Here is a 144,179-nt window from a genome sequence, read left to right on the forward strand (position 1 = left end):
CTTCTGATCAAATGGAAGGCAGCAAAGGGAATATCTAATACGTAAATAATCAGGTGCATTCCACTGCATCGTGGGATTTAATCTACTGTATCTGACACTTGGGATTAGTTTATCTGGTGTCTCTCAGAAACAGTACATTTTTAAAAGGTAAAAACAGGAAGCAAAATTCAGCTGCATGTGGAAATTTGCAGATTAAAACCTTTTTGCTCAACAGCAGGAATCAACAGCGTGAGTATCAACCAGTCATTTTTAGGCTTGACAAAGCCGAGCAAAGTCACTTCAGTCAGATTAATTCTGTTTAAAGGAGTGAGACTGATCCACACATTTGTTTCATCATCACAATTTATGCAGAAAAAAATTCCATCGACAAAGTTTTCATGTAGTAAACAACATCTTATCTTGTCCACTATATTTTGATGTGAAATTCCTTCCTCAATAAATGACACAACAGTGATGAAACAGAACCTTATAATGTCACTAGTGATTGAACCAGTATCTTTTTGCATGAAAATTAGTGAAAGTTGCTTCGGAAATATATATATATATATATATTATATATATATATATAACCCCCGTACGAAAAAGAATTGTTATACTAATAATCTCACATTCTTTTCCCAGAGTCTGCTGCCATTGTTTATTAGGGTGTCCATCCCTTCAGGGTTTGAACCCTAAAACCAGTACAAACTCAATAGGGCTCTACAGCATTCAGACTCTAAAACTCCTGTGGTTCACTGCTTGGCTAAATGTCACCTTGCACTATTGCTGTAAAAAGGAATGATATTTTACATCACATTTTCAAGAGTCACCTTGACAAATGTGTGGTCAGATGGGCACTTCCACATTCATTCGTGTAAAATATATTTGCACAGTCACTGGCACGTACCTCCGGAGATGTGATGAAATTCCCAGACTTGTTTTTCAGATCAGTCTGATTTATAAGATGCATCAAGACAATACAATCTATTCAAAGATTCAGCAGAACTGGAAGAAAATGTGAGATTTCATGCCATACAAAAGAGATCTGGAGAGTCCACTGCTGTCAAAGCCACAGAGACGCTAAAGGCACATACAGTATGCTGCTGTTGTTCATTGTTCACAGAAGAGCTGCACTGAGCATGTAAATAAAAGCAGACGGACCCATGCATCACAACAACAGGCCCTTCAATATCTTCCTCTAGAGGAAGGCTCACTCCCCTGCCTTAGAGACTCACCTTGTGCATCTGCTGTGATTGTTTGTAAATGACGGCAGCATTGATTTCAGTCCCACACAGGATTTTCTGTGTCGGTGTAATTTGTTTGAGGGGAAGGAGGTAAAATTGGAGAAATACTAATGATGGAGGTGGAAACAGGAGAGATAAAAGCCACCCACACAGAGACTGCTTTTCTGTTTACAAGGAAGCCTGCTTTAAAGCAAAAACAAAATGCACACGGACAAAAAAAAAAAAAAAAAAAAAAAAAATCCCTCCTCTTTTTTGAAGCCACACAAAAAATATGTATATCAGTGCGCTTTCTACTCTGAACTTGGAATGCACCAGAGCACACCAATACCACAACAGCATTTAGTGTAAAAAAACAAAACAAAAAAAAACTGATGGCAGATGTGAATAATATTACTGTAATGCTACACAAATTCAAGGCAAAGGCAAATTTCTCTAATGAATCAGCACAACTTGCAGTACCGCTAACTCTTATTGGAAGTATAGAGAATAGGGGATATATTTATATACACACATTATATACATACATATAATTAGATTAGATATAAAGCCAGTGTCTTATAGTATATTGCATTGTATGACTGGACTGATTGTTAACCATCATTTCAGTTATCCGAGTGTGGATATACTGCCATCTGCTGATTGAAATCACACATCAAATCTGCAGGCTCCAAAAAAGCTCAAAAAGTCAAGGAGACAATATGTTGTTATACTCCATTTAATGGTTTTGCAGTCTGACAAAAAGAAAACTAGCATACTGATACATATGATATACAGTAGTTTCTGCCCAACCCTGGCATCACAGTTCATTCAAATATCACATTTTCACTGTCAAAAATCATCACTGGTCTCAAAGGAAGTTGTCAAAATGATATGGCTTTCACAGCTAGAACTCAAATTGGCAACACACATGATTCTGGTGAGGATGCATAATAAAAAAAAATAAATAAAAAAAGTCACATTGAGCAAGCATCCTCTGTACCATCGCCCAGCACCATTAAAAATTTAGAAAATAAATCTAAAAAGGTTTAACAAAAATGAAACCAACTTTTAGAATCTAGAGCGGTGTCCTAGTGATTATGAGGTGTGATATACTACATGTGCTCCATGGAGAAAAAATATTTAATAGGCAAAAAACATACACAAAAATAAAGACATTAGTCGTTATTCATTCCAAACTAAATGCAGTGGTTATTATACAGTTCTTTACATACTATTCATTGTTTTGACCGTCTGAGAGATTGATAGTGCTCGCTGTAAATAATAAAATACACACTCTGGGTTAAATTCTACCTTGGTACTGTTTGTCCAGCTCATTTCAACTCCAAACAGGTAAGAGCAATTAGAAAATCATCCAACAGTTATCTGTCTTCATTTGTTTCAATTTGGGGGTGACTTGAGTAAAACATCTGGTTTTGACACAGACATTTTAAATCTTTTCTTTCAGTGGTATACAAATGTCACAGATGCAGGAGTCCCATGTTGTACTGTGTGTATCCTGCAGTTCCTCTGATACAGTTAATGGTCTATAAAAAGTGCAAGACTCAATAATCAATTCTATATTTGTGAAACAACGGCTTCAAGTGTGCCGTTACAGCAGAACAAATGCAGGACAGATGCATGATGTAGGATTTTAACCAATGACTATCAGTGTGAAGAGTGTTCGGAGGTGAAGACTGGATTTCTTATTTTAAGGTCCACGTATCTGAGTCTTCCCAGAGTCTATTATATACATGTGACTTGTGGTAGGCTTAAATTTCCAATCCCACAATGCACAGCGCCAGCAGCACCAAAGATACCAGGCTTAGAGTGGGCGAGATCATAGATGCTTTACCTGAAGAAGCAGAAACATCATGAGATTAAAATAAAAAACAAAAAAAACAACAACAACAACAACAACAACAGGATAACAAAATCTGTAATTAGTCATTTGACTATTTTTAGTCTTACCCTTAATACTAATCTTCCTGACTGGTCCATCTCCTCCTTCATAACGGCCGCGTACCATCAGCTCATAGTCGCCAACCTGAGGCATGGGGAAGTCCATGAAGTGCCAGCCAGTGATGTAGACTTTCCCGTAGATGTAACCTGTCTTTCTGAACATGACCTAGAGAACAACAAAACATGGGAGGTTTTCAGCATTTCTGTTATTGCCATGTACCCCTGTGAATCAGTGTTAGATTTAATTAAAAACACATACTATTAGGCCAAATAGATATTAGCAAAACCTTCCACACCCACCTTATAGTACAGTGGGAATGAAACATTGCCAAACCAGTCGTACTGGATATGATCCCACCACACATACAGCCACTTTCCTGTCCAGCTGATGTAGCGCCACATCCTTGGAGGATCTGGTGGTGCTGTAAACAAAGTTATTTTTCAAGACCACATCTATATCTGTATATCATTATAAGATAACTCTCATTGTAGGTGTTAACTGTCCATAGATTTGTGGGTAATGAGTCTTACGTGGTCTCTTTGTGAACATCTCACAGTGTTCACCGGGGGGCCCGAGGCCGGCTCCATTGAAGGCACGGACCTCGATGAGGTAGTGTGAGTCTGGCAGCATGTTCTCCAGCCTGGTCTGATTGACTGTGCCTGGAACGAATATACGGTTGGCTCCTGGCTCCGGGTCATCGTACTTTCTCCAGTATTTGACCTGGTTAGCGAAAAAAATTAGTATTTGAAATGAAGCGTTTGTCAGTTTATTGGTCAGATAATACGGTAATCACTGGATGAAGCTATGGCGTTTTCATTACATTGCTAGCTAGCTAACATTGAGACCACAATATGGTGATGGTGAGGTGGCGAGAATTGTTACAATGTAATTCACAAGAAAAATAAAAATGGATACCTGTCATGATAAATGTTAAAAGGGCAAAATATTGAGTCACTAGCTAATTTTCAAATTGGTTTTGGTCGAACATTCAGCAGTTTCACAGCAGTTGCAGTTTAGCTAACTGACATTGTTACAGCTAACTTTCATCAGATCTGTGACCAAGCAAAAATTGACAGGTGTGTTTGATCTACTCCCCCTTTGTGATTACTGATTTATGATTTGTTAATTTGGTTTTTGGGGTGATCAGTTTACTGCTAACCAAGCTAGCCACTGTACTAGCCATTTGGGGCTAATGCGTTACCAATACAATATTCTAAATGACTTCATTTCCTGTTGAGATTACTTTATATTTTACTCTTTTTACATTATTCATGTGTATGATTACTAGCTATATATTACTGGGTTGTAGGGTACTTCCTAAAAGGGACATAATGTTGCTCTCTCTCTGGTGATAATTTGTTTCTTAGCTTAGCTAGTTAATACATATGTGAATCCAGTTTCCTTGTTACTGTACCAATTCATTTTTACATTTTTGTCACTGCTAGCTGCTGCCTTCAACCTTTATTGGAAGTGTGTTTATCTCAATGTATAAATGTAAAGAGTGTCAAGATTTATACCTGGTAACCCTCAATGTACTGCTGCAGGCCTGTCCCAGTGTCGACTACTGGCAACCACCACACCAGAGCTTCAGTGGAGGACACCGGTCTGGCATAGACGTCTGTCGGAGACTCTGTAGGTACTGGAGAGGTCAGGGGAATACATGAGAAAAGAAAAAAAGTTGGTAAACTGCTGTAGGTGTAGTTTCACACCCTTTCATTTTCCAAGGGAGTTTCCTGATTTGCAAGTCCACAAATTTTGTTTTGTTACAAAACAATTCCTCACCATCTCGTGGGTAGTAGATGACCTTGGTGAGGCTGTATGGTCCGTCTCCTTTCACATTAAATGTTTTGACCTTCACCTGAAACTCTCGCACCTGGAAATCTTCCTCAGTGGGAATGAAGTAGGGTTCCCTGTGAACATAACGCCTCGTCTCGGGGTCTGAGATGGTCTCGTACCACCAGTCATAAGCATCGTGAGGCTTGAATGCAACGATGTAACCAAACTTCTTGCCGTAGAAATACCACGGCTGCACAGGCTAAGAGAAATAGAAAGAAGAAATACTTCTTTTAATGTTAAGATGTGTTCATTTAGTTTTCAAATACGATAAAGTCGGGATCTTAATAGTGTCCCATGAACTGATGGCTTTCTTACTGTCCATGTGATGACAATTTCGCCATTTCTGCCTCCATAACCTGCCACATCAGTGGGCGCTACGACTGGAGCTGAGAAGATAGGAAAAAAAAAGGAGTTCTTCATCCTCAACTGTCCTGACTAAAAGATATGTCAAAAATTTGCATTCTCTCCCTACCAGCATCCCAGGTTTTGATCTTGAGGGAGGGGATACTGGCCTCTCCAGAACCATACTCATTGGTGGCGATGACCCTGAACTGATACTCCATCCAGGGGTACAGGTCTGTCACCTCTGCCTTCTCCATACTGCCGTCAATAACGGTTGGAGCTGAGAGAGACACGAAGGGCACCCCAAATCAACCCGCAAATCATGTGCTAAAAATTCAATTACATTGGTTGTTTGTTGTGTAGGGACTCTGTCTCTATCTACAACCTTGAAGTTATCAGAGCACATAAGGTCAGGATTTTCCACTTCATCACAAGTGTGGAGCGAGCTGGTCCCCTGCTGATGGAGAGCAGTACTCACAGGTGCTGGCATCCCTCCAGTCATCTTCATACAGAGCCCAGTAGTGCCTCGTCTGAATGGTGTAGTACATAATGGGGCTGTTATGCTCCGCTGCTTTACTCCACAATAGCTTCACCCATGTGTCCCCGATCTCTTCCACCCGGAGCACACCAGGAGGCCCGGGAACACCTGGATGTGGAAGGAAAGATGCATGGAATGAAGGCAGACTAATGAGATAGAGTGGCATATATGATCAAGAAATAAAGTAATTATAGCAATAGTTGCAGATTTTAACAAGACTAGTACTAATCACTTGCAGTTTTTTGATCTACTCGTTTGCTTTGGATAACAATTTCAGCCAAACACCTAAAAAGTGATCAAAAATTAAACTTAATCTTGGTGTATGTAGTCATCTGAGGCAAACCCATGTTGGTACTGACCTACAACCTTGAGGTCAGCATACGCTGTATCACTGTCCACCACGGTCTGAGCCGTGCAGGTGTAACGACCCTCCTGCCAAATCTGGGCGTTCTTTATTCTAAGGTCACCACTGCCATCTTCACTCTGGAAATCCCAATAGCAAAAGAAGGAGATAAAAGGGGAGGCAGGAAAAAAAAAGGAAGAAGGAAAAATATCATTCATTAGCTGACAGAAGCAGTGGGATGTCAAGCGAACAGTTGTGAGACATCTGTAAGATGTAAAACGAAGCTAGGATGAACCATCAACCTACTATAACACGTTCGTAGTGTTGCCACTCAGAGTCAAAGTCAATGACTCTGAAGTCTATGGCCCAGATGAAGGTGATGTCCAGCATGGGGTCGAATGACGCAGTGCAACTCAGAATAACCTCATCACCAACTTTAACCTCACTGTCTTCAGGAGCCACGGTGATGCTGGTCGCCTCTAGATGTTAAAAAAAAAAAAAAAACACACATCACCAATACTGTGTCCATCAAAACTGTCCAACAAATATTGAGCAATATCGGCGTTGGGGCAATGAAAAAAAATGCCACATAAATAACAAATCCACATTAACCTGTAATGGTGAGATCACCAGAGCTGTTGGCCTTTCCTCTGTCATTCTCGGCAAAGCAGGTGTAAGTGCCCTCATCATTTTTCGTAGCATTGAGGATCTGCAGACTCCCATCAAACAGTATGGAAATGCTAAAAACAAACAAACAATCAACAAAGGTAAGCTGTCTGTCAGTAGAAGGCCTTCCACGGCTACACCGTCCTGGTTATTGCAGTGTCATTGTGCCCGGTTCCTTTTCTTATAACTTGTTCTGACCGTGAATTGTTGAAGAGCAGCTCTTTGCCCTTTTTCCAGGTGTATCGAGGTCTAGGAGCAGCTCGGGGTTTACACTCAATCACCACACGTCCGTCTTTAGCTCCAAGAAGCTGCTTCTTCACGGGGTTAAACTCAAATGTAGGAGCGCAGGCTGGAGGGGGATTATATCATTTTGTGTTTAGGAACTGTTTTATGACATATTGTAGCAGTAAGGATCATAGAGTCGTTGAATTCTTCAAAAACCCTATTTTGTTTTCTTGTATTTAATATGTGACTTTTTTTTTTTTTTTTAAGGGGACTCACCAATGACTCGCAGCTCAGCGTTGGCGTATTTGATGCCCCAGTAATTCTCAGCAATACACTGGTACATCCCGGAGTCATCAAAAGTCAGACTGGAAAATCTCAGCTCACCTTTGCCATACTGTTAATAAACCACACACACACACAACCCAAATGTATACTTGAATATAATTTCAAAGAAAACCTATCCACACAACAAAAGCCGAGCTGAGAATATTATTAAAAGTAGGTGGCAAAAAGTTTTCACCATATATCCGTCTTTGTACCAGCGGATGAAAGGGAAGGGCTTCCCTGACGCCACACATCGCATGGTGTGCTCTGAGCCAATGTCGATCTGAGTGTTGTTGATAGTTTCAGCCCACTCCGGGGCAGCTGGAAAAAAGAAAATGGGCATTGATATAATTTTAATCATGAATGTATTAAAATACATTCTGATTATTGCTGCTGTTTTGATGATGTTGATGTTTTCTGCCATATCCCTTATGTCACTCTGTACAATTACTATTTAAAGAAATTGATGTGATTTACTACGAACGAGGGAAACAGTCTCCTACAACTGGATTTTATTGTTAGAAATAATATTCTAGTACTTGTTTTTGCAGAGTACGCTCAACAATCTAATGTTGGTGATGTACACTTCAATAACTTCACTTACACTCTACATAGAGCCAGGCCTTGTGCCAGTCCTTCCCTTTAGTGTTGATGGCTTCACACTCATATCCTCCCACATCTTCATACTGTACATTGTACAAATGAAGCACGGCTCCTGATTCGCTGATCTCGTGATTAGCTGGGAGGTCTGTGGCATCCACCTTCCTCCAAACAATATGAGGGATGGGACTGAACGGACACAAGAATAGTTTTTTGTAATGATAAAGTCATGTTTATAAGTGTTATGTACATCCGTACCTTTTTGTGACATAAATCAGTACCTACTCTATGTGAAAGCATAGACGTACCTTCTAGCGCACCCTTGTATTTAATTTATCCTTAAATGACTAAATTAACAAAAACTTACTTTCCCAGAGCAAAGCACTCTAATGTAATATTAGAGGCCAGCATGGCAGTAGTGTCTGGGAACTTGACCCTGATGTCTGCTGGGTACTTCTTCTCCTCACCTGGGGCAAAAATAAGAGTAAATTACATAAAAACCGAAGACTACAAGACTTTTTTCTTATTTAGCAGCAGCTACTATCTACCCACCCTCGTCAGGGGGTAAAGGGATGAGGGGGATGAACTTGGAGAAGACGCTCTTCCCTATGATGGGACTGGAGACGTAACAGGAGTAGTTTCCTGCATCCTGAGCTTCCACCTTGGAGATGTACAGGTTCCCTGTCCTTTGGGAGACAAATCTGCGGCGATCTGTGTGCAGGAAAACTGGGAACTCATTGTAGATCCAGCGGTACGTCACCGCCTCTGAAAGAGAGGAAGGACAATAAAATCATGTGGCTGTTCTCCAAAATGTTTGATGTTTGTGGGTAAAGTTCATGTTTGTATTGGTAAATGTTTAAAATGTGCATGTTTTTAAATAATTAATGCAAATTGTTCTTAGGCAAATATATATGTATAGCTTTGTTATTATCTTTTATTCCTAGACACTTCAAAACTGATCATCCAGAGAGAATGCAGTGAAAAGATGGAGCTGTGTGATGATGATGACAACGACGACAACAACGTCGTCTGGAAAAACCTGTACACACCTGGCCAGGCTTTTGGAGGCGCACACAGCAGAACTGCTCCCTGTCCTTCCTTAACATACACTGGATCTCTCTCCTCGTCAGAAAACTCCTCCACAACTACACAGCAGATGATGATAATTAATAAAAAGAATAAAACAACAACAATACATGTTGAAGCATACACAAACGTTAAACAGGAAGGAGAGCTTTGACATTCTTAGAATGATGCTAACTATCATTTTCTCTATAGAATATTACAGTACATAATAACAAGTGGCAAGTGTAACAGTTATATATATTTATATGCACACATTTATATGCACTGGTTCGGTGGACAAGTATATCATGTCACAAAATAAACCCAACCAAACCAGTTCAGGTCAAGACAAAAATAAAACTAAGTGAAGCCTAAATCTAAATCAGAACTAAAAGGTGGTTTACACGTAATGTTTTTTTTCTGTTGACAGAAGGTAGCTCTACAGTATACTGTGTGTAGTACAATACTGCTATATCAACAGCCAACTCATTTATGCACACAATTTTGATTTGTAAAGGGTTAGGCGACTAAACATTTAAATTTTTTTTCCAGCTGCTTTTGGAGAATCTAAAGAGAATCTAAAATATAAAATCATAAATATTCAAATATAAGGGAGTGGATTTGGATCAATGTATAATACATTCAAAGTTAAAATAAGTTGAAAGAAAGAGAGCCAAAATGAGGCATCAAAAAACAGACGAGGATGGGGGAAAACAGGACCGAAGTCCTACCACCCTGTTAGCTAAAGTTAGCCACAGCAGCAGGGTTTATACGCTCACATCCAAACTTGACCCTGGCCTCCTTGCTGATGACGGTGCCATAGATATTCTTGGCCACGCAGACGTACGTCCCGGCGTGCTTCTTCTGCCTGGGGTTGGTGATAACCAGGTTCCCCCCCACGAGGCTGTAGTGCTCGTCTGGCTGCTCCATCAGCTTGATCTCCCAGTTATCACGGCGCCACCTACCAGACATACAAATACAACATATGCTATCAAACCATGCCATGCTGTACCACATGATATATTTTTGTGGCAGTGCAACATCATCATATAAAAGGCACAGTATATTACAGCCTTGAGTGAGGGTGTGTAACCTGTATGAAGCTGGTGGGTTTGCCCGTGCCCTGCAGTTCATGGAGATTCTCTCATCGGGTGAGCCCTCAGTGTATACCACATCCACAGGCTCCTCCTCAAAGATGGGACCGTAACCAGTTGCATCCTCTGACAAATTTAACATAACAGTTAATGAATGTACTAATTGAAAAAAAAATAAAAATAAAATAATTTTCATGTGTAATGGTTTATGTGCAGCGTGCTCTGGTTTTCAAATTTCCAAGAAACTAAACATACCTCCAAAAATTCTAGGCTCACCAAACAGGACCGCCACTGCAAAGCAAAAAAAAAGAAAAAGAAAATATATACATTACTTCAGCTGATAGGGAGCCAGGATTACATCTGATCACAATAATAGTTTTTCACGACATCACATTGAAGGGGCAGGTGTTATATTTTCAGGCATTACTGTGTGCTGTGTACCTGTGAGGGAGACGGACGAGGCAAGGGCCAGGAGCAGTAAAGCAGTGGACGCCATGTTGGTCAACAGACGGATTTACTGCAGCCGCACGAGTCAGGCGGGTGGGCAGAGGGACACAAACAAAAAGTGGACGAACAGGACATGAACTGGAGAGACAAAAAGAAAAGATTTGAGACAGAAAAAGAATCAGTTTTTTTATACAACATCATAAGCCATTATTTTGTTTAACATTATCTTCCCCTGTGTCAACAGTGCATTATTAAAAATGTATGTGACCCATAAGATATAAAACCAGAGTGATATATAGACTTTCCATCCCAGAAACAGAGTGAGTACAGAACTAGCTGGAATCTTCCTGTAACAAATAAATGATTCAAGATGTGAGTGACTTAGCAGAACAAAATCATGTGCACATCCATGCATCTCCAGAGACACACAAGCCTGTTCTTGTACTGGTGGGTGTCATGGAGGGGGTGGGGGGTTGTGGGGGGGTCAACATCCTGCAGCTGTGTTTGATGAGACCAAAAACTTTAGCTTGTGTTCCTGCTGGCTTGCAGGATTTATTCTGCCGTCTACATAAAGCAAAAATACATAAAGATATTCAATCTGACAACTAGTTGTTACCAAATTCACTGTAACTGCTGATTAGAAATAACTGACAGTATTTCAAAACGTCTTGTACACGACCATATTGCAACATACATCAAAATAAAAGTCAGACTAGTGCGGACTAGAGAGACCAATACATGATGAACTGATGAAGCCGCTTGGATAAGAGGCGAAACGTCTTCAAATACAAGTCCAGTTGCCTTCGATTTAATTTGAGAGAGAGATCAAAATAAAACATATAAACATTAGTATCACTGCGTGTCAGTCCACTAAGACAGCAGAGCTCACGCATTAGTATCACAGTAGCTTTGTGTGTTGGGTCTGCTAGCCTTAGCATTGTAGCATGTATCGTTTCAGCTTCATTTTCGCTACATGAAATCATGAAACAAAATCTATTTAACACTGCACACTACACAACTTCACTGGGGCTCCACAACACTCTGAGGGCATGAGCATCTACTTTTGAGGAATATTGACCCACCTCTGTATGATAAAAAGACCAAAAACTCTAGCTTGTGTTCTGCTCGCGTGCAGGATTTAATGTTTTCCAAGTTTTAATGATGAAAAAAAAACAAAAAAACAAAACATGGTTTTAGCTTCCTCACAGGCACTATGCGCCATCTATTGTCCTGTTCGGGTATTTCACCAACAAAAAGAACACTGAAAACAGGACTTCACACAATAACTTAAATAACTAAAATATAGAGGGGTGTCTCTTTTGAAGCACATTAACTTATCCAACTTACCCAAAACCAACTGTAATAGTCTAAATTACTTTCTTAATTTTCTTCTGTATTTGTCCATTTTACTCTTTTACACTCTATATGAATATTTATGTCTTATACACACTCTTTTTTTTTTTTTTTAGCCCATTCCATACTGCATGTTTGCACGCTTTGCCTGGCTGTAAACAAAACGCGAGGTAGTTCTGCAGCACCTCGACAGCTCCTGCTGTGCCGTCACACATGCTTACACATCAGTTCTGCAGGAGGAAAAGCTGCGAGGAACTGCAGTGTTTCAACTCCAACTGTCATACACAGGAGAGACAGGGAGAGACAGAGGGAGGATATGCTTATGAAACCAAAGCTGCTGAAGTCCTATCATTGTTTGATTTTGAAAAAATACACAACTCATTTGGATGGGGGAATTCTAATGAGTTAAACACTTTGTAGCCATCAGATGTTTTCCACTTGTCCAATGTGACATTTACGCATTAGGCCCATGTTCCAGATTCACACTACCACCCACCCACCTCAAAGCACTCAAACAGTCGATTTTTGTGTGTGCTGTTGCTGGACACTATTCCCCCACAATTCAACCGACACAGGAAATTGAGAAACTGCTCCCAAAGCCAAAAAACAAACTGGAAAAACAAGTGAAGTTCAACTGGCAGTAGCTTTCCAGGGTAGCAGTTTGATTGACCTCTGATGTCAAATGCACTGTATCATTCCCTGTTAGTATAGAAAAATAACATTCTTTACCATTTTATACTATCTGCTATAACAATACACTATGATGAATAAGTATAAAGCATAATCCCAGCTGACAGTGGGCAAGGGCGGGGTTCACCCTGGAGAGGTCGCCAGTCTATCACAGGGCTGACATATAGAGACAAACAACCAGTCACACTCACACCTATCGACTGTGCTTTATTCCAATAAACAAAAACTAAAGTTCATTATGTAATATGAATTTCAATTAAAAAAAAAAAAAAAAAAATCTTGTGGCCATCTGCAGTAACCATCATCTGACAAATGCAGCCACAGTCCCACAGTCCTTTTCTGAGACATTCTGAATGTAAGAAAAAGAAAGGAAAGAAAAAGAAAGCACAGTGTGGGAAGAAAAGCCAGGCCCCTCCCGTGTGGTTCAGCAGCCATGACTGCCCCAAAAAGAGAGAGAGAGAGAGAGAGAGAGAGAGAGAGAGAGAGAGAGAGAGAGAGAGAGAGAGACCAGCATACAGCACATTCTCATGCAGAGACTGCAGCACTGAATCCTCCCATCCTGGACTCCTGATGACTCAACACAAATCTCACAAGAGTATACTGGTAGTTGACCGCCTCTCTGCTGCATTGTTACAGCTCTGTTTAAACTATTTGACTCTGACATGGAGTAACAGCAGCAGAGTGTGAGTCCTCTTCTGCATCTGCAACATCCTCAAGATGAATGGAAGGGAGGGCGTCTCACATTGCACTGCAACACAGGCCAAATTCAAATCATGCACAATTGCTTCCATGATATATATATATATATAGCTTTGGCTTTATAGATTACAGTGGCAGCAATCTGTTCCTCCACTAATTCTGATCAATTCATCAGAGTGTGTTTTCATGTGTTTCCCCTGGCAGTAATCCCATCACAGATCCTCTTTGGACAGACCAGCAAAATTTAGGTCAGGACACGTATTAAGCCCTGTGTCTTAGTGACTGTCTGAATAATCATGTTTGCTGCAGCTTTGTGGCTGCAGAGAAAGTCATGTTTGGATTCTGCACGAGGGCATCCCCCAACAATGTTTTGCAGTTTTTGTTCTGGGTTAGTGGTGGATTGATTTTGACATCTGATTAGTTTCAGTGAATGTGCTGCTCGTAGATTTCTTTCCTGGATCACAAGAACAGGAATATGACAAAACAAGGGCATAACCAAAAGCAGGCCTACTGTTCAGGATGGGAGGGAGGGGGTGGGGGGTCTAATGGAAGGAAGACAATACCATTAGATGGAGGACATTATCCATGTTTGTCATCTAGTCTTATTTCCCTCTTGTTTCACAAATTCTGCAGATCATCACATTTGCAACATGAATTTGCAACTTAAAGGATTTTTAAGTTGATATTCAGAGGATATATGTGGATTTATATCATAAAATGCTACAGTATTACAATATTTAGCTATGTCTTAGACCAAAATATTTTTTGGACAGAAATGCAACGATTTTAGACTCAGCAGCTATAGATTTGATGACTGTACAGTACAGAAAACAATCTTAAAGCAGTTTGAGTAATCAAGGAGTTGCCCTCTCTCCCATGGAGGACAGTTAGTCCTTTACCAAATAGATGCCATGGTGACTCCAGCAGCTCACTGCGCCCTTGACGCATACAGCAGCACCTATCTGACACCTTTCACCGTGCCTCTCCTCCCTGCATCCACAGACACACTTTTCTTCTTTTTAGCATGTGTGTGTGTGAGAGAGAGAAGCTAAATCCTTTAATCACACTGCTCACTTTGTCGCATTCTTTCCATCTTCTAAAAAAGTAACTGCGCAGCCCCTTACATCACTTCACCCCAGTGACGACTGAGCGGCACCGGTAATTCACAGCTCTGCATTGCGGTACTCCAGTGCCGGTCCATTCCTGCACCACAGAGCTCAACACATTCTCGCTAAGTCCAGACACCAGAGCCAGTTCGGTAATGCACGCAACCCCCCTCGTGTGTTGTCGCTCTTACCTTTGAGGCAGAACGGGGGAAATCTCAGTTCACTGTCCGCATGGCACACCTGGACCCGAACCGCATCGTCCCACAACCCACCACCACCACCACCTCCTCCCCCTCCTCCTCCTCATCCACCACCCGCCGGAGCGTCCCGTTCAGCTCAACTTTTCTATTGGAGGAGAGAGGGTGAGCGGCACCTCGAGGTGGAAGCAAGGATGCGGCTGTGATTGGTCCACGAGAGAGGGAGGGTGGGAGGGATGCGAGCATCATGCTACTGCGCATCCCAGACAGAGGAGATACGGTCTTCATAGGAATAAGTCTACATCATACTCCCATACACCATGTGCTGCGCATCATAAATGACCTTCAGATCAATTATTAATGGCAGACTGCAGTTTGTCTGGTATATCATGAGATGCATGTGGAAATGAAACAATCACTAAATCCCTTATGATGCGAGTGTTTTGAAAAAAATGGTTGAAGGTTGGTTGCAGGATAAAACAGTCTGCACCGGGACTTGAGCATTTTTAAACTTACCCATGTTTTTAATCTATCTTTGAATTTTTTTTTTTCTTCTAATTCTTATTTTTAATCTTATTCTATTTCTCATTGATTGCACTATAGCATTTTAGCATAGCATTTCAAATAGTCTTTTTAATCTGCATCTCAGCAGTCATGTGTAATACTTTTAGATGAATGTCCTAAAAGAATGAAAGCACATAGAAAGCTGCAGTAAAATTCTCCCAGTAGATAATAATAGATGCATATGCGCACACCAGATGTGTGTTAATCTTTCAAGGATTAACTTTTGTAGGTTTATTTTACATGTCTTTATTTAACACACTAGATGGAGCCACACACACACGCTTGTTGCACTGGGCACAAAAGGAAGACAGGACTGATTTGAAATCCTGAAACCAACATTTATTTCATTTTTTTTTTTTAAAGTTCATTTAAAATACAAAATATTTTGCAATATTATACTGTAGAGTAAACCATTTTGACAGCCTTTCATGCTTCTCATGTAGCTTCAACATTAACCAGAATGTCAGATTATAATCATATCATATACTGTATATCCTACTGTATGTTCACCAGTCACTAGAACATTGTCTCCAGGGTATTCACACTCCAGTGCGCCTGTCCGTTTATCTGTCCATGCCGGCTCTGTATGCTCCAAATTACAGTTTTGGGTTTTTTGTTTTTTTTTTTTGTTTTTTTTTTTTAAATGCACACTCTTAAAAAAGATGCGTCAGTTTCAGGAGGTGTCTAGTTTAGAACAACAGTTTTCCAGCATGCTGCGTTCAGACACTGGACGTTGTCCTAAATTAGATGCATGAATTTGTTTGAAGTGATAAATCCTGTTTAAGTGTGTGCCGTATTTTTATATAAAAAAATACAGAAAAAAAAAGGTGCATGAACAGTCAGAGACAAACAATACAGGTGTCACAAGAGCTCAGTCACAAGTTAAATAATCTCCTTTGATACCTGATAGGCTAAATGTTTGAGCAAATTCACCTGACAAGTTAGAAAAAAATAAAAAGAAAAGAAATAAGATTATAAATTTCACAGCAAATAAAAAGAGTGAAAACTGCAAATAGTCTCATCTCACACAAAGCCATTTTGCACCCTCCCTTACCCATAATGCAGCAGAGGCCAAGCTCTCACCTCTGACCTCAACACATCTACGCTCAGCTCAAGCCGTTATTTACAAAATACAACAAAAATATCTACATGTGGAAAGCTGACACAATGCAACCTAAAAACTTGATGCAAGTTATGATAAACCTAAAAACATGGAAATGTTCTCTTGGGGAAAAGAAAGAAAGAAAGAAAGAAAGAAAGAAAGAAAGACAGAAAGAAAAAAAAAAAGTCTTGTATCTCCTGTTGAGAGTAGGCGCAGACTGCTTGACACAGAATTATAGACTGTTATCCATGGAAATAGAAAGCGATACTATACATCACGCACGCTTTATTATAGTAGCATGCATGTGCTGCGCACACACACACACACACACACACACCCCCAAACATTCACACACGCCCATGCACCCGGACAGTCACACACAAGCTTCATTCATTTACAGTAATATAAAACTCACTGAGTGCTGCGCTCGGATCGTGACAACATACACAGATATAAGGTTAAATGCATAAACCAAAGTCACCAGTGTGTTTACCATTTGCAGTGAAACAAGCAATATTTTCATTCACATAAACAGATACACTTGTTTCCACATTCAGTATCATTACACAATTTTCCGACCCCTTCTCTTCTAAGTGCAACCAGTAACAGTAAGTCCCATTCTTATAGAGTCCGGTCCCCGTTGGCAGTTACCTGGTGAGTAGGTTGGCAGTAGTTTAGTGCTGCTGAGCAGCGGCTCCTCCTCAAGATGAATGGGTTAGGAGGAGAATGGGTTGAAATGAATAAATGAGACGTGATGACGTGTCATCAGGCGTCCATGCTGTGACCTCGTGGCTTCCTACACATTTGCTCAGTCTGCAATTCATAGCTGGAATGGTATGATTTGTCTGTTTCTATACCAAATGGGCTGATGATAGCTCGATAACATGATTGTCAACAAGGCCATAACAATCTATAGTTGAAGATTATTCCTCACATCTAACACCAGTGCACAACTGTGAAAAAGCTCTTCTTTTTTTTAAATCCATTTTTAAAATTATTTTCAGCCCTGTGTAGGAAACCTGGACCCTATAATGAGACTCGAAGAGGCCATTTTAAATTAATAAGCCCACATGGATGGTTCACAATACTCACTGACCATATAGCTCACAATAAAGGGCTGTAGATTTAATGTGCCCTTATGAACAAACTCTACAACATCATCAAACCTGTGGAGCTTATTTTTCCATGAATGTTTAATGCAGTTTTGAATACTCACACAGCATCTGCAGTTGTTATATAAATAAAATCGAGGTGGCATTTTGGATGTACTGTATTCATGGACTGCACTGAGCCCAGGTCTGTCCTGTGCATGAGGGATGCAACTATGGATCTAAAAAAACACTGTTCTCTACAAAGGCACTAGAAACCATGCTAAGAGGTCGTGTGTACTCAGTAAACCTCTTCATGCAACAGCTTTTCTCTTTTCGGCCAGTATACGTAGCAGACACGGAAGTGGGAATGCTATTGGAGACAATGCTGGGATAAGCAGTTAGTTCTGACAATACCATGATGGCCTCAAACAAAGGCTTGCAAAGTGGCCATGATTTCAGGGTGGAAGCGCTTGACAATGACACTGGGATCAATCACACCTCCACTTGTGTTCAGTTAGTGCTCGGTAACAAGAAGCATATAGGCTCGGTGTAAGGGAACAGATCAGGAAAGAAAAAGCAAAAAAAAAAAAAAAAATTAAAATTAGCAAGCTTGAGAAAACATGAGGCTAAAAACAGACCAAATCAGTGTGAGAGTCCTGGCTGGCGTGATAAAGAGTGACTGAACGCTGAGTTCAAAGTTGTTTCTAGACAGGTTTCCAATGACTGCGAATTGACATCCCTGACCTTGAAATATAGCTTTCTTCTTCTTCTATTACATATGTACAAACATCTGTCTCAAAAAAGAAATAGGCTAGCTTCTACTTTGAGTTGCACATTTCACAGCAATGCCCACAAAGGCACTGCTGCCATTTTTTCTCTATATATATCAAACGCCATTTAACACTTTGACTAAAAAAAGAAAATAAAAAACAAAACAATAAAATTCATACCCAGTCGCTAGTAGGTGTGCACCATATACAATCTCAACACACAGCTCACCTCTGCAACAACTGACAACGATGGTAAAATGCTTCATAGAATCATGATTTACTCCATGCAGATGTTTATGAATGTGATTCAATGCATATTTGCCTGCCTGCGGGTCATGTACTGTACTTTGATAAAATATATATTTGGATACATCATGTTTAGCATGTTTGCAAAGGAGATCAAATGACACTAACACACACACACACACACATACACTTGGCCACACTCCTGCTCAGTCTGAGTGGTAATACTCCTTGTACATTCCTTCTGCTTTTCTGTATTGCTTCCTCTCTCCCTCCCTCTTCTCGAAGTCCTCACATCCCTCGTTTCACGCCTTCTTTCAACCGTCATGGGGGGGGGGGGTCGGTCTTCGCCAGGTGGAGTGTGTGTTGATCAGGAGGTCACAGTGTGACAGGGGCTGGCGGGTGTGGAGATGAGGGCGTGTCAGCAAGTCTTGGTGACAGGTAGCCATGGCCACCGAAGTGACGGCCACCACGGTAAAAAAATAGGGTGTCCACAACGACTGTCATCCTAGCAACTGTCACCACAGAGATGGTCACATTTGCCAGGGTGACGAGGAGTGGCCACAGCAATCGTCGCAGCCGGGCGGCGGCCCTTCGTTAGACAAACGAGTTCATGGCGTTGACAGGCGACGGGGCCTCCGAACTCTCGTTGCCTTCGTGTGTGTCTTTCTCTTTCTTGCCGCTGTACTGGCCGATGAAGGAGCCGTCCTCATTGAACTGTCCGTCCCCGCCCTCCCCGTAGTCCACCAGGCTGTCGTCACTCTCGTCGCGGCGCACCGTCCCATTGGACGGCGTCCGGCTGCCCTTCAGCGGCTTGTGGTCCTCTGTGTCACTATAAAAAAAAAAAAAAAAGGCCAGGGAAAGGTTGGAGGGAAGGTTATTGAGAAAATAATTCATGCAGTTTATTCTGCAGTGGTCAGAAACCTGAGGGGCCCCAACACAGAGGACAGGCTCTTATTCAAGCAATGAATCTGGCTTTTCCACTGCACAAGTGTACCCTGCCACACGTGTCACAGCAGCATGTTTTTATGCAGTCTTTTGTCTACAGTTCACTTTAGCTCAGGTGCGCTACAAATGTACAAATGTACACGAGTACTCACTGTTTCCATTCAAAATGAATGGGTTCTTAAAATGGAAAGTCTGGTACATTATGCTTCATGGTACTGTACAGTGGAGCAGCTCAGCTACGTAGCCTATACAGTACAGTACGATCTATAGTGTTAGTGCTGTATTGCTTTAGGCCTGGGTGCTGTTAAGATTCAGGGTTAGTGACCACTGCTAAATAGGATTTTGCAAACACGTGCTGTTCAGTCCTTTGCAATAATGTACCTGCATCAGAATGCGATTTCAGTCAATATGCAGTTTACATGCAGTCATCAAAAATGCAATTCATTATTTTTCCGACAATGAAGTCATTATTAGCATTTACATCCTGTTCTTTTGCTCCATTTGTTTAAAAAAAAACAAAAAAAAAACGCCCCTCGTCTATTCAATACTGCAGCATGGAAGCTCTACAGTTCGGATCATATAGTTAATTTCAACTCTCTTTAATTAAATAAGAGATAATATGATTAAATGAAGGAAGCCAGAGAAGTAAAAGCAGTGATATTTAATGTTAGATTTTAGTTTTAACGTTATAACTGCGGTTATGGTGTTGACTATGTCACAGTGATGAGTATAAGTTGATGTGCTTTCTCTTGCTTTTAGTTTCACTTAAGTCAGACACGTAGCTGAAAGATGTTTTACAGGTTGCGTGAATTGCATGCTGGTTTTACCGCATCTCGTCTTACCTCTCCATGGACCTAAACCCCACCCACCCCAAAAAAAAAAAAAAGATAAAAATGGAGGGACACATGAAAAGCAATTCATGAGCCATAATGAGTCTAATCTTTTATGAGCTTTTCATAGACAATGATTTCACAGTTTTACAAGGCAAAGCATGCACATGGAAACACTTAAAGCACAATGGCATCCATATTAATAACTAAAAAAACAACCATCCTATATATATTATTATCCTATATTATTAAATGGAGAATTGTTAAAATTAGAATTAATATTGCTAGAAAAATGGTGAAAATGTGATGAAAAACTATAAACTAGTGGAAAATTGTCCCACTTATTTTGAGGTAGTATAGAGTTGACGTCGCAGGAGATGGGATTACTTGTTAACGTGGACATATTTTGCGCTGTATAAAGTTTTGTTGATTAGAAGACCCGGTTACAATGTGAGTTGGTCGTTAAAAGGATCAGCACAGACAGTGTGGATTTTGCCTTGCCTCTATGGAGTGTTTGGTAATGGAGACTGGTGGGGAGAGTGTCTCTGCGGCCTGGTAAAATGTTCTACATACAAATAGTCAAGTCAGGAAACAATGAACGAAGAAAAGGTGCTGTAAGCCATGTGGTTAGACTTTTCGGACTTAAAGAATGCATCGTTTTTATTTATCACCTGTATTCTCCAAATGTCCCATCATCCTCCTTCATGGGCTGGATCTCAGGGTCTTGGTGAGCATCTTCTTTCTCTTTCACTGCGGATTACACAGTTTGTTTTTTTTTAAAAACTGCTGCATCCATCCATGTAAAAATGCTTGAAATTACATTAAACACTAATCATGTGCATTACCTGGATATTTGCCACCCTTGTTCCTCTTGATGAAGCACACAATGAGAAGGACCAAGATGAGAAGAGCGATGGCACACATCAGTCCAATAAACCAGCCCTGGGTGGCAATGTCTACCTGCCGGTTGGGTACGGCTGGACACACACAGAAAAAGAGGAAGGGACAGAAAGATGGAGACACACAGTAAGCTTAGGTGTCAGTCCAAATTTAAATCCAGGCTGTTCAGATGGAGGAATCTGAGATTATCAGAGGCTGTAAACACTGAAATGAATTTTTTTTAAAAACGGGTTAAAATGCAATGATCGTTCAGGCACTGAAAACATGAAAAAGAAAAAAACAAACATTACAAAAATAATGGACCTCTTAGTGATGTTTTTAAGTGGCATGCATCGCACCAACTTGATGGCAACTTCTACCATGCTTGTACACTATCTAGGAAACTATACTACCATACATTCATGTCTGAATGTATCACTGCATGTCTGATGACGAGACAGTGCCGACACAAAAATGAGACAGGCAAAAAAAATTAAAACACCAAGACCATCTATCCTGAGGCATGCCGCCTCACCTGGCACCGTAACGTCCACTTCGCCTGTGCTGTGGACCGTCGGGTCAACCGGGTCTCTAGCTACCAGACGCACCTTATAGGTCGTCCCCGGTTTTAAACCTTTTATCATATGTGAGTGTGAACCGTTTACCAACTCCTTTTTCCAGTCCTCTTTACCTAGAATTGGAGTTGTGGATGGAGAGGAATGAAAATCAGGGGAAAAGAGGTTTTCGGGAAAAAATAAATAAATAAAAATCATTATTTGCATAATGATATTTAGTCACCAGTTTGAAAGTTAAAATCATTGTTAATGATCAGATCGATTAAATGTTAAGTGCGGAGATGGCTGGAATACAGAGTGAAGCCTTACTGTTTTCTACAATATATTCCACATATACATTCTTATGGTGTCCAAAGTATTCCCAACTGATCACCGCACCATCCTCCAATATAGACGTGTTAACTGTGCCAAACGCAGGGCCTACAGGAGGCGCTGAGCACACAAGAGAGAAAAAAGTGTTTATTCAAAATGAGAAACATACCAATTCACAACGTCACCTGAATTTTCAAAAAAGAAACTTCATATGGAATAAAACCTTTCAAATATGGCTACAGTGCCAAAATATCAAATAAACGTCCATAACATCTCGCTCTGACAATATGCCAGTGTGTAGGACATAACAGTTCCCTCCAGTTTTATTTTGACATGAAATATGAGCAATCATTCCTTGAAATTAATTTATTTATTATTATTATTATTATTATTATTATAGGAAAACAAAAATTCATAAACTGCTGTAGCAGCTGAATTCAAGTCAAGAATTACAAAAGGACCCCAGCATCTGTTTTACCAGTTAGAGAATAAGCCACAGCTTAAAGTTTCCACTGCCACCTTGTATATACCGTCAGTTGTAACAAAAGGGGCTATATCATTTTTGTTACATAACAAGAGAACCATTAGAGTAGTCTCAGATCCTGCCACAACATACAAAAATAGAACACTTATAAAGTATAGTTGCAACAGAAATGCCCATCTCAGTGAGGACTTCAATTTTACTGTATAGTAGTCCTCTTAAAACAAGCAGCACTCAGGTGAGAGAAATGTAGCAAATGAATCCTTTCTGAACTTACAATAAGTGGAAATAGTAAAATATTCTGAAAGTACCATCATAATATCTCAACTAATAAGAGTTGGTTCCTGAGAGTGTGTATCATTGTCCTCATTTTGATTTTTTTTTTTTTCCTTTTTTGGTGCTAGATTTAAACATTCGCCGAGATGGATCATTTCTGCTGCAATGACTGTGTAGGTAGATATCTGGGGAGCTACAGTAGTGGGGGACACAGGGAGTGCTTGTACCCTTGTGAATCGGGGGATGCAGAGACTGAGTGATGGGGGAAGTTGGGTGAGGGGGCTCTGTGGGGCCTGAAAGAACATGGAAAAGAGTGAGACAACACATGTACAGATCACAATAGCCAACTGCAGAGCCGTGCACAACATGCCGAGTGAAAACACAACGCCTCTAAACCCTGAGGTTCAAAGTTAAATTCAGCACCTGGTTCAGTGTTATACCCTCCCCCCAAAAAAATAAAAATAAAATAAAACTGAATTACAGCATGTATATTATTTGGTTCAAATCAAACTCTATGCACAATCCATCAGTGTAATGCATCAGCAGGTAAATGAAATGAGTTAGTGCTACATCAGCTACAAACGCTTTCACAAGCAGCATGCGAGAGGTCTAATGAAAACATGTTCATTTCATGTAAAAACAAAAGGACTGCAAGCACAGCTAATTTTAATGAATAAAAAATCCTATATTTTAGACTGTTACAATAAATACAGTCTATTCTATCCGGATAGGACACAAGCGTCACTGCTTGCAGATGCCATGGAAGTCTGTCACACTTAAATCCTACTTATTCACATACAGTGGTATGAAAAAGTTTAGGCACCCCTGACAATTTCATTGTGATCAATCAAATAACTGATGGGCACAGCAATATTTCAGTAGTGAAATGAGGTTTATTGGATTAACAAAATGTGCAATATGCATCAAAACAAAATTAGACAGGTGCATAAATTTGGGCACCCCAACAGAAAAATCACATCAATTATTAGTATAGTATAGTATATTATTTAGTCGAGCCTCCTTTTGCAAAAATAACAGCCTCTAGACGCTTCCTATAGCCTCTAATGAGTGTCTGGATTCTGGATGAAGGTATTTTGGACCATTCCTCCTTACAAAACATCTCCAGTTCAGTTAGGTTTGATGGTTGCCGAGCATGGACAGCCCGCTTCAAATCATCCCACAGATTTTCAATGATATTCAGGTCTGGGGACTGGGATGGCCATTCCAGACCATTGTACTTGTTCCTCTGCACGAATGCCTGAGTAGATTTTGAGCAGTGTTTTGGGTCGTTGTCCTGTTGAAATATCCAGCCCCGGCGTAACTTCAATTTTGTGACTGACTCTTGAACATTATTCTCAAGAATCTGCTGATATTGAGTGGAATCCATGCGACCCTCAACTTTAACAAGATTCCCAGTACCAGCACTGGCCACACAGCCCCACAGCATGATGGAACCTCCACCAAATTTTACTGTGGGTAGCAAGTGTTTTTCTTGGAAGGCTGTGTTCTATCGCCGCCATGCATAAGGCGCTACTCTTCAGAGGAGAGTCAAAGAGACTTGCAATTGGCCACCTTAAATACCTTTTCTCATGATTGGATGCACCTGTCTATGAAGTTCAAGGCTTAATGATCTCACCAAACCAATTTTGTGTTCCAATTAAGCAGTGCTAAGTAGTTACAGGTATTCAAATCGAAAAAATGACAAGGGTGCCCAAATTTTTGCACAGCCTATTTTTCATGTCTGATTTAATTTCATACTTCATACAAACTTAATATTGCTACACTAAAAATCTTTGTCTGGAAAATTCCCCAGTACTCAGCTTTTATTAGAAAAGGAATGGCATGCCACTGTGATCAGTTTCTGTGAACACGGAGTAAATTATGCAGCCTCAGAGGGGTGCCCAAACTTTTTCATACCACTGTATAGGGAGTCTGCAAACAACTTAGTCACATGCAGGGAAATGTAAGTTAAATACAAATATCTATGCGAAGTTAATTATATCTGATGCTGTAATGAGCATGCAGGGACTTCCACTGGCAAACTTGGGTTACCTTTGCCCGTCACTACAGTGGGCTGAGTACGAGCTTCAGAGAGAAGAGAGAGAGATAGAGGTAGAGGAGTGTGAGAGGTTGAATGCAGTAGACCCTCGTGGTTGTAATTTTCACAGGAATCCCTACTCTCTGTCAGGGCCCTGTCATTCTGACTACTGCACTCCTCATTTCGGTTGCTGATATAACATTCTCACCTTTTCTTCCTGTTGTGATTGTAATTTGCTACACAAGCTAAATGCTTAAACTGTAAGTTTATGTACCCAGGACTCACTTGTGTCCATGATTGTGAAGGCCTCTTCTGTGATGATGGGGCCAGAGCCCTTGATTGTCTTTGCACTTAAGTAAAACTTGTACAGCATGCTGGAGTTCAGGTTGCTCAGGGTAATGGTGGTCTCGTTGGCTTGAAAGGTCATGACCTTGACTGGTCCCAGTTCACTGGTGATGTTGACTGTAGAGACAATAATGGAAAAATAACAAACGTTTTTCCCTTTCCACGAATGCTGCTTAATACTGGTGCAGAATACAGGTAGAGTGTCAGGCAGCTGGTAAGCCTACCTGGTTGGTATTTCAGTGTGTATCCAGCGAGGCGTCCATTGTTGTTCATTGGTGGACCCCAAACCACAGTGAGAGAGTCCAAACCGGGGTTGATGACATTCATAAAAGAAGGAGGTCCGGGGACTGAAAAAAAAAAAAAAAACAGAACCACAGTCAGGGCCTGTTGCAAACAGGACTATTCATAGGACATACTGTACCAATGGTTAATAGCGGTTCATGGACCTGTATGATTGGTAGGGCTTTTTCACATCAATGCTACGGTTTTCCATCAGATGAGGGTATAGATAGATGGTTGAAACACAGATGTTGGTCCTAACTTGATTAATACAGCAATTACTACAAAAAAGGTATGCCTTGAATAAAAGAAATAGAATCAGGGTTTCCCTTATATTGACATTTCATTTGCAATATAGAAATGTTTGTATGTCTATTACATTCCAACCAGTAGATGTCGCACTGTTAACATGAGGCCTGAAGAAACCATCTCTCAAACCACTTTGCTGGAATGGCTCAGAGCTTCATCTCACCATAACCAGTTGTATGGTGTCCTGTGTGGTACTACTGTGTTATATTTGCTAGGGTGTTTGGGTTGTGCTCCATGGATGCTCTGGGTGGTTGCTAGCATAGCTTAGGTGGTTGCTATGGCATTTATGGTCGGTTACTGCAGCAACTACTGCGAGGGTGTTATCATAGTGCTAGTACTAGCAGCAGCAGCGGTATTACTAGTAGGTATTAATAAACAGATACAACACACACATACATTTAATGTATGCTGCTCTACAATAATTTGAGGTGAGTGAGTATGTGAGATCATATCTAGAAAAACTACTGGGAGGCCAACTAATGGGAAGACAAGAAAATCATCAGTTTTCAATATGCATGATGCGCTAGAACCATGTCGGTCAACTCCAGGAAAACACACCTCCTTCAGGTGTCTCAAATGTCTTGCTGGGGCTCGCAGGCCCTTCTCCTTTGTAATTAATGACCCTGATGAAGAGGCTGTAGAGGCTGTAAGGCTTGAGGCCTGGCAGACGCCCCTCGGTACGGTTCCCACTGAACGTCAAAAGCTGCGTCTCCTCATCCATGTTCGCCTCCGTCTCCTGCAAGCCGCGCTCACGACGATAGTATACCTAGGAGATGCACCAAGAGTTAATGTGCAGTCTTCATGGGTTGCTGTTTTACTGTTTGTTTTCCTTATAGTTTGCCCTGCTAAGATTGTACCACACAGATTCAGGTGGCTGAGCAGAGGGGTTTTTTCATAAAGAAGCCCCAGAAACAGTGTTCATCATGAAAACCTGCCTTGAGTGAGCTTGATAATACCCTTCAAGCTAATATGACAAGACTAATTCAAGCCTGGCTTAAGAGCTGATTTGATGATTTCGAAATACAGACTGTGTGTTTAATTCTTTTAATGTTATTGCCATTTATATTGAAGGTAAATGGTGAAAATGCATCTTTCACAATGGGGCTACAGCTGGGGGTCAAACTTAGTTTATTTTTCCTCTTTCCAATTATTTTTCTGCTTTTTGCATTAACATCTGCCTACAGTGTGTCAAGTGATACCATTTGATACGTGCTGCCATTTAACTGACTTCAGAGTGCAGCACTTGAAACTTCAGTCGGACTTAGATGTATTTAAAAAGGTACAGAATTGCCTGAAAAGAAGAGAGCTGGTAAAGTACACCCAGCTTAACTTGTAGTCTTTTTCCAACATAATGTGGGCTTCACACAGCCTTGACCACCCATCTCTAAATAATGACATGAAAACTCTGCATCTCCCTCCCTCACACACACATCCCTCAGCAAACATTTTACAGAATGAGCGAAAACACTGCCCATATATACACACCTGAAAATGACTGCCTCTTTATCAATTATCCAATGAGGAGCAGACACATAGATGACCAGCCTCTAAGGAAGCTGAAGTTACAACAATGAAATGCCAAAATAAACCACTCCCCCACTCCCTGTTTCTAAGTATTCCCTTTTAATGGAATTCGCGTGTTCACTCATCTAAGCTGATAAATTTGTGTTTTTCTTTGGTTAGTTTGATTTGCTTGAACTGTTTGACTGTGTATAGTTGGTTGCATTTACAGTTTGTATTGTAGCCTCGTGCTTTGAGCTTTTATTTTGACATCCTGAGAGGCTGGCCTCTATGTGTCTACTCCTCATTGGATAATAGACGAGTCAGACATTTTGTGGGGTGTGTGATATATAGACTGTGCTTTCACGCAGTCTGTAAAAAAAAAAAAAACTGATGGGGGCCATGTGGGGTTGAAGAGAGGGGAGAGTCTTTAGTTTAAGTGTTGCTGGCTTGTTTAGCATGTAGGTGCGCATGCTACAAAATGCAAAGGCTTCCACGTGTGTTCAGCGCTCTTCAATTGAGTTTTGTCACTCACACAAAGCAACAACAACAAAGACCAATAACCCTTTATCAAACAATACCTTGTATCCCTGTAGTTTTCCCCTTACTGAAGGGGGAGGTACAGGCTCCCAGTGTACCTCTGCTAGCATACTGTTATGAACCATGATCTGCACACTGTCAGGAGCAGACGAAGGCACTGCGAAACATTAAGAAACAGAAGCAGTTAGTTAACATCGAGTTTCAAAACACCACTCATTAATAAAGTTAAGAAGACTAAAAAGATCAGATTCAAATGTTGGTTGAAGAAACAAAATGGCAACATATTGACTGAACCGACTATAATGTTTATGCAGAATTTAACCTTGTAGCATATTCCTATTTTGACTAAATTTGACCAATGATGTGTTATCATCAGTTCACTCACAGTCTTCTCCAGAGTACCCAGTCACTACTTCAGGGTCTGGTCCGCTGCCATAATTGTTCACAGCTTGAACTTTAATTTCGAATGGCACAAAGGTGGGGGTTCCAGTCACAACGAAGTGGGTGGCGTTGACCACGTTCTCTGATGACCAATCTTCGTCCGTGTCCTTCTGTCTCCACTGCACTTTGTACTCCAAACCAGGCCCGTTGGACTGGAATCCTGTCAGTGGCTGTACAGAGAGTAATTTCAATTAGTCTGTTGCTGAAAAATAATGAACAACAACGAAACAGTGGAAATTCAGACACAGTGAATGAAAATACTCCAAAACGGTGTCTTCTTAGGACTTATGTTCCCAGTCAACCCACAGCAACCAGAAATCAAGCCATTCAAAGAGAGCTTACTGTCCAGTAGATGACCAAGTTGTCAGGCTCAGTTCCTTCTCCATGAACATCTGATGGATTTTCATCAGGAGCTGGGGGGGGGAATGAAGGCTTAATCTCTGAATACCTTTTTCAACATAACTCTACATGATTATATTTTCTGGGAGATGACTGTGTTCACTACCTGCGGGGTTGGTCCTGTATTGGCGCGAGGGCTGGCTGGGCTGGCTGTAGCCCACGCGATTCTGAGCCAGCACTCGGAAAGAGTAGTAGACGTATGGGGAGAGGTTTAACTGTGCTGTGGTGCTGGTGCCGACAACTTCTGTCAGGTTGATCCAGATTCCTGGCATGTGGAGCAGATCCTCATATTGGATTAAAAAACCTGGGGAAGATAATTAAAAATTAAAAAAAAAAAACCCAGATAATTTCTGTGGGTTAAGTCAGTGTATTTAATTCTGTGTATATCTAGCCATGGTGGTTCATTGCGCCAGCTACCATGGAGATTCATTTATTTGTTCTTGTTGATACTGACTGTGCAGTGTCTCGTTTTGAGTTTGGCAGTGGACAAATGGAGTGTACTTTGAATTAACAACTAAGCAGCAAAGATGAACACGTCATACTCTGCGTGGGACTGTTGTGTTCATCTCCAGGGATCCAGGTGAGCTGAACGCTCCTGTCCGTCTGGTCAGTCAGCTCCAGGTCGGTCGGAGGGTCGGGTTGTTCTGCAAACACAACGAGGAGCTCAGGAACACCGAAAAAATTGAAACGCTCTCATTTAGAACCTGCTACTGACACTTTTTGCAGTAGTATTAAAAACACACCATTGTGCAGTAAATGAGGAGTAATTGACTTTGAAGCATACTGTAGCTTTTGAGCTTAAGATTGGCTTCTTGTTGTCAGGGATTTAACATTAGTTTTTTTCTTTTTTTCTTTTTTCATGAAAGTGCATCTAAAATTAGAATCAATGTAACAAACCAAAAGCAGACGGTATGCTGCCTTGAAAGCAGGGCTAGTTTATTTTTACAACTTTTTTAATATTTCATGACAGAAAAGTAAAACGTTGGAAGTGTTGTATGAACTCTGTGGGGAAAAAAAGATATTACTTTTATCTTCATTCAGTAATATACAGGAGGAAGTTTGTAAAAAAGAGTTTGATCAGGAAACTCAGGTGTTGTCACTTGTGGTTGATTAGACCTCTGCGCAGGTTGGGGCTGAGGCCAATCAGGCAGGTTAAGTGAAAACACCTGTGTGGGTGCGCCGTGATCATGCATGGTGAAACTAAACTTTTAAAACCGTCCTCTACATTAAACAAAGCTAAATAAATACAATGATGCAATATGTAACACAGAGAACAAGAGCAAACCACATAAAATAAATGTCGAGACAAAATGGAGGCTACAGGTTTTGCAGACGAAACTGATGACTGAAGACAATGAAAAGTCACAAGATGCTACACTGTTTGTTTACCGTAGGCAATAGCCGGAGTAGGAGTTGCCTCTGTGACGGCGAGAAGCAAAAGTAAAGTGCAGGAAGAAGGTTAGATGTTAGGGACAGACATTTTAGAAACGGCAGAAAAGCAGGAACATTTCTATAGTAATGTGATTCTTTGTTAGAATATAACGGAAGTTATAGTTCATGACCAACCAGAATAAAGTTTTTGATAGAAACGGGACACACGACACAAGGACTCATTTGTTTATTCTCTCTTGCGTTCATAAAACCACTGTCAATACAGTAATTTACCATGCTTCACTCAATTGTTTTGAAGAGGAGAAAAACATAAACTCGTGGTTGGATCCTGAAAGTCACTTCTGTGACTTCTAAATTCAAAATAACCTGTCAACATGCTGAGTGCATGAACCCCTTTTCATGCACATTAGGATGTGAACATACCGACGACAGTCAGCATAGCGCTGGCTGAGTCCTGGTCCAGGGTTGTGTTCATGATGCAGGTGTAGGTGCCCTCATCTTCATTTGTCACATCTTTAATGGTCAGACTGTCTGTGTCCACCTCAAACCTGAAAGCAGTGCAACATGTGAGATTTTTTGCCTAAATTATATCCTGTTCTTTCCACAGGCGGAGGAAGTGATTAAACAAATTAATCAGATTAAGTGAGTGCCAATCTCAAGGTGTCTTGTACCTCTCGTCATCTGGCAGTTCTCCACTGTCTTTGAGCCAGGTCATGGTGGGAATAAGGGAAGGGTCATGTTTGACTTTGCACTCGAACACAGCGCTCATTCCTTTCTGCACCATCTTGTACTCCGGCTGCCTCAGGATACGGGTGGGCTCTGGAGGACGGAGGAGAAAGGCAATACAGAGTACAGCTTGATGGCCACGTGACTTAATGGCTGTAGGGGCCTAAAATATCAATTCCATGAGGCTAAAAGTTTAACCATCAATCTCATTGTCTGAAATATGATTGGGCCATATCTGACCTTTAACCTCCAGGAAGACATGGTTCTCCTTGATCCCCAGGTTGTTGCTGGCAATGCAGGTGTACTTTCCGCTGTTTAGTGACTGGGCCACGTTGATCTCCAGTGTACCATTCTCATGGATCACGTATGGGTCACCATTCTTAATACTGGTCTGACTGTCTTTGAACCTGCACAGAAACAACAACGCATTTTTTTCATAATGACAACAAAATGGATTCAATGTCACAGACAACCTAATCTGTTATCTTACCATGTGATGGTCGGTATTGGAGAGCCAAAGGAGGAACAGTGAAGTAGTGCAGGGTTGTTGGTGATGACCTGGTACACTCGGTTGGGTGGAGTGAGCACCCTTGGTGGTTCAGCTGTGTGGAGAAGCCAAATGTGATCTAAAGCAGCACTCAATATGTCTCTCACAACAGCCTGCATATCCAAATCGTACCATAAACGTTTAATACATTTCCATCTACACATGTTTTAACTCACCAAGAACATTGACAAAAGCATTCGCCATCACGTAGCCAAACTCATTGGATGCATGGCACTGGTAGACAGCACTGGATCCTGACTGCACGTGGCTGAGAATCACAGTGTCGTCCTCCACCTTGCGGCTGTGGTCCTCAGGAGCATCTAACACAGGACCAGAGATGGAATATATTGATCAAATTACAGAAAGAACATCTCTAATCATCATGTTTCTGGTAAATTCAACTGCACTGTAAGAGTTCTGTCTATGTAGAAATCAGCAGGTATTTTATAGAATACCATGCAGAGGGAAAAAAACAACAAAAAGGAGGAAAAAACACGGTTGGGACTGAAAATTAAATTCCCAATGCCACTCCACATCTAATTTATACACTCCGTTGCTGCTGTGTGCTTTAGACAGAAGTGTGTGTGTATGTGTGTGTGTGTGTGTGTAATGTAGTACATTCTATTTTTGAAAGCATGGTCTCATTTTCACTCACTCTCTATGGGGACTCCATTCACAAACCAGCTAATCTTCGGTTTGGGTTCTCCATTGACTCGACAAGTCAGGATGCCAGTCTCATTCGGAGCGAGGATCAGGTTCCTGGGAGCACTGACCCAGAAAGGAGCCGCTGGGGATGAACAAGAATAAAGAAGATACAGAGCAAGATCCTTAAGAGAATATGACAAAATAAACTTTACGTGGCCTGCACGATATACTTGGTATGAATGGTTGCATCTATGTAATTGTAAGATTAAAACAAATAAAGGTGATTTACTTCACCTAATCACTCCCTGTAATCGTAAAGTGTTACTAGTACTACCGATCTCACTGTGAATCAACACTTGGGTCAACAGCTCTAGAAGCTTTTAGTGCATTACTTTGTTTTGCCAACAAACCAAGAATGAATATCTTTATATTCCCTGGTTTTCAACTAACCCTAACCCTAACCCTAACCCTAATCCTCACCCAAAAAAGACAAATATTCCTTAATTTCATTTTCTTGCTTGAGAATTCACAGCTTTTCTATGTGATGGTAGACTGAATATGTTTAGGTTTTGGGCTGTGTCAGACAAAATATGCAACTTGATGACATCACTTTGGACTTATCGTAATTTGAGACAAACTTTTTGACACTTTATTGACAAAATGATGAATCGAGACACAAATTGGAGAGTGGAGAATGAAAATAATACCTGAGTGCATCCCTACTTAAATTAATGCACTTTAAATAGGACAAAAAGAACAAAAAACGGTATTAAATAACATGTGATGCATAAAATTATGTACATTTAGAAGCATTGCAAAAAGAAAATACCTGAACTGATTTGCATACCTTTGACAGTGACCTTGATGACATGGTCTGCAGTGCCCAGGCTGTTTGTGGCCGTACAGCGGTAGTCTCCCGCATCGGCTTCATTCACATCCGAAATCTTCAACGTTTTCTTGAAGTTACGGAAGGACATCCTGCTGCTTGGCATTTCACTTCCATTCTTCTTCCAGGAGATCTCTGGCGTAGGCCTATCATAGAAGCCCTTACAAATCAGTTCTGTTTGTTTGATATTTCTGCATTTTGATTTTTAGTATTAAAGCACATTCATGTATAATACATTTTTTCCCGCAGGTTTTTTTCGTTGTTTATCACTAACATTTGATAAAGTAAACACAAACCCTAAAGATGAGAGAAACTGTGATGCAAAATCGCTCCAGATGCCAACTTACAAGCCCTCAGCAATGCATTCCAGCTCCAGAGTCTCCCCTCTCAGAACCATCTTGGTGCTGGTGGCGCCCTGAGGTGTCATGAAACCAGGGCGACGCTCCCCCTCTGGGCTGTCTGAACATACGAGAACACAAGACTAAATCAGAACCGGGTGACAACATTAGACTTGAAGGTTTGAGTTATCCAAGAGGAGTATAGGAAGTGAAACTATAAGCTCAGGGAGCCATTCACATTGTCGTGAAGGACAGAGGTAGAGTCAAATATACACTATGAAAAGTGATTTGCCAAAGTGGATAGAAGGGATAGAAAATGAGTGAATGATGACCCAACACAATGCAAGAAGAAGACATCTTTGTTTTGCCTCATTTCATACAGTACGAGCACTGACAGAATAAGCGAGCGAGAGGAATCTCCCTGAGAGGGGTAGCCATGGGTTTGTTGCTATGGCAACATGGGAGGATCTTGGCAGAAAGCAACCCTCCAGCCACACACATATATACAGTATGCACATTCCTCAGAAGGTCCTTGTTGAAGGATCTAGATTTCCTTCTAATTACTCTGCCAAAAAGGTCACTAATATGATAAATGAGCCTCTTCCACTTTAGAAGGTAGAAGAAGAGCAATGCCGTGTTCAAATGTGTTGTGTTTACATGTGGCCATCTTGGATAACCAGTGATGGAGCAGAAATCAGTCTGAATTTGTGTGTGTATTTGTGATTCCAGGGGAGATGCATTTAGCTGATATGTAATGTTTGCATGCTTTGAAGGTAGTAGGTAGTTCAGAGCTTGTTAGGATATAATGTTATCTACACACAGGCAATAAACAGATACTGTTGATTTTGTCTTATAATAAATATTGTATCATGCATCACAGTCAATTCAGTTTTATTTGTATTGATCAAAATCAATGGTTTGACTGACACTCTACCCTTAAACCTTTAATTTGCATTAGAATGAACTCCACATAAAACTAATCAGATAAAAATGGGAGACACCTAATGGAAGAGTACATGTTAATATAATCACAGAGGAGGGGATTGAGACCAAGTTAAAGGTGAGTGTGTATGTCGGGTACGGTTATGCGAGGGAGTAAAAATGGGGCTGGGTTCACACTGGGGGGGGGCTGAATGGGAATAAACCAGCAGCACTCACCACTAAAGAAATCAGTGACATTGTATAAAGCGGCCAGAGTCTCATTCATTGTTTCCACTGTAATATAACAGAAAATCATAAGCATGCAAAACTAGGAAATAAACAGGCAATGCTTTATTTTACAATGACTTTTCCCCCATGTGTTTAAACCAATGCACTTGACTGTGCAGTGTAAGTACAGAATAATTTTGCATTGCAGCAAAAGCGTTGTGTAGTGTAACATAATATAAAATACAGTTATGTCATTCTAACAGTTGACATACGGCCATTATAAAATCAAATATTGCTATATGTGCTTTTTAATGCACAGCAAATGTACAATAAAGGAAGACCAGCAACCAAAATTCATCTAAGACAGTTTTGCATGAGTAACATATCAAACTGTATCACAAGCAACACAGTAACGCAAGATCCTAATGTATCACAAACATGGGGAAAAAGTACATCTAGAAAATGCATGCAACCATAATCAAAAAGCAATGGTTTATTTCAACTGATATAGGCCTGTTCAGTGTCTTGACTTACTGTTGAGCACGGTGACTGAAATGGGCTGCTTCTGCTGGATGGTCTGTGTGTGGGGGAAGCGAGCATAGCAGATGTAGTCACTCCTGGTGTCTTCTATGAGAACGTTTGAAAAGTACAAGTCTCCGTTCAGGGCCTGGGACACTCGCTGATCCAGCGGAAGCCTCTGAAAGTCTGAAGGACACGGAGTGTTAAAACGCTAAAAAAAGAACAATTTATCAATGTAATGAGCTTGCTGGACTTAGTTTTACTAGAAAAGGACGTTTACATTTACTCATTTGGCAGACGCTTTTATCCAAAGTGACTTACAAGTGAGGGTCATCACTAAAGCTTCACTGCAGTGAGACCTTGGTGTAAGTACTACATCTTTACTTTTTCATTGGTAAATGAGTTGGTAAAAACACCTATTTTCCACACCTATTTATCACCTATTTATCACATCTATCCAAATACCTCATGATTTATATCATCATCCACTGTCATGTTCAAAAAGGCAGCAAAAAAGATAGAATAGATATAGAATGCTGGATACATATTTTAAATGTACAATCCTTTTGTTTGTGAATGTTAAATCCTTATGTCCTTGTATAATGAGCGCAGATATGCACACATGCAAACGACTCACTGTTATCCATCCAGAAGATGACAGGAGGGGGTAGCCCGGCAGGGGGTCGGCACTGCAGCACCAGGGAGACCCCCATCTGCACAGTGATGGCTTCATTTCTTTCCTTCGACCACAAGGGGGACCCTGCGAGTCACAAGCATCAAACAAAGGTTCTGAAGGCTTCCCAGAACTTAAGATCATATAAATTTTCATTAAATGTTTTGAACAAAGTGTAAAACATAACTTATCAAACTGTAGTTGGTGCCGAAGCCATTAGGATCAGTTTTAATTTACAAAAACGGGGAAAAAAATGGAATGGAGTATAAGGAGGCGTCTTACTGGACTGCCTGATGACAATGTTGTTGGAAACCGCGGTGCCGTGCTCATTGTGAGCTGTACACTGGTACGTTCCCTCGTAGGCCTCCGCCTTCTCCCCGCTGATGTCAATGACCAGAGTTCCTGAACCGGGTTTCATCAGGACTTTGGAGTCTTTCTCGACGTCAAAGTGGGTTCCATTTCTCGTCCATGAAAAGCTAGGATCAAGCAGAACAATAAATAACATTTTATTTTCCAGGCCAGCAGCAACAAGGAAACATACATCATACATGAGCGGAAATGACATGGCACAACCCATGTGTTCAAATCATCAACATGCATTCTGCTTCATTATGCAGATTGATTTGAATTACTGTTTTCATAGTGGGGAGTTTGGCTGATTGTAACTCATTTGATTCAGAGACTGCTGGCAAAATCTAAACTGTGGCTAATTCACTCTGCCAGGTGTCTCTCAAGCGATTTGCTCGCCATGACAACAGTTGCTATGGTGATCCATATTTCTGCACTGCTCCAGGTTAAGTTGCCCTCAGGAACAGGTCTATAATTTCACAGAGAGGAACCATAAAACTGAATGGAAATCAGTTTGCTCTTGATTTCTGAAACTCTCAGGTTGTATCTTTACAATAACATTTCAGGAGCATTTGTGCCTCATATATTATGTCAACCAGAGAGGAAACCAGTGAAATATGCTAACGCAGTGTTTAACTGGGATGGATACCTGCATACTTTTCTTGCCTGTTGCACATGTTCTGATAAACAAGCCCCAGTGGCAGTGGGAGGAGTGATTGTCTCACCTGGGATTTGGCTTCCCCTTGGCCTCACAGTGGATGACGATGTTCTCCCGCGGATCAAAGATGTAATCCTTTGGGGACTGTAGTGTTATAGTTGGGGGTTGAGGCACTGGAGATACATGAGTAGAAGCGCAGTTGAGACACACACACAAACAGCGCAATGTAAGCATTGCAGACTGGAACTTCAATATTCAAGCAGAGGAGGCGCAGGCAGCATGCAACAAGCATTCACATTCAGTCCGACCTGACAATCAAGTCTGGAGCGGAAACTCTCTCTGCAAACAATAAAGCCACAATAGCTATCTCACCCCAATCTGAAGACAGACAACTTACCATGGAGCACCACTCCAAGACAAGCAAGCCACTTTACATGGTAACAGTGCTAAAATAACTGCATGCACATCTAACATTGCTCAAACCCACACAAAGACAATTTAAGTTTAAGAGCAAAAACTCCACACTAGAAGTCACAGCAGTGTTTGAGCCAACTTACATCCTTCCAGTACTTTAGCTTTTTGTCCACCATGACACGCCGTACCACAGTAGTAGTAGAATAGTGAGGAAAGGTGTTAGTTTTTGCAAGGAGTAAACAGCAGGTTCAGGTGAAATAGTTGCGCTTTCAGGTACTTTTAAGCATTTGATTGAGCCTGCCTGAAGTTTGGTTAAGGACAAGCTTTCCTACTTGCTTCAGTTTTTGTGAGGCAGGTGCAATAAATGCAACAGAAGCAGCTGAAAATATTACAATTTCCACACAGGATATGTGATACGAAGGGAAAAAGAGTTCCTCCAAAATTTGAATTGCATTTCATAACTGAAAACCACAACTCCATGCTGAAACATGCAAATATGAATTACAAGAACTGCCGAGTGGAGCTCATCTAAAGCTCTTTTTGCGGCTCGTAGAAGCTATAATTCATTACGCTCTGCAGAATGTAATTTCCATTAGAGCATGAAAAGTTTCCTTAATTTATGGAAGTGGAATACTATTTTCCTGTATTGCAATATTACTATGTATAAACGTGATATCGGTAAGGAAGATACTTACGATCAAGAGGCACCTCTAGCGCTGATGTCATGCGACTCAAGAGTATGAACAGCACAGCTCCGAAGCCAGGCGTCCACTTCCTATTCCAGTCCATGGATGGGTGCGTCATGGTGAAAACCTTCTTATCCAGGTTCAACAGCAGTTCGGGTGGTCAACACGGTGAAGAAGTCTGGATCCACACAACAGAGTGGTAGAAAAGATGATTAAAAAACAAAAAAACATTTTACTATGTAGGTTATTTTTGGTAAAGTATACTCTTACACACATACATAGTTGCAAGGGTGTTAAAAGTGGTGTAAGTGCAATGTGTATACAATATTAGTCCATAAAAATGACAGACAAGGGTACAGAGATATAAATATTTAGTCTGAACTGCAATGGAAACTTCACTTTGTTGCCTTTTTCTGTGCAGTTTACTGACATTCACAGGGTCCAACATCCAAAGCAGGGTGTTTAAGTAGAGCATTGCAAGTGGCTTGTCAGTTAGATAGCCTGTCATTCTGCCAACGTATAGACTTTGGCAGGAGGAGAAGTCAAAACAAACTTGATTTCAGTCTTTATTTGAACAACCTATGCACTGTGCACTTATCTGTCCATCTCTCCCGTTATTTACCTTCGAGTGTTGGAGAACATATAAAGAGACACAGCAGCTTCACATAAGCATTAGTTTAGACTCAAGCACACTTCATTTTGTAATACTAGGCTTTTTATGTGTGGGAGCTGCCAACATCCATTGTACCTTAGATTGAGAGAAGACACACACTCGCGTGTTTAGAAAGTCTCTGTGGAGATATTTGGTGCTAGCTGTGTTCACATTCGCATTGTTATTGACAAAGATGGCCCACTGCTTACTGGAACATCCCGTGTGCACCGCTGAGGTGTCCCGCCTGACACCACGTGTCTGCCTGTAAACATATGGCATGTGAGTGCACTCGGCCGGAACAATTACAGCTCCGCCGCAGATATAGCCTGCGCACAGATTGGCACGTGCACGCACAAACGCACATCAGTGGGGGGGTGGGGTGGGGGACCAAAACATTCTTGCCGGTGCAGTGTGTTATATGGATCGAGTTACACATGAGTGCACACCCACAAGCGCTATAGCATAACATAACATAACATAACATAACATAACGAAGAGACGCAGATTGATACGTACAGCCGTCAAACGCACAAAATCATGTCGGCATTAACGGGCTCTTGTAAACTGCACCATGGGGAACTGGAAATTCTGACTGTCTTTGTTTTTCCCTTTTATGTCCTCTGTCTTTCAGTGTGTATAAGCCTCTGTCACATGTGCATTTGCAGGCTTTCATTTATTAGCAAATTGGTAATATATCACAGCACCTAATGGCATTCAGACCCTCCCTTGCATATGCTGGTTTTGATTAATGTCTGTCTGCTGCACAATATAATATACATGTTAGCCTGCCTAATTCAGGAAGATGGGCATAATATCTAATAATATACAGTCTTAAAATATTTGCAAGATTCAAGCACCGCTATTAATGTTTAATTTTATTCAAGAAAATAAATTTTTCCCCTGGTGTTATGTGAACGGTTCAAAGTCGCCAAAGGGTGATAGTAACTCCTGTCAGCAGCCTGAGATGGAATTCAAGGTGGAGCAGTGTGCTGCTGTCAGGTGAATGGCTCAGTCCATCCTGACATCTTCATTATTCATGACTCGCACATGCATCTTTGCACATACATTGTAGACACACACACACACATGTGCGCATACAGAGGTCTACATATACACGGGAGGTTGAAGTCTTCAGAGGCATTTCGAAGGTGAAATTATCAGGCTCACTGCTAAACACAGGCCAGTCTCTACTCTGCTGGAGAAGATCCATGTCTGATGACATAGGGAGAGTGTGGTAATGAACACACACTCAGAAAGTAGTGTGTCAGATTTTATCCAGCTGAGCTAGGCAGAGTGTGAGCTAATACAACCCCAGGACACAGCTAATTACGCCGACACGTCCTATTGGATATTACTCTCATTAGTTAATCGAGAAGGAAGACGACGGAGGGAGAGAGAGAGAAGAGAGCAACACAACTGAATGCATTAGATGAAGGCCATGCATGCTAAATCTTCTAATCGCATTGTGGAAAAGGCAATGTGATATCATGCAAATGTAATGGCCCATCTTCTGATTAATTACTATAATGCTCTGTGCTGCTGCAGCAAAAAAAAGAAAGCCTCCCCCATGGCGACAGTGGCCATATTAAGCCTTGCTGGACCTCAGGCCATTTTCTCGCAGACAGTGAAGCCCATTCACCTGGTTGGGAATAAGTGCGACTTTTGTCTAGAACATAATGAGTGACTAAAAGAGAACGGGAGATGAATGATGGAAGTTGAAGAGAATGTGCAAATGGTTAAAAATGAAGACATCCAAAGAAAGTACAGAGGATGGGGGAGGAAAGGAAAAAAGAATTCTACAGCCGGAGGGAAGATGATGATAGGGGACGTGTGAAAATTCAAATGCAGCATCAATTACTTTACTGGTCTTCTGATTTAAAAACAGAACCTGACTGACAGAATTTTTTAGGCCTATATAATTATTGAAAATAATAAAAATCTGATGAAAAATATGCAGTCAAACTTTTTAACAAGTATTTTGTCACAGACATGTCTGAGAAATGCCATTTTACAGTTGAACAATAAATATTTATCAAATGTAAGTATAATAGTATGTAAAAACACCGGAAAAGACAACCATATTGAACATTAAGACTAACCTATAAAAATGCTGCCAATAAAACACTTAAGTTCACTCACTTTTCATTACATATCTGCCAACATACACACTACTTGATTTGTAATGTTCTGTACAAATTGAAAAATTTCCACATGGAACAGTGTGTTGACCACCAGTGCATTGGCCTGTCGCCCTGTCAGTAACAGAGGATACTGCTCTCCTTGTACTGTCAAATACAGAACACTAGTGAGCCTTGAAAAGATAATCATGACACCAAACGAAATGAAGTATTTTGGAATCAACACCACAAATCTTTCATAAATGTAAGGTTGTTTGATGAGTTTGTAAAATGTAACCACATTAACATTATTGTCATTAAGAGTATAAAGAGTAAGAAAAGCAGCAGAGGCACCAGAATCAATAGAACTTTAATCCTACAATGAAGTTTGAACGCAGCCCATGTTATTTTCCCATTTACCGATGTGCTCACTATATAGTCCTCTGCATAGAATTAGCTTTTGGATTATTGCAGAAAAGAAGCTCTTTGATGAACAGATTTTGTTCAGCAAGATAATCCTTAGAAATGAACACCACATATTTGATTTTTTGAAGCCTAAAGACAGTTACCAGAAGTAAAAAGCTAATGTTAGGCTATAAACGAACTACACCGCGGTCACACTGCTTAGTCACCACCACTAAGCTTCCACCTTGTCATTCGGTTTTCAGTCTTCTACAAAAACCTTTCCTAGAAATTTAGCAAGAGCGTGAGTATGAACACAACACGGTTATGAAGGTGCACTGTTGAGTTGATCTGTTTTCATGTTTGGTATGATGACATTTAATGTCCCAAACAACCTCTGTCTCATTTATACACTTATTAGCAACCATCTTTTTTAAGACTCGTAAGAGCTTAAAAAAAAAAAATCACAGCTGGGGTATTTACTGGCTGATTTTATGTTGTAGAATAAAACCTGAAAATGTCACCACAGGCCTTATTTCAGGCATCTCACCAAAAAAAAAGCCACTGAATTCAGGACGAGGTGCAAAGATGCTGACTTATTTCAAGGTTTTCGGAAATATGGAAATATTAGCGCATGACGTCATCTAGCGACAAATATATGATAGCCTAAATGTGGTCAGGCGCTACTTTAAAGGAGACATCGCCTCAAATGGTTCCTATTAAAGGAAACATTGTGATTTAAATCACTGATTTGTAAAATTACCCTAAAAGCAAAAGTTCAAAGTTTTGGGGAATGTGTCTGTTCGTTTTCTGGTGGAGAATTGAGACTGTTACACTCTGGGCTTTGTATGGATTAAACAAACAAGATAAAACATGTTTATTGGTGAGATTTTCATGGGCTGGTCAGCTGATTTTGTTACTTTTGGACTGGCCAGCCATTTTTAATTAGCCAGGCTACTATAGCGCTCTTTCCCTGTTTACAATTTTTGTGATAAGTTTCAGCCATCTAATCTAACTCTTCACCAAAAAAGAAAATAAGGGAATTTAACAAACTATTTAACACCATATTTGATATATTAACGTAAAAAAAAAAAAAAAATCCCCCAGCATGCAACTCTGTCATCTGTTCTTATCCTGTGTCTCGGTTTTAATGTCTGACCTGGGTCACATCTCCAGAGAGGCAGGGGGGGATTAAGGGGTTAAAAACACAGCACGAAACACACAGACACAAACAGAAAACAGACACACGGACATAAAATTAGCTGCCATGTGCAAATGTCAACATCTCCATATTTCAACAGCGAGAATGTCAGTGTGTTAAGAGGCATAAATTGTTCAGACATTGGCGTTGGAAATACATCAGCACCTTTTTAAATTTGCATGATCATACACCATAACACTGAACCTTTAACCTTTAAGTGAGGACAAACACTCTTTCGTACCTGTTGTAGCACGGTCAAAAAAAAAATAAAAAAAAATAAAAAAGTGTTAATGTGTTTTTGAAGCCTGTTGAGTGAATTTACCGTAGCTCAAAGCGATGCTACGAGCCTGTACTGTGCAGTGGGCAGGAAGACATTTCTCTGGCAGCAATAAGGGTGTCACAGAAGCACAAATTACACACACACACACACAGCCCGACATTCATCCTAAAGCGCAATGTGAACGAAATAATTTCCCATTGCTCATTTTCTCGCAGGGCACAGACGAGAACCGAAAGATGATGATGACAAAGAGAACTCAAAGGAAGACGAGTGGGATGACTTTTGCTAGTGGGCAGGACATCTCTCATCCTCCTCTGCCTTCTTCTCACTGACTCAGGGGTCAAAGCCCAGAGGTCAACGCGTCGCCCTGCAGCCCTGCCTTTCCGTCTCGACAACTATATCCCTGTATTTCTCCTTCTTTCACTTCCTGCCTCCCTTCTTCTATTTCACTTAGTCATTTTGTGTTTTGCAAATCATCCTTAAACCGAGCCCATGAGGTCTTCAAGGTTACGGTACATTTTGAGCATTTACTGTAGCTGACACTCATCTCTTGCAGAGTGATCAGGAAGGTGTTCAGTGTATCTTTTTAAAAGGACATGTTAATGGATCGTAATGGCTTGCCCAGCCTACATCTCTGCCCTCAGGAAGTCAATGCAAACCTTCATTTACTCATAACATTCTCCCAGATGATGTCTGACGTGAGTTTGCAGTGATATACTAGGAGTCTTCATTAATGGATGAATCGATAGTCCACAGTTCCTCGCAGGAAGCCTGAACACTGCAGCACACTACCATTATATAAGTGCAGGCCTATAAAAATGTAATTCAGGGGTTAAACCACTTTGTGTGCCTGTTCACACCACACACTGACCTTTCCTGTTACCTGGATCTATTCCCTCTTTGTGCATGTGGACTGAAGATGAACATTAAACAATTGAGGGGCTATTGAACCTGAGTCAAACCATGAAATACTTATATTTCATTGTGCTGTACGTGTGACAGTGTCTGTGTTTAAAGAAACCAGAGCTTTAAAAGGAAGCTTTTGTTGGACATGAGTGTGCCTTTCTGTTAGTTGTTTGAAAGGATTTGACAGATATGGCGTTTTGTACAGGGACTGCTATGTAACCACATACTTTTATCTGTTTCCTTTCGATTTAAACAACCTTCCCGTGACTTATCTCATGCACACAGCTTTCTCTCATTTGAAACCGCAAACACCGGATCCTGTCTCATCACAGAATACAGGAATAGATTTTTGACATTTTGGAAAATATGATTAGTCACGAGCAATTCCGTGAGAGTCTGACCAAGACACTGAACCCCGGATTTTTTGCTCTGCACGGATAAAAGCGGCCACTATACCCAGATCTCGCGTTTCCCAACAACAATCACAAAGAATGACGTGAAGTTCGCTGACACAAACCTAACAGTCTCCCCTGCCCTTCAGTTTCGCAAACCCTGAAGCAACGTGCTAAGTTGGTCACTCCACAGCCTTCAGTCACACTGAGAGATGCTGAGGGATGACAGCCTGACTAGACGGATGAGGGACGAGGCAAAGGGGAGGCAGGGAGAGAATTAGGGAGGAGGGATGAAAACAGTCATCTGCAGTCACATCACATCACGGTGACAGAGATATTTCGGAGACAATAGACTGAGTTGCACTGCTTTCAGCTAGACTAGACTGGAGAGTGTGTGCTTTTTGTTGCATCTCGGCACACACACACACAAACACACTGATCACTCTTTGTACATGAAAACACTGATGCCACAATGAGTTATGCATAATAGAATTTGCAGACAGTTATCTTCTCGTTCAAAGCAACATGAATCATAAGAATCTGCCCAGACTACACTGGTCTGCAGTTGCCGTCTAACAATTTGACCGTCTGCAGTAACCAGGTCACTAGAATAGGAGCTTCTGAGCCTGGAGAGTCCCCACAAACACATGGAGAGGAACTGCAGCCTAAATGTGAACGTAACCGTAACGACCACTCCACCGCTGACATTTTAGAAAAGCACACTTTACACATGTGCTGTTGTGCTGCGGGGGGGGGGGCGCATTCGAGCTTCTTTTCTGAACGGAAATGATACCAGGTAGCTCCCTGAAACTGAGCAGATGGTGGGGAAGGAAAATGTAAACAAATACATGTTAGCACTGAGTGCAGACCACACACAGAGACCACTGCTGATATGACACATATGACAAACACCTGAGGTTAGAACTTCTAGCTAACTATCTCACACTGTTGTGAAAACCAATGATACAATCTGGCTCTTTAGCTGCCAAATTCTCAACTCTCTGCATCAGCTAGTTTGCTAACTTTGACTGTAGTTTGGTTCTGGGCGAGGTAGCGCACAGTGAGTTCATTAGAGCTGAGACTTTATCCTCAGACACGAGCTGAGCTTGGAGCTGAACACAAAGAGAGAAGGAATGTAAAGCACTGCCAGTGGATACCAAGAAGATCGCACCGGGAGACTACGGCCGCACTACTACGTAACGTCACTTTTGCTGTATCTACGCTGTTTTTTTTACTGAGTTTTCAAGCCTCTAAAACGGAGAATTTCAGAAATGCTGCTGGCCCTCGTTTAAGTTTGAAAACTCTGGGGTTGCTTTTTCACACTGGAAGACGCAGGAGACCTTTGGAACCCCCCCCCCCCCCCAAAAAAAGGGCCCTTGCAAACAGACACCCACATTCGCTCCGCTGGTTTGGGTCTTATCAGTCAAGACTACCAGTGATGAATGCAACATGAATAGCGACTCACTCAAGTATTGCTGACCCTGTTTTCTTTGCTAGCAGCTGTTGTGCAGTGAAATTCTGCATTTTAAAACGCTGCAACTTCCTTTGCTGTTCCTCGCAACTGACCAACTGCAGAGCAGACGATCCGTTTCCTGTTTACACTGGCAACACGCACGCCCAGTGTACGTGAATGGTCATGTGATATGTGTTTACGGAGATTGTTTTTCATTTTTAAAACACTGTTTTAATGTAACAGTCCTCTGTAGGAAGCTGCTGACCCTGAAACAGAACGCCCCAACCTCTACTTAGTCTTTGTCAATGTGTCTGTCCATTTGATAACTTTACTGGCTCCGTCTCGTCGCCCCCCCATCTCTCTTCCTCTCTCCCTCCTTGACGAACCTGCGTCAGGCGGCCAAGTCTGCCATCAACAAAGCCCATTGTAAGGTGAGAAAATGGCCCCACTTCTTTGGGCCAAAGCACTTTTTTGATCTGGAAGGAAAACGAGGCGGCGCTGCCTGGCTAATCCGCTTTAAGAGATGGGGCGCTATTCATGCACGTTACATATCTTTTTACAGGGTTAAGTATTATTTACTAAAGCAACATTTAGGGTGCAGACAATAGATGGATACTGTTGCGCGGTTCGTTCCCTTGGAAGGTAAGGAGAGACGTTTTATATGAGGGACGGCGGTAAAGCACACGCTCTCAAGCTAAAGTGAAGCTATGCAGGGTGTCGTACAGGGTGTATTTTGTGTCAAACAAATACTTGAGACTGGGAAATGCAGAGGAGAGGTGTGGAGTTTGTTGTAAGAGAGACAATAACTTAGTAGTGAGGATGAGGTAATGGAATACTTGTGTTACTGGTGTTCCTTCCAGGGAAATGTCACACTCTTGGCCACTACATTCTTGTACACTTGACGGTTGCTAAATAGCACTTCAGCTGTCTTTGCCCGAAAATGGAACCAGCAACTCTCCAGCTGCGAGTGACAACTGCTTGATTTTTTTTTTTTGGAAAGCGTCATGATTTAACTGTTGACTTCATCAGAAGCTGCCTGCTACGTTGGAAGTTATTGTAAAAGGAGCTTTCCCTACACTAACACCACTTCTTTGCAATGAAAATACAGAACTGGCAGCCTCTTTGTCTCCAAACCGGATCACACACAGCCACCTAATCAAAACAAACTCTCTCAGCCTCTTTTTGCACACACACAAACACACAGGGCCTTCCCTTTTTTGGGGTCAGTTGTTCTAGCACCATCCGCAGAATCCCCCAGCGCCTGCTTTTCTCTGAGGCTTTGTGAAGTGCTGATGGTCAGCATGCGCCAGGCCGTGCCTCTCCCCCATCCGCACCTCTACAACCCACCCCACGGGGGCTATTGTCCTTCATGCTGTTTACCATCGGGATAACGCTGAAACGGCAGGGGTGTTCTAGGGCACAAGGTGACACTTCGAGTTATAAAAGACTAGGTATAGATCTGTACTGCATCAGAGAAATGATAGAAAAGCAGTTATACGGTTCGATACTCGTGCAATGGTGCAAACTCAAATATGGTATAGTTTATGATCCAACTCAATATTTAACCCTGCTGCAGTGAATTCCCATGCATCTCCACGCTTTCTTAAATCCCTGATATGAATAGCTCGACCCGGACACACACACAAAAAGAGTTATTGTCATTTCCTTTCTCCTTTTCTTCCTATTCAGGGAAGGAGAGCATCCCTGCCTCTCTGTGAACTGAATCTTAACAGCTTTGCTCTGGGCACAATCAGGTAACAGAGCGATCCTCTGTCAGAAGGTGAGAAAAAACGGGAAGGGTAGGACAGCTCAGACAGAGGAGGTGTCACACCCGCTGCCTGATAAAGGACTGTTAACACAAGCTGCCGTGTTGGCCTAGTGGGGAAAAAATGAACACCTGCTTTGAAAAGAAAAGGCTTTTTGAGCGTGCTTCACCTATTTTAAACCACGAACAACAAAAATACTGACTTGTATTGTATTTGAAATGTAGGAAATCAACCTTCAGTATGATCTATCCTCTCAAACTGCAGGTTGTGGTTGTGTTGAAGGCCTCCAGAAGAGTACACGGATTAGACGGAGAGGCTTTGGAAAATGATAATTGCTGAAAAACAAAGCACTGCACCCATTCATGTGTAACTCATCAAAAGCCATTAGTGATAGCTGCCATTAAAATTCGCTTCATCTGATGTCCAATTACAGTGCTGTGATATTTGGACAATTGCACCCATTTTACCAGGCGTATGGACCGGTTTGTCGGCTGCCGGGGGCTTGGCTGGGTGTTGGGTGTGTGCCCGTGTATGTGCGTGTGTGTGTGCGTGCATGCGTGCGTGCGTGCGTGCGTGTATGTGTGCGCGCGCACGTCTCGCCTGTCTAAGGTCATCTCATCAAAAGCTGTGGGCTCAGCCAGAGAAGAGGGACATGCTGGTTAAATCCATAAGGGAACGTGTTTCTCCGTGTGATTGTGTTTGTGTACATTTGTGCATATATAAAAGTAAAATGATACAAAAATGAAGGAAAACAAAGGCAGATATAAATTAAAATTATATATTTAAAAATGTATCTTGATGTGTAACAAAGGTGGCTGGTGGCTAATCATTTTATAGCCCATATGGTCATAGATACAGTGTGGTACACTCAATGAAGAGTGTAGAAAATAAGTGGCTCATGCCGACTCGAGTAATAATCAATGCTTTAAATAAAAAACATCATTTAAAAACAGGATTTACAAGAAATGCAGCTCATCACACACACACACACACACACACACACACACACACACACACACACACACACACACACACACACACACACACTCATATTATTTCTCTATAGCCTTGTATTTAATGACATTTATTGCCTATCCAGTCAGCTCTCTTTGGCTTCCAAACCCTCCATCCAATTACTATATTCCTCTCTATTTACTCATCTATCCAATCTGGTTGTTTTCAGTTTCCAAGCCATCTATTTAAAATCTAAATCGGGATCAAGGGAGAAACCAGATGACAGAGATTGGTTGCCGAGCTGCTGCAAAAGGCGTGCTTGGAATGAAGCAGACAAAGACAACGCGTGTTATGATAAAAAAAAATTAAAAAAGGACCTAAAATCAATAGTCAGTTTCATTCTAATACAGTGTAACAATGTGACAGTGGCTACATAAATCCAGCCGGGCTTGTAAGCGGGCCAAGTCTCATTGGTATTCCTGGGTGCTATTGCTAGGTAAAATGTATTGATGTGCAGATAGATGCACGTGGCCTCGGTACGTGACTCTGGGCTTTACTACGACACGAGTAACTGCGCGCGTCTCTGAGAGAGGGAGAGAGAGAGAGAGAGTGTTGCAACTTTTATGGCTGAGGTTCCCGCAAGATCCTTTTGCGTATTACTAGGCCTGATCCATCTCTGGAGACCTCGCTTGTGGAAGGTTCATCGTACCTTTCCAAAGCTGTTGAACAGGAGGCTCATTTTTCAGGTTTTATTTCTCATGGAGTGTCAAACCTGGTAATGTTGTCTGGAGAGTATCATTCAGTGGCGACACAGTATCATTCAAGTTCATTCCGTGGCAATCTGGGCGGTGGCTGCTGGTCGTGATGGATGGCCAGACAGACAGATGGTCAGATCGATCGATGGACTGACCGACAAACGCCATCAGGGTCGGACGGTGCAAATATAAGCACGTAATGATAAAGGACGGAGCAGAGGTAGAGCAGGCTGAAATGTTGACAGGAGAGAACAGGGCATAATGGGAAAGGGGCAGGAGGTGAGAGGGGGGGCGGAGGGGGGACTGATTGACGGTGTTATAGCAGTGCAACAAGCTGGCATGAATTTTTTCTTTTTTTCTCCTCCACCCATCTGTTCATCAGGATTACTCATAGAGAAGGATGGAGAGGAGGAAAGAGGGAACTGTAGGAGGGCAAAGACTGTGAGAGGAGAGGAGATCCGTCAGCACGACCTACAATAACTGAATCCAAACCACTTGTCCATGTCATCTTTTCAGTAAAATAAACTGCCAGGATAATGACTCACTGTTAAAATTATGGATCAGAGCAATATAGTGGAGTGCTCTTATGGCGCTGTTCAGGTTCCAATGATAGTAATGGGAGGTGGAAATATCGTAGTGGAGTGTTATGTAATACTGTGCTGCAGCACTTGCTCGCTTGCTCTACTTACGAAGACATTGCTCCCTGCTGACAAATATGTTTTTATGTGTTTTCCACGAGGCAGACGCAGCACGTGTGTATTAATGTTCACACAGGCCTGTAGTACACAATCTTTATATTGTTGCTGCTCAGCATTGACACAGAAATACTGTCTACTACAGTAGTCAGACTTCTTTTTTTTAGACCTAATTCTATTTTTATCTCGATGTGCATAAAATATGAAATGAAACTGTATTTTTTATTTTTTTTTTCATAAATTGTTCATTTGAGTGTGTTAAATGGCATCTGTGCACTGTCTGCATCCTCTCCCTGTTTGTGTGTGCGTGTGTGTGTGTGTGTGTGTGTGTGTGTGTGTGTGGATAGAAGTGTGTGTTCAGCAGCAGGTGATGCCAGAATATGTGGCTCCTATTTTTCCACTCAAACACCTCTCGCCTTGCTGGGTGTGGCCATACTGTTAATTTCACTCCCAGCTTCTAGCCTGTCAATGTTTTCACATCTACTCACTAACATTATTTTTCTGCATCAGGGAATTCAACATAGCAACTAAAAGCAGCGAAAAAAAGATGACCCTTAAACAGCCACACAGAGGTTGCAACGAGCCTCATGCAACTGTTCGTTGACTTGCCACCTGGTGAGAATACAGTACATGCTGCAGATATACCAAGAGGGCACAGCCAAGACTGCAAAGGGTATAAATCAGTCACTGCCACTGTGAGTCACTCCTTAACACTCAGCACTTTCCCTCCATGCTAACTTGACCTTTCTTATTTGAAATACAGCCATGGTTTGAAAAGCTTCGAAAATTCACAAAAGGTCCTTTCGAGTGCCGTTTCAAACGCGAGGATATTTACGGTTCTGTCAGAAACGGATACGACGAAGACCGTTTAGCAGAGAGTGCACATATACAGAATAACACTGGGACGCCACATACACGAAATGCACAAGGCCAGGCGCGCGCTATTAGTGAAGATTATTATTATTATACAGACGATGTTATCTATGTCAAACTTGAAGCCGTTTACAGTCTGCACAACAGTTTAAAAAAAAAAAAACCCTCAACCAGCGAGACATCAGGGGTTACCAACAGTGAAATAATGGTTACATTAGTAAAGCAGACAAAATAGATTCATTAGCAATCTTTCACTTACCTGTGAGGATTCAACTTCAGCCACCGTCTCGTCCTCAGAAGGTCGTTCAAACCTGCGTGTGCGAGAACAACATGAGGCATTAATGGGGCTGTTTTCCAGCTAAAATTAGAAAAACCGGTTCTGAAGCTCATGCTATTATGAAGGTTTAGGGATGAAAGAATAATCTAATATTATCAGAGCAGCGTTTCTACTGCTTTTGTCCCCTGTGATATTATGTAGCTATGATGTTTTTATTGCAACTCATTTGGCAAAGAAATGCTCAGTCAAAGACCTGCACAGCTTACATTTATGCAAACATGGCTCAGTGTCCTTCCAGTAGTTAATCAGCATCAGATAAGATGGAAGGAAATGGACAAGCAGATAAATGACACGCTCACTTGAAATGACTGGTGGTGTAAAGGTTCAATATTTGAAACTGTTGTCTTTGGTTGACAAAAATAAATGAATAAAATACAAATATAATACACTTATCCTTGTTTTTGGAAATCAACTATTCTCATGAAAGAAGCTAAATGCAGTTAACAAAATATAATTGACAAAGGGACATATTCAGTAATAGACTTAAATTCATTCATCATATCAGCCCAATGTCACACACACACACACACACACACACACACACACACACACACACACACACACACACACACACACACACACACACACACACACACACCTCGCAACTCTCCAGGGAATACCCAGTAAATGACTGTGTCTAGCTGAACACAAGGCCTTCAATCAATAACCAAAATGTCTCCAGTCACTTTTATTACTTTTACCTCCAGCAGGGGACACGCACACAAATGAAAGGTTATCCCACACCACCCCACGCACACAGACATGCCACACACACACACACACACACACTAAACAAGCTTCACTTCGTGTCCATGAATGTTATTATCATAATCTCCAGAGAGACTCTCCATTCATCTCACATTAGCAAAACAAATGTGACGGAAAAAGAACGCCAGCCCATTTAGACGTGAAGCCATTACGGCCGTAGTTAGCTCGGAGGAGAAAGACAGTGGATCGTGTGAGCGGCCATTAATAAGGCGAGGTCGAGCTGTTTGAACTCATTGGGTAATGCAAAAGATGACAGAGGGGTCTTTCCACTGATCTCCCGGCGGTGACGTGGGTGAGTAGCTGCTGTCACACAGAGAGACAGAGAGAGAGAGAGAGAGAGAGAGAGAGAGATTGGAGGAACGCCAACCCAAGCCCAAGCCGTGACCCGTTACCATGGAAACGTTATGATGTAGATAGAGAGAGGCAAGGAAAGAAGGGAGGACTGTTTGAAGACTGTTCACCTGAACTGAACACAACTGAAATGAAGAATATTGACTGAATGGTTTGAAATATATGGAGCTGAATTGAATGATCTCATCTGAACTGAGAACAGAGAGAGGGCGGACACAGATGAGGGGAAAGGCGGGGGGGGGGGGGGGGGGGGGAAAGGGGGGGGGGGAAGGGGGGGGGGGGGGGGGTGTTAACGAAGGGAGACGGGAACGCAACAAGACATCAGAAATCTCCAGCAGGAGAGGCAGAGCGAGGGAGAAAGAGAGTGAGAGAGAGAACACATGAAAAAATGACGGGCGAGTGGGGATCAGGAACATGCATTATTAACGGGCAAATCTAAAAGCGCTTCATCATCAGAGCACAAGAGAAGGGGGTGGAGAGAGCTACAGAGACAGTGGGAAAAAGAGAGAAAGAGGGAAGAAGAGTGCTGGGAGGTGGCAGAGGAGAGAAGCTTAGCAGAGCTGACCCCAAACTCTAGCACATTACCATGGAGACGAAAAAAGAGACACAAAGAATGCTATTTCCTTTTTTAAAAAGAATAGTTTAACTTTTTTTTTTTTAAAATATGCTCATTTGCTTTCTTGCTAAGAGTTAGGTGATAAGACTTTAAGCCTGGAGAGGGTTAGCTTATCTGATAGTACTCTCATGTCAGTTTTTGTTCGGATAACACAATCTTCTCATCTCATTCACAACAAGAAAGGGAATGAGACTTCAAAATATTATGTGGATTTTAACTAAATGGTGCCACTGAAATTATCTGGCCTCATTTCGGTCTCCCAAATATGGTCTCCCCTATAATCTATTCAAACAACACTGGTCATTATCTCCACAGCGTCATTATCTCCACAGCGCTCTGTCAGTGATGGATAACTGTCTGCGCCCATTATCAGAAAGCCACAATATCTTTACCCAAACAGTAGACGCATTGGTCAGAAGAGGGTGAACAGTATCGACACACATGACAACATATAAAACGTTATGTACGGTGGCCTGCTGTTTATTTGAACCAGTCACTGCAAAAACTCAATCCGCAGGCTAGCGAAGTGTTAAATTAACAGGCTTCTTAGTTAATTTTGATGCATTAGAATCACTGCGTGGTACATATTGACTCCAGCACACTGAACAATGGCATTATGTGGACAGGACAGGGGTGACCTGACGAGCCCTGTATTTCAGATTCCCACACTAAATATTATTGGATAAGATAATGGCTTTTTAAAGAAGCAATTCTTGTGGCACAAATAGATGATTTGTTCACACTTTCGGTAAGAGACTAAAATATCTCTAAAACAAGGGTGTGAATGTGAAGCTTTGTGAATGTTCACTGGCTTCTCTAGATGTCCTCATGCCAACTACAGTGTGATCACTATGTCTGGTTAAAGCCTGGTGCAATCCCACTTTGATTTACTATATATCTCCCGTTTCAATTAGCTGCCTGAGTTTACAGATCCATTGGGAACCAGTACACGGCATGTGTCTGTGACGGGGGGGTTGCAGACTATGATAGAATAACTGACCTCAGGCATGAATAGAAATGTGGGTGCACGTGTCTGTGTGTGTGTGTGTGTGTGTGTGTGTGTGTGTGTGTGTGTGCCATAATCCCCTAGGCTGAGGGGGCCTCAGCAATCAGCGACAGAGGGAGCTGCATGAAAAACACACTTAACCTGACAGCCGGGTGCCAACACCCACTTCTATCTTCATCTGATTCCTACACAGTATTACCACACACACATACACACATACGTACATATACACACACATATGAGTAAATTAAAACAACCCCTATGTCAGCTCCCCATTAGCGGGTTAACACACACCCTCATAAACCCACGCACGTGATCAAACAACACTTTGAATGTGGGTTGAAACGGCCATTAGTGGCCAAAATGTAATTTCAAGTTGTTTGATATCCACATTCAGACTGGGAAAAAAAAAAAAAAAAACACTTGAAAGTCATCATCAAATATTTAATCCCCAGCAGAAGAAGCAGATGCAGTATGTAGTTTTGGGAAATAAAACTAACGTATTGTCATCCCCTACCATCTCAGGAGTGGACATTTCAGTACCCAGTATGGCCAAGTCTCAATATTTAACTGCCTTTCACAATAAAACATGTCTAAGAAGACTGCTATGAAGAAAAGTTATATTAAACACAGTCAAAATCCCCAATGTATGAATTTATGATAAAGATCAAACATGTGCAAGTCAATGTGGAAAAAAAGGATTTCTTCTGTGGACTGTAGCTTTGATGGTAACACTGCCATCATCGAGGGGAGTTGCTTTTAAACAGTCATGTTTTCCTGCACTTCATAATAATTAGCAGGTGCTAGCTGTCGTCTAAATGGCTCCGTCCTCATTTCTCCGTCCATTCTGTCCCGCTCACAGCACAGGAAACACAGGGTAAGGTGGTCCAGACTGCCACGAATGAGGTCTGACTTTCTCTAGTCTGGATTCCCAGATACCAGTTGCCCTGGAGCTGGGCAGGGCAAACAGCAGATCAACACAACACCAAAGCAACACATCAACAAAAAAAAAGGACGCACACAACTAGCTTGTGGTTGACAGAGCAGAAACACATCCATTTTCTGCCATATTGCCAAGCAACACAATCCGACTGTAAGATGTGTATCCACACTTAGCGTGGCTCTCATAAATGGAGACGGTAACACCTGGGCAACAACTGTCTGTAGGAGCCTGAAGCTTGTTTGTTGTCAAGTATCAGACATAACATCTGTGTATGAAGAGGTTTCGGATCAGGCCTTAGGGTTATTTATCACTGTGTATGTGTGTGTGTGTTTTCTGTGCTCGTCTACATCTGTCTACGTGTTCCTATAGTCACAGAGAATGACAAATGACCTAATTAAGATGGTCGCCAGGTTGGGTTTAGTGCACCGTGTCATTGTGCATACGGTTTTTGTATTTCCCAGTAGACAAATAAGATATTAAAAAGTGACCGTGTGAAGATAACAATAATTGAGTCATTTTTTTTTTTTTTTCCTAAGGTACAAACTATCCTCTGGAGCAGAGAACGTTTAGGAGGCTGAAGCTAAAGATCACAGAATAAAACAGGAACTTTAATGGCTGCGGTTGAAATTCTACAGTCTGTGGGTACTTTTACAACTTTCCTTGGTTCCTGGAAATGTTACTGCAGCTGAAAGGGGCTGTATCACTGGCCTTCAGCTGCTCTCTTACACTAGTGCACTTACTAGTTTTCACACTTTGACTAAACTGTGAAAACAGTTTAAGGGTGTCCATTCAAACAGTAAAAATTGTATAAAAGGAACTGAAAAATGCCACCGGCCTGTTTCAGGTTGGCCTTTTTATGGCTGCTTTTGAAGTCTCCACTGAGCGTCTCCAACCCATACATTCCCTTGTAATGTTTGTATATGTGTGTCTGTGTGACAGAGATTGAGAGGAGGGGAGGGGGGTGGGGGGGGGGGAGGGTTACCATGGCTATTCGAAGGATTTTTTTTTTTCTAATTTTGTCTGTGAGCATCCTTCAGATGACAGACAACACACACAGTCTAGTCCCACACAAAAAGAGCAGTCAGAGAGAGCTGGGTTTAATCAGAGAGATTTACTGCCTCCTGAAAGTTAGTTTCTCCCCTCCCTCCAGAGGTTAAAGGGACCGTCCTCCCAACCACGCTGTTCCCACTCGACACCACACAATGCACACAATGGAGTCATCAAGAATGTCACACGTACACACAGGGACGGTAAGAGCACGAAAGTTAAATCAAGATTAAGGAACAGGAGGAAGTAGCATTCCTTTGCTTCTGAGCCTCTGCTAAGCTTTCTACAACTGAAAGCTTGGGGGGGGGGGGGGGGTATTGTAAAAATGTATCAGGTATGAATGCTCTATGGGGATTGGATCCAATCATCAGACTCATTTTACAGCACCAACAGAGGGAGTGTATGAAAGAGAGAGTAGGGCAGAGACGGAGAGAGGAAACATTAGAGTGACAGCAAGCAACAGAAGAGCGGGGAGGCCTGGAGGAACAGAGGAAAAACTGACTGACTGTAGAAAAATAAGATTTGTAATATGACTGAGAAAGATGGGCCGTTTAGCCAGAGTGATGCAGATGAAATGCTTCGCCATATGATGCTGAGCTCCATTAAATTGGTCACAGCGAGAGATAGAGAGAGAGAGAGAGAGAGAGAGAGAGAGAGAGAGAGAGAGAGAGAGAGGTCAGCCACGGAGTGTGATTTCTATGTTAATGCAGGATTTGTGCAGGGGGATGACCCCCAAGGCTACGATGGGGGGGGGGCCTTGGAAACCTGATTTAACACAAACATGCACTCCTGCACACGGATGCAAAAAAAAAAAAAAAAAAAGGACCTGTCCAGCTTACATTATGACTTCCTCTACAGAACATTCATAATTAAACTCTTATAGCAGCAACTGGCCTCTGACCCTCTTTTACAAAACGACCCGAGGGTAGCCTACACTGTTGAAGAAACACCAAGATGTGCGAGGCTCTAACTAGCGTGGAGAGAGTCGAGCAGAATGACATCCAGAGCACTTGGCTGTCAGCGACATGACATGTCAGAAACACCCTGAAAAATGCCCATGTAACCGGCAGCCTAGAGACCATCTTATCTAAAGGAACAACACAAAAGGGCGGCGAGGGAAAGACAAAGATGGAGACAGATGTAGAGGGAACGCAATAAGAAACGGAAAAGTGGAAATGAGAGTGTGAGGAACAAAAAGGGGGCTGTTGACAAGGGAGGGCAAACAGTGGAGGGTATGGACCTATAGGATGCCTGGGAGACATCTAATATTGACTGCATGTCTTCCACCTACCACAGAAGGAGAGAAGAAGAGGGGCAGAGGATTGAGGCCTTCTAATATAAGTAACACAAGTGGAGAGGGATTTCTGTATGTGAGCTCATTAATTTAGGACTCCTCACAAAAAAAAAAAAAAACCTTGTTCTCAGGCTTAAAAGCTGTGATGAGGAAGCGACAAGCTGACACAAAAGGCTGCTCAGACGTGCAGATATTACACTCACTACATTCCATTTGGCAGCGTAGCCGTTACACAGTGAGATGACTGTAAATCGGATATCACTTTTTTTCTTAATGGTTCGACAAAGCCACAGCACGAGGAGTGATGCCAGATTGTAGTTTTTTATCATACGCACTCTACTGCTCTGCCAGTCTCACACCACACAGACGCAGCACGGCACAGCTGTGTAATTGGTATATCCTGCAGCAATCGTGCGACAGAAAACTCTTTGAAGGAAGATCAAAACTGGAAATGAGCGATAGCAGGAGATGGCATTACTGAGTTTGCTATTTTTAGAAAATATCAAGGAACATGCGAACTGGAGTTTCATCTTGTTTTCCCATTTACAAGCCCCTCCTCAGGGTCCCTCAGGGTTTCCGTGCAGATGCGTGGGTATGGATCAGAACAGATTGAAGACGCGTCAGGCCCAAATCAGGATTTTGATCAAACTTATTAGAGGGGTGGTTTTACCATCAGTGTGATGGCACCTGACACTGATAACCACAAGGTGAGCCCCAAGGGTGATTTTTCACATACAGTATGACCTTTCTGTGGACTGAGTACCAAGACAGTACATTTCCAATTAAAGTCAATGGGCTCCTGATCTTATCGTACCAAGTATCTCATTATAGCAACTACAACTCAATGTATATTTATATTCATTTATACATTAACCTGTTAAACCTAAAAAAAAAAATATTGCATTCTGAAAATTATGTTCAGTAAATTTCGGTTTTGTATCAAAAGAGACAAAACAAATATCGACCCTGCCAACTAAAGCATGATTACGAGTGTGGAAAGTGGATAAAATCCTTATGAGGGTTAACAGAATAATAAACTGAGAAACTGTTAGGAATGGCTGTTTTTGGCTAATCCTTCAAATCAAATACCTGACAAACCAAGGTGCTTCATTGCATTGATTCAAAAATTCAAGATTGCCATAAATAGGCCCTGCTCACTAAACACTGGCTTACCGTAGCCATCTCTACCTTTTTGTAGGGAAAGATTGTGGTCTTGTTAAACATCGAACAAATCAACAGAGAGATTTGACGCACAAGACAGGATGAGGAAGGTCCACCTGGTAAAGCAAATTAGTGCTATATGTATGTATTTTGTAGAAGAAAGGTTTGGAATACCTGCTCAAACATTTCAAAAGGGACAGCAGGAACATTATAAGGTGACAGTGCGAACAGTGAATTGCTAATATGTAGTGTGTGTAATCTGTACTTTGTGTGTGTGACTAACACAAAATGACTAATTACACTCCACTCAGCATTGCTACTAGATTGAATGTGAAAGCTCAAAAGCATACACTTCACTAGACTGGCTAGACCTGACATTAACAGTCCACTTCTGTAAGAACTTGAGGCTACGAGCAAACAAAACACAGCGCTATCCCAACAACAGCTTTATGCACCAGCCAGAGCTCTTGTGTTAGCTGAATGACTGCGCTTGTATGCTTTGCTTTTTTTTTTTTACTTATAAGTGCTATATTTGTTTATGGCCCTCGCGGTCAAATAAACACTCAATAGCCCATCGCATGGCTTTAGCCTCTGTAGCTCTCAGCTTTTGTTAATGTGGCTACATTTTGTGGGCTAACAAAAGAAGCCCCAATGAATCGGCGACAGCCACATGCACAAGTTCCTGAGGCCATCCCAAATCATGTGACAGCCATGATTCATGACCTCACCTGAAAATGAAAGAGCATGGCTGGACTTATTTGGATGCTGTCATGGTTCAGTCATGCAGTGACGCTGCTGCTGCTGCTGCTTCCCTCCCGCAGTGGGCATAGGGTCGCTGTAGCGTGAACCGGACACGCGTAAATCTATCTGCTGCAGTTTGCACACATGGATTCACACATACATACGCATGAGCCCACAAGCGCACACACAAACCTACTTCATTTGCCTCCCACCTTTTGCCCTGATTTTCATTAAACAAATTCCCAGTGAAACAACAACACTGGCCAGCACTCAGACAAAACAAACCACAGAATCAGCCGCGTCAGTCTGAAAGCATCAAAGATCACAGGTTTACAACACGCTAATATCACACTCCCACCGTTTTAAAACTCTTTGGACACAAATATCCGCTCTTTTGCTAATTTGATACATTAGTGTCACCGTAGCTGACAATCCATTGAGAAAAGATTCACTGTGTGTGTCCCAATAACCTCATTATTTGACACCAATCTTGGAAGTGAGCAGGATTGACTATATCTATCCTTTGACACTGTTAGCTTGGCTTTTGGAGCAGAAGAAATCAATATTTGAAGAGGTGTTCCTTTCACACCTGCCAATCTCTGACCATTTCCCAAATCCCTATAATCAACACCTCTTCCTTCCTTCGTCTCTTCCTCAGAAAATCACAGTGTCTAAAGTAAACTAGATTGTCTGAAACTTGTTTGATTTAAAATGAGTTTAAATGAAGTAAAGCTCTAATAAAGTCCTCTAGTCCTCCTCCTCTCAGAGCATTTTAGCATCTTTCAGTTCATTGTTTTGGTTTTATTGCTCTCAACTTTACTGGTAGTTAGCAGCTGACTAATGAACATAGTGCAGCATTCAGCAGCTAAGGAGTCGGATATTTCTTATGGGAGTTAATGGGAAGCAAAACATTGCTAAAAAATAGTGAATACTGGACTTCAATTCATCATGTGGAAACAAATAAGAGTCCAAATGAATGCGAATCACGTCAACTTTATAAGGTGTGAATATGTTGATGTTGCCTTTGTTGTGCTGTCCCCAAGTGACAGTGATAAATCAGGTTTACTACAACAATGCTATTGTATTTTCAAAGCAACTGTTTCTATTATACAGTTATCCTGTTTTTAGCTTCATTGGATCATGTCCAACGAGTGAAACCAACCTCTGCTACTACAAGGCTAATAGCCAACATGGATGATGACCTGAATCATTATAGATGTAGGGCATTTTTTCCTGTAAAGCCAGGCTCTAGACCCATTCGAGGTGATCAATAGAAAAAGGAATCAACAAACGACCGTAAGCACAGGTCTACATGATCTGTCCTTGAGCCAACTCCAAGTATTTGCATCACCTCTTAGGCCTCGGTACGATAGAAAAAGAGAAAAGAAAGAAATCTGAAGCAAGATCAATAACACTGGGAGGAAAACTTCACACATGGACCTAAAGCCTAGGCTCTGTAATGGCGCTAAAAAAGTAGCAGACCCTAGCAGCTTGCTATCACTCAATCTCTCATTGCACGCACGCACACACACACGCACACACACACACACACACACACACACAAACACACGCGCGCACACACACACACACACACACACGGACATACGCTTATTCACTGCTGCCCACAGGGCTCTGCTGCCTTGTTGGCCAGCGGTGCTGAGCTCATGGCAGACCAGACAGCACGGACCCAGCTGTAAAAGAGAGGCTGTAGCTATCTCTATACAAAGGCCCCAGTCAGCACTTTGGTACTCTAAAAACAGATGCTGTCTGAGCTAATGAGTGTACCTCGCAGCAAAGCAGCCCAGGGTTTACATTGGGACAGTCGAGTACAACTCCATCTGTGCAAATGCGCCCTCTGTTATGTTTACCAGCCTATTAAAGGTTATACCCTGTTTGAGGAATAATTACATTCTGGTCTCTACAGAACAAAATTTTCATTGTTCATTTGAGTAAAACTAAATCTTTATAGCGTCACTTGGTGCATTTTGTTTATTGTTCATACAATTATCTCTTAGTCAAAAGATGAATTGGAAGGAGAGTCAGCAAAAAGAGAGGAGGTATTGAGGAGGATAGCAGCTCTGTGTCTCTAGCACATTAAAACATGACTGACCGTGAAAATCATAAGGCTGTAATGAGAACTGAATCCCCTTCCTTTTGGCTGGAGGAGACTGCGTCGGACAAAATGACTATGTGACCGCAGGGATTTTGGCTAACAAAGGTAAACTGAGTTAACCCACTCGACTCCATCCAGCTTGCGTTAATGAGCTTGTGAGATATCACACAGATGTCTAAAAACAGGGGCTTCTGCTCTCAGCAACACTGACGCCCTCGGGGTCCCCAGCCCTAATCCCAAGATCAATAACCTTTGTGTCAGTACAACCCCATGTGCTGACACTTATGGATTTGTGATACCTGATACACATTATCAATCAGTGTGTTAATGTGAAGGCGAACGTTTGGGTCTAGGCTGAGGAAAAACCCATGTTTGAGTAAATTCTAAATTACAAAAGGATGACAGGAGAAGTCGGATGGAGAAAAAAGATGATGGAACAACCAACAAATCCAAAACCTGATTTTTTTTAAAGCCTGCACACCTCTCCCATTTCTCTGACAGAACGAGGATGCTACATCCCCAATCCTCCCAAATTCGACCTACATGGAGGATTGTGAGTGCAAGTGACGAAGAGCAAAGCACTCAATAATTCATCACTCTGTATAGCATTTAGTGGCCTGGCTTTGATACACCAAAGCAGTGGTGGTGCTTCTAAGGAAGAAGACAGGAGACATATTTTTGCATATCTATATGTGCGAGGATATCAATTATTCAAACGCGATTAATCTCTCATGGCTAAAGGGACCCTACAGCCAACCTTGCCATATAACTGACAGCCATATCGTACAGGCAGACTAACAGCCTACACTAGCTTGATCTCACCAACATCATTTTATTGCCTTTTATTTAAGATAGTATAGTGAGAGATAGACAGGAAAGTCAGGGGGAGAGAGAGAGAGAGAGAGAGAGAGAGGGATGGCAAGCAGCAGAGGGCCATGGGTCGCACTCAAACGCACTCTACAAAGTGAGCCACCGAGGCGCCCCAAAGATTATTTCTATTATCAAATAATTTGGAATCCATTAATCATTTGGTTATAAAATGTCTGAAAATAGAAAAAAAAAGCTCAAGTACACTCATTTATATTGCTTGTTTTGTTTGACTAACAATTAAAAATTTTAAAAAGTTTATTATGCTAGAAGGCTAAGAAAACCAATACATATTGTATTTGCGCAGCTGACTAAGCCAAGTTAAATTTAAAGTGTGGGACAATACCCAAGAGAGTGACTGTATTAACTGTATAATTGCTGACCAAACTGTGATCCAACAGTAAGGGACACTCCCTTGCCTTGACACCTGATAGCTCGTGTTACCTGGTTATGTGAGCGTGTACACAGAGGAAACCACCGTGGGAAAAGTATGTGATACCCATTTTAGAAAACTAGCTGCTCTTCCACTTATTAATGGATCTTTTGTAGAGTGAACATCTCGCAGGTAATATATCACATAGCTGTAATGGATGACTGGCTCGAATGAATATATAACAAAGCAGAGGGGTTTCCTGTGCTTTAGAAAGGACAGGCTGATACATTATAGTCAATGCCAGGGGTCTGGGAGCCAGTTTCCTCTTCGTTCTGTTTCGTCTTGAGGTTTAAGAGGTGTGCCATTTACTGCACATGATGTATAGTGCAGAAAAACATACATGGACTTGCCTCTAGTTGAAGATATCAGGTGAATAGGCCGAATCGACACAGTCAGCCAAGAGCCTTATTCCCCAACACTCCAGTAAAAACTAGCAGAAACAATAAAAAAAAAGAAAAAAAAGTGATGTGTGGTTCTTGCAGCCAGTGGGTAGCAGCCGAATGCTGGCTTGCATTTAGCTGGGTAAAGGTTAAATGGGCTTTGTGAGTCACGGATCAGAGCGGAGAGTGGAGGAGAGATGGAGTGGGTTGAGGGTCAATACCAGCAGTGTGCATATGGTGGGAAAATGCTGGGAAGACACAGGGTGGGAAAAAAAAAAAGCTGGGCAAACAGCCGAAGTGGGAGCAAAGCTGTGTGTAGCCCTCGCAGGCATGGAAGTGATTACAATTTAAAAAAACGTGGATGTGTTCAAATGTCATGTTTCATAATGTGATTTTATGGCACAACGAGCTTTTCCATGCGAAACAATTAGCAAAGAAATTGCTTTTCAAATATCATGTGACAAATGTTAATCATGTTGATATCGGAGGGGCAAAAATGTTGATAAGACATTTCATAGCATAACACACCTCTTCAACGAGAGGAGGAACAACACCACACACTCATCATTGAAACATATGGCCTTCTCGCCAAAACTTCATCTACTGGCTCCCAGCCAAGTCATTAAAACAGTTAATTATCAGTGTGCCGTCAGGAAACTGTTCTATTATCATCTAGAAAAAGGTTAAGTAGAACATCTTTAGTAAGAGAGACGGTTCATTTTTGCATTATGGATTGCAACATTAATTGAGATTTTGAAGCACCGTAAAGTTTTTGCTCTCTGGTGATAAATGATTATTCGTCATCCAAAAGATTGATAGCTCTTAATAATACAGTATGCATGATGACATATACGTTTTCTTATTATTTTAGAAATATCCATTATATGTTTTGAGCTGATCCATAATCACAAAAAAAGATGTTTGTTTTTCTCAGCATCTTCTTTATTTATCATCTTTTTTTAACTGAATATACAGTATGTGTCAGAAATGAAATCCTCTATGGCTCTACATCTCTCTTTGTGCAGGGAGTCTGTCTGATTTCAGTCTTGCAGTCTGTGTATCATCACTGTGTATCTTAGCAATCTGAGCAGGGACATCAGGGTTATCTCTTCCCGTCAGAACAGAGACCAGTCAGGCCGCTAGAGCAGCTAATTTGGCAGAAAAAGGCCTGACCACTATCTGTTCCTCTGTTTGATGTGAACCAGCCACAGAGAATCACCGAAACTTTCCGCCGATATGAATTATCTTTAATGAGAACAATCAACTCGAGTAGATGAAAAGAGTTCCTGTTGCACACAAGTGCAAAACTACAGAGGAGTGCTCTTCTTCTGAAGGGTGGTTAGAATATCTCACATCCAACTGCAATAAACTAAAGTGCTAGAGCAGCAGCAGCCACGGTTGAGCTACGTCAGGGAGCGAAAAGGCAAGGTGAGTAAAGCAGCACGGCTCTGATCGGACAATGCAGAGTATCTGGCAGCCTAAAAACCAGCCAGCTCAGCAGATTTAAGGGTGAAAGAGAGAGAGAGAGAGAGAGAGGACAGAGCTAGAGTGACAGGGTGGGGTGTTATCACTGATGTGAAACTGCATTGACTTTTATGGGCCGACATTCAGAAGCATCAAATGATGCTGAGTAAGAACAAACAGGAAATGACTTACTCTCAAGTCATAGTCCCAACAGCCCGGTCTGCGTCAGGTCTGTTGACATGGACATGCGATGAGACCACATTTAAATAGGTTCATGTGCTGTTTACAACTGAGGGGCAAATTATCATCAAATCAGCGGATAGAAAACTTGTAATTTCTGTCATCCTCATCCAGAATTTGTCATTATCCACCAACCCAGTGGCTGTCAAAGTCTGACACATAAATCTGACACATTTTCCCAAATGGCATGACTGATAAAATGTGAAGTGTGTGTAGCTTTGCTACAAATTAAAATGCTTTTATGTGTGTTATGGTGTTGACGGTGGGAGATACGAGTTGTTTCATATGGGGGTTTTCCACAGTTGGGGGCATGTGGATCATACAGTTCAAATGAAATTAAAAGTTGCAATAAACAAAGTATTAAACATGATTAACAAGGCAGATGTTATGTGTCTCCCATTCTCTCTTCAAGGCCCATAAACGCGCCATCTGTCCGCTTTTAATTAGTTTATCAGTTAGCAGATGCATCTTAAACTGATAGATGACTTTTCCACACTGAGAACCGCTTCTGTTCTCCATGCTCCTCATCTGCTTTCTGGACAGTTTATCTTTTTCTACAAAGGCATTCTTTCAGTGCAAGCGGAGGGCTCTCATTGAAGGCGGGCTGGCCACAGAAAGGCCTTCTCTCGGGGGGTCAGACGAGTAGGATCGAGGACACATGCAGGCTCCATTGAACCGGAGCCGCCTTTCCCACACCATACACATATTGATGATAAGCAGATGCTCAGCCTAAAATATCTACTGACCGACTGGGCTCGTACTTGTTAAGTATTTTTTCTTACAAATGTTAGCAGAATACTCTTTAGTGATTTACCATAAGGTGGAGTATTAGGCTCCTGTGTAGGCGTAGTGTGAACATTGTCAGCTTCTGGCCTAAAAAAGAGCAATACATAATTACACACTCTACAAATCATGTGTGAAGGCCCCTAAGACACATTTCCCATTAAACTAATCTCTCCTCGGTGCTCGGGGTAAGAAAAGATACCTACCTATGAGAAAACAAGCTCAAACATTCATCCTCCCATATAAAGTAATGATGCAGTTTTCCAAAGCAGCATATAAATCTTGAAAAAAAAAAAAAAAAAAAAAAAAATCACTCATAGGACACAGATTCAATTATACCCTGTAAAAACAACTTTAATAATCATTGTTAAGGCTCGTTGGTTCACACCCACCATGTGATGCTGGTGCCTTGAACCAATTGGATGTCTGGTGTGATAAGAGGAGCTCTTTAATGGCTTCTTTGACCTAAATCCTCACTAATCATTTTAGAGCTGTGACAAAGATTCTGGTGGATGGGGGTAATATTATTTTTAAGCCTACTGTACAATGAATTAAGCTCCCACCAATGGGATTTGAACATACATCTTTGTTTCCCTAACACTAGCTAAAAAAAAAAAAAAATAGAGGATATACTGTACATGACCATATGCATATAGATATGATTTTCTCCTCCAAAGAGAAAACCTGACGAGGCTGTGAAACAACTGTGTCGCAAAACTCCAACGCACCTGCAGCGAGACACAAATAATCCTCGCCTGCATATGGCTCGGTGTATATAATGAAATCGGCTGTTCAGACAGAGATGCCGATGTGTCTTTACACTCAGCGAAATGACAGCCGCCATCAGTCTGGCAACTCCTGGGCTCTCACCCACTCTCCCATCTGTTGCCCACCTGATCCACACAAACAACATCACCTGCAGCCTCCGAGCAGACTCAAACCTACAGGTGACGTTTTAATTTATAAAAAAAAAAAGAAAAAAGAAAAAAAAAAGACAAAAGATGAATGTGTGATGGATAAAAGTGTCATTACTAAGCTTATTTATGTGCATGCGTGCGTGCGTGCGTGCCTGCGCAGGAGCGGCATGCTATGTCTCCTTTTGTTAATCTCAAGTGTCTTGCTGCACTGAGGATGTGGCCTGGCACAGCTGGTGATCGCAGCAGCAGCACCTCGCTCCTCTCCTCTCCTCTCCGTTCTTCTTCGCTCCACTATTCACTGCAGCTCTAGTTTCCTCCTACTAACTCATTCCCCTTGTCTGCTCTCCAACATTGTGTTTCTCGCCACTGCTCTCTTCCCCCAGTTCTGCTCAGTCTTCTTTCCCTCCTCTTCTCTTCTATCCTTTCCTCTCCTCTCCTCTCCTTTCCTCCCCTCCCCTCTCCCTCTGTGCTCTCAGTTTGAGACACTGTGTGAGGTGATTTGTGCTGGCCTGCAACTAACAATTATTTTCATTATCAATTAAAGTGGCAATTATTTTCTGAATCATCATTATGTCTATAAAATGTCAGGAAATTATGAAAAATAGCTCAATTTCCCAGAGTCCAAAGTGACATTTAAATTGCTCAGGTCAAACAGGTTAAAACTCAGTAATCAAATAAACTGTGATCGACTAATCAACTAATCGTCCAAGCTTAGTGTTTAAGAAATCACATCACTAGTAGCAGACCTCTTCCCAGAATAATGCACTGAGTGAGTTTATTCATAGTAAACTGGAATACGGTATCACCTAAGTGGCCGTGATGTAGGAAAGTACCAGGATGATGTGACACCTGAGATTAAACTGTCTGAAATCAGACCTGTTTGACTTACGCAAGATTTCTCACAGTGCTTCACTGTGCAAAGAACTGGGTGTCTCCCATCTTCCAACTATAACACCATCCTCCAAAAAAGGAAAAATAAACACAGACACACACACACACACAACAAAAAAACCATCTGTCTTCTGAGGAAAGCAGGGAGAAACAACAGCATCTGCTCTCTGAGAAATCCACCAGCAGCAGCAGAATGTCACACACTCCAGCCCCGGCTTTAACGCTCCCCCATTTTCCAATTCATCAATCTTCAGCCAGTCATGCTAATTTAAAGTGTCCCGTACCTTAATGAAAACAGCCACCCAAACATGTCCAGCTGTGAGCCAAGGGTGTAAGTGTGGGTGTGTGTGTGTGTGTGTGTGTGTATGTATGTATATGTCTGCGTGGGGAGGGGGGGGGTATTCATGCCCCTCCTACCCCCAAGCCCACCATCATCGCTGCAGGGTGCTGCTGATGCAATTAACTCAAAGCATACGGAAGAATCCATAGTGCTAACTGTATTCATCGGCTCACAGTCTCATAGATGTTGAGACATCAGGATGCTCCTGTTATGATTTCATAACATGTGCACCTGCATACTTCACTGGCGGCTGCTTATGTAGCCTCAGAGAATTCTTTTTTTTTTTTTTTTTTTAAAGAAGCATTGTTTTCTTGTTGTGGCAGAGCCTGAAGCAGTGAAGGGACCGGGAATCCAAGGCATAACTGCAGTATAGCATGCAGTTACAGAAAAACAAAATATAAGCAACATTATGCAGCTGGACAGATGTGGATGCCAGACATTTCCTCAGAATATTAGGGATATTGATCTTGTTTTTAATGCTGATATTGGCCATCTTAATTTATATAAAATCAACAGACACTATTCAACTGTTAAAAGCTATAATACATATAAAAAAAAAGGTATAGAGAATAAAAGCTATAACCCTCACAAGTCAGTTTGAGTCTCACCTGAGTGAAATGAAAGGGAGCTGACCTCAACCCTGATCCCCAATCAGCCTGAAAACAATATTATGCATCTCCCTCGTCTCAATATTGTGTCATCACTTGAATGACAATGCACCTGAAGCGGCCATGAGCTCCATCACCTGACTCGTGTCTAATGGGCCATGGATAAACGGGAGAGCGACGGTGACACCCCATCCGCCATGAGTAATGGCTCGGCGCTGGCTCTGCACTTGACAGTCGGTGGGGAGAGGGGGGGGGGGGGGTTGTCGCAGGAAACTCAAGTCATGTCTCAAGGGGGGAGATCTTGCAACAATGGTTATTGGTGCCCACACACAGTACCTGCCAGGCCATGACATACCACAGCTACATGGTAGCATACTTGACAAAATGATCACTTTAACAAGCCAGATCTTCAATATTTTAAATATGTGGAAAGATTAAGTTTTGTATTTTTTTAATCTGATAAATGACGCTCGAATTAATGGAACAAGTGGCCATCATTTAATTTCAGTGTTTAAAACCTGTGCTCTCCCCACTGTCAAGTGTCAACATGTGTGCTGTTAAAAAGGCCTGTTTTACTGTGGAGTTTCACTGTCGCATGTTGCTGAGGGTTGGCAGTTATTCAGAGAGGACAACACAGAAATAAGAGGGAGACACTGGGACATAGTCTATTGCCTCAGCTCTCACTATGTTGCTGAACACAAGAATACAGTATGAAATGCTGACTGGAGCTTTTGAAATGTAGGTTAACAGGCTGATATTAGCATTCTGGTGCAGCTTCAGGTTTGCAGAGTACAACAGTACAGGCTTTCCAATTCACAGCAACTGATTACATTCACCAAACGATGACAGAGCTTGCAGAGCCACAGCAAAACTTGACTTGGAATTTACATGGAAAATGTACAAGATCTCTGTATGGGGCATGATGTATGGTTGAGGCTCAGACTGAACTCACCCCATCCTGTCATCCTGTGTTACAACAACAGCAGATGTGCATGAAATAACTCACACTCGTATTATCATCACAATGACTCTTCTTACTCGTGGCTTGTCGTGTTGTCAGGTGTGATACCCACTATTACAAGGCATCTGTTGTATGTATCACCATTCAAACAACGTGATATATACGCAAAGATCCTTGCAACAAAATAACACGCAGCCCCGGTGGGCTACACAGGACAACTCTGCATCCATCATTTCACTGAAATCACAATGTGGCAACAATATAGGCCTTTTTAAAAGAGCTTGTTATTCAGCAATAGGGGAGTAAGACACTGGAATAGCTGCACTACGAACACATTTTCTCACCTCAAATCCAGACGTGAAAATGTTGATCACCTATCTTCCCTCGCAGACACACACATACACACAAAGAATGTCAACATCTCCACCATACTGTAGATAGCATCATATCAGATACAATCACCCTGTTTTTCCATTTACCTCACATCACATTCATATGAGGATGCATACAGCTCACTGTAATCTTGACTGTGGCTGCTCCATCTGCACGTTATTTGCTCAATTATTTGACCCATCATTTTGCCTCAAATGTCTGAAGATGGTAAAAATGTCCATATCGCTATCGCATGTGACAAGGAAAAGCAGGAAATCCTCACATTAAAGAAGCAAAAATGAGAGAACAGGTAGCACATTTGCTTAGAAAATCAACTGAAATGTTTCATCAATGATTAGATTTATTGTCAGATTGATTAATCCATTAATAGAAGAATTCTTTTAGCTCTCTTCCTGACCTCATGCTTATAATTAAATCCTTTACAAACAGGATTTAAATTAGCTCTTTTATTAATAGTCCTGAAATCAGTCAATTCCCCTATAACATTTGTCTTCTTCCACTGAATGTGACCAATCCAAAGTCAACTGAATCTCTTGTCATACTGTCTGTACATCAGTACACATATTTTCCATTCTGTGACAAACAGCTGTTGAGCATTTGGCAATACTTTGAGGGGGGAAAAAAACCCCAGTGCAAATAACACCAATAACTCTCCTTCATGGAGCCCTGAGTTTTATTTTTATGTAAGAATCAATGAGAAATGTTGATCAATAATAAAGAATGGGAGGCTGCTGGTTTCCTGTTGATCAATAGTCACCTGCTGACTGGCCTATCCACATCTCTAAATCTAATACGTGAAAACAAGGCCTTAGTGGGCTTGCTCCCTGCCTGTATGAGCCCAAACCTTTTGAAAGGTTAGTTAGAGGAGCTGAGCTTACAGCTGGCAGCATCACTGGCAGACATCAAATAATCCTCTCAGCGCTGAAGGGCCTGCCTGCACCGGCCGGCACCAGCAACAATAACCGCGCTGCTGCTGCAACCACCGCTGAATAAATTCATTCAACACAACGGCCGATCAACACATTGCTTTCCCTCCCCTCTGCTTGCTTTGATGGTTCCTCCTCAAGATGCAGCGCATGCAGTGCGGTGAGTGCACAGACTGCAATGGTCTGCCTTTGAAGCTCAGCAGAATCCAGATTCTTTTAAAAAAAAAAGAGAAGAAGAAGAAGAAAAAAAAAAACGACAGTCGGCGTCAGGCGCCTCCATATTGCTATATTATTTGCACCTGGTCATCCTAGTCAACCAGCATCACCGGGATGCCGTGGTAGATGAAAAAAAAAAGCTCCGATTTGACACATGCACTGCACCATTATTTTCAAGCCACATACGATGACACTGAAGATAACTATCCCTGTCTTCATAAAGAGAAAGAAAAATGAGAAAGAGAGACAGAGAGGTATATTCAAACTCACCGTCTGCAAACCGGCTCCTGTTTCCTCCCCCGGCTGTGAGTGTGTGAGATGATGCTGTAGAAAATGATGTGTATGTGTATGTTTGCGTGCGTGCGCGTGTGTGTGGTTGAGGGACCGTGCCCGGCCAATGACTGTATGTAGGGTATGTGTGTGTCCGTCCCCCTCAGCCGCTGCAGCAGCAAGCTGTGGTCCGCACGGATCCTCCGCTCTCCTCCTCACCAGCTCCCCCGCTGCTGTCAAAAACCAGCAGCGTCCGAAGATCGCCTATGCTTTCGAAAAGACGACACACTCACCCGCGGAAAACCTGGTCTATCCTCCAGCTCTGCGAACGTGGGCGTCCTTAACCCCTACGCATGCGCCGTCTCCAGTGGCTTGCAGATATGTTTGGCATGAAAACCTTAAAAAACCAAAGATATTCACTTTGCTGTGTTATATGACAAACAATTGCAACACATTTGAGAAGCTGAAATCAGTGACCCTTCGGCATCTTTGCTTTTAAATGACTAAAACCGACTAACAAAATAATTGTCGACTTACTTTCTGTGTTTAATAAAATCAAGAATTCATTACAGCTCTAGAAATATATAAGGATATTTCTAAGAACGGATCATATCAGAGTGAGACCTCTTCATTTTCCATCTACTATCTTCTGGCTGCCAATGTGCAGGAAGAAAGGAAAGAAAAAAATCCCAGCTGCAGCGACCCCGTTTTAATGAGCGGCAGCAGAGAGACCTGCAGACAGAGAGATAAACAATAACCCTGCAGAGCACTGTTAGCATCTTATTGTGTCAAATAAAATAAAAATCCAATTATATTAACAAAATAAAAGGAACCTCTAGCATGTGGTAAATATCTTTAAGTTTAATTTGTTATTTTAAAAAATTAATAGGTTATCCTAGGTTTTTTGATACTACTGATATAATTTTATACTTCACTTATTTGATTGCTAGAATTGTATTTTATTATTTAGTAGCTTAATCACTTGCACCTCCATTAATTTTTTTTATAGGTAGTTCTAGATGTTTCTCAATGATAATGTAGGGCACAGGTGTCTCTGCCATGAGCACAGGACAGGTGGCCTATGTGTGTACACACACACACACACACACACACACACACAGCAGCGCTGGTGTCACACACCTGACTGCACATTTACATTATCATTACTGGCCCACCTATCCGCATCACAATTTGAACTGCAGATCCTTCTTCTCGCATGACAGCTGTGTGTGTGTGTGTGTGTGTGTGTACGCGAACCCCCTCCCACATCACTCAATTCCAACCTGGGACAGACCAGGCATGTCTCACATCCATTAAGACCTTGTCATCAATATCAGTAATGACGACACTGTTGTTTCACTTACACTTGACTCATGGTTAAACAGTGGCCACACATTTTCACCATTATTTTTAATGAATAAGTGTAAAAAAAGAAAAGTCAAACCTGTGAGCTGGGCTCTCACAGCCATGGTTTACTCACGTGTAGCTCACTGTAAGGCATGTACAGGTTCATCAGCACTGTGTGGGTATACATGTACAGCTTCTTCACATGATAAACGCATGCAGTAACACTCATCCAGGCCGAGGGGCATAAGCATTCACAACCAAATCATGTACTGTTTCTACTATAATAATGGTGACATGTCCTGGGGGGAGGCTGGGACCAAAACAAAGGCGTTTTAGCAATGGAACTCTGCTCATGAATGAGTTGGTGTTTCTGTACATGGGTTTGCACCAACCAAAGTTATGCACCATCTCACTTATTTTAAATGCAAAATTACTCTCCATGGGTGTGACCTAGAAAACAGTCAAGGTGATTAATGTTGACACAGAGGATTTAGTTTTCACTGGACTGCCGTTGCACAGACACAGACATCCATGCAGAGCTGTTGGACAAATAGGATGTGTGTGTAGGTGTGTCCTCACGCTAACCGCCTGGCAAAGCCATGTGGAGAGCAACACCACTGTGTAAACTGCTCAGCCGTTTCTTTTCAATGAGACATGACGACAGACAGATTTTTTTCTTTTTCTTTTTTACAGTGTGACATTATTGACATGCCACTGCCGAGTGTGAAATACTCCTGCGCTTTCAACATTTTCATTAACGTCTCTGAAACTGCGAGTTTACTGTCTCTCTGTATGAAAACAAACAGCTCTGAAAACTGAATAACAAGCATCATTTAAAAATTTTTTTTTTTTTTGGATTAGATTTGTGCTAAAAATCATTTGCAAGTAACAGTTTACATTTTTAGGATCCTCTCCAAAGCCTCTCTGGGGCACTGTGTATTTTAAAATCAGTTTATACAGGCTAGGATATATTATACTGAGACAATGTCTCTGACAGCTACCAGGTACCAGCTTCCATACTGTTTACATAGCAGCCTTCCTAACTTGGTCACTGAGCTACATCTGACAAACACTGATGTGAAGCTGCTGGGGTCTTCCTCTCACTGATATGTACAAGCTTCCTCACACTCCTTATCCTGAGACGACCCAGGCGGGGATGAGTGTAAGTGACTGTATATGAATCCTCCTCAAGCCCTTTGGGTGATTTTTGCCCTCTGCAGCGACAGATTGGATGCATGAATCAATCCCTTCTACCTCATTTCTATTCCTGTGTGGCCTTCACGCACACACTTCTAACCCCTCGGGGGCCTATTTGTTGCTTCACTTGCATTGTTGGAGCCACTGTAAACCCATAGATTGTGATAACACATTGGATGGCTCTTGTTATGTAACTGTGTTTATACATTTGCGGCTACAACCCATACGGCAGGGTGCAGATACTAGAAATATAAAGCACAGCCATGACAAAACAAGGTAAGACACCTTGTACAAACTTCTTCTCACATGCTGCACTGTTTGTGTAAGATAATGACAGACGTCAGGCTGAAAGACAGTATGTGTCAGCTGTGGGAGCTTGAAGACAAGAGAAGGAAAAGAGCGCAGCACTGGATATTGATAGCAAACTTAAATGTGATCACTTTTTTTTCTCCACAAAACCCTTCTTATATCAGCAAAATAAAAGAGGCCGATTGCGTAAGATGTCTGCAAGATCAGGGACAAATTTAGGCAAACGTGGGCACACATACATTGAGCAGTCTGTAAATGAGAAGGGGAACTATAACGGTTGCTAGGGAACACCATAAGGCCAAACAATCCAATCGAGTTTGAGGAGGAGGGGAGACGGACAGCTCCTGCCACAATAAGCAACATAGCATAATAACATAATAGCAGTGGTATGAACTTTAATAATATATTTTTTCCACTCCTTCATGTAAACAGAGTCTGGCAGACTTCACTTTACTTTGGCACTCCGCCCTACTTCATACTCAAGGAAGTTGCCAGCAGGATGAACATCGCCACAGTGTGTTAATCTCATGTTCACCTCATTTGTCTGTCTTGTCCATGACACTCGGTCTCCACACAGTCTGACAGGAGACTTGAATAATACTCTGTGCCGTGTTTTACGGTGGACTCTCGCAGATATCAACAGAACCTCTGCATTCGAAGCTTTCAGAGTCGCAGATGAACATTAAGTCAGGTCCGCTATCAAAACACACAAATTAAAAGTGGCATTTTCTAGCAACATCTAGCTGTTTTGTAATTTGAATCAAAACCTGGAATATATGACTGGAATAAATCTTGACTGGAGCAACTCTGTCTGTCAGGCTGCTGGGGTGCACATTTGAACACTGTTGATATGATTATGCATTGGTGTATGTATCATAGTAGACAAAACTGGGGGGTCAGTTCACTCAAAGCACAAAAAAAACATTTCATGTTAACTCCAAGTGGAATCTAGGGGTGCAAATAGTTTTATGTGCGTAGGTTCTGATGTATCCACCTGTGAAACGTCTTACACCACCCAAAATAATAGAGGTGAAGGGAACTTGTATTGCGCTGCTAGTTGATCAAGCATAGAAATTGGTAGCAGGGTTGGGTAAATATGTTTTTAAAGAGTAGTGTGCTCCAGCAAGTCAAACTTGGCCTCGTTTTTAATCACATAATCACTATAATAAAGGCTTAATATTTGTACTTGACAGTGTGTCCAGACTTTTTAGGGAATTCAGTCATTCATCAGCAGTGGTTTTTATGGAAAATTAGATAGTTGGAGATTTTTTTTTTTTTTATAATTTCATAAACTACTATGATTTTTATTGCAGTCCCATCTCTCTCTAAGAAGTAACAGTAAACTGAGATGACGACACATTTTTAGCCATACTGCCTGGTTTTAGCACAGATATTCTTGTAGGATCTGCTTACCCACTGAAAAGACCCTTCTAGAGCAAGGCCAAATGTAGGCAACACAACCATAAATCAGGCCTTGACGTCGGCATGAAATGTACCATGGTGAAGCTAAATCTGGCATTGGGAAAAAAAATTTAAAAATGGGCCATCAATCTATCAGTCAAATCAGTTATAAGACTGACAGGAATGAGGTATCAGTCAAGTGAAATATGTGACATATTATTTCTTTTGTTTCTGGCATGTGTCATTGTTGTGGAGGCTCACATGCATGAATCCTTGTGGCTTATTGTTCATGTTGATTGGGGTAACGACAGTGTGACTGGGAGGAATGACACTATGGAATTTCAGTGGCTGTTCAATGGGATCAAAACAATAAAGCAGAAAATCAATGTGTACAATTGGGGGAAAAAAAGCAATTCATCATAGGAAGACACTTGGCATTCCTTTGTAGCAAGCCTATTGTGGGGCTTTTTGTGGTGTGTGTGTGTGTTTGTGTGAAGTATGAGGCAGCAGAATGGAAAAACAGATAAACATCATTAAAATCAAATAACATGACATATATTTCTGTTGTATGTATAATCATCCATTTTATAAAAGCGGAATCTCAAATAAGTCATCCAGAGGTCAAAGGTCAAAAGAACAGAGTTTATATCAAGGTTTTGAAAACCAAGTTTTATTATTTCATGACACTTTCTTAATTTTCGCATTCCACAAATGAATGAGGAAGGGAGGAATCAGGGGATAATGAGAAATGTCAGATTTATAAAGCGAAAAGCAACAAATGCCGGGGCCGAGGAATTCAGGCTTAAGTGAGGTTAAAGGCAAAAGTTTCACACTAACTAATGGGCCACAATTCAGAGGAACAAAGAAGAACATGCTTTGTACCACAAGGATAACGCTGATCACATTCTAATACTTTATTTTAAGTATGAGAACAGATGTCAGTATGGGTGCCAGTACATAGTGTAATATAGTGTATAGTGTATTTCTTTTATCTCATTCCTAAATTCTGGCAATAACACTCAAAAAGATAATTTGTACTTCAAATATTATTTACATATTCTCAGTTAAGAATTCTATTTTACAAAGTGCATGAGGTCTTTCTCCTGTACAGTGTTAGAAATAGGCAGTCATGTTTATGCTCTCACTAAGCAATCATGTATTAATTACATTTTAATGTATTCAAGTTACCGAAAATGCAAAAGAACATCAGTCTTATGTCTGTACATGTCTGTACCACAGTTATCCTATCATGTTGGCATTAATTCTTAATACCGTTTCTGTAGTACGGTCAACACCAATCAGCAAACCAAGGCTTTCAGCCAGTTTAAAATTCATACATTTACATTTACTTCCTTTGTCTGATCAGTCAAGTGATTGATCTCAACCTCGTATCAAAACCTGCTGAATTCTTTCAGTCTCCATCCAACATATTATCTCACAAAGAATAAATTACATCACATTTGTAATTTCATACTAATATTTATAGTACTGTCTTTTTTTTATGAATAATCATCTTTCAGGGTTAGATGGATGATGACCGAACCATGTAAACATTTAGTATCACTTCCCTAGATGCTTAAAAAATGTGTCCAGTTTGTTCCCTTCTTACCTTAACAACTTGTTCGTGGTCACACTGTTGCCAGGCTAACATCTACAGCTTGGAGACAAAGGGAAGACCCTCGTACATGTCGGCCTTGAGCTTGGCCCACTCGGCCAGTCTCTGGATGGTGCTCTTCTCCTGGCCCAGCACGCTAGCAGCCTTCCTCAGCTTGGCCTCGTTGCGCTCCAGGTAGCGCTCTCCCTCGCTCTTGAGGAAGTTCAGCTTCTCCACGCGGCTCTCGTTCAACGGGATGTCCTCGCTCATGTAGGGGTTGAAGCGGAAGTAGGTGTCAGGGGGCAGGAGGGCGTCCAGCATGGTGTGCACCTCTGAAACAAGGATGGAGGAGGAATCAAAATCTGATGCTCGCTGCAGGCAATTTTACATTTTCATCTTTGATTTCGATTTCAACTGAAATCGAGAAGAACTGCAGTGCATCGCACACCTCTTATCTGTGGTTTATAAGCAATGTGGGACATCAGATATATACAAACAATATTTTGTGTTGTCCTACCCTCGGTGTCTGTGGCACTGCTGATGACGTTGGTGAGCTTGGTCTTCAGGCTTGTGTAGGTCGTGCTGTTCTTGCCCGCCGCCTCATACCGTCCAGTGCCAAGAGACAACACACACTGCAGAGGTGTGTTTGGCCACAGACACTTACACTCATGGATGGCCAGTGCTGTGGGGTTGTTTATCAGAAGTCCTCCATCCTAAAGGAGAAGAGAGGAGAGACACAGTCAGCATCTCCGCAGTCAAATATGTTTACTCAAAATCACATAAAGGAAACTTTGTATCTCTGACATGTACCTCTAGTTTGAATATATTTGATGTGACAGCCGGTAGGGGACAAATGAGGTGAGGAGGACAAGCTGTCCCAGAGCTACACAGCTTTAAGCTGAAGAAAAAGAAGCTCCTGCGTCAGAGACGTGCTGCACTGGCAAACAGCACTGTTTATTCAGAGGTAAACAAGTAGGAAAAATAGTTTTTAGCAGCTATCAGCAGCTAAAATAAGCAATTCTTTGTCATTTGGACCAGAATTGACCTATATAATGAGTCTAATGGCTGCAATACTTGAATAGTATTGTATTATTAGCATTGAATACTGAATTTAGCATGAGTGATGCATAATATTGCATTTTTAGTATTCTAAACCTGACTGAGTTCATTTAGAAGCTAATCATGAATTATTTCCCTGCTTTTTCACGAGGCATGTGTTGTCACTTTCACTAAATAATGTTACCAGCTTCATGAAAGAGCTGCTGACCTAAATGATGCCGACAATAAGAGAAAGAGAGACAATCAGGCTGAATGGCTGCCTGGACCGATTTAGTGCTGAACACTCTTTCTAAGTCTTTCCCCTAGTCCAGTCCTGGACTTTATCCAACCACTGAAGTGCTTTTGGCAAGGATTAATAGAGACGGAGAGTGTGGCACACAAGAGGTCCGACACTCCCTAGCAGAGCAGGGGTAAAGGTCATTTCCAAGCCTCTAGAGGGGGTGGGTGGTAGAAAGGTATTTTTAAAAAAAAAAAAACTTAGTTAGTAAATATCAGTCACCAGCAACCAATACAATAAAAACACTCAAACTCAAACTTGTATTCTTAACCTAACCTAGCTAAAAAAAAATACCTGAATAGCTCTAAAAAAATTATTTTGGATTCAAATACCTGTCTATGGGTGACTGGTGCTTTCCATCGGTGCACTCTGCTGCCCTGCTCTCATTATTAATATGTGACAATACATAAATTAAACATCATTCTGAGCCTGATTATGAAGCTGTTTACCCTCAGGTGTGAGCTATTGAAACAGTGGAGCACAGTTTGCACTCTTGAGACAGAAGGTTAATTACACAGCTGCTCCTCAGCTCTGACCCTCCACCTCTCACCCATGGGTCTCACCTAACTGAATGAGCAAATAAACAAAACACTGATATAATTCAACAACCAAATGCTGGAAAATCATTGGGTATTAGTGTACAGTTTAATAACAGTTAAGTGGTATAACAAATACCTGCAGCTCAAGGAGAAATATTTAGGTTTTACCTTTACATTGAATGTGTTAATGTGTCTCTTCACTGTGTGTGTGTGTGTGTGTGTGTGTGTGTGTGTGTGTGTGTGTGTGTGTGTGTGTGTGTGTGTGTGTGTACATATTTTTGATGCTGTGCAATGACAGAATTTTCCTGAGAAATACCGCTGCTAGTGCTGAAAACTAGAGTAGGAGTGAGACCGGTGGGTGGCAACGGTACCTCAAACTGTGGATAAAAAAAAAAAAAAAAAAAAAAAACTATGCAGCTCCAAGAGGAATGTGGAGAACAACTCACACACACACACAACTCATTCACTCTCCATCTTTTCATCCCTGCTGTCATACTTTCTGCAGAGATGTCACCGGGAGCATAAGCACAAACACACAGACAAAAGCCTGTTATACAAGAAAATGGAAATAATCAAAAATACATATTATCATCACAATGTTGGAGGTGCAGAGAAAGAGGTCCTCAGCTGATTGATCTCTAAAAGAATTACTCCAATCTCTCGCTGTCTGGAACAACATTATAGCTGGAAACTGATCATGCACAGACAATATCGGCTTGTTAGTTAGCTTACTAATCAAAGAACATTACAGTCTGCTTAACACAATAAAAACTAGAAAAGGTCACATGGATTTCTGGAGTTGCATTCACAGTAGTTGCATTACTAAACTTATTGGCTTTTTAGACAAAAAAAAAGACCAGTAGGTCATTTGGTTTAATTAAAAATGCCTCAGAGAATCAAAGCTTGGGTAGGTAAATATGCAGAGTGGGATGGAGATTAGGATGTGTTATTGTTTAAAACATAGTAAAGGCCTGTCTACCATGGGTCTTACATTAGCAAATGGCAGGGGAGAGAAATACTTGTTAGAAGCAGGGATAAGACTAATTTTGCCTAAGTAGGTTATCAAAATGAAGCTAAGCCCTGAGCATAATTGCTGCCCATAAAGACATCTAAAGATATCTGGCCTAATAATCAAATTTCATGAAATAACATATTAAACAACTCAATTTGAACAGCGCCCAAAAGGCACAACCAAGCAGTATAAAAGATCACAGTGGTCGTGAATAAAACGCATTAAAAACTTCTTACATTCTATTCATTTATCAGATGCCTTTTATCTAGAATGACTTATAATCACTGCGACAGTACAGGAACCTTAACGGTCTGATTTTCAGTCACCGACCTGCTACTTAAACCTAATCTACCATTCTTGAACCTAATACTTTATCCTCTCCACTATTCCTGTCTGTCTGTGACTGAAGAGGAAAAAGAGCTAAGTAATAATCAGTCATTACTCAGTGTGAGGATGCAAAGGAGTGATGTGAAGCTCATTATATTGAGTGTATTTTTCCCCATTTTGGACCTTGAAGATCCTTTCAGACACTAGTGGTGGCAGACAGGAGCCCTGTTGAATTTTGTCTTTCATGAGGAATCAAAAACTCTTCCCTTTCCCTGTAGGACAGCAGGCTTAAGTCAGAGGACAAGGCCTTTTGATGTTTCAGGGCACAGACCGGACTCTCTCTCTACCTCTAACTCTCTCTCTCTACCTCCATCTCATTCTGTTCACTTTCTCTCTAATCCTCAGACACTTGACAGCCAGAAGAGAAGATGAATCAATTAGGGGACCACCTTCAAGGTTATGCGTTTGGAAGAGTGACACAAATCTACACACACATCCTTAATGAACACTCACACAGAGTACAGTACAGTCCACAGCGCCTCTGTCCTTGGCACCAGTCTTTTAAGAGATGCAGCATCGTAGCGGAAGTGTATTGATTGGTAAGATTTCAAGGAAATGACCCTCTCGCACTAATCTAGGGCTCTCAGAGAGCTGTGACTTTGTACATTACCAAGGCGGTGTGCATGGCAATTTCAGACCATTAAAAACCATGTTGCTACACTGCTTTTTATCTATTTTTATATATGATTCATTCATTCAAAGCCTCAAATATTTAAATTGAACTAACTAAACTAAACTGAACTGATCTAAACCTGGCGATGCCTCTCGCAGTTCTCTTGGTTTCATGTCATACCTGATGAAGGTCTTTTCCCAGGACAAATTCCTGGAAGTAGCCTGGGGCGGCAGACGAGGCCCTGATAGCCTGCCACATTTTGTGATGGCAGTCTCCAGGGTAGTGGGATCTCACTCCTGGCATGAGTCTGTAGTTCCTGAACACATAGGCCTTCAGAGGTAAACCCCTGTTCACAATAGTGCTCACTGCTGACACCTGGTGGACATAAAAAAAAAGGTTATTTAAATAAAAGCGTGCCTAGTCATAATTTTTACAACACTTAAAGAAATTGGTCTTTTTCTTGCCACTTTTCTGTAATGAAGGAAAAATTAAATAAAACAACACATTTTGTCATCTGAAATATGAGCATTTTTGTGTCTCTGTATGTGCATTTATGCATATACAAATAGAATTAACCCATGCACAAATAGGTGCAGTATTATTAACAGTACACAGATATAAGGATGTGACTAACTTTAGGGCAGTGTGGGTCCCTGGCACTCTCAATCATACATCCCTCACCCATCCGTTCCCTGGAGGAAACACAAAAATGGATTTAAGGAAAGGACAAATTAAATTACCTCTGCACCAGTCTTTAATTCAATTGGTGGGCAGGAGAGAGGAGATATAATTATATGAAAAACAAAGGATAAAAGAGTCGCGCAGACTAACTTGAGGATGTTTTCCCAGATTTCGCTGTCATAGAAAGCATGGCTCCAGCCCATCTTGACAGTTCCAACGATGACATTCTGTTTGAACACATCCGAGCCCAACTTCCTGTACATCTCCTCACACTCTTCTAGGGGGATTTGAAAAATCCCCAACATGAAGGCCAAGATGGCACCTAAAGCAAAGGAACAAGAATGATGTGAAAAGGGCAGTTTACATGAAATCAAATGTGGAATCAATGACAGTCAAGCTTACAGAAGAGTCGAAGGACAACAAATGAATAACACTAAAAAGTGGTAACAATGTACCTGTGCTGACTCCACAGATGTAGTCAAAGAGCTGGTGGACTCGTTTCCCAGTCAGGGTTTGCAATTTATGGAGAGTCTGCAGGGCCAGCAGTCCCCTGTAACAAAGTCACAAAGCTTACACAACTAGACTAGTAAAAAATGCAGCTTATTGTATTTAAATCACTAAACATATAAAGATAGTCATAGCCATTTGGCCGGTCATAGTAATTTTTTGTTTATATTTTTCTCTGGTGCAATTTAACTAAATTAGTTTTAATATTTTGTTAGTTGTCAGTCAAACAGTGGAGCAAGTACTGGGAATTCTAGTTTCTGTCAGTATGACTCCTTTCTTTAGCCACAGTAACATTTGCTTGTAAGAACAGCAAAAAGCAGGTTGTATCATTTTATATTAATCAGCAGAGAGCTGTTTTTTTAATACGGAAAATGTCACATATCCTTAAAAACTGTACCGTGTTCCCCCTCCATCTATGGCCAGGACCCGAATTCCTCTTCCTTTGACTGGTTCGGTGTAGCCAACCAGGGCCAGCGCTTCTCTCACAGCGGCCTGAAGAGGAAGGTCTCTGGCCTGGCGCAAACGCAGCAGGCAGGGCAGCACACTCTCCTAAAGGTCACAATTACACACAAACATACTGACTACTACATTTCCCAGTTGCAAAAACATTTAAGGACTTTGCGACCCCTCTAACTTAAAAAAAAAACAAAAAAAAAACCCCACTAACCTTGATAGCGACACCTCGGGTCTCTGGGAACTCCAGGAGGTGATAGCTGAGCTCCTCCACCCGAGAAGCAAGAAGTTTGACATCAGTGACCCTTTGCAGGCCTTTCACCAGAGCTCTGGTCCTATTGTCCACACTCACCCTGGCTATTATCTGCATGACAAATAGACAGCAGGAACAAAAAATTAGAACCGTCTAATAAAATATAAGGTCATATTAAAGGTTTTTTGATCTATGTTGAAATTTAACAACCTAGTAATGCAGTTTTATATAATACTGGCAGAAAACACAGAAAACATATTCATTTGATAACTGATGTTTTTTCTCATTTTGCTTTTTGGACTCCCTTGAGCATTCAATGATCCTTAGAGCAATACTGAGCACTTTACCTTCTGCCTTTGAGTCAACTGCTGTTGCTTCACTTTATCCACTTTCTCCTCTTCACTGTCTGTCTTCTCTCCTGCTTTGTCTGCAGTGGGCTCTTCCCCAGCGATGGCCGAAGCCTTCTCTTTCTCAGGTGGGATGTTTTTGGAGTCACCTCTGAATTTGGGGACCAGTGGAGCTATGTAACTACCAACAAAAGCCTGAACGCTGGGACGAGGGTAGGATAGATAGTGGGTGAAGCCTTTTTTAGTTGAGGTAGTGGGTACAGGGATGGACTGAGCTGCATTTTCTGTTGCAGGGGTGTCAGAAGAGGGCGTTCCTACTGGAGGACTGAGCTTTTCTGATGGTGAAGGAGGGACAGGAGAGGTAGCTGGCGCTTCAATACTCTTAGACTCTGCCACTGGAGACAAAATAGGAATGTGATCCCCTGTTCTCTGAGGGGTAAGGTGAGGAACAGGCTCACAAGCAGGATCATCCCCTCCTCTGTGCTGCTGCAGTGGCCTGTTCTCTCCATCTTCTACCTGTGTGTTGGTGCCAAAGTAATTATTGATGTGCTGAGCCAGAGTTTTGTAGGTCTCATCCATATTGGTTGAAAGAGCTGCTGGGTGAAACAGCTGCATAGTTTGTTTTGCCACAGTGGAGGACGAGCTCGGGCCAGGCACACTTGCCGCTGAAGCTAAACTGGATGTTGACTTCTTGGTGACAACAAAAGGCTTTTCTGTAACTTTGTGCAATTGCTTTTCTGACTCTTCCTCTGCTGTGTTCCTCTCACCTTCTTCGTCTTCTTTCATGGTGGTTTCAGGTGGTGAGGGAGTAGCTGTGTTGTTTGAGGTTACGGTCTCTGCTTTGACCAGGGCTTTTTCCACATGGGTGCTGTCGACTGCAGAGCTGCCAGGCTTCAGACGGGAGAACTTGGAAATTAGGTCTGTGCTGCCTACTGCCTTGGTGACACTGTCGAGCGTGGTCCTGATCCGCGACATGCGTCTGCTCACTGGGAACAGTAACGGGGGAACTTTAGGTCAATCAGGCAACTGGATAATGCTTTAATGTCTGTGTGAAATAATGCAGCATCCTGGTGGGCTGCCTGCAACAAACTACAGTGGATTCTGTGGAAAATCCATTTTGAAGGGGAAGTATCAATGTTGCTTGTTCCACAATTTCCTGGAAAAAGGATGAAATAGAAATAATCTCAAGAGACAGTGTGCACAAAAAATTTAAAACAAGACACCATCTATATGGCAGGAGTCAACACTGCAAGTAAAAACTGGGCCAACAGAGGGCCTTGGTAACCATAGCAACACCTCGAACAACAACAGATGCTGAGAGCAGCTTTTGCAAAATAGGTTTCCTGTATATTGACCAGTGTTACAGGGACAATATGGAAACTCACGGACCTTCACCTAATGACAATTTCACAGCGGAGTCAGCTCAACTTGTAAAAACCCTGCTGGAGAAACACCGCCACACTATCACGAAGGAGCAGGAGGGAAACTCTCCTGAGAGTGAGTTGAAGAATATTAAGTGGGTTGCAAACAAAGACTTCACGATGGAAGTGGGGAAACAGCAGATTGGGGAATACATCCAAACATGGGAGGTGCAGCCCTGCTGGCTTTACAGTCTGGATTTTCTCTACACGACCGAGGAGGGGCATCACACCTTCTACCACTACCGGGCACGCTTTAGCACCCCGACACCGCGGAAGCCTATTCAGGGGACGGCTAGTGTCTACTTCATCATGGACACCTCTAAAGTCAGAGACCAAACTCTGCCCGTGGAGGTGCACTTCGTGGTGGAGTCAAATAGGCTGGTACACACGCCGGGGAGGACCAGATTCAGAGAGAAGTGGCTGGCGGACGTTATTGAGAGCAAGACTTTGCTCCGAAATGCGGTGCAGTTTTGAATCGACTGTCATTAGACACCACAGAACCACCCAGAAGATTCCTGAATCCTTGCGAAAATACCAGTGCTGTCATTAGATCCCACATTGTGGCTTTGAATTTTATGCTACCCTAGCCACTTCGAAATAAAATAGCTCGAAATGAAAATGACAAGCTAGTTGCCAGTCCTCATTCACTGCTTCTGAATTGTCTGTTTTGTTGGACCTCACAGTTGGTGCAACGCTAAATGTCAGACGTATTCAAGACTGCGACACTATTTATGTTATATTATATGTTTATTTGAAGGAATAAACACCTCATAAGCATGATGTTTGAAAGCTAGCTTGCTAAGCAGATAGCTGTGTACATTGCGAAACGTTTACTAGCTACAACCTCATTTGCTGCTGCTAGCCACGTTAATGAATGAACGGCGTATTGTCAGTTTTTCGACTTTCACACAATTTAACATAATAAATTGTCCTCTTCTTACCTTACAAAACACAGACCGTTAAATGTGTCGCCGAAATGTTTCATTCTATGTGGTGGTGCTGGTTAGAAAAACTAAACAGGAAGAAGAGAGGAAGTGACGCAGATGGCCTATATTATTATGCAGTGCTGTATTTCTGCCACTAGATATCGACAAAACATCGTCATAATAAAAAGAACAAATATTTTCATTGCAAAAACTGAACTGAGAAATTACAAATACAGGTGTTAAGAATTTTGCAATGGATTTCAGACATATTAATGCACTGACAACACTATAATACATGTTTAACTATCACTGTGACCATTTGTGTCTTGAACAGAAAACAGCTGAATGTGTCTGCCTAAAAAAATCTTTGCACCCTTCAGGCAGGGTTGTACTTGGCTTGAAGTAATCAATGATTAAATATTAGAGGTAATGACATTCTTGGAAGTTCTATCAATAACCAATCTCTCTTTTTCTCGATTAACATGCACACACAGTTGCCAATCACTTATTGTTCATAACGGTTTTAAAATCAGTGGGGCAACAGTGTTTTTTGAAAATAATAGTTCACATTCTGAATGTCTTGCAGTCAAAATGAAACAGTGAATCAAAGCCAGCAAGAGTTGTGTTATAACATCACCTGGCTTTTGTGGTCCTGATTTTTATGGTATTTCACTGCCTAGAGGGTTGGATCATGTACAGTGTGAAACAATGGCTGAAGATTGATGTGTTAGTCAGTAATTATAATAATAGGCCCACTATCTGATAGATCCAGGCAGATTGCTGCCCTGATAAAGGTTAATACATGTGGAGGTGTCTTTTCAAGAAGATCTTGTTCACATGAAGAGGAATGAAACACTAATGGTGTGTGTGTATAAAAAGTCAAATCAGGTCAGGGAAAAAAAAAATGTGTCTATGACCTGATGGATCTGTACTTGAACCTTTTATTCACTATACCTCAGAATCAGGCATTTTCTTGGTCCATTTTCATGCCTTTTCATGCATTACTATACTTTGACATTTTATGCCTTACTATACTATGTAGTTTTTATGACTTTTTAAGCCTAAATATAACATGACATTTTTATGAATTTTCATGCTTATGTATATTGTGACATTTTTATACCGTACTAAAGTATGTTGTTTTTACGACTTTTTATTCCCTACTATATTATGACTTTTTATTGGAATTGTGGCGGGGTTGTTTCATCCCTACCGATATTGAGACCAAATGGACGCCCCTATGTGGATGTACACTATTGTAATAAATTGCCATAGTATCATACAGTAAATGGATAAAAAATCAGTCTAGCATTCTGTTTACTATTGCCCTTCCTTAGTAGAATACCTCAGCAGAACATTACCCTCTTTCAGGAACAATATTCACTCTTACTAACAGTTTCTGTTCACTTTCAGCAGAAAGCAAGAGGCTCGAGAAGCAAAGATGATTGACAACACTTAAATACTATCATCTTCTTCTGCCTCATGCCTACATTACCGTTATGGACACCCTGCTTTGACATAGAAAGTATATATTATGTTTCATTTGTCATGGGTGAAGCGGTGATGACATCATAGTCCTTTTATTGCCACTGCTCCTTCATGGTGATACTACTGCATATTTCCCCACCATCACTCTGTTAATTACTATGCATGTCCCTCTATCAAGATGCATTGTTCTGTACAATTCAAAAAGGTATTGAGAGAAAAATCATCAGATACAGTATGCTTTTGACAGCAAGTGATTATATCAGTGTGGTGTATGGGGTGGTGCTTAAGTTATTATTAATATCTTCAGCTGGAAATATAAATGTTATTTGTGTCCCAGGAGGTTTGGTTTACTGAATGTTTAATGAGTTTTTAGGGCATGTTCTTCCCATTGCAGTAAGACATCTGTATTCTGTGGAGGACAATATCATCTCTGTCTCTGCCTGTCTGTCTCTTCAGTCTCAATTTCAGAGCTTTTATGGAAACTCCAAGTGAATTACTGTCCAGCCTGCCTCTTTTATCAGTGGAGTATAGCAATGTTTTCTTTTCACCACTGATGCAATGGTTTTCTCAGCTGCTCTTTCAAAACCAGATATTTGCAATGCAAGTAAGATGCAAAAACATTATGACATTAATACTAAATCAGTTGCTACATCAGTAATGGACCTGAGCATCTGGAAGGTATACAGTATTTACTCCTGATGCACTTACACTCTCACTGAAAACAATCTCTGGATCTGAAAAACTCAAAAGATTAAGCGTAATCTACAACAGAATACAAGCATTTTAGCACTTGAGGACCACTTAAGACAGTCAGTCAGTTCTGAGGAGTTACAGGTTAATAAAGATTAATAATACATTTAAACAGTTCAGGGGTGAAAAGATTTCCATTTCAAAGTGCATTTTTAGGTTATGGGTCCAAGGAGTAAAAAACGACATTGGTCAATTCTAGTCATTTCCTAGATTTCAATATTTGTGTGCATATGAATGTCATAATTATCATATTGACATTCAGTCAACACTGACAACTTTGACCCCTCTCTCCCCTTCAAGTCGATGGGTTTCGCTCCTCGCAGCCCCCGCAGTCACTTTGCATCGTGGTGCGCCAAAGGAGGAGAATGTGGAGATGTTCCCGCGCCAACTTGTCAATATTCCAACACCTTGATAATGCACGGAAATGTTGATTGAACCTTGAAGTTACGAGTCTTGTGGGAAACATCAGGAATTCGCGCTAGAATGGATTCCAGCAGCAACAACTCTGAAATGGCACCAGATATGGATGGAGAGGTGTATGAACATTTTGCGCTCATCCGAGCAGGAATTTTGGGTTTGGTTTTTGTGCTGGCAACGGCTGGTAATCTTTTTTTCTTAGGCACACTTTGGAAGAAGCGAAAAAGAAACTCAAGGACCCAGCTTTTCCTCTTGCACTTGTGTTTGGCTGATCTGGTGGTGGCTTTCTTCCAAGTCCTGCCGCAGTTTTCCATTGAAATTACGCACAGGTTCCGAGGCACAGACTTCCTGTGTCGGTTGGTAAAATACTTGCAAGTGGTTGGGATGTTTGCCTCCGCGTACATGATAGTGGCTATGACTTTAGACCGGTACCATGCGGTTTGCAAACCGATGGTTTCCTTCTTGAATGGCTCATTTAGGAGATATCTCTCCATAGGCGCAGGGTGGCTGCTCTCGCTCGCCTTCAGCGCTCCTCAGTTCTTCATCTTCTCTCTCCAGGAGGTGGGGGAGAACCAGTACGACTGCTGGGCGACATTTATTGAACCGTGGGGGAGCAGGGTTTACATCAGCTGGATCACCCTGTCAGTGTTTGCCATACCTGCCGTCATTTTACTCTATTGCCAAATAAGAATATGCACAACAATCTACTTCAACATGAAGAGAAAGGCGCTGCAGGCAGGGCGCGCAGACACGAAGGGGGTGTCCAACGCGATGCTCAAGACTGTGAAGATGACATTTGTTATTATAATGACATACACCGTGTGTTGGAGCCCATTTTTTGTTGCACAGTTGTGGTCTGCATGGAGTCCAAGCAGTGCGCCTAGTCAAGGTTTGTCTATTTGGAAAAAAAAAAAAAAAGTAGATCCCCAAACCTGAAGGACCAAATATATCCTAATTGGTAATTACTGTCACTTTGTTGAAGGCCCATACGTCATCTATTCTTTCTCTTTCAGGTCCCGTGTTTGCTATCATCATGCTGCTGGCCAGTCTCAACAGCTGCACCAACCCCTGGATTTATATCTACTACAGCTAAAATGGTAGACCTGCATGTGCCAAAACCGTTAGACATTACATATCAAGAGCTCATACACGCCTGACCTGAGTATCTCATCAGGATATCTGACATCCAGAGAACTAAAAATCCATCATGGATCCTGTTTTTTTTTTTTTTTTAATCTGTAGTTTCTGCCAATGCATGCTTGTAGATATAAGACTGGATTTCTGTTGATCTCTGTTTGCATCTTACAGTATTTTGTCAGTGGTCACATGTTTCATCATGAATAACAGAAAAACACATATTTCACGTTTTAGCAGAATAGTTTGCAGCTGTGAACCAAGATGACACACACAGTACTTACTGCATATTAAAAGTATGCAAGCATAAGTTTAGAACAGGAGTAACAATGTTTGCACATAATACAATACTGTCTTTCATTCAGTGCCGGAGGACTCTGAGACGAATATTAACACAATTTCAAAAACAATCAGGCATTCTATACACACTGTACAGATAAACGGAGCATACACCATCCATATTTAACTATTTCATGTACTGTAATGTTTTCTTTGCTGGGTGTTGTGAACTGTACACACGAGCTATTTGAATCTCTCTTTTTTTAAACTGCTTCCTGCATGATCACAAGTAAACACTGAAAATACTGTTCCTGACATTTAATACAATAATTAAATGATAATTTACTATTTATGGCACTGATGTCACCCTCTTTAATTTACCTGCAGCTGACAGGGAAACCTGAATCTGATTCTGTAGCATAGATGTAAATAACCTGTTGGAATTTATCATTGTCATTATCTAAACAGATTAACACAAAGAGATTTGGCTTTAATTTTCAATTTTGAAAAAGCTTTTTAAAATGGACTTTTATCATGAGGCCTTTGCTTATTTAATCTTATTGTCAGTCTGTTATGTTCTGATGTTACTATACTTATTTTATTATAAAAACATTTATCCTGAGTCCTATTTTATTGATCATCAGTTGTTCATTTCCGTTTCTCCTTTTGCAATAAACAAAGATTAGTAATATTATTCCACTATACACTGAGATCAAGGCCTGCACTTGCTTCTATAGGATTTGTTCCTTGCTCCTTTGTTGCCAGGAGATCTCAGTGAGATGGCGTTTTGTCTTCCCTCCGTGATTAGGAGCAATAGGATTACAACAATGTCATTTCATTACTAATTTCAATAATCCATTCTCTTATTCACTGCTGGTGCGGCAGGGACCAGTATCACTCTTGAGCAGGGAAATGTGTCATCTTGTAACACCCTGAAGTCATTTGAAATTGCACTTTCCACATCCTTTCATATGCGCAATCAGTCATTTTGTAATTAATTCAAAAACCAATTTAGCCTCTCCCCTGCCCCTCTCTTATTCCCTCTGCTACACAGCTGGTTTGGAGAATGAAAGTACATCAAATCAAATAGCATTTACCATGACAAGCAAGAACAAGCAGAAACTCCATCATGCCAACATCATGGATGTATACTGCCTTTTTAGTCCAATTATGTAATGCACTTCTGAATGCTTTGCTTGATTAAATCAAAAGCCACAGCCCCCAGAGGCACACATGATTTAAGAAAAACATTCAAAGAACACCTCACCCTACTTCAAAGTAAATCCACTGCTCATTTTTCTGTAGAGCTGAACATTTTGCAGAAGATTGCGTAGAATGACAATGTGCTACTGGAAATCAAGCAAAGGGCTGAAATAAACTGAGCCTCTGCTTATTTGAGCATGATTGCTAGTGATTCCAGGACTGTGAAGTCTGTGCTATTACAGGTGTGAATGCTGTTCTTTGAACAGGGTTAAAAGAATTGATTTGATGTGATCTTACAAAACAAACAGTCTGTGTTACAGTTAAAGTTAAAAGGAAAGTTAAAAAGGAAAAAAATTTTCCGTATATCAAAGTATTAAAAAGTGATGATTCACTTGGGGTCCTTTAAAAAGTCATCATTACGACTTAATTATAACAAAAATACAGCACTTTAGCAGCAGGGCGCTAAGAGGACCTTTCTTGTAACTCAAAAGTAAAAGCGCAGATTGAAGAAGAAACTGCATGTGTCCGTGCAAAACATGGCATGACCTGTTGCTTCTCTGAACCCTCGTCATCATGAATCATAAAATGAGCTCAAATCCTATTCATATGTAAATAGACAGAAAATAAGAATGACTACATGAATGAAGTCATGAATTCTGACTCCGGTGAAACAACAAACAACACCATTAAATTATATAGTAACAACAGAGATTATAGAGTAACAAAGACAACTGTCAAACACTGACCAGATGATAAAACATCATAACAGGCAGATGGCATTGTATAATAAAAACAGCAAAAGAGCTGTTAATAAGTTAGCATATGGTGTTGATGACACAATGGAACAGAGAATCTTGAATATCTATCAAAAATGCATAGCAACAAACCATTGAAAATCTGTGCTGCCAATAAAAATGGTTGTACAGTGCCACCATGTGGACATAAGAAGACATACAGTTGTAATATGGAAATGTGAGAGCAATATTGAGAACACCAAGTACCAATTAAGTTGTGTAAAATCAGGCACTATTATTATTTCTGTGTTTTATGTATGGCATCTATAGAAGCATGTGCAAGATGTTTGCAAAAGTGACTCAATGGTAACAATTAAAGTACAACCACATCCACAATATTGGTCCAAAATCAGAGCAACATGGACGATATATAATCTTCTAAAACTTTCTGTTTCTCTTTAAAAACAGCCCCATCCCTCTTCAGGAGGGCTATCTCAGTCTCAAGAGCATGGATTTTAGCCACCGTGCTCTCCTCCCTGTGATCCAGTTCCAATATCTTCGAATGCAAACTCAAGATCTTACTCCAAAGCTGATCTTTGTCTGTGTCCGGTCTGCAGTACGAGTGCTCGTAAACAGAAATGTGCTCTCCCTCACTGGGTACCCCCTCCCCAAGAAAGCAGCCTGTGGGTTCGTCCTTAACCATTTCTACAGGAACAAGGCGAAAAGCCTGGCCCAGTGCTGCTTGGAGGGCAGCTGCATCCACAATGGCCTCTCCATCTGAGAAAGGGCCCAGCGATTCACAGCACAACACAGTCACAGTGGAGTCAGCAAGCTCTTCAGAATGGGGCTCAGCGCATGGGGACAGTGCGAGGCAGGACACTGTTGGCATTCCACTGTCACCTGGTACCTCACAAGCAGCAGTCTGTATGTCTGACTGGTTCCCATGACAGGAGATGCCAGTGTCTGACACCAGAGGCAGTTCAAATACCATCTCTGTGTGTTCAGCAACAGTGTTGTTTGATGTGCTTGAATGGAACTTTTTGCATGTTCTGCTTAAAATGAGTGGCCTCTTACCGAGGGGACAGTCAAATCCTGTGGGCTCAATGTCAATCTCTAATGTCCTGGGTTTGGCCTTGGGGCTCCTTTTAATGGTGGTCCCTTTTTTCTCACCATCCTGAGATAAAAAGGAAAGGAATGTTTATTTAATGAGATTACGCAAAAGTCAGTGCAAGTGAAAGCACAATACTGTAACAAGCTACATGTCTATAAAGGAACTGTGATGGACAAGAAATCAGAAATTCCCCGCAGAGCAATATAATTGATATGAGTGACAAGAATAATACATTAAGAACAGGCTTGCTGCAAACCAAAACGTCTTTGCTTTTACTGCAAGAAAATGTGATCTTGCACATTTTGGCATTTGGCTTGTGCTCTTACTCTTGCAGAAAAATGTCTAAGTTGGTCCACAGCTAATTTGCGGAGTGCAGCAAGCCCTTTCTTCATGATGGAACTGTGACAGACACTGAGACAGGAAAGCAACACAGACACATACATCCTCATTGGAGGGAAAAATGGTCGGGATGGCTGTGTTCTTCAGGTAGCGGATGCCCCATCGAATATCGAAGCAGTCCTCTGTGAAGTGCTCGCTGCATAGGCACTGATGCCGACTCGGGGTCCACTCCTCTCGCTTCATGTTGTCCACCCATTTCTGAAGCCTGGGCTTGTCTTGCAAGGGAAACCTTAGGGGTAAAGAGAGGGAAATGTAAATGGCTGTTTTTGAAGCTGAAACTACAGGCAGGTTTCAGTAGGGGAGTATCAGTCTCACTTGAATGTCTCATCATTTCTAACATTATCATTACATCTCATTCATTCCAAAGGTCTCACAGTCTCTACCTGTACTACTACAAACAGGTAACCATGACATACATTGTATACCACTAATATAACATTAATGCTAACTTCTAAATTCCTATATAACCAATATTAAGTTTGATTAAGATGCTACAATTAACAGAATATAAGCACTTGCAGCCAAACTAACAGAAATTTCAACTTGGAGCCACTCCAGAAAGCAAACAGAAAACATACGGGTAGAAGCTAATTCTCTTGTTGTCTTGTCTGGAAGCACTTCCTCCGCGGTTTCTGCAAGCTTTTACAGCGCAGTACCGTGGCATGTCTGCAGTGAGACTACATGAAAACGCTTCACTGAGACACGTTTGCAGTTAAAATGTTTTGACAACACAAAACAGCTCGTAAAAGTGTCACTTCCGGGTTGTAGTTCTCCTAGCGGAAGTGACGTTTGTTTTCAAGACAGTAAACGTACCTTCCACGACTACAAACGGTTGCACAACTATATGGAAGTAATTAAATAAATTAAGACACGTGACCTTTAAGGATTCATCAGCTATTTTATATGAGAAGAGAATAATAAAATAATGCAGAATAAAATGATAAAAAAACATACTTTTATTTAGTCGGCTGAAAACATGTTTAGATCTCACAGCTCAATCGATTAAGCGAAAACGGAAATGTGCGCGGTTTAATCTCTTGCTTCGGTTGTAGTCTCTTCGGGCTATGCAACATTCTCCACGTGCGCACTGTTTCCGCCAATCAGAGCGAACTGAGTCACAGAGTTAAGAAATGAACCAATAGCGTTGCGAGTCGTGGTGTTACAGTTTAGGAATGCAGTTCGTCAACAATTGCTAGATTTCGTTTCGCATCAGCTGGAGGTGTCGGCAGCTGATAGAAGTTGTCCCCCGGCTGTGTCACCCTGTCTCCAGGTAAGCTCTCTTCTCCACGACGCATTAACGTTTTTTTTGTCTTGGGTGGTTAATCTAGAACCCACAACAAACAATAGAGTGTCATTAAGAAGGCAGAGCTTATTTATGCTTCTCCCTTATTCCACTAAAACAGTGAGTTGTCATTTTCTTTTTTCTTCTCTCCGTTGAAACTAGCTAGCAAAAAGTACAGTTATTTAACAACGCTATATATGCTTTTTTCTGGCTATTGTTTGAAGAGTTGGTACAAGAATCTTGTAATTTATAACCGTTGAGAAAGTCTTCCTGTATCTCAGGGGTGTGAAAAACGTCGCTAACGGAGCTGTCAAACTGTCCTCTCTCTCTTCACAGTCGCAAAGGTGCCAAAACCAGCAGTATGGCCACAGCACAGTCTGTGTTGCTGCTTGCAGTGCATGTTCTGCTGATCTCAGAGTTCATCTTGGCCAAGAGAGACTACTATGACATGCTGGGGGTGACCAAAGATGCCACTGATCGCCAGATCAAGAAGGCCTTCCATAAGCTGGCCCTGAAGTACCACCCTGACCGAAACAAAGGCCCTGACGCCGAAGCCAAGTTCAGAGAAATAGCAGAGGGTAAGTTAGTCATTGTGTCTTTCTACAATAGAGGACTAACAGTAACAATGTAGACTCAATATTCTTTTTTAGATCAGGTCTCTTGTGTGCCAGAAGGATTTTTAACCAACACATTTTATGATTTTGGTTCCTTCTCTTAAAGACATTCCTAAGAGTAATACTGCTGATAACCTGTTTTGTGTTGTCATGTGATACCATTATAACAACAGCCAAAAGTGAAACTGGATGTATAAGGAACTATTTATAGGCACACTCTCACATAATGGGTCTTTCTTAAAAGAAAATTGCACTGGAAAAGTCAAACATTTAATCTTATGTATGTGAAATGGAAACTTATGTTGTCTACTATTGACAAAAGTAGATAAGAAACATTGCCACGTTGCTTAAAGTAGAAATATTCAGATATGTTTGTGTGGCAGTGTCATAGCAACCGACACAATAAGTAATGAAATGCTTCCTTGTCTCTTGCAGCATATGAGACGTTATCAGACGATAAGAGGAGGCGAGAGTATGACCAGTTTGGCCATGGTCCATCACCAGGGGAGGGCCATAGAGGAGGAGGTGGAGGTGGCAACCATAACTTCAACCAGCACTACCAGTCCTTCAACTTCAACTTTGATGACATCTTCAAAGACTATGACACTTTTGGTCAACAACAACGACACCAACACCACTTTCACTCCCACTCCCACACCCACTCCCATTCCCATTCCCATTCTCAAAGTCAGGCCCATCAAAAGAGACACTTTGACAGCCACTTCCAGGCTCACCAGGAGGCAATGAACAGGCAGAGGAGACAGTTCAGTGGAGGACTCTTTGATGACATGTTTGAGGACTTGGAGAAGATGTTCTCCTTTAACTCGCACGGTTCCAGGACTGAAAGCAGATTCCAGAGCTCGGGAAAGCAACACTGCAGGACAGTGACCCAGCGTAGGGGCAACATGGTGACAACCTTCACTGACTGTTCCTGAGACAAGCAGAAATTGGTTCTCTACGGAGGGCAGCTGCTTAGGACACTGCTAAGCTTTTAAGTGTGGTTTTGGAATTGATCGCTAATTTATCACTTGGTGGAATAGAAAATTGTTTTTGTGTGGCTTTTTGTAATTTTCTGTGTGTAATTCCATCTAGGAACAAATATCCAAGCTGGCCTGATAAACGGCTGCTTCCAAGCAATAACTCACTCACATTATTGCTCATAGCACAGTAGTAAGTCATTCAGATACCTCCCCATTATTTAGCTTTCCAGGTTCATTATGTTTACTTGTGTTCATTTTTTATGATGGTACAATCTACTAACTAGACTCAGGTATGGCCTAAAGCTAACAGATCATTTGAATGAAAAAGGTTATTTTTTCTCTTGTGAGCAGTGAGGCAATAAGATTTCTCAAACATCAGCTGTAACATTGCAAAACATTCATTCTGCAGCTAATTAGGCCATACTATTATTGTGCTCTCAACAACATGAACCTTTTTGCTAATATAAAACCAGGCTATGCTGAGCTTAGCATTGTGTACTGCTAGATTTGTACATTTTGTTTCTTGGTTTTTACTCATTAGCTTAAAAGATTCAATCACAAGTAAAGCTGAAGTAATACAAATTTGGATCGAAAGCACTTGCATCAAATTTTGCTGTGAAAATGGAGCGTCACATCCCGTGATGTGTGCGAGTTGGCCATTATGAACTGTTACCTCGTTTTAATTTCTTTCTACAGAGTTACATCTACCTTCACCCAGTCAGGGTAGGAAAATAACATCAGGCCTATGACAAAGACTGGTAAACTTAGCCACGGAGAATGTTTGTGTGCTCTCTCAGCTGTTTTGTAACCAGTTGTTTTGATGCTTACAAAAGAACCTGGGGTCGTCTGCCAGTGAAGCTGAACGGACTGAGAAGTTACGTTTCCTGAACTGATCATAATGTGCAATATTTAGCACCTTTGCTCTTCATGTTGCCTATATTTCAGAGACAGTGCTATGTTAATGTCATTGTCTGATGTCTGCACTTTGTGTGTGTGTGTGTGTGTGTGTGTGTGTGTGTGTGTGTGTGTGTGTGTCTGCACAGTGAGAGTGCCCTGAATGTTGATTGGTTGCATAATGTTTGAATAATGAATAAAAAGTTACAAGAGCAAATCCATTTGTTTTGTTTTGGAGAATTTGGTGCAATAAGAAATTTAATTTATTGTTCCAGGTCATGTTAATATTATTTTAAATATATGTTTACCTGTTAATTACAATATTGTCAGGAGTAAATAACAGAATGAAATCTAGATTTGGGCCATAATGCAAATTTAGTATCAAACAGGTAGGTAACATGCCTCTAGCACATTAAAATAGGTGTAGGAGTTTTCTAAATTTTCAAACCACAGAATATATTGAATATACTCTATATAAAATAATATAATCAGTCGCTGACAGTGTGAACAGTTCACAGCTTTTTGCAGGACTGAATGAATCCTGCCAAGAAGTAAGAGTTCCTGTTATTTTGTCAGCCCCACATCAATGAGACACAACAATGTTCGTCACTATAGAGCCACGAGATAATCTAGAAAGTTGTTGTTCAAGTTAACATCCAGTAGAGTGCGTACTTTCCTAACAGAGGAGGGCAGGGTTTAGAACAGTATCCGCAACAACTTGGCAAAGGGAAAAGGACATGATGGAGAAGAAACTAACTTGACAAACATAAGAAAAATATTTTTGAAAAAGAACCTAAATGAGTTGGGACATGGCAGTGGGAGTTTGTTCATTATATCTACTTGTAGGAAGCATGGTAAAAAGTTAGTTATTTGAATACTTATCATTTCCTTTGGATTTTTTTTCACATTTAAACCTGATCAAATCAGTTAGAGAATAAATGTCAACTAGTACACATTGTATGGAAGCCAAAAGGGGACTTTATTAGAATAATAATGTAAACGTGAAAATGTAATCCCATGATAGCATTATAATGTTCCACATATAAATGTGTTATGTAAGTAAAAATGAAAATGCAATAATACAATTGCATTAGGACATCAATCTTTTTCAGGCAAATAAACAAAAACAATCAGCTTGTATTACAGTGTATGTGTGGCCCTCTTCAGTAACTGTCATTGTCATCTGTGTCAGTGTTAAAGGGCAAATAAAACCACGCGTACTTGAAGATAATTGCTGTAACGAGGCGTGAAAAATGATAGATATGTATTTTCTTAAAATCATTTCTACACTCAAAACAAGTTAAGACTTGAGTGTAAACTGATAGATTCACTTATAGCGTCTCAACTAGGCAGCTTTCAAATACATTTTAAGAAACAGCACATGACTCAAGAGGATGAAACATTTTTCTTAGAGCAATACATCAGATTAGCTATGAGATGTGACCCCAAATATTCATTAAGCACAGAAACTGTAGCAGCTGGCAATCCTCTGGCTGTAATGAGCAGCTGAAGACCACGTGCGTGTTGTGGTTTAGGCCGGCTAAAGGATGACTAGGTTACTGGTTGATTAGTATCTCTCTGTGTTGTGTCCCTCATGGCAGTGACACTAACACAGTTAAATGTCCAAAGATTAAGATGTGACCCACTGTGGGCCTGCCAAGCTGCAATGCCACACCGTCACTCAACAGACGTGAGGCTCATGCAATCCAGTACAACAATATCACAACTTGCCTTTTTGTTCTTGCAGGATTTTGGCCATTTCAATCAAGGGTAGAGGTGATCCACAGGAGAGCTTTCGTCCAGTTCCATCCAGTGAGGGTGCGAGCACACCTGCATTGAGAGATTGATATAGTGATATGAACATATCAAACAAACATTCAGATTTATTTATGACACTACATGATGCCTGTTTTTTGTATGGCTTTTTCTCTCTATGTGACAATGTGTTGGTGATCTCCTAGTCACCCCCCCAGCCGCCCCCCCCACACACACACACACACAGAGGCCCATTAATGTTTTATACATATGTGCTAATATTGATCGTCACTGTATCTTGTGTTTCATCCAGTGTCTCCTGAGCTGTCACGTCATGCACTGAGTCACTGAGATCTGCAATTAACTTGGACCTCAAATGTTTGACCATTGACCATACACTGTTTACTCTCTAAGGCAGAGATCAGTGACTACAGAAACAGTGAAGTTGTGAAAAAAAAGGGTTTGAAATTCAAACTTTTATTGCTAATGAAGAAAAAAGAAAACGTGGACAATAAACTTCATCTGGATCTAAAGGGCGCAGGCAAAAAAACACAACAAACACATGACATGTGTTCTTGTTTTCTCTTTGGCTCGATTGTCCTTTTGAATTAAGGAGCTAGTTTCATACATTCATCTTTAATACATTTAAATATGTCATTGAACGGGGCTTAACTACTGTCGAACTGTGCAAATTATATGAAAACCACCTGAATGTATTGGAGAGAACAAGGGTGTGTTTTATTGCAAATGTATTCAGTTTTTCATTTGTAAGATGAGGAATGTTTCTTCTTTCAGAAATTATACAATAACTTTAGCAACAAAGATGCAATTTGTAAAATACAAAACAAACCTGAAATAAAAAACATAGATGTAATGATGTATTGTGTCTGTTTTATGTAATTCACAAGACACAGAACAAAAAAAGTCCCTCCTTTTGCACACAAGACAGAAGCCCCAAACAACTGATTAAACCTTGTTTCCGACTGGTCAGACTCCTGCTGAGAATATGAAAGCAGTTATTTTCCAATTCGTAGAAACTCTTGCACGGATTTCATGCTGTACAAATAAATATAATCACACCAACTGTGCTGACCCCCCGTGGTGCCTCTTGTCTTAAAATCTCACTAACTAAAATCTCTCTATGATCTGAACACATGTTCTTCAAAGAAGGCATGACTAATCAAACCCAGAAGGACGTTCTTTCTGCCCATTAACCCCTCCTCTTTTAAACAACAGGCTGCCTCCTCTCTCAGTGTAGTGCAGTAAGAGTCTGCTTGCACGAACGGCTGCTTGGATTGACCCTGCAAGACTGAGAACTGCAAAGATCTTCAACATGATACCTGCAGTTACACTTAACAGTGGAGCAAAGATGCCTATTGTGGGTCTGGGAACATGGAGGGTAAGGCTGACCATGTTATACGTTTAAGCAGCTCTGTGGCAGAAGGGTTGACCCTGCCTCTCACCAAATGTGCCAGAAAATCCAGCTGGATGGACTTTGTATTTTAGCTTTAGCTCTGTATCAACTGCACTGTGTGTTGAATCAACTGCCTTGCTGCCTGAATCCACCGTACTTGCAGAGTAGGTTCAACAGTTCAGAGATGCCTGTTTTGAAGTATTGCAACTGCAGCACAATGACGTGCTTAATTTCACTGACTGACATCAACATTATCTCCTCTCTCCAGGAGAATGGATATTTACGTTTCCGCCCACAGGCCTGAAAAGATTAGTGTAGGAGCAGTTATACTGGTTGCACTGCCAATGACAACATGGCCTCTATATCCATGTCTCACTATTGACTATTTAATAAATAGAATTTTTCACTGATATGAAGCCGCAGCAACACACAACAGACACCCATCACTACCACTGTGTCTTATCTATTTCTTAACTCATCAGCAATTTCCTTTCTTTGTATCATCCCACCACTACAGGCAGATCCAGGAAAGGTCACTGAGGCTGTGAAAGAGGCTATAAGCGTTGGTTACAGACACATCGATGGTGCTTATGTGTACCAGAATGAACAAGAGGTTGGAGCTGGCGTTCGTGCCATGATTGATCAAGGAGTGGTCAAGAGGGAGGATCTATTCATCGTCAGTAAGGTACGGTGCAGCCGAAGTCAATGCACCCATAGGGGCTTTTCAAACACTAGAAATAACCTACATGTATGTGTGTAATGTATGTAAGCTTGTGGTTTGGTTGTTCCAGGTTAAAATGTATTATTTAATCCACTAACACTACAACATCACCACCATCACACCCACATCAACTCTGTTTTTAACAGCTGTGGTGCACCTTCCACCTTCCATCTCTGGTGAGGGGAGCATGTGAGAAGACTCTCAGTGACCTGAAACTGGACTACCTGGACCTCTACCTCATGCACTTCCCTATGGGAACCAAGGTTTGGATGCCACTGTCCTGTGCTGGCCATAGAGGAGAGCAAACTCACTCACCTTTGGCCTATTTTATCTGTCTGAGAGAATGAGGCAACAGTTACATGTTGTAACCTCTCTGAATTCAGACTGACGTGTTTCCCCATTTAACATTTCCATCCAACTTCATGTTCTGACTTCAACATTTTTTACATTTTTTTTAACTTCAGCCAGGTGATGACATTTTTCCTGTAGATGAGAACGGCCAGGTCATTTCTGACGGCAGCAACTTCTTGGACACTTGGGAGGTAATTTAAGTGACATTGTGCTAAATTTTAAACTGACAATCCTTGTGATCTAACAAAGCTATCACTAATACCAGTGTATAATGTGTTTGAAAGGCCATGGAACAGCTGGTGGATGCTGGGTTGGTCAAGGCCATCGGCATCTCCAACTTCAACAAAGATCAGATTGACGCCGTACTCAACAAGCCGGGCCTCAAGTACAAGCCCGCCACCAACCAGGTGCGAAGCAAGATTTCCAACATGCATCGTTGTATACCTACTGTAAAATAGCACAAGAAGAAAATAAAAGCATCTGCACGTTTCCCCAGATTGAGTGCCACCCGTACCTGACCCAGGAGAAGCTCATCAACTACTGCCACTTAAAGGGCATCTCAGTGACGGCCTACAGCCCTCTGGGCTCCCCTGACAGACCCTGGTGAGAGGAAATGTCACATATTACACACAGTGCTCACAGAAAAGTGTTGGCACCATTATATTTCAACTGTCACTCATTTATTTCCGTACCTATTTAAAAAAAGGGCTTCATCTGATGAACCCTCTCTGCTGGAGGAACCTAAGATCAAGGCCATCGCTGAAAAGTACAAGAAGACTCCAGCACAAGTAAAAAAAAAAACAAAAAAACATCTTTGTCATGTCTTTTCAAGCAGGTTAATTTACTTCACTTTAACATTGTATTTCATTCTCATAACTACAAAGCATAATATGTCATATGTGAGCACATAGTATATGCACTTTTAAGTATACTTGTATTGGTTTGTTGTAGATTACATACCGGACAGCAGCAGCACGAGTGCACAGCAAAAACAAGTGAACAAACAGATGTTGCATTGTAGTGATATCTGTTTCGGCCAGTGGGTGCACACAGGAAACATCCGATATGGACATAATGGCTTTGTGTGAAATTATGGACTGCTTATATAACAGAAGTCCGCAAGGAGAAAGTCAGTACCGTCACGTGGTGGATGAAAGGGTTTGTTATAAAACTCTGAACATGGGAAATTAAACAGTACAGTATTGTACTTGTGTTTGATGATCCACCAAAAATGTGGTCACGCAACCATGTTCAGGAGGATGGCTGAATAACAGTTAAATAAGGTTTTGGTTTTCTTAACAGGTTCTCATCAGGTTCCACATCCAGAGGAATGTGATTGTCATTGCAAAGTCAATAACACCCCATCGCATCAAGGAAAATTTCCAGGTATATCGATCTCAATCTCAGAAGCAGGATCGGTGTATTCATACTGGATAATTCAGATCTAGTGGTTTTTAGCTTTTTGAAATTCTGATTATGCGCTTTATGCTTCCATTTCAACATTCGTTATTTTTTTGTGTGTGGGCGATACTTGTCGGGCTCCATCCATGTGGAACACAAGGCAGCTTCTGTGGCTGTGAGTCGCTTAGCTGTTCTTTCTCTTTCAGTTGTTTGACTTTGAGTTGAGTGAAGAAGACATGAAGACCTTGCTGAGCTTGAACAAGAATTGGAGAGGATTCACACTGCATTGGTGAGTAGACGGGAAGACGGTTGCGAAAAGAGAGAAATAGATTACATTGTCATTATGAGTTAACCATCGTAACCTTTCTTCTTTTCCTTCAAGGGCCTCAAAACACAAAGACTTCCCCCTGAACACTGAATACTAACTCTTCAGATGACAAACTTTCTCAGTTTCTGCTTTGCAGCCACTTGTTTTCATCAAATTCCACATGTTGTGTTATTAAAACAATTACCCGACTAATGTGCTTATCAAGACAGAGGCAGAGGCGTGACTTCTAATTATTAAACGTTTGCTGGAGGTTGAGTATCTCCTGTTTTATTCAAATATAATTGAGATGACATAGAATAAATGGGAGTGAAAGTGATCACTACAAAATGCTAAGGAACTACTTCAGCGGGCTGCTTGTTGTGACAAAGTAAGTTTACAAAGAAGGTCACGGGATGTTCTGCGCACAGACGTTGGGCGGGTTATTACACACTATTTCAAATCAGTTCTGCAAGTTTTTATTACACTATGCTAAATAGGCAGGAGAAATATTTTTTAGGATGCGGACCTGTCACGTAATCTACATCCATGTAGACATGAGACTATAGAAGGCAAAGAGTTGACAGACAAATGATAAATTAGAGCCCAGAAAAACTGGGTAAAAAGACAGTTAGAAAACTTATATATACTATACTTATACTTATATGTAAAGATGGCAGTCGCAATTACAATGTTATTATGGTATAACCCATTGTAGTGGAAAGCTAACTCACTGTAACAAAAAGCACCAGCAGTACAGATACAGTAAATAATACTGGTATTCAACCTAATTTCAGACCACGTTTATGTTTGTAGCCCCTTTTTAATTATGTAATTATAGTGTTTAACCCCTCTACTTATACATGTATTTCTTTTTGTTTTTAATTCCTTGTGTAATACACTGACTTTCTGTATGAAATTTGCTATAAAATAAACCTGTCTGTAATGTGAATCCATTGTCTTTATGACATTAGCTTGAATGTCAGATCTTTCTGCTGACTCGCACACAAGTTTGTTTTAGCTTTGTCTTTGAGGGCAAACTCAATTTCCTGCTCGACAGGAGGGTAATAAAGATTCACTGCTGTTTACAAGTCATGCTTGTCAGAAACATGGACAGTCTCATCTAGATGACTGTTAGATAAGGTTCATATGTTCAGTACAGGACGCTTTTGGCACGTAATTTTAAACATTAACTAGAAGGCTAATACAGGCTAATTTTAATGTCCCTTAAAAAATGGAGCATTTAATGAAGGACCAAAAAATAAAACTGAACTGAATGATTTAATTGTGGCTATTTGTGTGCGTGTGTGTGTGTGTGTATATACCTGTGTGTCATGTAGATTACACCACTGAAGGCTCCAGCAGCTCATTCACTCAGCCCCCTCAGTCCCACTGTTAGCTTTTCTGACCTCTAGTGGAAGTGAGAGGAACCGTCACCACTCAGCTCTGCAGAAAACAAGCGCCGCCTCCTTTTTATTTCCTCTCACAGGCCTTTATTGTAACACTTTACAAAAGCAGCTGATACGGGAAGTGCAAGTGATTATTTTGTAACGCAATCAACACACATGATCACAATGTGCCACATATGACTCACAGATAATAGTGGAAAACAGTCTGTCATCCTAGCTGAGGAAACATGTTCTGTGATTACACAGAGACAACAGTGTGAATTTTGAATCAATTTATATCCTAAGGCACTATTCCCTGTGATGAAACTAAAAAAAACTGCCATGACAGAAAATAGGGGGAAATTAGGAGGAAATATTTAGATAAATGAGAAGTGTTTTGATATATGATATATCATTGGATGTATCACCAATGTGCTACAAAAATATATTTTGAAATGAGAATTTACTGTAGGTGGTTAATTCCTCTTACATGTAACGCAAAACTAACTGAGGCCGATACCTTTGTAATTTATTCCTTCGGTTCTGAGACCTGACTCGGAACTGTTACTAGTGTTGAAAATATTAAATATTATATCTGGATATGGCACGAATAGCTATTCAGTAACTTTAAACGCCACAAATTAAAACAGTAGAACTTACTCTGCATTAAGACACAAAGCAATTCAATTCTTGTTTCCAAGCAAACTATGTAAGTGACAGAACAGAAACTGACCATGTAAGGAAAAGACATTAACAGTCAATTGTATTTGTGCAAAGCTCAAAATCCAGAATGGAGCCATTGAGCCTCTCGAGTGTAAATACATCTTTGGAGTGTGTGTGTAAAAACTGTATGGAGACAAGACTAGTAACAAAGGAAGTTGTGTTTTTGTTTCCTGAGAACTGTAACATGACAACAAAAATCTTCTGCAAGCAAACTGCTCTAAACAGCAGGAAGCAATCAGTCTAGAAGGCAGAGAAGCAAACCCCAGCTCCCACTTTAAACCTGTGGAGAATCAGCACGTTCCTTTTCAGAATTCAGCATTGAAGGGATAGTCCTTGTGCTTCGTGCTCCTATAAAGAGAGAGAGAGAACACATGGTTGCCTGAAACACATCATCTTTTGAGCAGTGTAACAAAACACACAAAAAGTGCACAATGATATACTGTCTTACCACTGCATGGGACAGACTCTCCAGTTCCTGTTGAATCCTAATACAGTTTTCATTTCCTCGTCAGAAAGTTCAAAGTCAAACACCTGCAATGATTTAAAAAAAACAGTTTTCATGCACGAGCCAAAAAGGGAAAGTAAGTAAAGCAGGCTGAGGGATAATCCCAGAAAATATCTCAACAATTTGACGGCTAATTACTTGGAAATTCTCCTGAATGCGCTGAGGCGTGATGGACTTGGGGATCGCGATCACGTTCCTCTGGATGTGGAAGCGGATCAGGACCTGGCAGGGGAGGAGGAGGAGGAGGAGGAAGGGTATAAACATGTGAACGTGATCAGAGGTCACAATTTGAAGTGTAATAACAGCTGGGACCATGCGAATGGTATTTAAATCAACCACACTTTTCTCCCTGGCATCCCTGTTAATGCCTACTACTATGGCTGAGAGTAAAAGTCTGATTATTTACGCATGTCCTACTTTAAGACAAAAGCAAAGCAAGGATTGCTTTGCTTTAAAACTTTGTTCAGTCCAGTTTCATTTTTAAATATGTTCAAGCTTAGTGTGAGTGCTGTACCTGAGCAGCTGTCTTCTTGTACTTTTCTGCAATAGCCTTAATGTTGGGATCCTGTAGAAGTGATGGGTCTTCCGGTTTAGCCCTGCGATTCAAAAACATAATTTACAGGACTCAAACATTGCATTCTTCTGCAAAAGTAGACAAACTAATGGAAACACTTTAGAAAAGCGCTCTGAATAAAACACTGCCACAAAAGGTGGGCAGTTATGAAACATGTACTAAAATGTCAAAAACATGTCACAATGTGCCACACAGAGATAAAGAGGAACAACAGTCACAAGTCGAAACTGACCAAAGCAATGACCACTGACCACTGACCACTTCGTAGCAAAGCGATGATGTAGAAAATATTGTTTGTTATTTTGTGACAAATCTGATAGTCGTGCTTACGGACCAGGGTCTGTCAGGGGAGCCCAGGGGGCTGTAGGCTGTCACTGAGATGCCCTGAGAGTGGCAGTAGTTGATCAGCTTCTCCTGGGTCAGGTACGGGTGGCACTCCACCTAGTTGGACAAGCACACAGATCTTGGGAAGCACCGCGGAGACCATGGAGTGATCACAAATATTAAGCGGGATACATGCAAACATGGGCAAAGATGATTTTGCTTTGTACAATTCAAGGCACAGTGGTGCTTTAACTGAGTGTAACCGTCAGGCTATTGATATGTTTCTATATCTAAACTCACTGTTCAGTGTCTTGTTCAAAGCCTGTCTATTTTTTCACTTTATACTTTATTGTTGTAATACCAAAATTCAATTTTTCAATTCTCACTAATCTATTACTTCCTGCGTAGTGCAAAAACCGGATTTGGAAAATATAGTGTCAGATTATCCACAGAGGGCTCATAAATGAAGCACAAGAGGACATTTGTATTGTTGCTATACTTATTTGGCATCATTTTCAGGGACAAATTCACTGATGTTCAGCTCTTTTGTTCCATATTTGGTGTGTACAGTGACAAAGGGCTGTAATCTAATATACAACACAACCAGACAAAACAAGACATTAATGGTGAATGATGGTTCTGAGAAACAGCAAAAATATAAAGTCTCCTCAGCTAATTGTTCCACCCTGAGGGGAAGCTGCTGTGGCCCATTACAATTAAACAGGACATTTATTTCTTAGACCTGATATCAGGGGACAGATAATGCCATTATGGCCTCTTGCCCTTTAAGAACAGAGCTCTTGTAATGGGTCTGTTTTCTTGCTTCTCAGTAGCCAAGACTCAGACATATTACACATCCAAAACGGCTGCAATTGTACACAGTCTGTACAGTGGCCAGTAATGGAGGGACGTTTAAAGGCGAGCCTCCAAGGTGTGTACCGAGTAAGAAGGGGTGTGCGAGATGAAGCCCCACTTTGTGGCTAGTGTTGTTTTGTGGAAAACCGCTTGAGCTATGACAAACCAGGCTTCGCGTTGCACGGGGCATGACACCAGTTTTAGGATAAAAGCATCTTAAACACTTGGCACATCATTTGGGGGATGTCGGTGGTAGTTTGATTCACACGTTGCAAGTGTACCACAGTCTGTACTAGAGTTTTTTGCGGAGTATTTATTATTTTTATTCCTAGGAATAGTAGTAGTAGTAAGAAGAGGAACCATCTCAAGCCTGTTCTGTTTTCTAATAAAAAGAACATCCCCCTCCACACACATTTCATCCCGTCATTCTTCTTTGTTAACAGTCCTGATATTTAATTTAATGAGTAATGAGTCAGTGACACAATGAACACAGCGGTAATAGAAGAATTAACAGAGCTATATTGTTCTTTATATTAAAGGGCTTGTGAATGATTTGGCAGCTACACCTTCAGCCATGGATGTCACTAGTGAATGTTGTTGAATGAAACTTCGAGTAATCAGTCTCTTGACGAACCAGTGGAACATAAGCTTCATTTGGTCGTCACTAGTTACTAGTTGAAATAGTGTTATCTCTTTGTTCTACTAATGTGTAGGAGGCAAGAATGTCACTGCGAGGTGACATTACTCGGGTAAACAAGTCCTTTAACATACCTGGTTGTTGGCAGGCTTGTATTTGAGGCCTGGCTTGTTGAGAATAGCTTCAATCTGCGCCTTGTTGAAGTTGGACACACCGATAGCTTTGACCAAACCAGCGTCCATCAGCTCTTCCATCCCCTGAGGACATTGACCATAAAAAAAAAAAAAACATGGTTTCCCTTGGCTGAGTTTAGTTTGTTTTACCAGAATGAACCTTCCATCTGATAGGTGAGTGTTTAACTCACCTCCCACGTCTCCAAGAAGTGAGTATTATCACTGATCGTCTCTCCTGCACTGTCCAAAGGAAAGTCCTCACCACCAGCCTGTGACATGACAAAAGAATATAATAGCCTGAGGCTGTTGCAATCAACTTCATACTTCATCAAAAATATGAGGGCAGATAGCATAGTACAAGGGCATTTAACATAGCAAGTGCCCACACTGAGACACACCACCATCACACACACACAACACAGACACTCTGGCTGAGAAGAGGCCATAGTTTGCTTACCTGGAAACCCATGGGCCAGTGCACTAGATAGAGGTCTACGTAGTCCAGTTTAAGATCACTGAGAGTCTTTTCACAGGCTTTCCTCACCTGGGACTTGTCATGGAAAGTGCACCACAGCTATGAGATGAAAGGACAGAGTCAATGGTAAGCAAGCGAGCACGTTCAGGAATCCACTATCAAAAACAGTTTGTAAATAGTACAGATCTATAGACAGGCAGCATCAGTTTCAATGGCTTTTTTTGTGTGTGTGTGGGAGAAATAACAATAATAACATGTACATGAAGTAAACAACTCACCTTGCTCACTATGAAAAGATCTTCTCTCTTCACCACGCCGTCCTTGATCATGGCCTGAACGCCTTCTCCCACCTCCGTCTCGTTGTGGTAGATGTACGCTCCATCGATGTGCCTGTAACCTGCAGAGATGGCTGCTTTCACTGCTTCTGTGACCTTACCAGGGGCAGACTAAGGAGACAGGACCGGTTACTCATACACTGTGTAACTGCTATTGATTAGCACTGGTTACATTTATACACCTTGTAACATACTCCGTGTCCTCTGGAGAAACTGTAGCACAATAACATCACAATAAATACTTATTTATTTGTACTCTTGTGATGTCAATATACAGATTATGAATGGTTAAACATTATATATGGTTTTACTACTACAAATTGTAACTGTCTTTTGTCTGAAAGGCAATTTAAGTTTGACTTCAGTTCCTTGGACAATAAATTTGAAGATGGCTGTAATGTTTGTTAGGTTTGTTAGGTTACACTTTAACATTGTCCCTGGGTGATGTGTCCTCTGCACTTGAGCCATTTTAACTATTCAAGAGCAAAGGATATATGCAATGTAGCACCTGAGGACGGCTGATAAAAGCAAAGCAAGCACATAAGGATTAGGTTACAATTCACAATTGGTGCCTGAAACAAACAGCAGCCTAAAGTATCTGTGACTTTAGTGGATTACAGTGAATGAAATCCGTCTACAATGAAGTGCACATAGTCTACCCGCCGTAACTTGACTGCACATGACAGTCATGTTTCTGGAAAGTCCATTACACAAAATCCTACAGGGTGGTGCTACATGGCCACGGTGACCAAAACGTCAACCAGCAGTCATGTGTCAAACACAATGCAATTACATGCGAATCTATGCTGGAAAATATCAGCAGTTGTTTCAAAGAAAGCTAGTTGTCACGACGCATGTATGTTGCTGTCTGTAGCCATACTTTCTGTTGGCACGTCAAGCTAACTAGCTTATTGAGCAAGTTAACTGTTAAATGATGCTAGGTAGGACAGCAGAGTGAAAACAAAAACGCACCTTCCATGTCCCAAGTCCCACAATGGGGATTTGTGCCCCGGTGTTCAGTTTCACTGTTGTTGCCATTTCATCAAAGGACGAGCGGAGCCTGAGAGCGGTCCGTACAGCCGAGTAGAGACAACAGATACCGAGCTCAGCACAGGCAGAGCGCTGGCATCGTCGATCGATTAATAATGTCTTATTTATTTTATTTAGGTGAATTGAGGCCAGAGACAAGCAAGAGTCACGCACTGCCGACAGTCCAGGTTTAATCTACTGACAGGCTGTCCAAGATGTAAATAGCTGGTTTAATCAATAATTACGCATCATATTTTATTTGTTAACTATATGTTTTGTGTAAAATGTTAATGAACAAATTTGCCACTACTTATATCTATAAGAAAAAAGCAGAAAAGGGAAAAATGCAGTATTGTCCTCTAAAATGTGATGTACAAAGTAAAATGAAATACAAGTAACACATGCATAGAACTTAAATGCAACACTTGGGTAAATGTACTTTGTTACTTTCTACTACTGGTATTAAGAAGACTGCTGATTACCATGGATGTAGCCCAGCTAATGAAAAGTACATTTACTCAACTACTGCACAGTTGTGCGCTTGGTTTCTGTACCTTTTTGAGTCAAACGAAGTGCTTTTAAAGACATTTTTAAGACATTGACAAATCAATTTTTAACACCCTGTCCACATAAGAACGAATGCATGTTACAGCTGGGTGATATGTTAGAAATCAATATGATATTGATTTTACAATACTGATAAACATATGCAAAATCACATGAGCCTATACAGTAATGAAAATATCAGAACGTTTAAGGCAATGAATTATGTTCCACTCTTGTGCATTACAGCACTGCAGTGTGCATGATAAAGGTAACTTTGGTTGGTTGTTTTAAATGTTTTTTAAAAGTCTATGTGCAAGTAAAATGATATGACCCTGAGACAGTTTCCAAGGACGAAAGAATAGTTCCCAGACTAACCACACCTGAGCAAGCACACAGACCAGCCCCAAACCCCAAGGACAAGCTGAAAGAGGAAACAGATCAAACACCTGGTAGAACCAACAAAGACCTGGTGGTTCTGCCAGGTGTTTGACCTGTTTCCTCTTTCAGCTTGTCCTTGGGGTTTGGGGCTGGTCTGTGTGCTTGCTCAGGTGTGGTTAGTCTTGTTAGATTTGAACCACCAGAGGGCACCATTACCATACTTACTAAACCTGAGAGCATCTCTTCGAATCGCCCAACTCAGGCTCCAAAGTAACATAATTACATACATTAATTAATTTGGCCAGTTATTACAGTGACTGAAATGATTGATCAGTACTGTTCATTTCACTTAAGGCTCCCAAAAACACATCCAATATTTGATTTAATTTTATCCATGCCTTTTGAGCATCAGGTCATGGTCCAGCATGTGGCATGTAATGTAGGTTATTACATTCTTTTTAATTAGTCTTTATTACATTTACTACAAATTCCCTGTGGCATAATGCCTCCACTGTAAAGGAGATGTGCACTGATGTGAGCGAGCACACAAAGACCAGCCTTAAACCCCGAGGGACAGGGAACAAATACAAGGTGTCTTATTTTATTTCTTTCTTTTTTTTTCGTCAAAATCAGATAAAACCTCACAGACCTTTAACTGAGCCATTCAACACTCTGAGCAGAAGATAAGAGATGGAGAAGAGAGCGATATAAAAAACATACAAAGGGAAAAGTTATAGGAGCCAGCAGTCGCTGTGTACCTCACAATGGCTCTCGCTAAAGTTTGTGTCTCTTCTGATCTTCTCCCAGCTGGACTCCTGCTTTTCAGGCCCTGTCTCCTCTGATCTGACTTCAGACACTGGAGGGCCTTTTGCCAGCCTGCAAACTGTCAAAGTACCCCAGGAATCAAACACTGTCGCATGCTGTCATGATCAAAGACCCACAGGTAAACCAGACGAAGACACAGCCACATACAATTGCCATCTAAAAGAGGAGGGGGGGAAAGTTTTCATTTCAGAGGCTCTTATTTTGCGTCTGCAGGCGGGTACCGTTTCACTGTACTGAGTGCATCGATTAGCATGAAGGAAAAGAGAGACGACCAGGCATTTGAAGATACAACAGAGGCCCAGAGTAAAACCAAGTGCCTCTCAGGGAAACTTTTGGATAAAGAGTGTAGACTTAGGTGAGGTTTCAGAGCGTGTTTCTCAAAGAACTCTGAAGAAAAAAAGGGGGAAATATTCATAGGTTCCAGACAGAGAGAGAGAGAGGATGGTGGTATGACAAATAAATATATAGATCACAATGAGTTACTGTCTCCTTTTCCATTATGTGTAGCCACAATGAATGCACAGTGCAGCTGGTGGTGTCCATTCTTTCATAGGCTGTACATCAGATCAGACGCTCCACCAGTAATACCTCACCTGTCCTGGGGAGATCAAACATCTCATTTCATTTCATGGCCTTTGCTCTATTCTCCCTGTCTCTGTCTCTGTCTCTGTCTCTCTCTCTCTCTCTCTCTCTCCACCTCTTGTCTCTCCCATTGGCCTCGGCTCTGCTGTCTTTTTCTCTGTTTCTTCCAGAGTGCCCTGGGTCATAATCTCCACTCATAAATCTAATGTCGAGTGTCAGCTCCTGCTGAGTTCACTCACACACTTGCATTCCGCACATTCTGTCTATCGAACAATAACACGATCAGGGAGAGAAATCCCTACGTCATGAGTAGATCATGGTCATTTGTCAAGTGCATTACGTGTTCTTGATACAAGGGAGATCATTCAGGCTGATTTGAGCCGTGCAGACATGATGGAAAATAATCCTTTAAAACCTACAATAATCCCACTGACATCTGGATGAGTTAGACAGTTTAGAGCTAAAACTATTCATTCATCACTCGATTGGTAACAATTATCTGCAACAATTTTGACAATCGATCAATCGTGAGTTCATTTTTTAAGCAAATATGACCTAAAATGTAAAAAAGTAACAATAAAGTAAGTTTTTCTGTCTTCTACAATAGTAAATTTAATATTTTTGGGATTTGGTTTATCAAACAAACCAGTCCGAAAATGTTACCTTGAGTTCTGAGAGGGTGTGCTGCAAAACTTTCATTATTTTGTAACATTATATAGTCAGTCATTTCATCAAGAGTGAAAGTAATGGTTAGCTGCAGTGTTCAACTGCAAATTCTATTTACATCTTAAAATATAATAAAAGAAAGACTATATCATAAAACATATGACCAAATACACAGTGGAACATATACTGTACATATTTATCTCGTGCTGCTGGTTGCTTTGGCACGTGTTCACAATTACAATATCAGTTCACGAGACAGACTTCATTCCATTCTGTCACTAATTTTATGGCATTTTACTGAAATTGAATCTAATGTTTCTATGCCACTAAGTCAGTTAAGGCAATTTGGACAATATAACATTTCTGATGAACTTTTATGTGAAGAACAGCGACGCCACTACAAGCATGCACAACACCAGCACACTCAGATGTGAAATCCAGACAACACAGGACTTTAATGGTGTTGGTGTTGGTGTGTGAATGGTCACCTAGTGTTCAAATTGTGTTCAGGCCTTGCTAATGTGATAAAGAAAGGTTAGGAGAAGATGCTGCCTCCACCAGAATAATTCAGACAATTATTGTTACAGACTGTATGTGTGTAACAGCCTCTATATTAACTAAACCCTTCAGCATGTTTGGAGTTTGTGCTAGTTTCTTCCTCTTAGCGTTCCAAGTCCCTTCGCTCAGCTGTCAGATCCTGAATGCACTTAACAGAAGTTATAGAATAACACAGTACACAATAAAATTTGGTGTCTTGTCAAACTGCTCTTGAATATCGCACTATGAGCAAACTGAAATACTCCACTATCGATACTCGCTGAAACTCCACATGTGTTTTATTTGGAGAAAGTTTTTCAAGTGTTAAAAAAAACTGGAACTGTGCAAAAAAGGTTACAAATGATTTCCTGGGAGATGCCCCCAATATTTGGCAAATCAGCAGGGATTTTAAGCCATACTAAAATATCTCAACAAATTTTGGATGGATTTCCATGAAATCCGCACAAGAGATCCATATACTCCTCCGGATGAACCGTAACATTCTGACAGATGTTAAGATGTTATTAAAATAATTCTTTTTGTCACTAACAGGCTGTTGTGGTTCACGAAACGAGCAAGTAACTAACAGGTAACTTGACATCATGACATCAGGATTGTTATACTTTCATTTTCAATAGTTGAACGAAACTTTGTATCTTTAGTTTTCTGCTCTAATGAGTCCATACTGTGATGAAGCTGCGTATGGTCCAAATCATAACAAGTGATTGTGATTAATTCACAATAATTAACAATGAGTGAGAATTTATCTTCAAGCTATGTAGATCTTCCTGGTCTGGTATAGAGTCAGAACACACACGTGCATTTTCTCATGCTCTTACATATATCCTGTGAACACACATGCAAGCAAGCACACATGCAAGCACGCACGCGCGCGCGCACACACACACACACACACACACAGAGTGTTGGCCTTGTCTGTGAGCAGAGGTCTCCTCTCTGGCCCCTCAGACATGGTTTGGTTTTTGGCTTGATTAACCACTTAGTTCAGTCTCTCAGACACGAGATTGCAGGGAAAAAGCAAGTAATGAAGTGCTTTTGAATTTGCATTCCTGAGAGCTTTCGCAGACGCCTTGATTTCAGTCTGCCTCTGCTGTTTGTTCTTCGTCAAGAGATGTCTGCTATTTTAACGGTAACATGTAACAAGTGTCCATCCAGCCTCCTCCATATTGCTCCCTCATCAACCTAACTGCCATGAATAAACACAATCAACATGCATCTGAAGGGGAATTTGGAGGCTTTTTCTCTCAAATCGTCACTGATGGGTTGTTCATCATTGTCATTATGCAGATTACAGTGTGACCGTGAATGCAATATCCGAGCCCTTTTCCTCTGGAATGAAATGTCACCGTTCTGTAAAGCTGACCAAAAACACTTGTGTGTTTTGTTCTTACAAGTTGAGCAGCACTGATCAGTTATGGACAAACTGTCTCAAGAATATGAAATTAACAGCATTCAGTCTGCACTTGAACGTCAAGCCTTTATTTTTAGTATCGACCTTGACAACAATATCAAAGTGTGAATGCTGCATGATCATCTCAAGTATCTTGTAATTTGCCAGGTTATACCATGATTGTGTTGAGAATTTCCAGAAAACCCGAAAAAACCCGTTAAGTTACAACAGACAGAATTGTAATACTGACATTTTTTTTCCGTTTTTGAATCTATCTGATTGATTAATGGGCGACTATGCGCGATTATGCAACACAATGACTTGCAAGAATCTGCGATTATTTCTGTCTTGGATGTGGGGCGGCTGACACAAAAGCTTCCCTTTGCACCCCGCTCCTGGCTGCTAGAAAAGAGGAAACACAATTTGGTTTAAATGTGGGGCCCTTTCACTAGTCTGTGCTTCCAGAATTTATTAAACATCAGTAGGTCGATCAACAAGCAAGTTCATTTGAAAGTGGACTTTGGAGTAAATAACCAGATATCTACTGTTCCAAGAGGACCTCTCTTCCTTAACCTCCAAACTACAGGTAATTGAGAATTTGAGATTACCTTTTTTTTTTTTCTTTTTTTTTTTCGTCAAATACATTGTCATGCAAATAATATTGCTTTGTAACTGAAGGTGTGCTATAATATGGCTTAATGTGTAGTTTATAAAAGCTGCCCTTGCTGATATTTACAAGGGATGGTAAAAAGCCCATCACCTCACTTCATCACAAGCAACATCCTGTTTGGACAGGAAGTTCGTTAGTGCCAGGTTGGTGGAATGTTTTTGGATGTAAATAACTACTTTTTGGCTCTTAAATACATATATGTCTTGTTCATAGTTATGTAGATATAATATATATATATATATATACTTTGTTTAGCTGAGGACAATTTTTAAGGTACACACACCCTAGGTTCCTGAGATGTTGATTTTGGAGAATGTTACTATAATAACTTGCCCAGGTTATAGTTTGTTATAATTATGTTTAAATAACCAAACAACACTGTTATTTTGTTACTGTATACTCTCAAACATCTGAAATAAATGTTTTTAATTATTGTAACTGCATTATTTTTCTTTTCTAACATGCTTTTTCTCAAACAATAGTTGCCATGTAATTTCTCTAAATTTCTATCTGCACGATTATAAAATGTACTTACATGTAAAACCTTTACTCCTCTCTGTGCTCTTATTATTTCATGAAATTGCCTTTGTAAAAGATTGTCATGCCGCATTATAGGTCTTGATGTTTGCTCGCATCACTTGTCCTAGCGTGGGCATGTTGTATTTGGGTTTGAGTGCAGCTTTGATGCAGCAGAATGACACAGCGGGAAAATCTTTAAAGTTCCTCATGGGGCACTTCCTCATTTTTAGTCACCTGATATTATTTACAATATGTTTTAAAAAAAAAAAAAAACCCTGTGAACTTCTCCAATCTTACATCACGGGAATGTTGTTTTCAGAGCTGTGCGTGTGCAGGTTCAGGGCTGGGGAGGGGGAAAACCGTGTGGCCAGATTGAGCTATTAGGCAAAGTAGGTGGACATGTGTAAAGGCCTCATGGGACGATGAGTCACAACAAGATGACTAAGCAGTATTTTTTTCTCATGGTATTTTGAACAAAATATCTGTCAGAAATAATCCTAGAAAGCAAAAGGTGCTGAGTTTTTTGTGGGGTGCTGGTGTGCAGTAGCAGAGACGTGTGCAGTGTCACAGAGCTGGTTCTATGTTCAGAGGATGGGGTGCAAACGCAGTGTAACGTGCAGCATGATGGAGGTGTGCAGTGTTATTTTGACCTTTAAAGCTTATGCACAGGGCACTTCAAGAGTTTTGCAACTTTGAGAGATCATTCTTGTCTGAGTCACGGCTTGACAGGAATGTCATTTGGAAACAGCTGATGACACACACCCGCCTTCTCAAATAATTGAGGAGTCCTTTTTTCATACTTCTGCAGGGGCTTAAGTTTCAGTTTCAAAGACAGAAATAATGAAAATGTCTTTTTTAAGAAGCTGAACGGTGCAAACAACGCCATCTTGTGGTTGACCTGGAAACAACAACTAAGATTTGACTAATTTCCAAAGAAGTGCATTTATTTATGCCCTTAAAAAGAAATAACTGGGCTTTTGATACTACTACTACTAATGATAATAATAAAAACAAAGATGAAAACTACTGAATTAATTTTTCATTTAGCATTTGCACAGTCTAATAGAGAGATGTGTGGAAGAAGCTGCGGGCAGGGGGGTGTAATGTGCTGGAAGAATGTAAACATTGTCTGCTCTGAGGACTGACTTCAAAGTCAGGCTGTGGTAACCTCCTCTCAGCGGTGGCACACACCCTTGACCAATGAAAAGTGAAAGTGAATGCTCATCCACGGTCTACAGCCTCTTCCTGAAACCAGTCTTTGAAGTCACAGAACGGATCTGATGGACTTGTGAAGTAGACACATATAGAATCTCTCAGTTTTCCTCGTCCAGAGAGAGTTATTGTATTGTATTGTATTGTATTGTTATTGTATTCGTCCGTGCACACACGACAACATCAGTGTTTTCGTCCATATTTTAAGCATAAAGACAAAAGCTCCTCTGTGCTCGCTTTCCTTTGTACAGATTGGTTTCCAACAACATGATAAAAGATCTTTGGTCTTTATGTGACAGGAGGGGGGCAAGGTGTTTCATAACTTATGAACTTATATGATCATACACACTCGTATTTTACAGTTCAGGTTGGGGCACTCAAATTTTAAATTAAATATATTATAGCGAGCAAATATATTAGTTGCTTAGTGATGAGGAAAATTATTGAATTAAAAGTGAATGTTTCTATTGTAGATAATATGCTGCTTCAAATGTCATGTAAAAGCAATGGATTCCCTTTTTGAGATGCCATTTCATACCAGCTTGCACCAGTGGACCACATGGACATTAAACAGACCTTGCAAACGTCAAGAAACTGTAAGCATTAATATACAAGTTTGTCCTGTGAGCATCTACGTTAGATTTTTCTCACACGCATTTTGCATGGCTTCTTTAACAAGTTATAGTGTCAAAGTTGTATTTTAGTTGCAGGAATCAGAGCAAACAGTTGAGGAACAGCTGAACCATGCAGGTTTTGAAACACAGCTCTAAATGGTGACCTCAGCTCTTCACGCGAACCCAATACTCTCTGGAATAATGACCTTGTGTGAGGGGGTGTATGCTAAGAGGACTTTGCCGGTGTGATCAGTGATAGAGGCTGGATCTCCTGTGTGTCTGAGCTCTTCATCATTATCTTGGCTCACTGACTCATGTCTTCAGCGCAGGGAGCAAAACTCTTGCCGCGGCCTTGTTCCCGACGCGATGGGACGCCGGGAGGGACAATACGAGAGAATTAGCGGTGAAAAAAGCAAATAAATAGGTGCTTCAATACATGACAGCCCAGCAACAAAGTCCACTGTGGATGAGAGGGAGAGCGAGAGACATAGAGAGAAGGAAGGAGAGAGAGAGAGGCCTTGATGAAAATAAATAGTGGAGCTCAAAGGGAGGCAAGGGTTGAGCGGATTGGAGGTGATGATGAGTGGAGAGCTGTACAAAGTAGTACATCTATGGGAAAGGTTTTAATGAGGCAAACGTCAGTGTGTGTGTGTGTGTGTGTGTGTGTTTTCTCAGCTGTGACACAGACACTGAGAAAATCCTCAGCAATGATACTCCAAACTTCCTGTCTCCACGTGGGTGGGTGAGGATTTGTGTAAGTCTGTAAGATGGGTATGTAGGTAGGTAGGTAGGTAGGTAGGTAGGTGGGTGGGTGAACTGGAGACTGGAACCAGGCCTGAAGTGTAAGCAGTGCAGCACTGTTGTCTGTTGTCTTTCAGCAACAACAAGGCTTTGTGTATCTGTAAACCTCCAGAGCAGCGGGAGGCCTTCAGTTAACCGTCAGTTCTCAGTTGGAATAAAAGGAAGTCAAACAGGGGGAACATTTGTTGAACAACCAGGTGATCATAAGGTGTTGGTATCATGAGTTCAGGACATCACAGTCACACTGTTTATAGCATTACGTGGTCATTCAGCAGACAATCAATAATGAGTAACGGTGGCTAAGGTGAGCTAATTAAGGAGGAGAGGAGAACACCAGAGTCGGTCAAGATTTACATTAAACCAGATGTGAAAATGATCTAGATCACGTCTTAAAAAGTGGCTTCCGAAATGTTGATTAGTGAATAAATAAAATGACATTAACTGCAACAACCAATGTTAGTCCTTAGTAATGAGAGACAATGCTGCCGTGGCCTGAGGATGCTCATTAAAGGAACACTTCACAGATGGTCTATAGTTCGGTGGAAATGGAGAAGTAAAGACAGACAAAACAATGGAAATAGAAACAAACACATTCTCAAGCACGCTAGTGAAAACACACACACACACACACACACACACACACACACACACACACACACACACAAGTACACAAGTTACAAGTACTATGCTGATCAACAACAACCCAAAATCACTCTAGCTAAGAAAATAGTGAAAAACAGTAAAGTATAAGAGTATTAATCGACTCTCTAGTGGATTACTTTTACATTCTGTGTCAGGAATGTTGAGATCACAAACAGGGAAGAGCTAAATGCAAGAGGATTAATGCATAAATGGAAACTGTATTTAAATGTGTTATGTGAATATTGTACAACTAAATAAGGTGAAATTCAGATTAAAAATCTGAATTTTAGGAACTGAACTTGTAATTTGAAGATTCCAGAGGCACACATTTTACGAAAGAGGATTTTTATTTGCTGAATGACAGTTGGAAGGCAGCTGCCTCGTCCAGTGCTGCCAACAGTGGATTAACATTCCTCACTTATAACACTTTCACACACAAACCCTGTGTAGGACTTGAGATAATGAATACAGGTTCAGTTTACAATCTGCATTTAGCTGTTCACACTGGACTGTTGGTTTGGGGTTAACATGTGACTGTTAACTGTTAACTCAAGTAAACCAAAGTAAACTGCAATGTTTTACACTGAAGATGATAAATGATAGGAAGTAGTTAAACCTGGAGTTATTAGAAAAACTAGTGTTCATTGTTCATACCAAAAGCTCAGACTGGTCTTAAACCCAGGTAGGGAAAAGTGTTGAGTTATCTACAAACCATATGTCAGGGAAGTTTGCTGCTCTCCATTGCCAGTGGTGATATTATTCCAACCAGAGTCCCTTATGCCTCCCGAAAATAAGGAAATTTAGAATTTAATTTAATTTAAATTACAGCTAAAAATCTGCATTGATACAGTTAATAAAATAACGATTCTAAATTAAATGGTTCTGGATGGGCAGTAAAATTTAAATGTAGGACATTCAAATATAATCCCTGAAGATGTGTATTTTATTCCTGACCCTGAACCATTTGACCGGACTACACCCATTATGGGTTAATAATGGCGGAGGGGTAACTGGGTGACAAAAGCCTGGTTGAGTGACATTCCCATACCCATAAAACACTCTCCATGTGTTAAGCCAGTTAATTGTTATTTAAGAAAAGATGCCTTGCCCATGGGCTAACAGTGAAGCTCACAAATCACAGACAAAGACTCAGGCTAAACCCACACAAACAAACCAGTTGTTCCAAATGACCGTTCTTGTAGGAATGCAGCTAGGTGAACAAAACCCCGTCTCTACGTTTTACAAAAACCTGTTTTCTCAGGCCCGGTCCACGTCATCTACACATTTTTACACAGTGCCTAGAACTGCCTGGCAAACTCTGCAGCGGAGGTATTCTGCAATGTTGGTGACAGAATAAAGGCAATTAAACGCTGTTTGCACCATGCTTGGACAGCCAGGCGGCCATATGCCTTGCCAATTAACCTCTCACTTGAGGAGGGAGAAGGAGAAAGGAGAGAGAGAGGCAGAAACTAGACACCAAGATTATAATCACACACATTCTTCTTTTTTAAGCTACCTTCTCTTTGTGTTCAATCAGTTCTGCATTGTAGCAAATGTATGAGTCTCCTATTTTGCATGTAGTCTCCATTAGTACTCCACTGGCAGTGACAGCTAATTTGCACTCAAATATTGTAATTTAGATATGAAGTACTTACTTACTTTCATACTTGTGCCCTTGGCTCCCCTTGGGACCATTGGCTGTTGATGACTTCTCCCCATCCCCTGCAGTTCTGGGCAAGATTCCTTTGGAAAGTGGATAATTTTTTAAAGTTCTCAAATTTGACAGCAGATGGTGAGGCTCCCAAGCAGAAAGTTCCAATAGGAGCTAAGGCATAGTCAATATAGTTAATGTACTTATTTGGGTATCCATTGATGGTAAATAGGCCTAAGCCAGTTGGATGCAGAAGAAAAGGATTCTGCTTTAAATGGCTTCAGAGAACATTAGTGTATTGTGGACATGACAGACCACCACATACCACCCTGTGACTAATATATGCTGATGTGTGCTGCAAAGTTTTCCTTTAATGTTGTAATAGGAAACTGTCCAGCTTTCAAGATTAGCAACCAGGGAAACTATGGCATCCATTGTAACTCTCAGTGGAACACAGTTTTTACTCATGATCATAAATGCATGCAAACTGGCAAATGCACAAACACACACACAACCACATCCACCCGTGCATCTCCCTTCTGCCCTCTCGTTTCCCTCTCCTAAATAAGTTATCCACTGAGAAATTCAAGAATAAATCATGATTTAATAAGGATAATATAACAATTTCATTACATAATTGGTTAATTTACTGACTAATTGTTATTTCCTTTTTTTTTTTTTTTTTTTGCTTAGATACAGTTTCGGGATGTCAGAAATGTTCCAGTCGTGCTCCGGTCCAAACAACCAGTGGGTGATTAGTCAGAGAGACATACAGGGATTATATAACTCTGAACCACATCCACATAGCTGGCCTGAGTTCCACCCCCCTCGTCCCAGCGGCACCCTTCATTATTCTCGCTCCCAGGGTCCCTACGGTGGAGCCTACACCAGAGCACAACACCCCGCTTGGTACCAATCCCAAAACACATGGACGGTAGGTAGACACAACAGAACATCATGGTAACACTGTCCTAATCAGAGTGTTGAAAGTTAATTAATAAATCAGATTCAAACCATTATTGGTAACTTAATTATGTCTGAACAAGACTCAGACTCTACAGCCATGCTAGCAGATACAGTATGTGTGGCTGTTTGCAGGCACAGAGCGTTCTATCACAATACTGACATGCTATTACTTAGCAAATGTAATGTTCACATTTTCATTTACATTAGTTTTGTATGTTAACAGGCTCTCATTTGCTAACTAGCACTAAACACAATGTACAGCTGAGGCTGATAAGAATGGCATTAGTTTTGCAAATATTTTTCTATTATTTTACTACTATTCTATTCTGATGATGGTGGTAGATGAATACAGAAAGGATTAACAAAGTCGGTACAATTCATCCTGAGGGGAACATGAATGTGCGCATCGGGTTTCATTGAGACATTCCACTAAAAATCAGAAAATGTCAACCTCATGGTGGCACTAGAGGGAAAGGCAAGGGGTCACTAAAATCAATAGCAACCATCCTTCGGGGAACATGATCATCTGAACAAAAATATCAATAAAAGCCATCAAATATTTGTTGAGATATTTCAGGACCAAGGTGGGTGGGATGACTAACTGATCCCTGCAGCCTTGCCACATAGCTAAAAATGAACATTTATAACAGTGACGTGTAACATATTATAAGACTAAACTTAAAGGGGCATTTGAGATACTTCTGTTATAACTAACCATACTTTGTTTCAGGGCTTTGCATAAATGGTTCACCAATATAGGTTTCCATCTATCTTATATTCAAATATTATTTTACATTCATTTTAATGCATCAATTTCCAAGAATTTAAAGTTTAATGATACAGTTCCACTTTTATAAAGATCAGAACAAATCCTTATTTTGACATATTTCCACATGCCTGTTGCTGGTATGTCCTGTGTCTGTTTTTGGTGCATTAAACTCCCTTTGTTCCTCTCAAGCTTTTCACATTACACTTATATGGCGAGCAGACAAAGAGCTGTGATCGCAATATAAACAATTAACACCTCCGGTTTAAAAGATCCACGGTTAATGTGAGTTTTCTCTTGTCCCTGCGCTTCCCCTAATAGCGCAAATTGTATATCACCACAAGTAATTACTGAACTGTCAGGTTAAAAAAAAAAAGTTCAATTACAGAGCTCCATCAAATGCATCAGCTGTCATAAATATGAAACCCAACCAGGTCGTAAACTCAGCAGGCCTCCTCTGCTGACCCTCCTCCAGCTTGTCGCCTGTAAACAACATCAATGACACACTGTGTAGTCTATTCATCACAGCTGTTTAGAGGCCTTTGAAAAAAAAAAAAAAAAACGCAACAGGGGTGAGATCACTGCTTTAGAAAACTACATATTTTATTGGTATTATTCTTTTTAAATGCTGCTTACAATGGAAACACATGTCTTCTTACAGTATATGTGTAACCATCTGCCACTACATACATACTAGCCTGATTGTGACCATATCGCTGTTGTTCACACGCGTCAGGAACCATTTGAATGAACTCTGTGTTTTAGGGGTCATTTCTTTGGAATTCTGTCTCTGGGGATTGTAGCACTATTGTCCAGGCAACTAAAACACCCCACACACACAATGTGCTGACAGATCACTGAGCCATAACTGGCTACTGCAATTACTGTATACCATTCAATGTATGCATACTGGTGCATGCTCTTGTGGATGAGTGCTTTTTTTTTTTTTTAGATTTCACAAAGATTGCAGGCCTCATTTGGGATTTAAAAAAAAATCACATCTATTTTCCTGCATTGCTTTGATGCAAAAGTGAGACTGAATTTTGTATGTTTGGGATACGTTGGGGCTATTGTGAAAAGAGCCAAATAACTCCCAGATCGGATGTCTCTTAGGCTTTAGGGAGGGAATTTCTGGAAGGGAGATATGAATCAGACTTTTAGAGGAGGAGGAACAGAAAACATCCCCACATTAGTTGGATGACTGATAGACTTCAAAGCATTGTTGCAGTATGTTTTTCACTTCTGTAGGAGGCCTTTCATGTGCTAAAGTTGGCCTTGTGTGTGATGTGTGTGTTTGTGTGCATGTGCAAATGCATGTGAGTGTTTGTGAGTCGATATCTGCCTCGAGGTACGAGCCACCCCCTTCAAGGCAAGAGGAAGAGTGGCTAGGTGGATGCAGGTGGAGATGTTGGCGTGAGGAGGGGGTAGAGTCCTTCCCCAAATGACTATGGCACTCTACTCTTGCCTGGAGAATTACCTCTCTGGTGCTATTATGACTGAACTCCAGATTTCACATACTAATTTCATATCTTCCCAGACTATAAATGATGCATATTAAACTACCTATGTCCTATCCATTTCCTGAGAATTAATTTAGTTCATAATTGACCTAATATGGTGATAAAAAAACCACAGTGTTTCAAAATGCTGAAATGACTTTCTGTGGAGGATCATAGGAAAAGTTCCTTATACATTCTGAAGGTTCTTTATGATAAAACTTGCTTTGACTCGATAATATCTTCAGTCTATTCTTTTGAGTTGCACAAACAGTGTTGAGTTAGGCCCGTAGTATGTTCCAAACTAAATCTGGTGTGTTCTGAAACTTCTGTCAAATACAACACTGTGGGTAAATGGCTCTTTATACGCTACAACTCAAGGTTTGTTTGTCTAATATCCATGGCAGAGCCTGTGAGTCATAGTGGAAACAGACTCATAACTTTACTGTGTTGCGAAAATTTCCACAAATTGAACTGGCCAGCTTGTACACACTGTGGCAATCAAAGACAAAAGCAGTGGTTTGACAAGCACGCTTTGCCTGTCTTGTTCTCATTCTCGTTACAACGAAACATCGTGATCAAATGACTGATTCACATCGGAAAACTCTTTCTCAGTCCATCCACAAGGTCAACTCCAGCTCAGTGACAGACAGGTGAGGAAGAGGAGCTAATATTGTTGCTAATGCACGGGTGGAAATGGAAAAATAGAACCTGAGATGTTAAGGGGAATAAATTAAAGACAAAAAGAAGAAGATTGAAAACATATTGAGGAGGGAAAATGTGGCAGAGAAAACAGCCAGCAAGGAAAAGGGAAGGAGCCAGGACTGATGTGAAGAAAAAGAGGAGAGGAAATAAGAGGAATGCATGAGACAGGGAGGGAGCAAAGAAAAGAAGGAGGGTGTCAGGGCAGCAGGGACACTAGCAGGCCAAAGCATGGGAGAGCAGTGGTGATTGGTTTGGACCACCCATCTGGACTGGCTGAGCGCCTGGGCTGGCTGGACTGCTGTTTGCCTGCTGGACTGGGTGCATGCATGAATGAAGGAATAGAGACAGACAGAAGTCCTGTGTAATAATTCAGAAAGATGGAACAATGTGCTAGAAACATTAAATATAAAAGAAGAACTACACATAGGTAATGTACTGCATTTAGGAAGCTAATGAATACAGCTTTTTTTCTTTTTTTTTTTTTTTAAAGATGTTGGCTTGGAACTGACGTTAACATGTATAAAGGGAACATTGGTTTGTTATACTCTAATAGTCTTTTATTTTAGTAGAGCTCAGAACCAATACAGTGTGCTGGAATCTTCATGCTCGACTTAAAACTAAATGAAACCTAAATTTTCAGGAAAAAAAAAAAACTATATTAGGAGTCAAAATTCCAAGTATGGAAAAGTGATGCTATCGCTATTCTAATGGCTAGATTTCTATGTCTAAGTATCTTTATGGAACCTGGCCTAATACATACTTAGAGATCTGCAACTACCTTTTGATGTCGGAAAGATAGAGATGTCATCTTTTTTTCATATGATTGGATGATGGAGTTGCTGGTTTCAGAGAGATTTTTCACAGAGGTCTTTCCCCCGACCTCTTCTGATATGAAAGGGTTATCTAGGACACTAATAGGATTAGACAGAATAGCCCTCTTAATGCTTCATGTTAAATTCTTTAGTGCCTCACACTGGACATAACTCCATCCTCACAACACACACATACACACAGACACCGCCGGCCCTCCAGCTCACCCCTGACCCCTCCCTATGCCGATTGTCCTCACAACAGCAGAGATCAAGCCATTAGACTGTCCCCATAATTGACACACAGAACAAAAACACAGACTACTTCTGGATAAAACATATCATAATCCCTTGAGGTGGGGGCACTAGAAGGGGGGGGGGTTTCAAGGCCACCAAGATAGCTATTCACAGCATCCAGAGACATGGAGAGACCTCCGGGAAAGACATTGTGAGGTGTTGGTATGAGACTTGGTATGACACCCCTGGGAAGAATGGTAATTAGTAACGAAGAGGATTGACTACACTCACGGGCATTTGTTAAAATCTGGTAATACATTTGGAAACATATGCATACCATAATGCTTTTTGGTTGTGCTGATGGTAGAGAACAGGTAAAGATGATGTTCATGTTGCCACTGGAATTATACTTTGGAGAAGATATACAAAAACATCTCATGGGTTAATCCAAATTCCTATCTGTAGGTGAGTTTGAAACTGACATGTTGAGGTTATAACACAAATACAGAGCAAAACAGCCACATGAAAATCTTAAAATTACACCTGTGCAGACAGATGAGCAGTCTCTCTGGCCTTGTAAACCTAAAAAACTGAGTGTGTTTGGTTTGACATGTAACCAGCATCGTACAATCAGTCATATCTATATTTAAAATATGATTCTGCCTCTTCTGCTCTTTGCTGTAGAAAGGAAGTATTTGGGAAAGATGTACACCAGGCATACAAAATATTAAGGATGGCTTCCTTAACAGCACTATTTTCCAGCCCAATTTTACCAACACACAGCACAGCGGTTTAAAACGCTATGCAATGCTGTCTCCTAGAGAATACATTCATAGTATAACTAATTTGCAAAAGCAAATATGTTTTGAGGGAAACGTGATGCTGACTGGATTATATTCTCTATTTACATAATGAGGAAATTAACAGATCCAAACACATCAGTAAAATGTTCACTGACAATGTATTTCTTTTGTTTAAATATCCGGTCTTGCAATACAATATCCACTCGTAACAACTATTTATTATTAGGATCTGGCAGCATTTGGAAAAGATTGTGGTCTGGTTTAATACAGAAAATGTCAACAGTGACTTGACACAGTGTGTTTATTAACCACAATCTTAACCTTAACCACAATGCTTTTGTTTCTTTTTCTTTGGAAGCAAACCACAGGCTCTAGAGTCATAGTCCTGTGCTTTATGTGCCATCGCCAACCCCGACCACCTCATAGCAAGTGTGGTGCAGTACATAAATGTAGGTCTTCCTTCACTCAAAAACAGTTGCATTTGTCACCGTAGTGTAATTTGGAAAAACAATTTTAGTTCTTTATAAAAAAGTAATTTCTTGGAGACAGGGTTGTGCTACGAGACAGAATTTTACAACTCTGGAAAGTATTCTGGCAGCAACTTTTATCTTTCATCGGGGAGATTGCCGGGAAAACACTAGAAATATGGTGTTCATGTTACAATGCATGCTGGCATGTATTTGATTGGCAAATGCACCTCCTTGCCTTATGATACCCCTTTGCAATGTGGCAAAAGTTGAGCAAGGTTTTCTGATGCCTAAGTCTGATTCATTATCTGCATCTTATCCTCTCTGGTTGGTATAGACACAGGCAGTGGAGGCCAGTGATTGTTACATGATTTCACCTCACCATGAGTAGATGGGAAACATGGCAGTACAAACTATTTTTACCTCAGCAGCCTGTCTGTGGCCTCAGATTGGCCCCTAATTGAATTTTCCAAGTTTAGATTGAAAACTTGATCGCACCTTTGCCATTAGTGCTTCCAGATTTTGTAATTACTTCAGGATGTTTTTCTTTTTTCTTTTTGTTCTTGACCACTCTCTAACATCACTTCTATAGACTTACTGTCCTCATGTTTTTACCTTCCTTAAGCTATTTTATGTTGTTCTGTTCTGTTGTTTTTATGATGTGTTAGGCAACTCAATTCTTTTAATGCTATATTACCTTATACAGTCTGTATACACCATCATATTCAGTTGCGTACCTGCTTTATACAAGGATAAAAACCTAAAATTACAATCCAAAATGTTTCTTCATATCTCAAATAAGTGGATGGGATACGCGCTCAAGTGATTAGGCCAAGATCAAGCAGTAAAGAAATCAGTGCCATGCTAAAAGACCATTTGTCTCTCTGTATTAAGAGACAATGACTGTTAGTAATTATCTTAACAACATAGGCCTCATCAAGCCCTCTACTCTCGACCCCCACTCTTATCTGTCCCCATCTCTTTACGTTTACGCCTTCCTTCCCTTCCACCACCATCCCAAACATCTTCAGAAAGGGTTTGTGTCCTGTGGCAGTGTTTCTGACCATGGTATCTTAAGCAATCCTGACAGTTTTCACAGAGGTTCATTGGACCAGGGTGACTGTATGGATAAAGTGTTTCTGCTATGAATCACTGACAAAAATGGAAGCTAAAGCTGCATTCATGACAATTCAGCAGAATAGGAAGAATGGGGAAACCTCACATTTTTCCACCTTGGGAGTGTTGACACATTATCCCAAAATGGTTATCTCCATTTCCAGCTGTGTAGTCACAGCAGATAAATGGAATTTTAAGCCTAAGATAGATACAGTATTTGTAATGATCTGTTAATGGGTAATTATTGTTTTCCAGTCTGTACGATACATGGGAACGTGGCATTATACTCATACAGTAAGACAAATGAAAATATTGAATCCTTTTAAAAAGTGCAAATGTTCCCTATCCAAGCTCTGGCTCGGTGATTGACTGAAATCAATTTTACAATATCAATAAGGATATTGATCTGATATTTATATAGATAGAACTATATCAAATGTAGGCAAAATCATATATAAGATGATCATCAAGATGTTGGCGGTTTGAATCCCAGGCCTGGAGCCTTTTCGTGTGGAGTTTGCATGTTCTCCCTGTGCCTGCGTAGGTTCTCTCCAGGTACTCCGGCTTCTTCCCACAGTCCAAAAACATGCACAATAAGTCAATTGACGACACTAAATTGTATTAAAATAATATTAAATAGTATTGTATTTACTTTTATAGACCATCATGACAGTGTGTTTTAAAGTAGATTTAGTGCCTATTTCAACTACCCACATATTGGCTTCAAGACCTGCAACCTTTTGGTTCACTGATGTCCTCTTTCACCACTGGGCCACACTTCCTCTCGTACTAATACCATCAAGATTGAAAACCATGCACCTAGTTCAGCCATTCATCCAATCATTCAACCCCGGGCATCAACGGGGCCCCTGCATACGCCATAGCCTTTATAAGATTAATGCAATGGATGGAGCAGGTGTCTGCCAAAATTCCATTCCTATTTAAACCTCCAGGCCCATACCAGCAACCTAATCCTATTAGGCCTAATTGAGTGAAGTCGACAGTCTTTTTCAGTTAAACTAAGTTCACGCACTAATAGGATTCAAAAGGGGGCAAAAAAAGGTACAATGTGTCGAGAGTAGTAGTGTTAGTGTGTGTCTGGGGAAGGGCACAGGGTGTATCAGGGAGCAGGTAAACAGGGACTGTGTGTTGGGACCAGTAGAGGCTTCCCACTGGGTTTGGGGTTCTGTGTTTAAGGAAGAGGGAGGGGGTGGGCTGGAGGTCTCCCCGGAGGCTAGATAAGCTCAGAGGGGGTAACAAGAACAACATAATTGGTATTCAGGAACCCCCAGTGTGTTTGTGTGTCTGTAGGTGTTTATGATCAATGTGTAATAAACCAGTGTTTCCCTTATATACATACATAAAATGTCATAATGTCGCAATTACACGAGTCTGCGTAGGGCTTTTAATTTGAAACGATGGATAAAGTGGAAAGAAGTGGCGACTTGGCCGAGGTGAGATGGAGGGAGAGATAGAAGAAAAAAGAAAGAGAAGAGAGAGTGGTAGATTTAACTGGCTATTATCAAGTTAGATAGATTTTTATTATCTTCTGCCATATTCATTCTGACTGCCACCCACCACCCAGGTACAGCAACACCCTTCATAGTCCAAATGGCCAATGGACTATCCAAAGCCCTGTTGTGTCAGTCTCTCTACTGGCCCTCCCTGTGTGCCTGTCATTTGGGTTGCACATAAGAGCGTGCAGTGTGTAAGATCCAGGACTGGGCTGATTTCATCACCACCCACAAAAATGTTGAGGTTTAAATGTATTTGTGAAACATTCATCTGAATGTCAGCACATGCAGTGGATTTGAGAAAGTCAAACTAGAGGGACATATTATACTCATTAAGCATATCAGGGGTAATGTGATTTTTTTTTCAATGAAATTGTCATCGTAAAATGAAGGGAATGAAGGAATGCAGCTGAGGAAAAAGCTGTTTTGAATTTGAAATTTCATACAGCAGATACACACAAAATGTAGATAATAGTGTGCACTGCAAATATATCTAACGTTCTTTAACTTTTTATGGGACATAAGAAAGCCAAACCAGCACTTTCAGTCTCAACTGCTTTACAGATATCTGTACTTCCATCAAAAACTTCCTGTTAAGAAAGGCAACCACAAGATATGATCTACAGTGAAATGTTCTCATGCCAAAAGACAGTAGGAAATGCAAGGCTAGGCCCTAAAAGAAATCAAAAAGCTTGTCATGTCATTGAATCCTTCTTGTTTTTGGCTTGTGGCTAATACATGATCTTATCGAGGCCCTTTGTTAACGTCTCTCCCCCCTTTGGTTCCCCACTGAAAGACAAGATGAGCTGTTGTGATAGGCAAAGCTTCACACAGTCACACACGCACATCAATTTAAGGAGGTCAGAGTGGGACACAGTGTTTAGCCAGTGGCGTCAGTGACACAGACATGGCCTGAGGACCTAACCTTTCATGGCTGCCCATAGCCAGCGGTGCTACATGGGACTCCCTTTGAAGAAAACACATCCAAAGGGGTTTGAGAGACAAAAGGTTAGCATAGGCTTTCAGTGATCTTACATGGCCCCCTTTCTTGAAAGACAAATAGGCAACCAAGGTACTTAAGGGACAGCTGATATCTAACTGGAAGTGACAAAGCAGATGTAATCTAGGTTTTTAAAGTAATAGCACTGAGTTAACAGATTAATCATGGTTTTATTATTATATGAGACTGATTTCTTACAGTAGTGTTCATTTTTGGCACATCATTTTATTTTACTTTCAGTCTTCGAACCAAAATGTAAATTTGTCATATTGTAGTCATTTGATTACTGTTAGTTTTAGTCATCAAAAAAATAAAATATATTTTAGTCAAGTCATTGTCAGTAAAGCTTTAGTCTCTATATACAATGTGTGATTCTGCAGATGCATACAGATGCATATATAACTTTGTATTAAAATAGTAATTACTTCATTGGTCCATTAAGCCATCTTTCTTTTTGTTTTTATCAGTTGATGAAAATTGTGAAAAATTTGCTCATAGTTATCAATTTTAAAATGTTACTTTTAATGTAGTTTGGTCATTTGTTGTCAAGAAATATCAAAAAGTATTTTTGTGGACAGAAACAGATGCTAGCCAAAGAGTATTGTGTACTATGGAGTGGGCTGCATTACAACTGCAGGTGTGTTACGTTACAAATTAAATCAGTACAGTACATATCTACATACATGTCAGCCAATATAACGCTGGCGCCATCTTATTCATTTCTAACTGAAGTATATATTATCATCAGTCATGTACATTTTTCATGGAATTCTTAAAAACAAGAATTAAGATAGAAAAAGGTCAAATGCTCTAAGATAAATCACTTTGAGTTTTAAAGTGATTTAAGATCTTGCAAGTAAAAAAAGCTTGTTCTGTAGGAAAGTTGATTGGGAGACATTTAGACCATAAATCTTCAGATGAAATAATAATAAAAAAAAATGCCCACTTTAATAAGTTACTCTGCTCAGAATTAAAAGTCATTTTCTTGAATCATGAAGGGATGGGAATGATACTTCAGTTTCAATCAAGAAAATAACCAGTCACATTTTTTACTTTTTTAAAAAACTATTTCAATAGTTATTTTTCTTGCTGGTTTTTACAGTGTAGTATACTGTGGAGTCTGCTTCAGGAGACCTTTTAAAAACATCTGTGATACAATCCTCCATATTCATTCAGATAAAGGGACTTATAAACTGCCTGACAGATAATTAAACCATTATATGCTGTCAGTTCTCCTAATCATGTTAAAGAGGGGTTTTCTTCATAGACTTTTCCTAATCTAATTACCTAATCGCCCCTTTTCCTCTGATATCACTTGCAGAATGGCATTGTCTTTGTTTCCTGTATTTTCCTGTGTTTTTCCTCTGTAGCAGACACACAACTAGTTATTTTCCACGGAAAGTAAAAGAGACATAACTGAAATGAGAATATACAGTACAGTATATGCCTAAATTAAAAAGCCATGTTTTGTATTTCCTGCACCTATTCCCTACTCCATTAGAGATAAGAGCTGGGTATTCTGTAAAAATGGAGCTAAGAACAGTGATGTGACTCACAATAGTTCATTTTCATCCTTAACTAAGTAATGCGTTTCCAATGGCCCGTTACAAGTGGCTCAGACTGTGAAAAATCCAGAGGCACAAACTCTTTTCAGCAGTTATGGGAAACAAGACTTCATTCAGTTTTCAAGACATATGTTTTAAAAGGAGTGTGTTTCTGAAAAGGTTTTCAAAGGTTTTCCAAATATCAAACTTTTTTGCTAAAGGCATAGTTTGACTTTTTGGGAAATATGCTTATTTGTATTCTTGATGAGAGTTAGATGACAAGACTGATGCTATCTCTCATGTCTAAATATGATGCAACAGTCAGCAGCTGTTAGCTTAGCATAACAATTGAAAACACCTACCTCAAAAGGTCAAAAGGTTAAAAAAAAAAAAAAAAAAAAAAACCTACCAGGACCTCATAGGCTCACCAATTAACACGTGAAATCTTGCTTGTTTATTCTGTGCAAGCAACTAAAGAGTAACAATGATAAATTGTATTTTTCATGGGGCTTATATGCAGATCAATCTTCTCATCTAACTCTTCTAACTCTCGTCTAAAAGGTGAAGACCTTAAAGGCAAGACCTTACAAAGTAAAACTGTGTTTTTATAACTCCTTGTAATGGATAAATGCGGTGTAGTAAGGCTGTCTTAATGTTTTTAGTAGCTTCATAACAACATTAGAGATACACAGTGCGACAATGTGTAGAACTGAGTGTAAAACATAATTCTTAATGTGAAGAAGTGGTCTGAGGTGACCTGACAGTGATTAGCTACTTTAACCTGACAAGACCCTACCTGTCCTGAGTCCACCTCAGATACCCAAGATCCTTGCCAAAATACTATGTATTTGTTTCTCTGTGTGTGTGTGTGTGTGTGTGTGTGTGTGTGTGTGTGTGTGTGTGTGTGTGTGTGTGTGTGTATGTGTGTGTGAGTGTGTGTGTATGTGTGTGAGAGATTCCAGTGATGGAGACTGAACTATGAAAAGTCAGAAAGGGGAGGGGGAGGGGGGGGGGGTACAGCTTAGTACAATGATAGAACAGAGAGAAGGAGGGGAAAAAAAATCAAAGAATTGGAATAATTGGCATAATTCAAGGTGGCTGGGCACAGTTAGGGGGAGTGTCAGTGTTGGGCGAATCTTTTGCCATCCTCAAAGAGAGACGGTCTGCACAATTAGCCACACGAACTCTGACCCCGCTCAGAATAATTAATGAATAACAGAGGGGATAAAGACAAAAGGCGCAGAGCGGTCTGGTTGAGTGGCGAGCGAGGGTAATACATCAAAGAATGCCGTTAATTGGCCCTGTGGCTTTCATTCTTTGCCCTATTTCTTTCAATTCATTGACTCAAAATAATGGGTTCAGGTTCATTATCAACAGGTCGTAAGCCCTGGGAGTGCCAAAATTCAACAGGAGATTCAGGGGTGTGTGTGTGTGTATGCTTGCCAATGCGTGTGTACAAAAATGTGTGTAATGGCTTAGCTTTTGCCTGGCCCCCCAAAGTCCTGACGACATCACTTCCACACAGGGGAAAGTAAGGGTTGTATAGTTGTGTTGAGAAGAGAAGAGAGCAACAGGCCACAGGTTTTATTTATTTTTTAGTTGTGCCAAGAACTTACACGCACAGCTTTTATTGTGTCTGTTTGTGAATGCCACAAGTGTCGTCACAATGCTGGAATATAACTGGTACGGACAGGTAAGTGAAACTGACACACCTACTGCTGTGCTGATGCTTTCAGAAGTAAATTGAGCGCTGATGTAACTGACTGATACTGATTGTAGTGAATCTGTGCTATGGCATCTGAGTTGCTTAAGTGAAGTAATAATATTGTAGCATACTATGAAACAATATTAGTACTGCTGGCCGTCATCAATGATGGTGATATGATGCACAGCATTCAATGTAACTTAATCAAATCATTTTCTGATATCACAGACTTCAAACTACATTCCTGTTACTTAAAAATCGAATTTTCAAACAATATGTTTGTGTCATGTGCCTGTTTGAATGCTTCAGATAAAGAGAGGCCTTGTTTCAGATCACTGCGGCAGGACTGTGACAACTCAGTTTCATATGACAATAAAATAAAAAGAGGCACCTGGGTCAAACTTTGAATAAAGCTGAATAATGTGGATTTAAATGGCATTACACTTAATCAAATTGAGGGCGGTATTAAATCAATTCAACCCTTTTGGAATGGTAATATCAAAATAAACAGAGTCAAAGCACAGCACTGTACCACAAATGTGAACGGAATATGACTTAATTAAAACATAGCAGAGGCACTGAGTTTGATGACGTAAGGAGCACAGAAAAATATACACTCATTACTGTCCTTGCTTAATGTCTGTTTAGGTACAGACTTTTGAAACTTAAGTAAAATGTCACCAAAACTACAAAAAATACCTTAAAAAAAGTTTTTTTTTTTTTTTTTTTACATCTTTGTAATTTAATTCATTTTTTTTATGTCCAGTGAAAATAATCTCCAAATTTGATGATTATGAGCTGTGAAATTTCTATTTTTTGAGGTAAAGAAACTTTTCAGAAACTTTATCTAAACTTTATCTGAAAAATCATTCTCACTCCACTGAAAATGGGGATGGGGTTTTTTTCTTGGTTAATGATCAGATGATATTTTGGAAGTGCATGGTTTTCACACATTGCGAGTGTTAAATGTGTGTAATTCCCTCAGGGGCAATATAGAAAATCATAAGAAAAATTTAACAAACAAACAGACTCTTCAAATAAGACCTAGATTTATACGAACTGAGAACTTTAAAGAAACAAAAATGTAGCTGTTATTGTAAAATTTTTGAATATTTTAGATACCTAAAAATTTTATGAATCACAAAGCACAACACTCAACAGTATTTCTTACTGTTGTACATGTCAGAGTGTAGATAAGTCTGTCTTTTCCATGGCATTGGTAGAGTTCACAATTTCACACCTACAGATGGCGTTTTCTATGAAGCACCATGTCAGGTAGATTCATGTGTTCACGCTATGTTACAATGCCGCCACAAACTCAGGTAGCCATTTCTTGTGAGTGTAGTTCTTTCTTTATGACTATGATTCATGTTCAGTTTGCTTCAGAGCGCCTGTTTAAGTTCCAAGTCTCTCTCTTTATCTTTCTGTGGCTCTCACTCTTTTGTCTTTTCTCACAAACTTCATTTACTGATTAGTGTCAAAGCCAAAGAGTGCAGTTTTGGAGCGAAAACTCCAGGTCATGTGAAATTACTCCCACTCACATACAGAACCAGACACACCATGAAAGAACGACGGGTAAGGAGGGGTGGTTAACTCAATTACCGTAACTTTGTCTGCTCACGACACGTGATTTTGTTAGAAATACTTCACCGCTTGTTACACACTCTGAAATATTTCAGCCATCCTCTTGGCCGACTACAGCACAGTTTTTTCCCCCCTCTAGTCCTTTAATTGCCATACGAAAGGTTTCCCATACCTGGGTGAGCCATGTCAAGCAATTAATACCCTGAAATACGCCTTTTAAGTGAGTCTTTTCGTCTCTGGGGCTCCCCATTGTGATGAAAAGATTGGTGTCGTCTCACGTTAGCCTCGCACAGGTGCCTTCTCTGCCTGCACATCAGATCATTACCATAATCAGAGATGGAGAGAGAGACTGATATAGATGAAGAGAGAGAGAGAGGGAATGTTGTAAAAGATAGATAGATAGATAGATAGATAGATAGATCTCTTCATAGTTCATAATGCTACACACACACGCTCGCTCGCACGCACGCACGCGCACACAAACACACACACACACACACACACACACACACACACACACACACACACACACACACACACACACACACACACACAAACAAAGAGGGGTGTTAATGTAGGCTAACTCCACCCACACAGTTCACAGCTCAAATGCATTTAGGATTAAAGGATTATCATATTTTAGATCAGTAACTACAAATCACGTTTACATCTGCATATACGTAAACGTGTATACATATACGTATACTGACATACGTATACTACAACATTTAAAAAAAAGTTTAGATTGATTTCCTGCCTTTCAGGCAGCCACTGGTTTCCATATATAATCAGAGTTAACATTTTATGGCACTTACATTATCATCATGTTGTACTGCAGATAAGGGGGTGGACCAGCAGCATTTTGAGAATTCTTGCTTGGTGGTGTGTTCAAGGACAGTCTGACATTCAAGATCTCAGTGCATTACAATCAAAAGCTACAGTATGTCGTGAAAAAATTGTAATCCAGAAACAAAAACTAAAAAAGCAAAAAAATTGCTAAGGACTGATGGAGCAGATTTCCTACTCAGAAAGACATTAGTCCATAATGATTATATTACTCTGAGTTAAATAGACAGATGGATGTTCTGTGTATGGATTGCCAGACTGAGACCAATGGCTGTTTAAATCAATCTAAAAACTTGCAGTATGCTTCAGAAAATGGTCAGTTGTAATGTTAAGCATACACAGTATGTATTTAACAGGCTAAACATACACAACCAGAAGCAAGGCCCCTTAATCCCTAATGCATTTGCACTGTTGCAAACTGTGCACACTTTGGATTGTGCCGCTCACATATACTGAGATGAAAGTGATCAGACATGATCATTAATTATAGAATTACAACAGTTTCATGGTCGTTTTTGGTTTGCTGATTAGATCTTGTGGTTATCGTGAAAGCTTCAGGGACTGCAGGGAAGAAAAACAGTAAAGCAGCATTCGTTTTAGTTCATGCATTCATTATCAACGCATAAGTAGAATAAATGCAATGCATGCTTAAACACTGACACTGGAGAGTGTGCAGTGCTCAGAAAGCTTCAGTTGGGCTTAGTCAGAAACATCTGTGATGTGCTGTACTGTCCATTGAAATATGTGTTTTGCTTAATGTTACTTCACTTGGATGTTTGACCTTCTCTGTAGTATGTGCAGAGTCTCATACCAGACTTTCCCTGAGCTCACCTTGAATCTCACCTTAATACACACTCATACAACATGTTTTTAAGACATCACAACTAGTTTGGTTGTATACTGAGAGTGGACTTTTTCAGTGAAATAGGATACATCACGCGGTTTTCTGGATTCTGAAAATTTCAATACGACTATAGAGTTGATGTAATTTTTTGCTACATAATTGAACTTTTTTTGTGGAAAGACTCAGAGAAGAGTAAAGCATATATCTCATACAGCTGTCTTTATAAATCCCCGGAGGGAAATAAAAATTTAATCATTTAAACCAATTAACAAAATAACTGAATTTGATTAAAATTAAATTTAAACATGTCTGCAGGAAATCTTTAAAAGAGAAACATGTCATGTTGCTGTAACTGTGTTATAACAGTATAATAGTCCACACTTTTTCCGCATAAGCCTAAACTTAGACTTTTAAAAGGATCATAGTCATTATCCTGATGCAGAGGAAAGAGGCTGAGGTAGATGGTGGGGCATACAAAGCACTTTGCCTTCATGAATGTGTAGGTGATATGTAGTTGCTTCGTCTTGGTTGGTGGTTAAAAGCAATTCTAGGTTGAAGCCATTCCTTGTCTCAAGTTGGTGAATTATGAGCTACGAGTTGATTTGTGGTGCCGTTTAGTTTTGGTGAGCCTTATTTGGTGAAATGTTCAATAGAGGTGGCACATGGTAGTCTGTAATGGAGGAATGGGCGGAGAGTCTGTAGCACACTTGGAACTGGCAGTGACTAAATGATAGAGAAAATAAATTGAACTCAGGCTCAGCTAATTACTCAATTTACCCGAGACTGGCAGCTGGAGTGATGAGAAGATGGCTGGTGGAGTAAGATGATCCAATAAAGGGGCCGGGAAATAAATACAGAAATTTTGAAAAATTTATATTGATTATATTAACGAAAAAGAAAAAGATTCGATCTGTGCCAAATTTGAAGAAATTCCTTCAAGGCGTTCCTGAGATATCACATTAACGAGAATGGGACACACGGATCAGACAGACGGACAACCCAAAAGGCATAAAAATAACAAATAAGTTAGAATGTTTCAAGTTGCACATGATATTTATAAAACATTGGATTTATTTGGAGTTACAGTTTTGGAAAAATGTAACCACAATAATGCCCAAAAGACATAGATTCAAGCTTACAGAAAAAAGTAAATTTGAAGTAGAAGGCATTTTCTAAAGTAACTAAAACATTTCTGAAGAAATTACGGTGGGATTGCTGGCTTCTGGAAAAGATTAAAACTGTACAAAAAGAGTAATGACAGTGAAAACTGTTGCAATGTGTGTAAATCCATGTATCTTGTATGTTGCAGGGAAACAGTATGTAGCAGCAGGGTGACAGAAATGTCAGTAAAGTGTTTGATAAACACAACAAACATTAGAGTCTAAGCAACTGATCTGAATCAGCTGTTTGTGGCCAACTGCACTCAGATGTTGGTGACCTCTCAAACTAAGTCAAAGACTGTAACTCCCATGTGAGACACTGGAGACTGTGTGCAGTGATGTAAAGTATTTGTCTGTGGTGACAAAAATGTGGAAAATTGAGTGAGCTTGTTTCTGTTTTTCTCTGATAATCCAGTTCAGAATTTGTATTGAAGTCTATGAGGCAGGTGGATGGTACTTCTGTCACTCAGAGGCTCATGGAGCATAATGTGTGAGACTGTTTGCTTAGTTACATTGTGTGAAAGAAGACATCAGTAATGTGTGAAGAGTGAAATTTGTGGCCGTTAGAATGAGTTAAACAAAAGATGCTCTGTAACGATGATGACCCATTACAAACTGCAGCAATTGTATGAAATGGTATACATTTCCTGTCTCTTAAGTGGGCATGGTCAGCTGATATGAAATGTGACAATAGCAGTGCAATAGCTAATTTATTATTTACCTGTCTGCACCCTTTGGAAAAGAAAAGACAGCTGCATTGTCCTGATAATACAGCCAACACTCACTGATGGACTATTGCTTGTCCATGTCAAAACAATACAACAATACAAAATAATAAACTCTCGATACAGTACAAATTTACGCCTATTTTGCCGCTTGTTTTTATCTGCTAGTCTAATAATATTCTCTCTTTTTTCCTTGCAAAAACATTTCAGTTTTAACTTTCATTCATGGTTTCACATACAGTATTTAAATTTCAGTTTATCCAGTTGGAAAGTGACATTGGCAGCACTGCAGTGAAACCAGACCGGAACCAACAGAGAGAAGAGACATGTGTTGCCAGATCTTGCGAGAGTCTCTGTCTTAAAAATGCCATTTTAGTTTCAGAATATATGAAAGATATGTGGCCTGTGAAAAATTGGTCAGGTGTTCACTTGGGTGATATTACGGGATGGAAGAATCTGTCATAATTGGTGCTCATGTTCATGTCTCCCATTTGAGTGAATGGACTCAGGACCTGCCATTAGTCTCCTAAAGGGGTGGGGCAGTGGCAAAATCCATGTGACAAAGATACAGGAAATGATTCTAAGTGTGCCGTTTCCTTTCTGAACTTTCTCTGGATAAATGGAAAATTTTCCGAACAGTTTAACACCTTCTCCACCTCTGTTTGTAATGTCATCCACTCTAGTTAACATTCATTTCTATGAATAAAAAAAATTGCAGACACAATGTTGAATATTTTGGACATTATTGAGACATATCGCTGAGAAAAGTAATTTCAATCATCTCCTGACCAAGCCACATGTTTTTCTATGACAAATGGTGCGGGAATAGCTAGGTGAACGGAAGAATAATAAACATTTTTGGGCTTAGAGGAACATACAGCAATCCCACCGACAACATGATCTAAATACAGGTCAGTATAAAAACTGATCAGACCTGCATGTAATAAAAGCCTGATTTCTTCTGGCCTTTAGCTTTCACTCCCCTTGCTTTCATTCTTGTTCTTCCTCTGCTGGGAAGAGGAGCACTGGCACTCCTACTCGTTCAAACAGCAGGGACACAAAGATAGCCGAACAGAGCAAACAAACAGCTCTTTGTCCACAGCACAAATCATTAGTTCGGCTAAGGTCAAAGTTGATTTAATTTTCTCCTTAGTTCTCATTAAACAGCTATTGCATTATTTAATTTCCCACAATCAAGTTAAAGGAGGGGGGAGTAATCAATATATCTCCAGCAAAAGCTTTTGAACAGTGGATTGCAAATTTAGCCCACAAATGCACTTTATCCTCTTTTTGATGCCATGTTAAGCTTCAAAGGTCAGAGGAGCTGCATTGAAATATTTCTGATTTTGATCTTCACTCTGTGGAGTTGCCAGAGACCTGAGTTATGTTAAATCAAATCAAAACTTAATCAAAACTATTTTTCTTTGTAGTTCTCTTAAGATATTCACAGAGATAAGTAGGTTTTGGGAAATGTAAACATTGTGTTCACTATAGAATTTTAACCCAGTGATTCTCAACCAGGGGTTCTTGTACCCCATGGGGTAGTGTGACAGTTACCAGGGACTAAGCACTAAGGCACATTTAAACAACTTCCATAGTTGCAAGAAATGACATGGACGTCTGAAACAGTTTGTGAATGTCTGTGAATCAGATTTTGCTACCTGTTTCACAATTATACATACAGATAAACATAGAATTCACTTCATACAGAGTAGTGAATAACGGATAATTCCAGACACGGTTTTAGTAATGCTAAAACTAAGTTGTAACATAAAGAAAATAGTAGGAAGCACTTCATGTACTGCTGACAGCGACTTCTTTCAAACAGAACAGCTACATATCAGACAGGAAATACAAAGCCATAATCTCTATACATGTCGATAAAGAAAATTGACTCAAATTACCAAACACAGTATAATGGTAGACCGGTAGACTGCTATCTTCAGACATCAACAATAATAGTCCAATAATCCACTTACTTGTTACATCATGTTGTCTAATATTTTATATTGACTTACTAGAGTCTAACTTGATCAGTTTCTAATAGGTTGCCCAGGACTAAATTAAAGAGTCAGGAAAAAGGACATTTTCCCACATTTTTTTGTTTGAAAATCTCTCTCCTCTCTGACACTGTTACATCATTGTGATCATTTTTGGCCACCTCATCTCTTTTATTGACGCTTTATTAATGCATGCTGTATTATCTGCTTCAGATGGTATTTACTTTACAATAAATGGTTTTATCTAAGAACTGTATTTCACATCAGAACCAGTAGTGTTTTTTAATGAAATTGTCAAAGCCCATTAATGACACAAGCACCCTTTATAATTGCAATTTACTAAAGCCTTGTGTGACATGTTATGTTATGTTATATTAGAACAATTAACAGAAATATTTCATAAAAAGTACAATTAGACCCAAGGTTTTTTGACCTCAAAGTCCTTAATTACTGACAGTTATTTGTCATACATCAGTGTAGTGCTGATGTTTTACTGAGCTGAATCATTTACTCTCATAAATGTCTGCAAAGCGGAAATAGAGTCAAAACATTGGATATGGCTGTTGGCTCATAGCAGAGCAGAAATCAGCAGGCATGACATCCCATCTTATTGCTAAATCTACAGTCGTCTTGGCCTTACTCTGGTTAGCTCAAGTGTGTCATCATTTCTTCCACACTGTCTTACACTCTGTTTTGTTCTAGTTTACTGTATTTGATGGTGACTAACAAGATTAGTAGTTTGACCTTTTTCTTACTTATTTTCTAATTTGATTATGTTTCCGTAATGGTGTCTTCAGCCTGCACAAACTGACCTGTCACCTGTTTGCTTATCTTAGATACTGTTATATCTCTTCTCTTTTTACTGTTATCATAAACATATATTATGTTGTCTATACAGAAAATTCCTGGGAACATTAAACAGAGGAAATTGAACTCCCCTTTTTCAAATTATAAAACATCATTAAATAGAAACAACAATTAAGATAAAACATAGCAAATACTTAATTGCAATAAGTAAATATAGAAGTCTGATCAAATTAAGTTTAGTTTACATTTAGTACAAGACAAACATCACATACATCATCCATCATATCATATATATGTATGACTACAAAATAGAATGAATTAGTCTAAGAAAATATATCCAGTAAAGTGGTTTTCCATGTTATAGCCCAAACAACATTCACTAAGATTAAAAAGTAATGAGTGAATTCAGACTGCATTTGACATGCATTCTTTTTAAGGGCTCTTTGTAATGAAAGCATGAAATTGGTAAGGTACTTTGAGTTAACCTTTATAAGTTTTTTATATTAAAATTTAAAGTGACATTAACAGAATGAAAAAAAATATTTAAGTAAACATATATATAAACAAGATGAGGTCAAAACTTGGTATATGGCGTGACTGTGTACGGTCAACATGCAAAACTGAGGATGTAGCTAAACTGTTGTGGGTCTGCTGTAAACAACTGCAGATGGGTGACAAATTAAAGGAAAAACCAGAAAAATTAGTGGAGAAACAGGATGACAATGCCCCCATGCAAGGCACACGGGGTCACTGAATGGTTTGATGGGTATGAAAATGATGTGAATCATATGCGTGGCCTTCAAAACACCCAATGACGGAATATGTTTTGGCACTCTATTTTGTCCTCTATTTTGGCACATGGTGGCCCAACACTTTACTGAGACACATCTTGGTTTTTTATTTAATTTGTCACCTGTCTGTACTCTCAATGGACAGTAAGTAAAGCTTGCTCGAAGAGTCACAAAATCTCACTAGATGATGTAATATTAGCATATTCATGTTGTTATTGTCTGATATCTGCATTCTGCCTAGTGTCAGCTGGTTTCAGCTCTTCATGCCTTATGCTTGCAGGGTAATACTGACAACTCTCCTCTATGGAAAGTAGTTAACGTTTGTCCAAAAACCTGCTAGGTTTGTTGCTAAATGAGTCTAAAAATGAAAACTGTTGTGGAGCCACTGTAAATGACCCCTGCTGACATAACACCAAATCATTTCGAAAGAGCAACAGCCAATGGCATAAGTCCGACAGTCGGCCGACCAAAGGTATAACTTCATCACTCACTCAATCACTCACTCATGGACATTTGGGGTCGCACCGCTGAACCGTGGCCGGTCCAGCCAATAATTAATCTAAATCTTGCTTAAACATTGAACAGATTCAGGGCCATAACAATTCCCTTTGAAAGAGAGAGAATCATGGATTTCTTTCTCTATATCCTGAGCATTTTGTCTTTCGGCCTTTACCCCGGCTTGAAAGGCCTTTACTTTGGTGAGCTGGGACTGTCTTGCAATCAATCATGTGCATAATTTTAATAAGACTTCATCTTCGTAGTTACAGTTGGAGCCCACCGGGGCTTCTTTTCACTGTCTGCCAAAGTGAGAGATTAAAGTTGTCTACAGTACAGCTTTCTGACATCATTCAGAGAAGCAACGCTAAGCACCGGTCTATCCTGTTCTAGCTCACTGGACAGTGAGGGTCAAGGATGAGGTGCCCCTTTCAGGAGCACAACCACTTCACAGCAGTTTACTCTCAATCCTCTGCTCTGCTCCTATTGCTCAGCAGCTTTGTGGCTGTGGCTTGAACATGCCTGTAAGTGGTGACCAAAAATCAGATCCCATTTTCCTGTATGTGTCCATTTATCACTGTGGTTCCAAATCTGGGGATACTAACAAACACGTTGAATGTATTTTCTTCTTCATAAAACATTTGTAGAGCCAAGGTTTTCATCATTTTAAATCCTATATTGTTTACATCTTTTTGACTTCTTCTTCCATTTCTTTGTTGGTGTAGGACTGAATTTCCTTGCAAGTTACCGCTACCACATGTAGATCAGTGGAGTGGTGTAAAATTGTCGGCAGCACTGTTGATGAATAAAAAAATATTGTCTGGTCGGTCTCCACTGTCATAGTTAGTCTTTTCTCAGAATAACAGAGTTCAGTAAGAATAGTTTACAATAAGCATATGTCAAAAACTGAGGCAATACAACCCTCCCAACTGGAGGTCACAGGTTACAGTGACCCTTTTGAATTACTACAGTAAATCAGTAAATCAGTTCAACAGAGATTATTCATATACATTTCAGTTCATTTAACCATTGTGTATTGTGCTGCCTGTGTGCTCCCTTGAGAGCACGAAATAAGCAAAACGACGACCCATTTGTAAAGACGTTGCTCGATAGTGCTCAATCTCCATAGGGTGAATTGAAAAGGGGATCTATAATGCTTTTCTTTATTTTCTGTCATAAATATGATGTTAAAATATGAGATGTCCATATCAAACATTGCCAAAGTTTCAAATAATTCAGAAAACATATGTAAAAGTAATCCCAGTGAGACAAAAGCTCAGGCATCTGACTGCTCTGAAAGCGAGGTTTCCAGCATTGTTTTTTCTTCTACTTCCACAACCAGCTGACGTCAACTCATCACGGAGTCCTTCATATAGTCATCTGCTCCAAGCACAGCTCGTTCTCCCAAAATAGACTACTCACTATACTATAGCTGGGTGGCAAAGTAGACTACAGGCATCGTAAGAGTTTACTTTTTCAATATCTGTCACAACCTATTTTTGTCCAGAATCAGCAGTATGCACTGTCCCTGAACAAAGCACCATACTGCTACATACTGCTACCTGTTCTTTCACTTGCTCGCCACATCCTCACTTGAATGACAAACTGGTTACCATATCGTAGTTGCCATCCGCAGGTAGAAAGCTGAATGTTGGCATTGGATGTAAAGAAAACACAAATGTAATCCAGGGTTTTGATGATAGTCAAAAGCTAACAAACACCCAACCTTGCTTGTTAGTGACTGCATGAGACAACTTGGCCAGTGGACACTGGTTAGCTACACTGTACATTAAAAAAAGAAAGTCATTCACTGGAAAATGAGAAAACTTAGAACATGAAGCTGTATGAATGTATTGACATTGTTACAGCTTCTATCAGTGTTACAACCTTTCCTGCGACTAGACAAATGATGTTAGTGTATAAACCAATAGTGGTCATACTGCGTGCACATAAACACGCACTAATTTAGGTGGCATACTGTACACTCAGTAACACAAGCTTATCCGATAAGAGAGCATCTAAGAATACACATAAGGAGCTAACTTTCATTACTATTTGTGTCTCTGTGAAG

At 40.7% G+C, this 144,179-nt stretch overlaps 8 protein-coding genes across 9 annotated transcripts; 3 read left to right on the top strand and 5 right to left on the bottom strand.

Moving 5' to 3' along the window:
- Positions 1-1,922: 1,922 nt before the first annotated feature.
- cntn1 (contactin 1) lies at positions 1,923-14,768 on the bottom strand. Its single transcript, XM_022749695.1, has 24 exons — positions 14,682-14,768; positions 10,637-10,780; positions 10,451-10,486; positions 10,195-10,321; positions 9,881-10,062; positions 9,086-9,181; positions 8,589-8,801; positions 8,404-8,503; positions 8,041-8,225; positions 7,633-7,757; positions 7,389-7,506; positions 7,086-7,236; positions 6,834-6,961; positions 6,528-6,700; positions 6,238-6,361; positions 5,819-5,986; positions 5,471-5,620; positions 5,314-5,384; positions 4,945-5,197; positions 4,680-4,801; positions 3,693-3,882; positions 3,462-3,583; positions 3,171-3,327; positions 1,923-3,054 (listed from the first exon to the last, which is right to left on the bottom strand). The coding sequence occupies exons 2-24, from the start codon at positions 10,689-10,691 to the stop codon at positions 2,972-2,974; spliced, it is 3,129 nt and encodes a 1,042-aa protein (XP_022605416.1). The 5' UTR covers positions 10,692-10,780; positions 14,682-14,768; the 3' UTR covers positions 1,923-2,971.
- Positions 14,769-19,004: 4,236 nt separating this feature from the next.
- LOC111224594 (neuronal cell adhesion molecule-like) lies at positions 19,005-70,179 on the bottom strand. Its single transcript, XM_022749143.1, has 33 exons — positions 70,103-70,179; positions 50,296-50,347; positions 37,600-37,768; positions 37,048-37,065; positions 36,558-36,663; positions 35,767-35,960; positions 35,449-35,571; positions 34,827-34,997; positions 34,302-34,358; positions 33,153-33,264; positions 32,767-32,951; positions 31,930-32,061; positions 31,451-31,594; positions 31,218-31,329; positions 30,968-31,134; positions 30,673-30,820; positions 30,425-30,549; positions 29,999-30,028; positions 29,152-29,253; positions 28,716-28,913; positions 28,553-28,623; positions 28,155-28,380; positions 27,811-27,926; positions 26,288-26,495; positions 25,366-25,488; positions 25,082-25,258; positions 24,811-24,843; positions 22,986-23,051; positions 21,999-22,121; positions 21,650-21,805; positions 21,081-21,212; positions 20,907-20,985; positions 19,005-19,289 (listed from the first exon to the last, which is right to left on the bottom strand). The coding sequence occupies exons 3-33, from the start codon at positions 37,706-37,708 to the stop codon at positions 19,055-19,057; spliced, it is 3,978 nt and encodes a 1,325-aa protein (XP_022604864.1). The 5' UTR covers positions 37,709-37,768; positions 50,296-50,347; positions 70,103-70,179; the 3' UTR covers positions 19,005-19,054.
- Positions 70,180-75,015: 4,836 nt separating this feature from the next.
- LOC111224513 (calcium-independent phospholipase A2-gamma-like) lies at positions 75,016-84,516 on the bottom strand. Of its 2 annotated transcripts, none has more exons than XM_022749023.1 (10): positions 84,441-84,516; positions 82,079-83,234; positions 81,693-81,842; positions 81,423-81,574; positions 80,974-81,068; positions 80,669-80,840; positions 80,472-80,529; positions 80,018-80,212; positions 76,468-76,663; positions 75,016-76,282 (listed from the first exon to the last, which is right to left on the bottom strand). In XM_022749023.1, the coding sequence occupies exons 2-10, from the start codon at positions 83,051-83,053 to the stop codon at positions 76,008-76,010; spliced, it is 2,268 nt and encodes a 755-aa protein (XP_022604744.1). In that variant the 5' UTR covers positions 83,054-83,234; positions 84,441-84,516; the 3' UTR covers positions 75,016-76,007. The 2 variants fall into 2 exon arrangements, with proteins under 2 accessions (XP_022604744.1, XP_022604745.1); XM_022749024.1 differs by having other exon boundaries at positions 82,079-83,064; positions 84,441-84,509.
- On the top strand, positions 83,404-83,973 carry akap14 (A-kinase anchoring protein 14). The gene has a single exon (XM_022749133.1). The coding sequence runs from the start codon at positions 83,452-83,454 to the stop codon at positions 83,971-83,973; it is 522 nt and encodes a 173-aa protein (XP_022604854.1). The 5' UTR covers positions 83,404-83,451.
- A 3,808-nt stretch (positions 84,517-88,324) lies between the features above and the next one.
- Positions 88,325-92,657, bottom strand: thap5 (THAP domain containing 5). Its single transcript, XM_022749025.1, has 3 exons — positions 92,519-92,657; positions 91,983-92,169; positions 88,325-91,604 (listed from the first exon to the last, which is right to left on the bottom strand). The coding sequence occupies exons 1-3, from the start codon at positions 92,602-92,604 to the stop codon at positions 90,840-90,842; spliced, it is 1,038 nt and encodes a 345-aa protein (XP_022604746.1). The 5' UTR covers positions 92,605-92,657; the 3' UTR covers positions 88,325-90,839.
- A 491-nt stretch (positions 92,658-93,148) lies between these two features.
- LOC111224661 (dnaJ homolog subfamily B member 9-like) lies at positions 93,149-95,916 on the top strand. The gene is made up of 3 exons (XM_022749234.1): positions 93,149-93,210; positions 93,559-93,800; positions 94,272-95,916. The coding sequence occupies exons 2-3, from the start codon at positions 93,584-93,586 to the stop codon at positions 94,769-94,771; spliced, it is 717 nt and encodes a 238-aa protein (XP_022604955.1). The 5' UTR covers positions 93,149-93,210; positions 93,559-93,583; the 3' UTR covers positions 94,772-95,916.
- Positions 95,917-98,719: 2,803 nt separating this feature from the next.
- Positions 98,720-102,870, top strand: LOC111224660 (aldose reductase-like). The gene is made up of 10 exons (XM_022749233.1): positions 98,720-98,864; positions 99,397-99,564; positions 99,747-99,863; positions 100,065-100,142; positions 100,236-100,358; positions 100,448-100,554; positions 100,658-100,739; positions 101,254-101,337; positions 101,559-101,641; positions 101,735-102,870. The coding sequence occupies exons 1-10, from the start codon at positions 98,799-98,801 to the stop codon at positions 101,775-101,777; spliced, it is 951 nt and encodes a 316-aa protein (XP_022604954.1). The 5' UTR covers positions 98,720-98,798; the 3' UTR covers positions 101,778-102,870.
- A 239-nt stretch (positions 102,871-103,109) lies between these two features.
- Positions 103,110-108,770, bottom strand: LOC111224606 (aldose reductase-like). The gene is made up of 10 exons (XM_022749157.1): positions 108,618-108,770; positions 107,589-107,756; positions 107,293-107,409; positions 107,027-107,104; positions 106,797-106,919; positions 105,181-105,287; positions 104,787-104,868; positions 104,411-104,494; positions 104,216-104,298; positions 103,110-104,115 (listed from the first exon to the last, which is right to left on the bottom strand). Exons 1-10 carry the CDS (start codon positions 108,681-108,683, stop codon positions 104,073-104,075), a joined length of 951 nt encoding a protein of 316 aa, XP_022604878.1. The 5' UTR covers positions 108,684-108,770; the 3' UTR covers positions 103,110-104,072.
- Positions 108,771-144,179: the final 35,409 nt, after the last annotated feature.

The sequence above is a fragment of the Seriola dumerili genome, unplaced genomic scaffold (assembly GCF_002260705.1).
Source record: "Seriola dumerili isolate Sdu_G_001 unplaced genomic scaffold, Sdu_1.0 BDQW01000138.1, whole genome shotgun sequence".
NCBI classification, from domain to species: Eukaryota; Metazoa; Chordata; class Actinopteri; order Carangiformes; family Carangidae; genus Seriola; species Seriola dumerili.

Excerpts from the sequence above, each read along its gene's own strand:
- cntn1 (XM_022749695.1), bottom strand. The coding sequence starts at position 10,691 with ATGGCGTCCACTGCTTTACTGCTCCTGGCCCTTGCCTCGTCCGTCTCC. Across the intron at positions 10,487-10,636 it reads CTCGTCCGTCTCCCTCACAG|TGGCGGTCCTGTTTGGTGAG; the intron begins GTACACAGCACA and ends TTTGCTTTGCAG. Across the intron at positions 5,385-5,470 it reads GATCAAAACCTGGGATGCTG|CTCCAGTCGTAGCGCCCACT; the intron begins GTAGGGAGAGAA and ends CTATCTTCTCAG.
- LOC111224594 (XM_022749143.1), bottom strand. The coding sequence starts at position 37,708 with ATGACGCACCCATCCATGGACTGGAATAGGAAGTGGACGCCTGGCTTC. Across the intron at positions 34,998-35,448 it reads CATCTTCTGGATGGATAACA|ACTTTCAGAGGCTTCCGCTG; the intron begins GTGAGTCGTTTG and ends CGTGTCCTTCAG. Across the intron at positions 34,359-34,826 it reads TTCAGTCACCGTGCTCAACA|TGGAAACAATGAATGAGACT; the intron begins GTAAGTCAAGAC and ends GTTATATTACAG.
- LOC111224513 (XM_022749023.1), bottom strand. The coding sequence starts at position 83,053 with ATGTCGCGGATCAGGACCACGCTCGACAGTGTCACCAAGGCAGTAGGC. Across the intron at positions 81,843-82,078 it reads AGTTGACTCAAAGGCAGAAG|ATAATAGCCAGGGTGAGTGT; the intron begins GTAAAGTGCTCA and ends TTTGTCATGCAG. Across the intron at positions 81,069-81,422 it reads ATAGATGGAGGGGGAACACG|GGGACTGCTGGCCCTGCAGA; the intron begins GTACAGTTTTTA and ends ACTTTGTTACAG.
- akap14 (XM_022749133.1), top strand. The coding sequence starts at position 83,452 with ATGGAAACTCACGGACCTTCACCTAATGACAATTTCACAGCGGAGTCA.
- thap5 (XM_022749025.1), bottom strand. The coding sequence starts at position 92,604 with ATGCCACGGTACTGCGCTGTAAAAGCTTGCAGAAACCGCGGAGGAAGT. Across the intron at positions 92,170-92,518 it reads AAGAGAATTAGCTTCTACCC|GTTTCCCTTGCAAGACAAGC; the intron begins GTATGTTTTCTG and ends TTTACCCCTAAG. Across the intron at positions 91,605-91,982 it reads TTTTTCCCTCCAATGAGGAT|GATGGTGAGAAAAAAGGGAC; the intron begins GTATGTGTCTGT and ends TTTTTATCTCAG.
- LOC111224661 (XM_022749234.1), top strand. The coding sequence starts at position 93,584 with ATGGCCACAGCACAGTCTGTGTTGCTGCTTGCAGTGCATGTTCTGCTG. Across the intron at positions 93,801-94,271 it reads GTTCAGAGAAATAGCAGAGG|CATATGAGACGTTATCAGAC; the intron begins GTAAGTTAGTCA and ends TGTCTCTTGCAG.
- LOC111224660 (XM_022749233.1), top strand. The coding sequence starts at position 98,799 with ATGATACCTGCAGTTACACTTAACAGTGGAGCAAAGATGCCTATTGTG. Across the intron at positions 100,359-100,447 it reads ACAAGCCCGCCACCAACCAG|ATTGAGTGCCACCCGTACCT; the intron begins GTGCGAAGCAAG and ends ACGTTTCCCCAG. Across the intron at positions 100,555-100,657 it reads GGCTCCCCTGACAGACCCTG|GGCTTCATCTGATGAACCCT; the intron begins GTGAGAGGAAAT and ends ATTTAAAAAAAG.
- LOC111224606 (XM_022749157.1), bottom strand. The coding sequence starts at position 108,683 with ATGGCAACAACAGTGAAACTGAACACCGGGGCACAAATCCCCATTGTG. Across the intron at positions 107,105-107,292 it reads ACTGGCCCATGGGTTTCCAG|GCTGGTGGTGAGGACTTTCC; the intron begins GTAAGCAAACTA and ends GTCATGTCACAG. Across the intron at positions 104,299-104,410 it reads GCATTCAGGAGAATTTCCAA|GTGTTTGACTTTGAACTTTC; the intron begins GTAATTAGCCGT and ends AAATCATTGCAG.